The sequence below is a fragment of the Oncorhynchus keta genome, chromosome 21, assembly GCF_023373465.1.
Source record: "Oncorhynchus keta strain PuntledgeMale-10-30-2019 chromosome 21, Oket_V2, whole genome shotgun sequence".
Taxonomy (NCBI): domain Eukaryota; kingdom Metazoa; phylum Chordata; class Actinopteri; order Salmoniformes; family Salmonidae; genus Oncorhynchus; species Oncorhynchus keta.
Genome location: NC_068441.1, coordinates 18,882,208 through 19,026,386, shown reverse-complemented (window position 1 = coordinate 19,026,386; position 144,179 = coordinate 18,882,208). Strand labels below are relative to the sequence as shown.

The window sequence follows — 144,179 nt, the reverse complement described above, 5'->3', positions numbered from 1 at the left end:
AATTTCAGAATATGGGGGGGGGGACATGCCCCCATCCCCAGTGAACGTTGCCCCCCTGGTATCCACACATGCACCATGGCTCTTATTTCTTCTCTTGTAGTGGATGCCTATTCTGGATAGTGTCCGAATTACAAACAAGACATGGTGCTGTAGGAGGACTACCATTGGTCTCTACGTAAGTGAATTACAGAAAAAGACAGCCATTATTGAACAGAGACATCTTTTGGAAGTTTCATGTTATGGACCCTTCTCAAATGGGCCATATTGTGTAACCTCAGCCTGTACTGTCTTTGCCTGCTAGGCCTGTAGCTGTCATTAGGACCTGTAAAAGTCCAGTGGTGAACTACAAATGCCAGCTTGGAGGTTATCAGTGCCCATGTCGAGAGTTTCATCTATTTTCACATTTGTGTTTTTTCATCAGAAATGATTGCTTATGGGTACCTTCATGTGTGTCTAAATTAGTACTCTTCTCATATTGTTTTATAATAGATTTTAGATTTAGATTTTTGATGCAAAACACTATAAATCAATTGTTTAACTGGAATGGAATGTTGGTTGTCTCACCGAGATGAATGCACAAACACTAAGTCGCTCTGGATAAAAGCATCTGCTAAATGACAAATGTCAAATGTAAATATACAGATACAGATCTAATAGTGCTGTATTTATTCATTTAATATTAAACACAGCCTGTAAACACATTCTTTCTGTGTCAAGATATAGCTAATGGTATCCATGGTAACATGTTTTTTAAATATTGATGTCACAAATGTATAATATGTACAGTTCTTTATTTAAAATATAGTTATTTGTCACATTTGACTGTTTATAACCTGGCAGTACTACTTATTTCTCTGAGAGTGAGGTGAATACAGTTGAAGTCGGAAATGTACATACAATTTAGCAAAATACATTTAAACTCAGATTTTCACAATTCCTGACATTTAATCCGGGTTTCTCCACGCATCGCGCCGACAGAAACAGACATCTTTCTGGTAAGAAGAGGGGCGGGGGCGTATGCCTTATGGTTAACGAGACATGGTGTGATGAAAGAAACATACAGGAACTCAAATCCTTCTGTTCACCTGATTTAGAATTCCTCACAATCAAATGTAGACCGTATTACCTACCAAGAGAATTCTCTTCGATTATAATCACAGCTGTATATATCCCCACCCAAGCAGACACATCGATAGCTCTGAACAAACTTTATTTAACTCTTTGCAAACTGGAAACCATTTATCCGGAGGCTGCATTCATTGTTGCTGGGGATTTTAACAAGGCTAATCTGAAAACAAGACTCCCTACATTTTATCAGCATAGCGATTGCGCAACCAGGGGTGGAAAAACCTTGGATCATTGTTACTCTAACTTCCGCGACGCATATAAGACCCTGCCCCGCCCCCCTTTTGGAAAAGCTGACCACGACTCCATTTTGTTGATCCCTGCCTACAGACAGAAACTAAAACAAGAGGCTCCCACGCTGAGGTCTGTCCAACACTGGTCCGACCAAGCTGACTCCACACTCCAAGACTGCTTCCATCACGAGGACTGGGATATGTTTCGTATTGCGTCAGTTAACAATATTGACGAATACGCTGATTCGGTGTGCGAGTTCATTAGAACGTGCGTTGAAGATGTCGTTCCCATAGCAACGATTAAAACATTCCCTAACCAGAAACCGTGGATTGATGGCAGCATTCGTGTGAAACTGAAAGCGCGAACCAGTGCTTTTAATCAGGGCAAGGTGTCTGGTAACATGACCGAATACAAACAGTGCAGCTATTCCCTCCGCAAGGCTATCAAACAAGCTAAGCGTCAGTACAGAGACAAAGTAGAATCTCAATTCAACGGCTCAGACACAAGAGGCATGTGGCAGGGTCTACAGTCAATCACGGACTACAGGAAGAAATCCAGCCCTGTCACGGACCAGGATGTCTTGCTCCCAGGCAGACTAAATAACTTTTTGCCCGCTTCGAGGACAATACAGTGCCACTGACACGGCCTGCAACGAAAACATGCGGTCTCTCCTTCACTGCAGCCGAAGTGAGTAAGACATTTAAACGTGTTAACCCTCGCAAGGCTGCAGGCCCAGACGGCATCCCCAGCCGCGCCCTCAGAGCATGCGCAGACCAGCTGGCCGGTGTGTTTACGGACATATTCAATCAATCCCTATACCAGTCTGCTGTTCCCACATGCTTCAAGAGGGCCACCATTGTTCCTGTTCAAAGAAAGCTAAGGTAACTGAGCTAAACGACTACCGCCCGTAGCACTCACTTCCGTCATCATGAAGTGCTTTGAGAGACTAGTCAAGGACCATATCACCTCCACCCTACCTGACACCCTAGACCCACTCCAATTTGCTTACCGCCCAAATAGGTCCACAGACGATGCAATCTCAAACACACTGCACACTGCCCTAACCCATCTGGACAAGAGGAATACCTATGTGAGAATGCTGTTCATTGACTACAGCTCGGCATTCAACATCATAGTACCCTCCAAGCTCGTCATCAAGCTCGAGACCCTGGGTCTCGACCCCGCCCTGTGCAACTGGGTACTGGACTTCCTGACGGGCCGCCCCCAGGTGGTGAGGGTAGGCAACAACATCTCCTCCCCGCTGATCCTCAACACTGGGGCCCCACAAGGGTGCGTTCTGAGCCCTCTCCTGTACTCCCTGTTCACCCACGACTGCGTGGCCACGCACGCCTCCAACTCAAACATCAAGTCTGCGGTGGTAGGCTTGATTACCAACAACGGCGAGATGGCCTACAGGGAGGAGGTGAGGGCCCTCGGAGTGTGGTGTCAGGAAAATAACCTCACACTCAACGTCAACAAAACTAAGGAGATGATTGTGAACTTCAGGAAACAGCAGAGGGAACACCTCCCTATCCACATCGATGGAACAGTAGTGGAGAGGGTAGCAAGTTTTAAGTTCCTCGGCATATACATCACAGACAAACTGAATTGGTCCACTCACACAGACAGCATCGTGAAGAAGGCGCAGCAGCGTCTCTTCAACCTCAGAAGTCTGAAGAAATTCGGCTTGTCACCAAAAGCACTCACAAACTTCTACAGATGCACAATCGAGAGCATCCTGGCGGGCTGTATCACCGCCACGGCAACTGCTCCGCCCTCAACCGTAAGGCTCTGCAGAGGGTAGTGAGGTCTGCACAACGCATCACCGGGAGCAAACTACCTGCCCTCCAGGACACCTACACCACCCGATGTTACAGGAAGGCCATAAAGATCATCAAGGACAACAACCACCCGAGCCACTGCCTGTTCACCCCGCTATCATCCAGAAGGCGAGGTCAGTACAGGTGCATCAAAGCTGGGACCGAGAGACTGAAAAACAGCTTCTATCTCAAGGCCATCAGACTGTTAAACAGCCACCACTAACATTGAGTGGCTGCTGCCAACACACTTACACTGACTCAACTCCAGCCACTTTAATAATGGGAATTGATGGGAAATTATGTAAATATATCACTAGTCACTTTAAACAATGCTACCTTATATAATGTTACTTACCCTACATTATTCATCTCATATGCATACGAATATACTGTACTCTATATCATCGACTGCATCCTTATGTAATACATGTATCACTAGCCACTAACTATGCCACTTTATTTACATACCCATCTCATATGTATATACTGTACTCGATACCATCTACTGTATCTTGCCTATGCTGCTCTGTACCATCACTCATTCATATATCCTTATGTACATATTCTTTATCCCCTTACACTGTGTATAAGACAGTAGTTTTGGAATTGTTAGTTAGATTACTTGTTGGTTATTACTGCATTGTCGGAACTAGAAGCACAAGCATTTTGCAACACTCGCATTAACATCTGCTAACCATGTGTATGTGACAAATAAAATTTGATTTGATTTTGATTTGAATTGTAAAAAGTCCCCACTTTATTTTAAGAATGTGAAATGTCAGAATAATCATAGAGAGAATGATTTATTTCAGCTTTTATTTCTTTCATCACATTCCCAGTGTGTCAGAAGTTTACATACACTCAGTTAGTATTTGGTAGCATTGCCTTTAAATTGTTTAACTTGTGTCAAATGTGTCAGGTAGCCTTCCACTAGCTTCCCACAATAAGTTTTGGCCCATTCCTCCTGACAGAGCTGGTGTAACTGAGTCAGGTTTGTTGGCCTCCTGGCTCGCACACGCTTTTTACATTTACATTTACATTTAAGTCATTTAGCAGTTCTGCCCAAAAACGTTCTATAGGGTTTAGGTCAGGGCTTTGTGATGTCCACTCTAAAACATTGACTTTGTTGTCCTTAAGCCATTTTGCCATAACTTTGGAAGTATGCTTGGGGTCATTTTCAATTTGGAAGACCCATTTGCGACCAAGTTTAACTTTCTGACTGATGTCTTGAGATGTTGCTTCAATATATCCACATCATTTTCCTACCTCATGATGCCATCTATTTTGTGAAGTGCACCAGTCCCTCCTGCAGCAAAGCACCCCCACAACATGATGCTGCCACCCCCATCATTCATGGTTGGAATGGTGTTCTTCGACTTGCAAGCCTCCCCCTTTTTCCTCCAAACATAATGATGGTCATTATCATTATGGCCAAACAGTTCTACTTTTGTTTCATCAGACCAGAGGACATTTCTCCAAAAAGTATGATCTTTGTCCCCATGTGCAGTTACAAATCGTAGTCTGGCTTTGTTATGGCGGTTTTGGAGCAGTGGCTTCTTCCTGGCTGAGCGGCCTTTCAGCTTATGTCGATATAGGACTCGTTTTACTGTGGATATAGATACTTTTGTATTTGTTTCCTCCAGCATCTTCGCAAGGTCCTTTGCTGTTGTTCTGGGATTGATTTGCACTTTTCACACCAAAGTACGTTCATCTCTAGGAGACAGAAAGCGACAGAACTCCTTCCTGAGCGGTATGACGGCTGCGTGGTCCCATGGTGTTTATACTTGCGTACTATTGTTTGTACAGATGAATGTGGTATCTTCAGGTGTTTGGAAATTGCTCCCAAGGATGAACCAGACTTGTGGAGGTCTACAATTCTTTTTCTGAGGTCTTGGCTAATTTCTTTTGATTTTCCCATGATGTCAAGCAAAGAGGCACTGAGTTTGAAGGTAGGCCTTGAAATACATCCGCAGGTACACCTCCAATTGACTCAAATTATGTCAATTAGACTATCAGAAGCCTCTAAAGCCATGACATTATTTTCTATAATTTTCTAAGCTGTTTAAAGGCACAGTCAACTTAGTGTATGTAAACTTCTGACCCACTGGAATTGTGATACAGTGAATTATAAGTGAAAAAAATCTGTCTGTAAACAATTGTTGGAAAATGTACTTGTGTCGTGCACAGAGTAGATGTCCTAACCGACTTGCCAAAACTATAGTTTGCTAACAGGAAATTTGTGGAGTGGTTGAAAAACGAGTTTTAATGACTCCAACCTAAGGTTATTTAAACTTCCGACTTCAACTGTATATAGCGTTTTGCAACAAAATATGTTTATTTGTCTCTCTAAAATTACACAATTAAGTGATAGATTTACAAAAATATATGCATGTCATTGAACAACCCCATGCCATGATGAAGTTCTTTAAGAAATAAAAGCTAATTTACCAACATTTCTGAAAATGGATATATAGCATTTTGTAAAGAAACTCTTCATGTAGAACTCCTGCCACTGTAGGGGTTGCTTTAGGTCAGCCAGAACCAATTGTGGTGCACGCACCTAGGCCAGTGGTCCGTTCGGTGCCAATCACATGGCAATATAACTGCCACTCCATTCATGGGGTGATAGCCTAATAGTAGGACGGGGTCTTCAGCTACAGTAGGACCCTGGGTGCCCATTGACGACAGCTTATCACTCACCACCCTGAACAATGGCGGCAAGTCTTTATGTGTGTGTGAGGAAGGGGAGGAAGGGGAGCTGGAGGGATAGCTAGCTAGCTGCTGGTGTCTCCTCTGACGTTAAACAGAGAGGCTGACAGACAGAGAGAGAGCAGCAGGGGATCCCCAGTGAGTCTCTGTGAATGGCCTGAGTTGATTATTTCCTGATGTTTAACCCTCCCTCTGTCCTTCAAAAGACGGATCAGCATGGGCAAGGCAAGCGACACGCTGCTTCACACCAGGCTAACCATTTACTCATCTCATCCAACACACAAAGTACACACTCTCCAGTCTTATCTACCGTTACATTCCAGTGTTTAATCGCTATATTGTAATTACTTTGCCACCATGGCCTATTTATTGCCGTACCTCCCTTATCCTACCTCATTTGCACACACTTCATTATTGACTATGTTTTGTTTACTCCATGTATAACTCTGTGTTGTTGTATGTGTCGAACTGCTTTGCTTTATCTTGGCCAGGTCACAGTTGTAAATGAGAACTTGTTCTCAACTAGCCTACCTGGTTAAATAAAGGTACATAAAATATATATATTTTTTAATGAGGGCCCCTCACAGTCTACAACCTTGTTCTCAGATCTGAAGAGTAAAAAAAATGTCTGGCCATCACAGAGACAGGAAAGACACTAAGCAGTGAGTGTATTTCAGTGAAATCACAGAACATGGCTGAGCTCAGAATAGCTTGATCAAACAAAGAGACAGAGCAGGTTGAAAGATGGGATTTGGATTGTCTGCCTTTTCCAGGATCATTTTCACAAAGGGGTCAGGTCTTCAACAGCAGGCTCCCCTTTCTCTGTCAGGTAGCTGTGGAGTGAGAGCCCTGGGATAAAGGGAGCAGGGCTGGGTCCTCGCCTCCACACTTCATCCCATAATACATCATGTCTGTCAGCGAGGTATGCGTTCTCACCACAGCCCTCTGAGATGCAGAGTCCAGGTCTGGCTAACGGATGAGCAGCTACAGGGAGGATCACAGGAGGCCTGTATCTCCTCTCACTGAACAACCACATCAAAGCACATAGATCTCTATGCTGTACTGGTACTTTTCACTGTTCTTTAGATGCAATCTAGCTGTGACCACTATGTAGGATGTTAACCCTGGACCCTTAAAGACCTTTGAGGGGTCATCTTTATTTTTATTTATTTTACCTTTATTTAACTAGGCAAGTCAGTTAAGAACAAAATCTTATTTTCAATGACGGCCTAGGAACAGTGGGTTAACAGCCTGTTCAGCGGCTGAACGACAGGTTTGTACCTTGTCAGCTCGGGGGTTTGAACTTGCAACCTTGCGATTACTAGTCCAACGCTCTAACCACTAGGCTACTCCTCCTACCAGGCAGCATATCTCAATGGGCTTTGAATACAGTGTGTGCGTGTGTGCGTGCCCTGTATATTCCACAGACCACCTCAGTCCCTCTCAGCCCTGTGACAGCACCCACCAAATGGACTCCAGCTGTGCTCACACCTCATTGAGAATGTGTGTTCCCAGAGTCTCCAGCTTAAGCAGACAGACAGATGGAAGCTATCAGATCAGCCATCGTAGACAGCTTGCAGTAAGTATATCAGTACTGGACCTGCCCCATCAGAGGAAAGCCCTGCGTGATTGTCATCTGTTGTTGGCGTGTTTAACATCTTGTGAGAGAGCTGTGAGATCCCAGACAGACTGGGCTGGGTCTTGTTCGGGCACTTCATAAAGGGGACTCCTATTGTTCTCCACTTGCTGTACCTTTGAACTTGGGGGAGTGCCGATGTTGGCTACCAATCTAGGGTGTCTGAGAAGCCCTAGACTGTATGAGAGACAGGAGACTCTGGTGAAAGCCAAGCTCTTGAAGGAATTTCCTGTCGTGCGTAGTGGTCAGAAAAACAACAACATCCTCCACTCTAACGCACTGCTTTGACGGCTTGACTTCCACAACTGCTGCTGATAACATAATGGCAACATGGCAACTGTTGATGTAAGGAGATTCCCATTCATTCGTAGGGAAATGTGATCACTCAAGTTGAGTTCAGTGAGAATGCGAAGAGATTGGGTTGATATAATAACACTTATCTGAGGTCAAATAAACAGAAATGTGTTTTTTTCAATCAATTGACAAACTGCTCTCTTTTTCAATCGATTTTCAGTTTCCCTGCTCATAAGATGCCTGCTCTACTTACTACTGCCTATTAATCCACTGTGTGTGAAGCACTGTTATTATAGCACAGAGTGATACTGTAAATGCTGTCTGCTAGTGATAAGGTAGAAGTAGTTCAACAGGGCTTGTATAATGGAAGTAGATGGAGGGGGGCCAGAGATACATACAGACACAGACAGGAACAGCAGGACATACTGTATGAACTACATTAAACAGAGAGTGCTGTACTCACCATACTGGCAACTGGGCCCATTGAAGCCAGCAGGACAATCACAGAGCTGGGAGCTGGAGCGGGATCCCTGTCGACACTGGCCCCCGTTGAAGCACACGCCGTAGCTGCACACCGCTGGAGAACAGCACCGGGATGGGATGGACAGGGTGAGAGATGGAGAGAAAGAAAGAGAAGAGATGAGAGGAGCAGAAACACCTGGGTGCTGTCACAGGATGTCAACATTTGCAGTTCAGGACAGTTTGACCTTATTCTATCAGGGCCTCGTCAGCGTCCTGTTAACACCAGATTGCAAAGGGAATTTGATGCTCCTGATGTTAAACAAACCACACTAAAAGGTCTCCCTCCACCAGTTAGCTCCCTTAAAGAAGGGGGGTGGATGTCAGGCACATTGTCCGGTGAGGGGGGATCAGCTGAGATGATTTATCCCTGAGTGAGATAAACAGGCTACATCTCTGCTAAAGGACATACAGTAGTCAACCCCCCACCCCCATCTCTCTCTCACTGGCATGTGTAAGGATCTTACGCAAGATAGTTCTCATGTAATACCAAATGACCGTCTATCAAAACTGGTATAGTAAGGTCACATAGCGATCTGCCCTTAAACTGGACATATGGCCCATGTCTCCACACAGACAAAGATCATGCATCCAGTAGTATTAGTGTAAGATGAGGCAGAGAACCAAAGGGTGAATCAATTTAGGACAGAGAATGGTTAAATCTAGTTAAATCCCCAGAGTCAAATTCCTTCTCTCATTAAGACGTGTGACATTTGTGGAATCTAGGGGGGAATAAGAAAACACCTCAAACCACTGGGTAGCCAAGCCACGTGAATCCAGCACAGAGGTGTAGGCATCGCATTCCATACAGTCACATAACTCACATTCTATCTCTCCTTCACCTCCAAGCGTGTGTGTGCGTGTGTGTGTGTGTGTGTATGTGTGTATGTGTGTGTGCATGCATGCATGCGTTAAGCAGGGTGGAGTCTTAGAAGGATTGGCGCTTGTGTTTTCTCACACCCATATTGGCAGTGGCAGGAATTAGGCTCAGACAGAGATGTAAAGTCACCTAATCATGGCAGGAATGCCCACTCTCATCCCATCCCTCCTCAGGTGTAGAGATGCAGTGTCTACCAAAATGCATTTCATTGCTCATCTAATCCAATTGGCAACTGGAAGACCAATTTACAATCCCTCTCCTTTTTGAAGCCATATATGAGCCCGTTATTAGTTGTAACGACATACCAGCCAAAGATCCGAGGTGGTGCACAGTTCAACATTAGCAATAAAAATGATTGACAAGATATTCCATTTTTTTTTAAGAGACAACAAAAGGAGAAAAGGGTTTGGCAGTCTATAAATACCTTCCTCGAAAAACGATTAAAACCAAATTATGTCCAATATGTAATTTTATGTCGTCATCTCGACAGGTGGTTTCTCTAGCTATTAGCTGCCGTGTGTCATAGAAACAGCAGCTCCTCTCAATTCCGGACAGCTTCATAATGAGCAGCCATTCATCTCACTCACATCCCACAGGTGGGTGACATCAGCAGGAGAGGAGACAGAGATGGGACAATTCATCTAAAGAAAACAGATGCTTCTGTCACCGATCTCCATTGGAAGTACTGTAACCACTAGCAATGCAAGTTAGTAAGAGGCTGGCCCAGCAGACCTGGCGAGAACCTGCTGTGAAATCAATGACTGTATATCCCTGTAATCTAATCGTAAAGTGACTTTCATGTCCCCACACACTGTTCTGCTGTATCTATAGTACAGCGTACAGTAGGATTACTGCTGTTCTGACCAGGCTATGAGGTGCTGAGAGCAAAATTACATGACTATAGGAAGCAACATTATTTTATGTTTAACAAGTAGACACTTCTTTAATGACCTGAGAAAACCACTGGCAAGGAAACAAGGGGTCAAACCAACCTGAAGTTTTCAAAATGCCACAAGGCAAACAAGGGGATTGTCTTTTTCACCCTCCATAAATGGTAGACATAGACTTTTTGGCAGCTAACTAGGGAGGGCATTTTTGGCCCGCCCTTGCTGCCCACTCCTTGCCCCTTACACTGCTTAATCTCCCTTGAAATAATTCCATAACTTGCCGTGCAGTGTGGCGAACGGCGTAAGACTCACTCTCATCTGTCTCTGTGATTGCCTACACTCTGTAACAAAGACACCTTGTCTGAGGGGATTATCTGCTTCCACAGAGACAGAGGGCTCTATTATCGTTAAGGAGGCGCAAGTGTAAAACTCACGTCAGTTTGCAATTTCGTCATGTAAAAACTGCCGCACTGGTATTTTCCAGCCCTAATGCCAGGTTCAGCAATTTACCTGACTACCATCAGCTCGCTTGCGCTGAGGTGGGAGGGGTGGCAATCAGGGGTTGGAACCGGTTGAGGGAACAGAAAATAACCAGAAAAACAGAAAATAACAAAACATTTAGAGGAACAGAACCAGAACAGAAATAAATTGATCTCTATTGTTCCAGAACAGAACCGTTATTTTCAAATCCTGAGACCCTGCACATATCTGACCAATTAAATACGTTTAACAACCAGTTTTCCTGTTCCATAGCAAGCTGCTCTATGTGTGCTAATTATTGGGGTAAATTAGGAAAAAACAATGAGCTAAATGTAAAAACAATGTTGATTTTACCGGTAATAAAACATGTATGAAAAGGAACAATATGAACAGATCCCACGGTTCAGAACTTTATTATGCTTGTCAGAACAGTGGAACGGAACAAAAAAAGAAGGGGTTCTGTTCGGAAAGGAACGGTTGGAAAATAATTTGGGTTCCAACTCCCGGTGCCAATAGTTGAGGTGTGACCCTAAAAACAAGCGCAAAAGTGACAATTTCGTGCAGTGCTAATTGGAAGTTTTAAGACCCACAGAAAGCAGGTCTTAACGGTAACACAGTTAATAGTAGCATGGATTTTGAGAGCCGGAAGCGAGGACGTACAGTGCCAATGTTACAGAAATGCGCATTTTGTGTTGGTGAATCTCGTATTTTGAAACAAACAACTCTTGGTTTCCCCCCATTTTGTTTAATTTGCATAAAAACCAAGCCTACCCTGCCTGCCCACGGGGAGCAATTATGGTGCATGTAACTGTATTAATCCTGTTTAAAATAAGGTGTTGTTTAGTTTTGAATTATACAGTTTTTCTAGGCCTTATCAATAGCCTACTGAATTGAATTGTGCTTATTGACTACATTTGGCACGTCCATGTCCAGACTATAATTTACAGTAGGCCTAGGCCGTATATCAGTGTGAATGCTATAGCCTATGTTTAACAAAGTATTTCCATATTGAAGAAACGCAATTACAACAATGTGGACTGCAAACATGTTCAACATACAGTATATTTAGCAAATATGCGGCAGGCTATTTAACGAACTAGGCTACAATGGTCTAACATTAGAATCAGAGTTGATGACAACGCAATACATAAAAGACTGTAAATATATAACTTGAAGCAACCACATAATTAGGCATGGAGCACGTTCTGATTGGCCAGTGAGGGACCAAGCCTCAACACACCCACAACTTGTTCATTAATCAAAACCCAGCCCTTTCGCACCACCGCCAGCTACTGCATCCATACTTCCGGTTGTGAAAATAGCACAAAAGTTTGACACACCCCTGAACCTATAAGCGGTATGATTTACCGTTGCATTAGGTTTGCTCAAATAGAGCCCACAGAGGGAGGTCAGTGAGTCGCACCGCTACCGGATGGACGCTGGAGTCCAAGGAGCAGGTGTCACCAGCTCAGCCTCTGACAGGGCCTACACATCACATCATTGGCAGTTTCTCTCTATAGTCTACGATAAGGCTCTGCTTGTTTAGGCTGTGTCGATCTGTTTAACGCCCAGAGTGAGAAAGAGGGGGAGCAGACTTACTGTAATTGTTAGGCATAAAAGCCCCAGCCGCCAACTGTTTGGGTTAGTAATCGGTACGCACGTAGCGTAGCACTGTAGTTTGAGGCAGCAAGGCATGTTCTGCTTTGCAGATACATGTGCCAAAGCAAAGGGTTCTCACAGGAGCCAGGCCAGGGGCAGCACTGTCAGATGGTCCTCGTCATCAGAACAACTTTAGATGTCACTCAGAAATGGTTCCAGGGGATTCCAAAAATGTGTAATTATCCTTGCTTTGCATAAAATCTCTTGTCATTTACTGTTAACATATTTCAAACCTGTATCCTAAATCACATATCTTAGTATGAATTGGAGGTAGGATATGCAGACTGCATGTGAAGTGGAAAAACATGGTGGCTAAACTGAATTAATCATAATGTCTCACTGTTTGGGAGTGTCGGTCACATCACAGAACTGTGTCAAGATAACCAGTACTAGACTCACATGGGTGGAGGAGAATATTTGTGGTACATTTGACACTACTGCTTTTCATACACTGTGTTTAGCATGGACATGTAAAACCCAGATGAAAACATCCCAAGACAATGAGCTTGGTCCCTGTGACACTGAGACACCATGCCATGCCTTGGTTGGACAGCCGGCCTGTTTATGCACGTTTGTTTATGTCTTTGACCAGTGACATAGCTGTTCCCAGGATGCAGTGTTTCTCCACACAGACACAAAGACCACCCATGGACAGCCAATCTCCTTGTCCCGTTACTGGGCCTGCAGCAAGTCGAAAAATGCCCACAGCGAAAGTGAACAGCTGGACTGTATATGGGCAAGAGATGGGGAGAGAAAGAGGACGATAGAAGTAAGCCAAAAGGAGAAGAGAGAGGGGGATAGACAGAGGGTTGGAAAGGGGGCTGTTAGCATGACTGCTCATCACTGTGCCGGGCTGTTTTTCTCCATGATGTGACTTCATTCCGCTCAATTGTCTCACAATAACCACTGGTCATTAGTCTAATTAGCTTACATTCACTTTTTATTCAAGTAGAGGAACTCGCACCACACACACACACACACACACATGCGTGCACACACACATCTCACAGATGCCAGACACTAAATCACTATCTTAATGCACAACATTCTCATTTCAATCTCTGGGGTTTTCAGAGGCTTTACAAAAGCTGTATGTTTTACGGTTTCTGCTAAAAAGCTGATCTGTCTCCTTGGATGTCAAATGCACTGTCCTATAGATTGAATTGTGTTGAATGAAGAACACTGGAGATAGCACAGGTCTAAGTGTGTGAGAGCGAGAGAGGGTGGATTGTGGTGTGAGCTTCCTTTTATCCTGGTTCAATGGCTCAGAGAAAAGGGTGATTAGTTTTTCCCGTCTCAAAGTGCTGCCGTGTCTTAAGTTACGGAGATAAATGCCCAGCCGTGCGTCGAAGAGAGCCGACATTGTCACGCAGAAGAAAAACAAAACCCTGCGACTTAGTGAGGGAGACACCGGGCAGCGCTGGGGAATGCCTGTTAAGATGTTTCTTTGTGTGGTGTTTTAAAACAAACCAAATCTCAGGGGTTGAGTAGACAGCCTAATGCTTCCCTGGATAATTTAATACTGTAACATTCTAACCAGAGACAAAGAGGTCTTTGAGGAAAGCATGGACCCCATAATGAGACCCTGCTGAAAGGCACATCCAGGGGATCATCTCTTGCCCCCTCGGCCCATCCCAGCCTCTTCCCACCAGCTCCTGTCCCAGACATTAGCATGCTCCACGGGCGTGAGAGGAGGCTAGATACAGCATAGAGGGTGGTCCCGGGGCCTGAACACAGGGGATGAAGACTGGTAGTGATAGTGATGCCTATGCTGTTTACGGGGGCTTTGCCAGGGATGCTCTCTGAAGTATGCAGGTTACGCAATGCCGATCATAGTATGTAAAATCCCATCAAAGGGCCCTGCCAGGTCTCACTGGCTTGGGGATAAGCCTGTCCACACGGAGATGTTCAGCACAAGGCCCAGCAGCAGACTCACCCCCAGCCCCAGTCTTATGCCCCTTGCCCGCCTCATGCAGCCTCAGCAACAGAGCTAACCCAGCCTCAGCCACTGCCCTAGAGAAACCGTGCTCTCCTGTTACCGTGGCACCTAGCCCAGCAGATCACCAGAACCCTCACATCTATCATCAAAGGATTAGATTTGGGGAGATTATCTTTAGACTCATTGTAATGTTTTCTTCTTGACTATTTTCTGTTCATTTGCAGTTAGGCTCTCTACTCTGGGTTGATAGACATTGTTTATTGCCCCCAGACGAGGGTTGGTTGCAGTAGCAATTTAAGCATGCAAACCCCCACTAAGATATATTCGATGATGACACTTCTCTTAAACAGGCTATAGACTACATGCAAACCACCAAGTCAGAACAATAGGATAAATTATGAGGGCAAAATCGACCAAAATATAAGGGTGAGATACATGGGCTACTAACAGTTTACTACAAAACATTTACTTAGTATTACTTTCTTAGCTACAGTGTACATATCTCCCTGGGATATTACATAATGTATGCAGCAGCATACAATACATGTTTGTTGAACATGAAGGTGGCGCGGCGGTCCTTCGTGGGAAACATTTTGTTATCAAACTTTGTCATCAAAGTCTGGCATTCCCTGGATTTATGGAGCTTTCGAGACAACTGTGAACTCGTAAAAAAACAAGGTTGAATCATGACGTTAGTGATCTTTAGGTTGGGTTCCAGACTTGGATTTCTGAATTGGATGACTGTTTAAAATGCATTTTCCCAGTCGGAGCTTGTTTTTTCCCAGTTCCCAGTTGTCTTCAACTCACTGAAGTCTGAGATTTCCCAGTTCCGGGATTCCAGTTGTTTTGAATGCAGCAGAAGTCATGCTGGAATGACAGCATGGCCAATGTATTCAACTTCTTCTGGCCCATGGCGTTGAATGTTTATCCTTTTAAGCTTGGAAAAGAGACCCTTAAACCCAGACCTGGACCACACCCCCAATCCACTGAATAGCTGGCTATCGATTGCTTTACAATACTTGCAGTTAGCCACTGATTCCTTCCAAACTACTCATTGTTGAATTTGTGATTTCCAACTTGTTGTGTAATGTTTATGGCCAATGGCCGATGAGCACCGATACATTTTATCTATAATTTCTCTTCGTAATTTCTCTTCATATGACAACCGGTATATTGTCGACTTGATTCATGATGATGACTGCTAGCCTCCATCTAAGATTTTGAAAGTATGATCTTGACAGTCCAATCAAAGCTACTGTAGATATAATGTGATTTGACGTAATTTGGATGGGTATTTCTAATGTAACTTAATGGCAGCACCCATCCGGTTTGGGACTATCATTTGTTTTTCAACAGGACAATGACCCAACACACCTCCAGGCTGTGTAAGGGCTAGTTGACCAAGGAGAGTTAATGAGCGCTGTATCAGATTACCTGGTCTCCACTATCACCTGACCTCAACCCAATTGAGATGGTGTGGGATGAGTCGGACCGCAGAGTGAAGGAAAAGCAGCCAACAAATGCTCAGCATATGTGGGAACTCATTCAAGACTGTTGGTAAAGCATTCCAGGTTAATCTGGTTGAGAGAATGCCAAGAGTGTGCAAAGCTGTCATCAAGGCAAAGGGTGGCTACTTTGAAGAATCTAAAATATTAAATATATTTTTATTTGTTTTACACTTTTTGGGTTACAACGTGATTCCATATGTGTTATTTCATAGTTTTGATGTCTTCACTAGTATTCTACAATGTAGAAAATAGTACAACTAAAGAAAAACCATTGAATGAGTAGCTGTGTCTGGTACTATATATTAGCTAAACAGTTGGAGTTCAAAATAAGTGGGGTTCTGCCTCACCTGCACTGAATGACAGGTCACCACTGGTTGGTTGGTTGGCTGTGACTAGGGTTGCAAAGGGTCAGAAACTTTCTGGTAAATTTCTGGAATTTTCCCAGAAATTTTCCATGGGAAGTTAAGCCCAGGAATTTGGGGTATTTTACTTAAATTCATCAAAAAAGTTAGCTTATAACAGTGATTTTTTTTGGTGGGATACACATAAGGCAATTCTAGGTCTGGTGGCATATTTTGGTTAAACTATCCACCATTCAATGGAATTGTAACCCTCTGCATGCACAGTGCATTCTTCCATCACATGTACAGTGCAGTCTTCAATCACATGTACATCTGATTCGCAAGATCTTGCACACTAATGCGATGCTATTGAGGCCCCACTACTACACTGTCTGAGCCAAGGACTTCATGCTTTCTGGTAAGTTTTGATTACAATACTGGGCGGTGTGAATATATTTTATATGACATACATGATTTTTGGTTAACTAATAAATAGTAGCCTACAGCAAAGTGTGTTTAAATCATTTCTACCGTGTTAACAATTTATGCTAGTTAGTTTTTGCTACCATGTGGGTTTTGGCTTACTTGAGCCTGCTAACTGAGGAGTGTTAATTCACCTGTTTCCATACATATTTAATTTTAAAACATTTATCTTACAAAGGAGTTGTTCAATTTAACTGCTTAACTATTTATCTGTACAAGGAATTGTATTTGTTAAAAATAAAAATAAAATCCTATCTTTACAGGAAATGCCACGGGCACTATCTGATGTGTGGAGACATTTCACTGCAGCTAATGTAGAAAGAAAAGCTGTGTATCAGGAGTCAAGGTAAGACCCAAGTGCAGACCGGACGGCAGGCATGCAGGCTCAGGGTCAGCGTAGGCAGAGGTCAATAATCCATAGGTGGGACAAATGTACAGGACGGCTGGCAGGCTCAAGGTCCGGGACGGGCAGAGTGGTCAGGCGGGCGGGTACAAGGTCAGGACAGGCAGGAAAGGCAGGGAAAAAGACATGAGCTGACAGGACAAACGCTGGTAAGCTTGACAAACAAGACGAACTGGCAACAGACAAACAGAAAACACAGGTAGAAGTACACAGTGGATAATGGAGAAGATGGGCGACAACTGGAGGGGGTGGAGACAAGCACAAAGACAGGTGAAACAGATCAGGGCGTGACACTGTGTATATTTGCAAATACTGTGTCAAATCATATATGAAGAATGCAACAAAGATGCAGAATCATCTGGCCAAGTGCATGGAGTTCCCTCAGCGCTCACAACAAGCAACCTCTGACAAAAGCCCCTCTACTTCTATTCAGGGTGAAAATTATGACTCGGGAACGTTATCGATAGCAACAGCTCATGGTCATCCATTCTGCCTGAAGCCCATACACGCTGCAGCGTACATGTTGGACCCCAAGTATGCTGTGGTCCAACATCATCCTGTCTGGTGCAGAGATCAACAAGGGCTATGGTGTCATCACTACCGTGTCTTGCCACCTTGGCCTGGATGAGGGCAAGGTTCTTGGCAGTCTGGCGAAGTACTCTTCCAAGCAAGGGCTTTAGGATGGAAATGCAAAACGGTAGTCATGCCAACATATTTCATCAGCCACCTGGTGGAAGGGACTTTGGGGATCTTAGGCTCTTTCCCCTATTGCCTCCATCATCCTCCAAATCCCACCAACATCAGCCGCCTCAGAGAGCAACTGGTCCTTCTTTGGTAAAACACATACCAAAGCACGCAACAAGCTGACCAATACAAGGGTTGAAAATTGGTGGCCTTCTGGGCAAATTTGAGGCATTTTGAGCCTGACAACGAGTCATCCTCAACAAGTTTGGAAAGTGACAGTGAAGATGAGGCCTCAGAGTCTGATGTTCAAGAGGTGGACATTGAGGAGGTCCAGGGAGAAGACATGGAAGCCTGAGAGGAAGACAACCAAAGCTTTAGTGTCTAAACTATCTTTTTAGAGATGTATGTTGAACCATTTTTGGGAGATGTAATGGATCATTGGGGATCATTCAATATTACCTTTCCTTTGTTGTTCAGTGAAATCATCCCATGTGAAGAGTCAACTCATTTAATGACAGTTAAATTTGTAACTTAATTGCTTTTTTTATTTCTATTGGAAGGATTTAATAATTTGCAATTTTGTCTACTTATGATAAGGTAAAAGGTTCATGTTTCTGTCTACATATGATATGGTAAATCTATCCAATGCAAAAAAAACATCTACATTTAAATAGTATTAATATTCATTTGCATATATTCCTGTTAATTCCCATATATTCTCGTTAAGTCCCACGGAAAGTTTCCACCTCTGAATATTCCCCAAAATGTGCAACCTTAGTTGTGGCACAGGAGACAGTTTTACTCGGGTCCATGGTGCAAGCCTCCAACCTTTACCACCAGTTACTACCACACCTCTGAGTCCGCTGACTCAGAATATGGTGCCTGACTATGTGAGCGTGAGCCAAGATTCAACTGTGGAGCCACAACTACACCAGGAAGCAGTCAGCACATTGGAATTGGCAAACCCAACTGAACAATGAGGAGCACCTGTTCAGCCATGCCTTCGCTCTCTGGCTGCAGAAACCCACACCATCTCAGGACGCAAGGAGCCCTGTCGAGCCAAGTGTAGTTGAGCCAGATGTATAGGGAATTAGGTCTGCTGGTCACTCAACACTTTAACATGTCTGTAAGTTCATTGTCGTCTTTGGTAGAATGTAAAACAAGACATTGCAATACAAACCTGGTTTAACAAAAATGTCAACAGTTGGTTATAAGCTTTCAACATGATTCAACACATTGGACCTTTGCCCAGTGTTGCTTGTGAACGTCACACTGTTGCACTGAGAAAGGCCTGACATTGACTCATAACAGCTGCACAGTGCAGTCAGTAGATGGCCTAAGTACCTCTTGACCTTACAACCTCTCCCTGAATGCTTTCCCAACTACCGCGGCTCCTGACCCAGGGTGAGAGATGAGTTTGAGGCACCCTTCTATCCTCTCACGTGCCTCCTGTGTAAGTGAGCATTCTCCCAAGAAAGATTACATTTGTACTGTACTAATAAGCATATTCTGTATGCTGATAACAATAACCTGATTTTAAACATTAGGTGGTTGTGATACTTTAACACTGGAAACCTCAGTAATATGAAGCAATAGAAGAAAAGAGAAAGACATACGATACAAGCAGCCAGCCTCTCCGTTGAGTTGAGACCATCCAGGACAGCACTTGTAAACCGCCCGGTAGTCTTGTCTGTAGACTTGTCTGTATGCTGTGTAATACGCTGTCCTGTTATCAAGGGAGACATGACATTATCAATTAATACAAATCAGATAATACAAAGCTAGTACACCAGATCCAGGTCTGTTGATCCTATAAAATCATTTGAGGTTCTGATTTATGGCACAATGTCAAGGTGTGTGTTTGTGGTCACAAAGTCACAAAGTATAATAGTCAGTAAACAATTTCCCAGTCTTTTAAGTAACCCCTTGCAAAGTGTGAGACTGGCAGACTGAACTTCAGAGTAGGGTGTCTAACCCTGTAGTTTAGAAGCCCTCTCATGGCTCCACAGTCATTAAGCGTTGTGGAAAAACGTTTTGTTTATGGTGTGTAATTGAAGCTTTGGCTGCCTTCAAAGCTGCCTGCGTCTTTGTAACGCGGTAAATATATGAAGAAAGCTTAAACGGCACTTTGAAAAAACTCCCCAGAGAGTGAGGCGTGAGTCACAGAGACAGAGTCAGGGGTTTGCCGCAGGACTCTCCCTCACAGGTATGTACCTGGCCTCTGCTAAATACAGTAGGTACAGTGAGCTCCACAAGTATTGGGACATTGACACATTTGTTGTTGTTTTGGCTCTGTACTCCAGAACTTTGAATGTGAAATGATACAATGACTATGAGGATGAAGTGGAGACTGTCAGCTTTAATTTGAGGGTATTTACATCCATATCGGGTGAACCATTTCGAAATGGTTCACCCATTTCGAACCATTTTTGAACATAGTCCCCAGATATTTAGGGGGATGAGGATGAAGCACTCTGTTTAAACAGCTTAGACACGATTACTGTTAAGACAACAAAAAAACTGCACAACACAGAATTATCCATAGGTAATACATGCAATAGACCAGTGTTTCCCAAACTAGGGGTCATGACATGTTTTCTTCCTACAAATGTGGCTTTGTCTTTTGAACCGTTTAAGCCTCAAAATATTATAACCCCATCACTGAAAGATAAGACTCCCAGGACACGTATGTGTCTTCTGTTTCCCTCTACAATGCCCACAAGCCGATCAGGACTCCTTAAAACAGAGTGGATAAGACCCGGCACTAAATAGACTAGGGGGAAAAGAACAGCATCAATGTTCTTTTCTACAAAGAAGATCCACTGGCCCTTGAACCTGTCATAGATGTCAATCTTTTTAATTGAATAAATCATTTTGACAGTAACCCACCACTAAGTCATTCATAAACCTTTTTAATTGAATAAATCATTTTGACAGTAACCCACCACTAAGTAATTCATAAACCTTTTTAATTGAATAAATCATTTTGACAGTAACCCACCACTAAGTCATGCATAAACCTTTTTAATTGAATAAATCATTTTGACAGTAACCCACCACTAAGTAATTCATAAACCTTTTTCATTGAATAAATCATTTTGACAGTAACCCACCACTAAGTCATTCATAAACCTTTTTAATTGAATAAATCATTTTGACAGTAACCCACCACTAAGTCATTCATAAACCTTTTTAATTTCCATATGAATTGGGAAGTTAAGTGTTTTTCCTCTTGGGCTTCAGGAATGTGACTGAAAAAGTGCCTCAGGCCTTGAAAAATAAAAAATCTGATTGAAAGTAAGGGGATATTGGTGAACAAATGCCGTGGTCAAGGCTACAACGGTGCCAGTGCAATGAGTGGAACTTACTCAGGTGTTCAAAAACGCATCTCAGACTGAGAGCCTAATGCTTAATAGGTAGTACTTTATGAGTTTTAGTTTAGAAAACAATCTCTTTGCAGGAGCGACAGTTACAGGGATGGTAAAAACAGCTTGATTGCCTTGGCAACATCAGGGAAACTGGGCAGAAGGCAGTGGTGCTTCAAATACAGCAGTTCAGCAACATCTTTAATTGAGCATCTCATCCTCCTTAATTGCCGGCCTCAACATGTTACAGAAAGAGATTAACTGTATAGGGAGCGATAGGGACAAGTCGTCTGTATCCTGGACAGCCAATAAATTGGCAGATGCAAACAGATTATCATATTTAGTTGACAACAGCTCTTGAGGGCTTTAACAAAAAAAGCTGTTTGTGATTTCGTTCATACTAGTGAAACAGCATTTGTGTTGTGTGGTTGCAATATCAACAGTCTCTTATCTCTGGTATAACTTGGCATGCATCATTCAAGACTAAGTTTAAATTGTTTGCAGCGCAATGGACATATAATGCACGATGTCTCAAGAAAGACTGTCTGAGGGCCTCTCGAGTGGTGCAGCGTTCCTAGGCACTGCCTCACAGTGCTTGAGGCGTCACTACAGCCCTGGGTTCGATTCCAGGCTGTGTCACAGCCGGCCTTGACCGGGGGACCCATGAGGCAGCGCACAATTGGCCCAGCGTTGTCCGGGTTAGGGGAGGGTTTGGCCGGCCAGGATTTCCTTGTCCCATCGTGTGCTAGTGACTCCTTGTGGCGGACCGGGCGTCTGCAAGTTGACTTTGGTTACCAGTTGTTTCTCCAACACATTGGTGCGGCTGGCTTTCGGGTTAAGCAAGCTCTCGATGGCTCTCAACCTTCCCCTCTCCCAAGTCCATAGGGGAGTTGCAGCGATGGGACAAGACTGTAACTACCAATTGGATATCACTAAAAAGGGATAATTTATTTTATTTTATTTTTATATAAAAAATCTAATAAAAATGTTAAAATATAAATAAAATATATACAAAATAAATAAAAGGATCAAGGCAACAGTAAACATGTTGTCCCTTACGAATGATTCAGAGCCCCTTCTTGGGCCAATTGAGATATTGCGTGTGACTAACACATTTCTGTTAATTACTACAGCTTCCATCTTGGGCCAATCAGCGTAATATTGTAAATACCGGATCTTCATGGTAAGACGCATCATTCACCCAAGTTTGGTCAAAATCGGGGCAGTGCTGTCTGTGAGATATCATGTGTGACTCCCCTCCCCGATATCATTGTGTGGGACAAAAAAAAGACACAGAGAGAGAAAGAAGCAGCAAGGAGCTCTTCAGGAGACCAGAGGAGTCTCTCAAGATGGATTTAATTTACCTTGAATATTGCAGCCCACTTTTGTAAGCCATTAGCCAGACAAAACTCACTGAGTACAACAATAAATAGTGGCTGAATTTATCCTCAAGTCGACCACATTTTTCTCATTGTTAAGCTATTTGATATAATTTTTTATTAAAACAAACCGACACAGTCATGAGGAGTGCACGACAAGGCTTAATCCCCCCAGGAGGCTGACATGTTTTTGCATGGGTCCTAAGATCCTCAATAGAATTCTACAGCTGCACCATTGAGAGCATCTTGACTGGCTGTATCACTGCTTGGTATGGCAACTGCTTGGCATCTGACCACAAAGCGCAACACAGGGTAGTGTGGACACCCGAGTACACCAGGACCTCTATACCAGGCAGTGTCAGAGGAAGGCCCTAAACATTTTCAAAGACTCCAGCCACCCAAGTCATAGACTGTTTTCTCTGCTACCGCATGGCAAGAGGTACCAATGCACCAAGTTAAATAGTTAACCAAATAGCCACCCAGACTACCTGCATTGACACTTTTTGCAAAAACATTTTTTGATTCATCACATATGCTGCTGATAGTTTACTATGTGTCACGTACATATCTACCTCTATTATCTCGTACCCCTGCACATCCGCTCGGTACTGGTACCTCCTGTATATAACCAAGTTATCATTACTCATTGTGGGTATCTGTTATTATTACGTGTTTTACTTTTCTATTACTTTCTGCATTGTTGGGAATGGCCGTAAGTAACATTTCACTGTTACTCCTCACCTGTTGTTTACAAAGCATGTGATGAATAAAGTGCTATTTGATTTAATAGAGGAATGGATGGATAGAAGAATGGATGGATAGAGGAATTGGATAGATAGAGGAATGGATGGATAGAGGAATGGATGGATAAAGGAATGGATGGATAGAGGAATGGATGGATAGAGGAATGGATGGATAGAGGAATGGATGGATAGAGGAATGGATGGATAGAGGAATGGAAGGATAGAGGAATGGATGGATGGATAGAGGAATGGAAGGATAGAGGAATGGATGGATAGAGGAATGGATGGATAGAGGAATGGAAGGATAGAGGAATGGATGGATAGAGGAATGGAAGGATAGAGGAATGGATGGATGGATAGAGGAATGGAAGGATAGAGGAATGGAAGGATAGAGGAATGGATGGATGGATAGAGGAATGGAAGGATAGAGGAATGGATGGATGGATAGAGGAATGGAAGGATAGAGGAATGGATGGACAGAGGAATGGATGGATAGAGGAATGGATGGATAGAGGAATGGATGGATAAAGGAATGGATGGATAGAGGAATGGATGGATAGAGGAATGGATGGATAGAGGAATGGATGGATAGAGGAATGGATGGATAGAGGAATGGAAGGATAGAGGAATGGATGGATGGATAGAGGAATGGAAGGATAGAGGAATGGATGGATGGATAGAGGAATGGAAGGATAGAAGAATGGATGGATAGAGGAATGGATGGATAGAGGAATGGAAGGATAGAAGAATGGATGGATAGAGGAATGGATGGATAGAGGAATGGAAGGATAGAAGAATGGATGGATAGAGGAATGGATGGATAGAGGAATGGATGGATAGAGGAATGGATGGATAGAGGAATGGATGGATAGAGGAATGGATGGATAGAGGAATGGAAGGATAGAAGAATGGATGGATAGAGGAATGGATGGATAGAGGAATGGATGCATGCCTGAATTAAGAGCAGGACTCACCTTCTCTCGTATCCCATGCACCAGTTCTGTCCTAGGCAGCCTTGCTTCCAGACCTTGACCATGCGTGTGAAGGCCTGCACACAGGGCTGCCTTTGGGCAACGAGCATCACTTCCCGCTCTGCACACACGTTGGGCCTGAAAGAGGGCAGCGGCAAAAAACATTGAACAAATCAAGCTATTTTTAAAATATTGTGTCCTATAGCATGGGGAAATAAATCAAATGTGACTCTGGATGAAAATAATAATGATGTTGGTGTTTAACATTAGGGCTGTTTTCCTAAAGAAATTACACCCGCTTCATGTTTGTTTCCTTGCCACGATACAAACCTCTATCGCAATATTGGTATTGTCCCGGCCCTACTGTACCGTGTAGTGCAACACCCTTGTGGGGATTACTTAAAGTAAAAAATGACAGAGTGCCCACGCTGTCTGCTAATACGTACGGGGAATTCCTCACACGTTACTGTTTATATCGCTAAACATGGCAGCACAAGACACTGCCTGCAGCAAGAATTCAATCATTCAACATTCACTAAGACAGTACCTGATACTACAGTATGTCAAAATATTGACCAAAGAAGAGAAGAATACATGGTCATACAAACTGATTTAGCTGTCTATTTTTATAGATTTATAAACCACGTGCCATCAGTGCCATATATCCCATCGCAACATATTCCCTGCATTGTAAAGCATCTAAAACCGTCTCAATGTGCCATACCATCCCTCTAACATTAAGAAGTGTTTCAGTACCTCTCTAGCAGCATAAAGTGCAGTATGTCTAATCATTAGGAGCAGCTCTGTAATTCCATTTCCAGACGTGTCTCGTCTCTGGAATAGTGTGTATGTCTGATATGTCTGTAAAAACCTTCAGTTGGGGATGCTAATACTGGATCTACTAGCCCTAGACTGGCAATGGTCTTACGGTAATGGTCTCATGGTAATGGTCTCACGGTAATGGTCTTACGGTAGTGGTCTTAGAGTAATGGTCTTACAGTAATGGTCTTACGGTAGTGGTCTCATGGTAATGATCTCATTGTAATGGTTTCATGGTAATGGTCTTACGGTAATGGTCTCATGGTAATGGTCTTACGGTAGTGGTCTCATGGTAATGGTCTTACGGTAATGGTCTCACGGTAATGGTCTCATGGTAATGGACTCATGGTAGTGGTCTCATGGTAATGATCTCATTGTAATGGTTTCATGGTAATGGTCTTAGGGTAATGGTCTTATGGTAATGGTCTCATGGTAATGGTCTTACGGTAATGGTCTCACGGTAATGGTCTCATGGTAATGGACTCATGGTAATGATCTCATTGTAATGGTTTCATGGTAATGGTCTTACGGTAATGGTCTTATGGTAATGGTCTCATGGTAATGGTCTTACGGTAATGGTCTCACAGTAATGGTCTCACAGTAATGGTCTTACAGTAATGGTCTTACGATAATGGTCTCATGGTATTGGTCTTACGGTAATGGTCTCACAGTAATGGTCTTACAGTAATGGTCTTATGGTAATGGTCTCATGGTAATGGTCTCACGGTAATGGTCTTACAGTAATGGTCTTACAGTAATGGTCTTACGGTAGTGGTCTCATGGTAATGATCTCATTGTAATGGTTTCATGGTAATGGTCTTACGGTAATGGTCTCATGGTAATGGTCTTACGGTAGTGGTCTCATGGTAATGGTCTTACGGTAATGGTCTCACGGTAATGGTCTCATGGTAATGGACTCATGGTAGTGGTCTCATGGTAATGATCTCATTGTAATGGTTTCATGGTAATGGTCTTAGGGTAATGGTCTTATGGTAATGGTCTCATGGTAATGGTCTTACGGTGATGGTCTCACGGTAATGGTCTCATGGTAATGGACTCATGGTAATGATCTCATTGTAATGGTTTCATGGTAATGGTCTTACGGTAATGGTCTTATGGTAATGGTCTCATGGTAATGGTCTTACGGTAATGGTCTCACAGTAATGGTCTCACAGTAATGGTCTTACAGTAATGGTCTTACGATAATGGTCTCATGGTATTGGTCTTACGGTAATGGTCTCACAGTAATGGTCTTACAGTAATGGTCTTATGGTAATGGTCTCATGGTAATGGTCTCACAGTAATGGTCTTACGGTAGTGGTCTTACAGTAATGGTCTTGCAGTAATGGTCTTACGGTAGTGGTCTCATGGTAATGATCTCATTGTAATGGTTTCATGGTAATGGTCTTACGGTAATGGTCTCATGGTAATGGTCTTACGGTAGTGGTCTCATGGTAATGGTCTTACGGTAATGGTCTCACGGTAATGGTCTCATGGTAATGGACTCATGGTAGTGGTCTCATGGTAATGATCTCATTGTAATGGTTTCATGGTAATGGTCTTACGGTAATGGTCTTATGGTAATGGTCTCATGGTAATGGTCTTACGGTAATGGTCTTATGGTAATGGTCTCATGGTAATGGTCTTACGGTAATGGTCTCACGGTAATGGTCTCATGGTAATGGACTCATGGTAATGATCTCATTGTAATGGTTTCATGGTAATGGTCTTACGGTAATGGTCTTATGGTAATGGTCTCATGGTAATGGTCTTACGGTAATGGTCTTACAGTAATGGTCTTATGGTAATGGTCTCACGGTAATGGTCTTATGGTAATGGTCTTACAGTAATGGTCTCACGGTAATGGTCTTACGGTAATGGTCTTATGGTAATGGTCTCATGGTAATGGTCTTACGGTAATGGTCTTACAGTAATGGTCTTATGGTAATGGTCTCACGGTAATGGTCTTATGGTAATGGTCTTACAGTAATGGTCTTACGGTAATGGTCTTACGGTAATGGTCTTACAGTAATGGTCTTACAGTAATGGTCTTACGATAATGGTCTCATGGTATTGGTCTTACGGTAATGGTCTCACAGTAATGGTCTTACAGTAATGGTCTTATGGTAATGGTCTCATGGTAATGGTCTTACGGTAATGGTCTTACAGTAATGGTCTTATGGTAATGGTCTCACGGTAATGGTCTTACGGTAATGGTCTTACAGTAATGGTCTTATGGTAATGGTCTCACGGTAATGGTCTTATGGTAATGGTCTTACAGTAATGGTCTCATGGTAATGGTCTTACGGTAATGGTCTCATGGTAATGGTCTTACGGTAATGGTCTTACGGTAATGGTCTTACAGTAATGGTCTTACAGGCCCTCTAAGAATACTCGTTATTTCTCACTATAAGGCAATGACAGGGTCATTACAGCTGAACAATTAAAAATCTCTGAGATTTATATAATCCTTTTCATGAAGTCAGATTTATCAGAAGCCCTTCATCTCTGACTTATTTCACCTGCTACTCTGGCATGCTCTCCATTATAGGGAAACGTAGAGGCGTCTCACGAATGCTGCATCATTAATCCGCCCTGAGATCATGTGTAATTATGTAAAGGTATACCATTACAGTGCATGTTGAGAGAGAAACTAGAGTATTCTTATGACAACACTGTCATAGTTCAAGGTACATTCCTTTATGAGACATGTACAAAATACAGCCTTAGAGTTGACTAGTTGTTTTCTGTGTCGTTTAACTATGCACACCCAGGTATAGGACACAATGTTTCTCCTTTCAATGCAAACACCTCTAGAGTAAAACATGAAATATTTAAATATATATGAATTGATAAATGAATATTCAAATCTAATATTTCAACTAACGAAAGTTGTAAAATAATCATAAATTGCTTAATATGTCAAAAGATATTGGATTTGGGTTATATGTCAAGCTCAAATCAATAGCAGCAGTAGTAACAAGTGAAATTTTACCAGATGTTTTATAATGTAGGTTACTGTGACTGTAAAATGTATTATCATGCAAAAACAATGTAAGTCAAAACAACGACAGCTTATAAAAACGTACATGTATGGTTGGAGATTTCCATAGCGGGACACTGCGTAAATCGCGTCGATAAATATAAAAAGTATTGAAACAAAGATAAAATCCATATTCACGTCGTGTTGAACGTATCAATATTTTGCGTATGCATTAATCCGTAGAAATGTAGCGACATTGACGCATGTTTTAGCGAAAGCAAAACCAGTAGCCAATTTACTGGAGAAAAAAATGAACACACGCATCACGGTTACACTTCAAACAGAGTGAGGAGCAGAGTCAATCCCACACCTTCCAAAAGAGATGCAGCCATACATCCCGTAGAAAGTGGCGCTTGGAGTTCGAGCCTTACTGGTTTAGCCTACCACATGCAGATGTTGAACGCACATGCGTGCGCAATGACTTATCGCCACCGAGTGAGTGGGGGTATTGCTCCTTTGAAGAGCCAATGGATAGTTTCAATGAAATGGATGTCTGAAATTAGACTGAAATGGTAGCTTTTTCCACAAATGTTTTGTAACAGGTTGCAAGTTACAACTGTGTTATTTTCTTCAGATATAGCCTGCTCATGTGATTGGATATGAGGGCCCCTTCGGCTACAATAAAACAATTAGTTCTTGGCCATTACTTTCTAGATAATGGCAGCAGGTAGAGGTTACTGACAAAATAAAGGAAACACCAACATAAAGTGTCTAAATAAGGCATTGTGTGCCTTGGCATATATTCCACAAGTTTATTGAACTCTATTGGGGGGATGTGACATTCTTCCAGGAGAAATTCCATCATTTGGTGTTTTGTTGATGGTGGTGGAAAACGCTGTCTCAGGCACTGCTCCAGAGTCTCCCATATGTGTTCAACTGGGTTGAGATCTGATGACTGACACCCACACACTTTAACCCCGTATGCTCCTGTAAGACCCCTCTTTCAAAGTCAGGGATCTCTTCTTCTAGCCATGGTAGGCAAAATAATGGGCAACTGGGCATTTTTATACATGACCCTAAGCATGGTGGGATGTTTCAATTGCTTAATTAACTCAGGAACCACACCTGTGGATACTTTGTATCTCTCATTCACTCAAGTGTTTCTTTTAATGACATGTTTCCTTAATTATATGTGGGAACAGAGCAGTTTTCAATTCAGCAGACCCGTTTCAATTCAGGGGCAAAGTGTTAGAAACAGTGGTATCCACTGCTGCCTAATCCTACCCAAAAAGGAACCTATAGTTGTAATAGAACAGAGAGAAAGGAGGAGATATACCACAGTGCGTTATGAAGGAGGACTGAGGCTGGTCAAGCTGCACAGGTCAGTGCAGGCACAGCTGATGCTGCCTGTGGTCATAGGGCCAGAGGCAGAGCAAAGTTACTGCTGCTCTCCAAGTAAAGCCCGCTATGCATGCATCTAGTTTAATGACCCAAGGTCCCGAAGGTCAATGCCATTCATGGTCTAAACTATCTACATTTATCATTTGCTCAGAGAAAAATATTTGGTTTAACTATTAATTTAAACAAAATCTCAGAAAGATATGTGTCAAAATTATTGCCACCCTCTGTTTTCAATACTTTATAGACACCAACCATTCCAACCACTTTGCTGATATAGTTAATTAAGATAAGTAGCCTATACTAGAGAAATGTTTTACATTTACATTTTAAATTAAATAAGTTTGCTAATATGGGTGATTGTTAAGACAATTTATATCTACAACAACAAAGCTAGTAGTCATAGTTTAAAGAGTAATTTAATAAAAATCGTGCACATTGATGTTCTATCGTTCTATTCGTTATCGCATCAATTCAGGCAATTTATCGCAACATGGATTTTTGTCCATATCACCCAACTCTACTTTGAGCACCTTCCCCTTCCGAGGATAAGGGCACATTCTATGATTGTTCCGTGCGATTGGGGGGAATCTTAGACCATTCCTCCATACAGAATCTGATCAGATCCTTGATATCCTTCAGTCTGCGATTATAGACTGCCCTCTTCAATTCAAACCATAGGTTTTCAATGGGGTTCATGTTAGCAGACAGATGGCCATTGCAAAATGTTGATTTTATGGTCAATTAACCATATATTGGTGGATTTGTATGTGTGCTTGGGGTCATTGTATTGATGGAAGATCCACTTGTGGCCAAGTTTCAGCCTCCTGGAAGAGGCAACCTGGTTTTTGACTAAAATGTCCAGGGGCCTCATTTATAAACGTTGTGTAGCCCACGCACAAAATAGGCCACAAAACATGCCTGCGCCAGTTTTCACGCAAATGTTGGCATTTATAAAATCTTCTTTTCCTCCCGCAAACTTATGACCATGCATACGCACAGTTTCTAGTGGTTGAAATATTGCATTGCAAGAAAGCCCAAGTAGCCTGGTAGCCTTGTGCAAATGGGGAAATGAATTTCTTATTCATAAATATAAAAATAACTGGAAGCTAAATATAATAACAAGATGCAATTATTTGCCATTAGTGAGAAGAGCGAAAATAGATTTATTTTATCTTTGCATTCTAAAATAACTAGAAATATTTCTAGTTATTCTATTTCTTATTATTCATTTCACTTCCACGATCATTGCATAATAAATTCATCTGGCTGTGATGGTTTCATACTCGAAAAAGCCTATAGGCCTTCAACAAATTAGGATAGGCTACCATTCGTCCCATCGCTCATTTAATTTGACCCATTTCACAGTAGTAAATAGATAAACTAATTCAAGAATGTTGCTCTATGCGATCCATCCACAGTGCAACAGTTGGTTCACCTTTCCCATTGCCGTTTGTTGTCCTACATCTGATGTCAAATTCTCGTAGACAATATTGAATTAATAAACACAATTACATACATAAAACAAATTACCACGTGCATCTCTAATTTCCATGGGTTTATTAGAAAGGCTATTAAAATGTCACGTTTTTGGTCTATGCATTAGAAACGGAGTGCGGTTTATAGCATACAGTCGAATTTAACAGGCGAACAGTCAGTTGATATTTTGCATTGAAGAGTGTAGGCTACAACTGTAAGTAGGCCTAATGAAGTTAAACAAAATATATAATATATAAATATGTAGTATATAATGTTTCAGAATGCAGCATATTTAGGTTTGGGAAAAAGTTTACACAGTCTGTTTACAGGTCCACAACAATTTGCAATTGTGTTTGTCTTTCAGAAACGGTCAGATACAGCAAGTGTCACTGCAAAATCAAACTTTCTGCAAACACCTCCAAAGAAGCTAGTTTCCCATTATATTTAGATGCTGTCTTGGCATAATTCCAATACTTCTTAACTATATAGCAAATAAGGGCTCATTGTCACCATAGAAGGTGAATGATGGGCATTTTTCAGGAGGAGCTATAATGCTCGTTCAAGCGTGCACAATTTTACAACAGGTCTGATTTATAACGGGAAACATGCATATGTATGGCATGCGCCAAGTTAATAAAACTCAATGTTTTTGTGAGTGTGAAGTCTTTTCAGAAATGTAGCATGCAGATATTTAGTGTACAATTAACGTAAAGGTTATAAATGAGGCCCCTGTACTTGGTAGAGTTAATGATGTCATTGACCTTATTAAGATCCCCAGGACCAGTGGAAGGAAAACACCCCATAAAATCAATGATCCACCACCAATATTTTACAGTAGGTATGAGAGGTTCTTTTCTGCTTATGCATCCAAACCCACAACTGGTGTGCTTGGCCAAAGACGTCTATTTTCGTCTATCTGACCATAGCACCCGGTTCCAATCCAAGTGCCAATATGGTTTAGCAGACTCCAGGCATCTACGTTTGTTGGGGGGGGGCGTTTTTACTCATTGCCTGATTTTTGAAAGTCAACCACCATTTAGCTCTTTTCATTTGTGAGTTATTTGCCTTTCTCAATGGTGATGGATGAAAAATAGATTTTACATTTGTACATTTTAATATCAGTAAAACAGGAAGCCATAGAAGACCACAATACATTTCCTTTAACTTAGATTAACTTAAACAAGTATAATGTTAATGCATATTTTATTTTGTTTGATTTTATTTATAAGAATCTTCAGGGGTGCCAATAATTTTGACACCAATCTTTTTGAGATTTTGTATTTACATTCTAAACATTCTTTACCTGAACAATTGTATTCGTATAAAATCTTATAATTGTATTTTTTTGTATACAATATAGGTCAGTATTTGTATATAATCTATTTTATACATTTGTTTTTGCAAATATTTATCAAGGGTGCCAGTCATTTTGGAGGTGACTGTAATTACCACTGCAATGGATATAATGGGTAGCATAGCCTACATGGGGCTATGGATTGTTATTCTACAATAGTTATACATCATTTGAAGATATTGTCCTGATATAATTAACATTTTTTAAATAGCCTACCAAATTACATTAGGAACACCTTCCTATTGAGTTGCACCCACTTTTGCACCCAGAATAACCTCAATTTGTTGTGGAATGGACTCTACAAGGTGTCGAAAGCATATTGACTCCAATGCTTACCACAGTTGTGTCAAGTTGGCTGGATGTCCTTTGGGTGGTGGACCATTCTTGATACACACAGGACACTTTTGAGCATTAAAAACCCAGCAGTGCTGCAGTTCTTGACACACTCAAACTGGTGCGCCTGGCACCTATACTACCATATCTTGTTCAAAGGCACTTCAATTGTTTGTCTTGCCCATTCGCCCTCTAAATGGCACACATACACAATCCATGTCTAAATTGTCTTAAGGCTTAAAAATCATTCTTTAAACCTTCTCCCCTTCAGCCATTCTATACTAATTGAAGTTAATTTAACAGGTGACATCAAATTCTATAATGACACTTTTTATAATTTGGAACATTTCTAAAATGTCAACAGAAGCCATAACTACATCAATGGTATTGTAGGCTTCTGTTGACATTTTGAAAATGTTCCAAATCATAAAAAAGTGTAATTATGGAATTTGATCAAGATCAGGGGTTAAGGATGTTACAGATTCTGAAACAGAATAATTTATTGATCAAATTGTATAATGACACCTTTTTATCATTTGGAACGTTCTTAAAATGTCAACAGAAGCCATATATAACTACATCAGGGTTATTCAACCGGGGGTCCGTGGTCCCCAAGGGGTCCACGGGCTCTCTCCACTGGCTTCCAGTTGAAGCTCGCATCCGCTACAAGACCATGGTGCTTGCCTACGGAGCTGTGAGGGGAACGGCACCTCAGTACCTCCAGGCTCTGATCAGGCCCTACACCCAAACAAGGGCACTGCGTTCATCCACCTCTGGCCTGCTCGCCTCCCTACCACTGAGGAAGCACAGTTCCCGCTCAGCCCAGTCAAAACTGTTCGCTGCTCTGGCCCCCCAATGGTGGAACAAACTCCCTCACGACGCCAGGACAGCGGAGTCAATCACCACCTTCCGGAGACACCTGAAACCCCACCTCTTTAAGGAATACCTAGGATAGGATAAGTAATCCTTCTCACCCCCCCTTTTAAGATTTAGATGCACTATTGTAAAGTGACTGTTCCACTGGATGTCATAAGGTGAATGCACCAATTTGTAAGTCGCTCTGGATAAGAGCGTCTGCTAAATGACTTAAATGTAATGTAAATGGGTCCACCGAGGTACTGCAGGGGGTCCGCAGAAATATACAAATAAAAGTGGATTAAATACCTACAGTAGAAAAAAGGAAAATATCTTCTTACTAATGATGCCAACTTTATTTGTCAACTCCTAATATTGAGCAAATTACACTCATTGGAGCCAATTACACTCACTGAAGTACCTGGCATATGCATTGGAAAATCACCCAGGAATAGGGTGCCAGTCTGAACTGTTGCTGGCTGATGGTAGGCTTTCTTGACTTTGACATACATTTTTGCCAACACATGGCTAACCTTTGTTTAACCAGCTAAACTGTAACAGGTGTGTGTTGGTGGCAGGGAAGTCAGGCGCAGGAGAACAAATTTGGTATAAACAGTCGTTTATTAAGTGCTCACAAAACTCCGAAAACCAAAATATACAAAATAATAAAAGTGGGTACAAAACCCGTCGCACACCAAAACATAACTCGCACATACATACAATCAAACAATCTCCAACAAGAACATGAGGGGGAAAAGAGGGTTAAATACACAACATGTAATTGATGGGATTGGAACCAGGTGTGAAGCAAGACAAGACAAAACCAATGGAAAATAAAAAATGGATCAGTGATGGCTAGAAGGTTGGTGACGTCGACCGCCAAACAATACCCGAACAAGGAGAGGGACCGACTTCGGCGGAAGTCGTGACAGTACCCCCCCCCCCCATCAACTTGTCGACACCGACCTCGGAGACGACACGGAGGGCGAGGCGCAGGGCGATCCGGATGGAGACGGTGGAAATCTCGCAACATAGACGTCCTCCACCGGAACCCAGCATCTCTCCTCCAGACCATACCCTTCCCAGTCCACGAGGTACTGAAGGCCCCTTGCCCAACGTCTCGAATCCAGTACGGAACGAACGCAGTACGCCAGGGCCCCCTCAATGTCCAGAGGGGGGGAGGAACCTGACTCTGACTCTGATGCCAAGGAGCCAGAACCGGCTGATACCCCAGTAAACACTGGAAGGGAGAGAGATTAGTGGTGGATTAGTGGCCCTCCAGACCCTCGACGTGAACTGTGGACCCCGATCAGACACTATATCCTCAGGCACCCCGTAGTGCCGGAAGACGTGTGTAAACAGGGCCTCCGCAGTCTGTAGGGCCGTAGGGAGACCGGGCAAAGGGAGGAGACGACAGGACTTAGAAAAACGAACCACAACGACCAGGATCGGGATGTTACCCTGTGAAGAAGGAAGATCAGTCAGGAAATCTACCGACAGGTGCGATCACGGCCGTTGTGGAACGGGTAAGGGTTGTAACTTACCTCTGAGCAGGTGCCTAGGAGCCTTACACTGAGCACACACCGAGCAGGAGGAAACATAAACCCTCACATCCTTAGCCAAAGTGGGCCACCAGTACATCCCACTAAGACAGCGCACCGTCCGACCGATCCCAGGATGACCAGAGGGGGGTGACGTGTGGGCCCAATAGATCAGCCGGTCGCGGACAGCAGACGGAATATACAAACGTCCAGATGGACACTGGAGGGGAGCGGGCTCTGCACGTAACGCCTGCTCAATGTCCGCATCCAGCTCCCATGCTACCGGCACCACCAGGCAATAGGCTGGGAGTATGGGAGTGGGATCCATGGGCCGCTCCTCTGTGTCATGCAGCCAGGACAATGTGTCTGCCTTAACATTCTGAGAGCCTGGTCTGTAGGAAAGGGTAAACACAAAATGGGTGAAAAACATGGCCCACCTATCCTGGCGAGGGTTCAGGGCTCCTTGCCTCCTGGATGCACTCCAGATTGTGGTGGTCAGTCTAGATGAGAAAAGGGTGTTTAGCCCCCTCAAGGCAATGTCTCCATGCATTCAAGGCTTTGACTACAGCCAACAGCTCCCGGTCCCCCACATCATAGTTTCGCTCCGCCGGGCTGAGCTTCTTTGAGAAGAAGGCACAGGGACAGGAGCTTCTGTGGCGTACCCGAGCGCTGAGAGAGTACCGGGCCAACACGGGAGCCAAGGTAAACAGAGCCCTCAGGTGACTAAAAGCCCTGTCCGCCTCAGCTGACCACTGCAAGTGCACCGGCCCCCCCTTCAGCAGTGAGGTAATGGGAGCCGCTACCTGACCAAAACCCCGGATAAACCTCTGGTAGTAGTTGGCAAACCCTAAAAACTGCTGCACCCCCTCCCTTTACCGTGCAATGCGATCACTCTCCATCTCCACCCCTGAAGTGGAAATGCAATACCCTAGGAAGGAAATGGACTGTTGGAAGAACAGGAATTTCTCAGCCTTGACGTACAGGTCATGCTCCAACAGTCGTCCAAGCACCAAGCGCACCAGGGACACATGCTCAGCATGTGTAGCAGAGTATATCAAAATGTCATCAATATACACCACTTCACCCTGCCCGTAAAGGTCCCTGAAAATGTTGTCTACAAAGGCTTGGAAGAATGATGGCGCATTCATCAACCTGTACGGCATGATGAGGTACTTCATAGTGCCCAGAGGTGGTATTGAAAGCCGTCTTCCACTCGTCTCCCTCCGGGATACGGACCAGGTTGTAAGCGCTCCTGAGATCTAGTTTGGTGAAGAAGCGCGCCCCCGTGCATTGACTCCATCACTGTGGCGATGAGCGGTAGCGGGTAACTATACCTCACAGTGATCTGATTCAGACCCCGATAGTCAATACACGGGCGTAGACCTCCCTCCTTCTTCTTCACAAAAAATAAACTCGAGGAGGCGGGTGAAGTGGAGGACCGAATGTTCCCCTGACGCAGGGATTCAGAGAGACATATGTTTCCATAGCCTCTGTCTCCGCCTGTGAGAGGGGATACACGTGACTCTTGGGAAGTGTGGCATCTACCAGGAGATCTATCGCACAATCGCCCCGTCGATGAGGTGGTAATTGAGTCGCCTTCTTTTTGGAGAAGACGAGAGCCAAATCGGCATATTCAGGGGGAATGTACACGGTGGAGACCTGGTCTGGACTTTCCACCATAGTAGCACCAACGGGAACCCCGAAACACCTACCTGAGCACTCTCGCAACCACCCCGTGAGAGCCCTCTGTGGCCAAGAAACAGTGGGGTTATGACAAGCTAACCAGGGTAGGCCCAGCACCACGGGAAACGCAGGAGAGTCAATAAGGAAGAGACTAATTCTCTCCGTATGACCCCCCTGTGTCACCATGCCCAGTGGCACGGTGACCTCCCTAATCAACCCTGACCCTAATGGTCAACTATCTAAGGCGTCAACAGGGAAGGGCACATCCACGGGAACGATGGGGATCCCTAAACTATAGGCTAAAGCACTATCAATAAAATTCCCAGCTGCGCCTGAATCGATAAGCTCCTTATGCTGGGAATGCGAGGGAAAATCAGGGAATGTAACAGACATAAACATATGAGCAACAGAGGGCTCTGGGTGAGAATGGTGCCGGCTCACCTGGGGTGACGCCAGAGAGCCCTGCCTGCTGCCCCGATTCCCAGATGAACCAACCCGGCACTGACCGGCAGTGGGACCTCTGCGGCCACAGATGGTGCAAGAGCGTGAAACCCCTCCGGTCTGATGGACAGGTCCACCAGCTGGTCAAACGTGAGGGTGGTGTCTCTGCAGGCCAGCTGCCGACGAACATCCTCGCGATCAGGGCCCTGTTGCAGCCAGGGTCCTAAACTCCAGGGCGAACTCCTGGGCGCTCCTCGTCTCCTGCCTCAGATGGTATAGAGGCGCTCAGCCGCCGCTCTACCCTCGGGCGGGTGGTTGAGACAAGGGGGGACACCCTCTCACAGGCCGATGGAGCCGGGTGGATGGTGGCCAGATAGAGGTCTAATTGCAACAAGAATCCCTGTCGTATTCTTGGGGCAAGGATCATCGCCCGAACAAGGAGAGGGACCGACTTCGGTGGAAGTCGTGACATTAACAGCTGCTCTTAGCAAAAATGTGTTTCACATTACCTTTCTAGCTAATAAGCTACGTTTGAGTTTACACTTCCTCTTTCAATTATGTGTGGGACGTCAAAATAATGAAAAACTATCTACCAAATCTTCTCCTTACCAATATCCTTCCCCTGATAAAGCAAGACGTAAAATTATAATTTTTTGCTAATATATGATGGGGGTCCCTGGGTCGCTGGTTTACCTGGGAGAGGGTCCCTGGGAAAGAAAGGGTTAGCCTGAATAGTGTACTGCATAGGCTAAGGCCAGGCACCACACCGGATATAGTATTTTTTTTCTCCCTTCATATATACCAAAATGACCATTACTAGTTGAATGTAGACACAAATATGATAATATTTGTATTACACATTTTATGAAATACTGTTAAAAAATATGCAAATGAAGCAATGCACATGTGCCTATACCGCCAACCCACTGTTCTGCACTTCATAAAAATGGCAAAACAAGCTCTTTGAGCCCTTTCCACAAAAAATATATATATGATTGACCGAAAAGTGTTATATGACACTTGGCATCATACTCTGTAATGGAATAAATAATGCAATTTCCTACATACATGGTTAAATAAAGTCTGCACACCACAATATTAGCGGTAATTAGGAACGTGGTTTTATTTTGAAATGACAACATGGGATAGCAGAAATGTGTGGGATTATCCCTCGTCTTGATACAGTTGCATTTGCCATTAATCTGATTCACTTTACCACGACTGGAGGTACAGCCGACTACCTTCAATGTATCAAATCAAAAATCAAATCAATTGTATTTATTTATATAGCCCTTCGTACATCAGCTGATATCTCAAAGTGCTGTACAGAAACCCAGCCTAAAACCCCAAACAGCAAGCAATGCAGGTGGAGAAGCACGCTGGCTAGGAAAAACTCCCTAGAAAGGCCAAAACCTAGGAAGAAACCTAGAGAGGAACCAGGCTATGAGGGGTGGCCAGTCCTCTTCTGGCTGTGCCGGGTGGAGATTATAACAGAACATGGCCAAGATGTTCAAATGTTCATAAATGACCAGCATGGTCAAATAATAATAATCAAAGGCAGAACAGTTGAAACTGGAGCAGCAGCACGGCCAGGTGGACAGGGGACAGCAAGGAGTCATCATGCCAGGTAGTCCTGAGGCATGTTCGTAGGGCTCAGGTCCTCCGAGAGAGAGAAAGAAAGAGAAAGAGAGAATTAGAGAGAGCATACTTAAATTCACACAGGACACCGGATATAACAAACTGACCCTAGCCCCCCCACTCTTGCTAGCAATCTGGCCATCCAGAATCACAACGGGCTATCTTCTGCCCCATGGTTAGACAGTAATTGTTTATTTATATCCTATGGTAGGTACACCTATAGCTTATCTCTTAGCAGTAGTACTGTAGACTACTTTATATCACTGACCTCAACCCAGAGTCTGTTAGAGCGTTCAGTCAGCCCACTGACACCCCTATCAGACCACAGCAAAATCACAGCCTACTTGAACAGAGCTATGCTCAATCACGAGGCATCAAAGCCAAAGGAACTGGATAATATTAAGAAATGCTATAGATGGAAGGAAAGCAGTGTGGCTAATCTACCAAAAAATAATTAGGCAACAACAAATTCAATCTCTGTGTTACTTTAGTAACAAAATCAACATGTGTGTAACATTGTCTGTTCAGAATACTTCATATTATTACGGCACTGATACTATGACATCTCTGTAATAAGATAGGAGATCCAGTGAGGCAGGACTTCAAACAGCAAGGAAGAGAGGGGAGGGAGAGAGAGGAGCAGACAAGACAGACAGAGAACACAGGAGAACATAGAGGGGAGGCACGCACAATATGACAGATGTCATATTCCTCTCAAGCCAGAGGAAGTAGTTATTGCTAAACATTACCTCTCAAAAAAGAAAGACGCCTCTGACATGTCCTGTGTGTATAAACTGTTAGAACCTAATTGGTTTCCATCATTGAAGGCAATCATGCAGGCCACGCTGACCATCCCAGTTATAGCAGCTGTGAGAGATCTTTCAGTGCATTAAGATGTCTACATACCTGGCTTAGGAGCCAAATGACCCAAGACTGCATCATGATATACATACTAAGACATACATACTAACCTGCTTGGTTTTCACCTACAGTTTCATTTTGTTCAATTTCTAATCTTTATGGATGGACTAATATCCTAGTACCGTGTAATATAACTCGCAAAGATTAACATTTAGTTGGAGAAAGGATTGTATGCTGGTAGGTACAGTTAGTTACATAATACAAGCCTACTGCTAGTGAGTTTACAGTTCCAACATAATTCAAAAAATGTCAGCCTAAAATCCCAATCCTGCTATACTGCATGTAACTGGAACATTATTTCATGCAAAACATTAATTTGTGGTCTAGGATGCCACCTTTGAATTTTGGAACTGCACAGTGCACCCAGCATGACTAGCTCACATTAGTTAGCATTGATGTGACCAACATGAGCCTTGTTTTTATTGCCTATCAAATATTGGACATGGTTTATAAAAACAATGTAACAAAATAATGATAGATACACTTTTCCCAATTTTTTTTGTTAATGGGAAATATAAACTCAGCAAAAAAGATCTGTTTTTGCCATTCTGTACCTGTCCCACCAGTGTGATGTTCGGATGTACCGATCCTGAGCAGGTGTTGATACACATGGTCTACTACTGCGAGGACGATCAGCTGTCCGTCTTGTCTCCCTGTAGAACTGTCCTAGGTGTCTCACAGTACGGACATTGCAATTTATTGCCCTGGCCACATCTGCAGTCCTCATGCCTCCTTGCAGCATGCCTAAGGCACATTCACGCAGATGAGCAGGGACCCTGGGCATCTTTGTTTTTGTGTTTTTCAGAATCAGTAGAAAGGCCTCTTTAGTGTCCTAAGTTTTCATAACTGTGACCTTAATTGCCTACGTCTGTAAGCTGTTAGTGTCTTAATGACCATTCCACAGGTGCATGTTCATTAATTGTTAATGGTTCATTGAACAAGCATGGGAAACGGTGTTTATTAAACCCTTTACAATGAAGATCTGTGAAGTTACTTGGATTTTTACAAAATATCTTAATATATAGACAGGGTCTGGAAAAAGGGACATTTATTTTTTTGCTGAGTTTAGTTATGCACTTGTGATTTGTACTTTCTAACAGGTTTTTTATAAATAATATCAACACCATATTCCATGGGTTTACTGACCACAATCCATTGAATTTGTGTTATAAAAAGTGTTGATTATTTGGCATAAGGAGAGCACAGCGCATGGAAGAAAACCCTATATTCCATATTTCACCGCTATGTTTCTGGAATATGTTCACTACTAGAGCATGGGGCGTTTCATTTCAGTTGTGCAGGGATCCCCAGATTGCATTGGAAAATAGGCATGTAGGCCTAATAACATAAGAGAAGAGACAAGTTAAACAAACATGTATGAGTGTAAGAAAAGTTAACACATGCAGTGCCTAAAATGTGTCCAGAAATAGAATCCTAGTTTACAAAGCACAAACTAGCTACAATGTTTCAAACCTCTGCTACATTAGGGCCTACCATTATAACTTCTTACACATGCTCTCTGAAGTTATTGGACCTTATCAGCCATTTGTTTTATTGCCTGTATCTCCAGTCAGCATTGCCACCAAGACCAATCCCTGAGACGGAAAGACCCTGAAACCAAACAGTGTGAGTTCCCAGCTAGACCTGGCTGAAGATACTGCTTACTTAGTCTATGGAACTCTTCTACCTCCATGCTCCAGACCATCAGAACCTCATCCAGGACTCACTGCAGGCTTGCCATGAGCTCCACGATGTACTGATGTTCTGGCCTCACTGGGGGAAGTGGTGTATTTATCCTGGGAGACACCGGGCCCAGGTGTTTCCCATGAAGCTGACGACCCTCCCAACTCCGCCCACCAGCATCCTAATAAGGAAATAACAGAGAGAATACGGCAGACAGAGTGGGAGGGTTGTCACATTCCCCCCCATAAAACCGGGGACCAACAAGGACCCCGGAACAAAATACCAGCCTCTAAGTTCCAAATTGACACAGCTTCTGCGCCACAAATTGATGAGGGTTTACGTGTTCACACTTACAATTTGCCCCAGCCAACCTCCTCCCCAGACCTCAGTGACCTTCGCACAGGAAGCAACATTTAAGAGGAAAGAAGAAAACAAGACCAAGAGGGAGCAGACAGGACAGAGAACATGACAACACGAAACAATGGTCAGTCACGTAAACATTAGGAACAGGGCACACGAGAGAGCGCATCAGCAATCACGTTCAGTCCCCCGGATGTGCCTCACATCGAGATGGAATGATTGTAAAAATAAACACCATCGCATTATCCTCTGGTTTGGACACTTCATGGACCTCAAAAAAGTGAGGGGGTTATGGTCGGTGTAGACCACAATAGGTACTACCCCCGACCCGACATACACTTCGAAGTGTTGTAGCGCCCAAATGAGTGCTAGCTCTTCCTTTTCAATAACCGAATAGTTCAACTGATAATCGTTAAACTTTTTGGAAAAGAAACTAACAGGCCTCTCAATCCCAGACACATCTGCTTGCAGCAAAACTGCACCTGCCCCCACATGACTAGCATCCACCTGCAAGGTAAATGACAAATCCATGCGAGGAGCAGCCAGCACTGGAGTTGAGGTAAGCAACCTCTTTGCATCTTCAAAAGCGTGTTGACAACTAGTAGACCAAACGTAAACAGCCTTAGCTTTCAGCATATCTGTCAAGGGAGCGACCACAGTAGAGAAGTTATTACAAAAACTACGGTAATAACCAATCATGCCCAAGAAACGCATCAGTTCCTTTTTACTAGTTGGTGATGGAAAAGCATCAATAGCCACCACTTTAGCCCAAACAGGACGCACTTCACCCTGCCCAACCACTTTTCCAAGGTATGTAACGGTCGCCTGAGCAAACTCACATTTTGCCAGATTGATTGTGAGGCGACCCGCAACCAGACGTTCGAAAAAGGCTTGAATACGGGACAGATGTTCTTCCCAAGTATCTGCATAGATCACTACATCGTCCAAATAAACAGCGCACCCGGTCAGACCGGTGACAACGCTGTTCATAAGTCGCTGAAAAGTGGCAGGTGCATTGCGCAGACCGAAACTCGTAACTGAATATGAATACAGACCAAAGGGTGTAATAAAGGCAGAGATTTCACGTGCCCTACTCGTCAGTGGCACCTGCCAATAGCCTTTTAACAGGTCAAATTTGCTCACAAACTTAGCTGCACCGACTTGATCAACACAGTCCTCCATCCGAGGAAGAGGAAATGAATCTGGCTTTGTGACACTGTTTACCTTATGGTAGTCCGTACAAAAACGGTTTGTTCCATCCGGTTTACTGACCAAGATACAGGGAGAAGCCCAACTGGAGAAAAAAGGCTCTGCTATCTTACTCTCCAGCATGTACTTGACCTCAGCATCCAGACAACGTAGTTTCTCTGAAGAAACTCTATAGAACCGCTGACGAATGGGGTCAGCACCTCCAATGTCAATATCATGTTCTATTAAGTTTGTACGTGTAGGTGTATCAGAAAACAAACCTGGAAATCTCTGAATCAGACCAACCATCTCTTTCCGCCCATCAACAGGTAGGTGGTGAGTGAGAAGACTGTCTAAAATATCCAGTGTTTCTGAATTTTTCAATCTACCCTGCAATATACAAGCGTCAGGACCAGGAACATCTTCCTCCTCATGCACAGATCTAGCACGACAAGAACCCAAGGAAACAACGGTATCAGCCAAAAGAACAGGTTTACCGTCCTCTGTAGAATCCCACTGTTCAGTCTCAGAGGAACGTGCATAATAGGGTTTTAACAGATTTACATGGCACAGCTGGTGTGCTTTCCTCCGTTCTGGAGTGGCAACTAGATAATTTTGCTCAGTGTACTGGTCGCACCACTGTATATGGACCTTGAAACTTGGCTTGAAAAGGAGAACCAACAATTGGCAGCAGAGCAAGAACCTGGTCACCTGGACTAAAGTGACGAGGCTCAGTTCGGCGATCAAATATGCCCTTCATCCTCTCCTGTGAAGATGATAACTTCTCTTTAGCCATTTCACCAGCGGCATACAGCCGTCGCCGGAAATCACACACATATGATAACAGGGACTGAGGAGGCTCGGGAGACTTCCAGTCATCGTGGAGAACAGATAAAAGTCCACGCACCCTATGTCCAAACACAAGGTCATTTGGACTGAAACCTGTGCTCTCCTGTGAAACTTCCCTAGCGGCTAACAGTAACCAAGGCAACCCCTTCTCCCAATCCTTATCCATCTCAGTACAATAAGCTCTCAACAAAGACTTAAGTGTTTGATGGAAACGTTCCAGTGCTCTTTGACTTTGCGCGTGATAGGCGCTAGACAAATTGTGTTTAATATGGAGCTGTTGAAGAACCTGAACAAACAGATTAGAGGTACAATTAGATCCTTGATCACTCTGAATGACCTTAGAGATTCCAAACAATGAGAGAAACTGAGTCAAAGCTTTTAACACCGATTTAGTCGTGATAGATCGGAGAGGATAGGCAGCAGGAAACCTAGTGGTCTGACACATCACAGTGAACAGGTAACTGCTACCCTTTTTAGAACGAGGCAGAGGACCCACACAGTCAATAATCAGATACTCAAAAGGTTGGCTGAGTACAGTAATAGGAAACAATGGTACTGGTTTAATAGCTTGATTAGGCTTACCAGTTAATTGACAGGTGTGACAAGTTGATAAAATCATAAACATCCCTCTAATCTAGGCCAAAAGAAATGTCTTAATATGCGATTGTAGGTTTTCCTCACCCCCATATGTCCAGCAACGTCGCTGTGAGAAGTTTCCAACACCAACTCACGAAGCTTAACTGGTACAACAAACTGACTAATTGCCTCCCCCAGAAAAACACTATCATGAGACACCCACTTTCTCATCAGGACATCCTCTTGGAGAAAATAGCCATGGGCGACATCTCCCAACTGTTCTATAGGCACAATTTGATCACGCAACTCTTCCAACGTGGGGTCATCCCGTTGCGCATTGATTAGATCTGAGCGGGTTACAGATAACGGGATAACAGTGACATACTTTGCATTATTATCATTAGTCGGCGCAGTGACCAGTTCGCCACGGCTCATAGAACGTGTCACTGCACACGCAGAGAACACCTCTGGGAAACTCTGTACACTCATCAGGAATCCCAACAAATGACAGCTTAGTGGAAACCACTAGAGATGGAAACACGACAGGCAATACACGCTCACCAGCCAAGTTATTCCCAAGGATAACATCGATACCCTCAATAGGCAACGAAGGACGCACACCCACAACAACTTCACCCTTCACCAGCCCACAATCCAACATCAGTTTATGCAATGGAACTGACAGAGTGTTCAAACCTATTCCCCTAATTAGAACACTATTCCCCGAATCAGTCTCAGCAGAAAAGGGTAACGCAGACTCCAACACAAATGATTCAGAGGCACCTGTGTCTCTCAAGATCTTCACTGGCACTAGGTCTTTACTTCCTAACATAGACACAAAACCTTCTGTAATGAAAGGTAAATAGTCTGGATCAATATGGACTTTCACATTCTCCTGGGCCTGAGGAAATGAGTCATGAATGAACTGATGTGGAACAGTTGCAGCTAACGCAGTAGGCTTAGATTTAGCGTAAGCACCCTTTGACCTGAGAAGTGGACATTCGTTTTTCCAATGCCCTGAACCTTGACAGTAGTGACACTCCTGCCCAAAGTCAGCTTTACCATGGGAGTCAGGTTTAACCCTAGTTGAATAGAACTCTGCCCGAGAACCAAAGTATCTCGGTGAGCGAAGCCCAAATCTATCCGAACGCCCTCACTCTTTCCAAATACGGGGTTCTGCAAAGACACTTTTGTGAGTCAACACATACTTGTCCGCCAAAACCGCAGCTTCAGCAACATTCTTTACTTTCTGTTCATTAATATACGTGGCAATACGATCAGGAATTGTGTCCTTAAATTGCTCTAACATAATCAGATCACACAGCCCTTGTAAAGTCACAACTGCAGAGGCGGAACACCAGCGATTAAACTGTAAAGATAACTGTCGCAAACTCAACATGAGTCTGGTTATCATCCCTTTTTAAAGTTCTAAATCGTTGGAGGTAAGCCTCAGGGACCAATTCATAAATCTGTAACAGCTTTTTTAACTTTATCATAACTGGCACTGTCGTGTACACTAAGAGCTGAATATGCTTCCTGCGCTTTACCAGTCAGCACACACTGCAACATTAAAGTGCGGTCAGAATCAGGCCAACTCCTAGCGTCAGCAACCCGCTCAAACAACGAAAAGAATGTCTCGGGTCCCTTTCATTAAACCGAGGCAATAACCGTAAGTTCCCAACAATATCAAATGTCTCTGGGGCACGACCAAAAGCAGAACTACCCCTAGGTAAATCTGTGTCACCTTCCCAAAACAAACTCTCCCCTGAGATATTTCCTTCCCTAACCAACTCTATACGTTCTTGTTGCAACTTGTTTTTAGCACACTCCATATCTTGTTTAAATGCCAATTCCTTTTCATATTTTACACGATCATGCTCTAGCTTCTCACGATCATGCTGCCGATCATGCTCTCTCTTCTCACGATCATGCTCCAGCTGTAACAAAAGCAGTTCTTTCTGCTGTTCAAAAAGAAGGCTACTAGGACTAACCGATGGAATGGCCATTGTAACGTTATGGGGAGACGACAAAATCCTCAGCAGAGGCTGGCCCAGTGGTAACTTCAAGAATACCACTCTCCATCAGATTGGCCTTCAATATCAACCTAATAGAATTCTTTAGACGTTTATCACTAATCTCAACCTTGTAGTGTTCCGCGACCTTCAACAGCTGTTCTTTAGTACCTAAATCTAACAATTCCTCTGATGGAGAGCGAATGAACTTAACTACATAAGACGCCATAATCACACAAAAAAAATTCGCGCTCTTCCCTTCTGCTGAGCACACCAGACCACAACCCGATAATTGACAATCACCCTGAGCACCACAGAAGAGAGATGAGATACGGAGCTTCCCCAAAACCTACAATAACTCAACCCTAGTCTTCGCACTGTAGCCCGCTGGCAAGGAAATAGAACTCCCCAGCATGCTGGCAAATTCCACCAAGCCACGGATGTGCCCCCGAGACAACTGCTCAGTCAAAAAAAAAAAAAAAAACATTAACCATCTATATGGTCTATATATAAAACCATCTATATCACATATTCCAAAAAATGAAACACGTCGCTAAACCTATCAGGGGAAAAAGGCTATAGCTCCGGGTAGCAAGTTCCACTACCCTACCCAAATCTCCCACCGAGGTACACAGCAGATTACTCACCTCAGACTGACGTCCCAACAGAAAGTAGAACAAGAGTTCAGGCTAGGCAGGGCCTGGAAACTAACCATTATACTCTCTCCAACACAGCACACAAACCAAACAACAAAGGCAACCAATACTGGGCCTATCAAACTCAAACAAAATATGCAAACCAAACACGTACCTTCACGGTCTCCCAAACCAATAGTTCAAATATCCCGGATGAGCCCCCACTTGTCACGAACCGGCTCAAAGACCGTAACAAAGGGAGACAACGTGGAGATAAGGAGTAGCAAAATATGTATTTATTAACTAAAGCAACTAAGTATAATATACAATGGTGTGTGTAATCAGTAGTGTAAGTGAGTGTTTTGCATGCATGAATGTGATAATGCAGGGTGATGAAAGGTGCCAAAGCAAACAAACGGGCCACCAAGAACCACAATATACAAAAGGTGTCTGCATGGAGAGAGTCTCCTCCATGAATGGGGAAGTGGTGTATTTATCCTGGGAGACACCGGGCCCAGGTGTTTCCCATGTAGCTGACGACCCTCCCAACTCCACCCACCAGCATCCTAATAAGGAAATAACAGAGAGAATACGGCAGACAGAGTGGGAGGGTCGTCACACTCACCACATTGCCTTCATTCAAATTACAGAACAATGTTATGTTTTTAAACTATTACAATAGATTAAACAGTAATAATAGGATAAACATTGTTATTCACAATGAAAACATTATTTGACGAGATTACCGTTACTCTAGATACAATAAAACATTACCTTTGGATGATTCATGTGTTCTCAGGTACTGGAAAATATGTTACTTCCAGGATAGTGAGCTTGTTCAGAAGACCCTGGAGACAGTGTATGGCTCAGACAAGCAGACTATGAAATATGCTGCTTTACACTGGATGTACCACCACTCCCATCTCAATGTAACAAGCCACATGCAACAAGAACAGGGACAACCAACCCACTATCAGCTAGTCACTTTGATTTTAAAGCTACAATATGTACCTTTTTGGGCAAACCAACCAAATTCACATAGAAATGTAAGCTATAGATCTGTCAGTCCCATTGAAAGCAAGTCTAAGCAGTAAATCTGTTTCATGCGCACCATTTCTATGCTTCCCGTTAAGTTTAGTTTTTGCGTGTTTTACTTTCGGTTTTGTACACCAGCTTCAAACAGCTGAAAATACAATACGTTTGGTTACGGAAGATATATTACACAGCCGTTTAGATGGTGAAATGATTATCTACACAATGACTGCTTATTTTGTCACAAACTGAAATTAGGTGAACTATTAGAATTTCAGCAAACAGGAAATGGCAGAAGGATTTCTACATATTCCACCTTTATATGAAAGAAAATTAAATAAGTTTAACAATAGGTTGAACATGACAATTGCCACTCAATGTCAGCAGTACCAGCTACAATTATTAACATACATTTTTTGTTAGTTAGACGTATGTAGTGCAAATGGTTGGGTCCTCTTGCACCTGGGTTTTGTCGCCACTGTTCCAGAGGGATTTGGGATACAGTGTCATCATTGGAATGTCCTGCATCGAGCAGCTGCAGCAGAACCCGTTTGCCTCGGAGGGCCCTCTAGATGAGCGGGTGGTGGAGGCCTTCCAACAGGTCTGGGACCTGGTAGCCCCAATTACCTCTGCTAGATGTTTCAAAAACCCATGGTCACCCGATTGACTATATCGATATTATCCACAAACCATATAACAATTGGCTAATTGTACAGAGATTTTTCGTTATCAGATTGATGCAAGTATTCATTAAAACAAACTACGAAAGGCACAGATTACTTTGATCTTGTATATTCTAATGGTGAGCAATTCATGTAAATTCAATGAATTAGGGAAAAACATTTTCTGGAGGCTGTGTCTAATCAACTGGAGAACAATGAGAGTATTTTATCGTCACTGATCTGTCATGGCCGGTGCGTTTGTAAGGATCAAAATGTGGCTAACAATTTTACAAAGCTGGCAATTTTAAAGCTATACTGTGCATAAACAATTCCAACTAAACATTGTTTTTTTGTGGGATGTTTTATAAGACACAACCAAGCAAACCGTTTTAGTTTGTACTGTTGTATTTGAGTGGACGACAAAAGATGTATAAAGCACAAAATGTATGTTCACAAGATTCAATGGGTAACATACCAGAAATCTAGCATTTCATAGGCAAAAGGAAACACTTGAAGGTTGAGACATTAAAACATACAGGTCACACAGTACTAAAATCCTAAGGTCTAAGAAGTCCATTAGTCTATCCAGATTCATTTCCCACCACCTTCTTCCTCCTCTGTGTCATTATCCTGCATGGCCTCTTCCTCTTCTTCTTCTTCTTCTTCCTCAGCCAGCTTCTCAAAGTCGCTCGTTTCAGAGTTCCACATGCACTTGATCTGCACTCTGAATTCTGCCATCTCAATCCCAAAGAGTTTCTATATGGGAAAAATAATGGAACCATCTAGCAACTGTGGACTTGCAGAATGTCTCATAGGCCAATCAGGTGTAGACTGGGGGAAAGGTTTATAACTCACCAGAATACGGGCCTGTTCAGGTGTTAGTGTGTCTCCCTCTTTGCACACGTCATGGTCTTTCAGTAGTGTCACCACTCCTACAACAAAACAATGGGGTATAAGCCAACAATTGCAACATTTAATCTTTCCCCTTTGGAAGTAATCCTACGTAAACTTGACTAGTTATCGATGAGCTTCGGTTGTTAGATATGAGTTTGAAGTCTGTAGCAGAAGCAGAAAAAGTTCATTTAAATGAAACAAAGTGGGTCACTAGAGAGGTTACAGCCATCCTTTCATTGCAGACTTATGAAAGGTTTCTCTGAACATCAGAGACAGGTCTCACCTTTCTTGAGTGCTGTGGGGAGTCCCAACTGTCTCAGCTGTGGCTCCATGGAGTGAGGGAACTGTTCCAGGGGTCCTTCATCAAGTGTTATGGCCATCCCTGCCTTGTTTCCCGCTCGTGCAAAATCCATCTCTTTGAACTGGCTGAAATACCTGAAAAACATTATCAAGAGAAAAACAGCTTATATGAAACTACCATTGAGGGCAAGGAATCAGCCGAAGCACCAGATGAAATTAAAAAAAAAAAAAAAAAAATGGAATGATGGTACATCTTTAATGGAAATGCAAGACATGGGTTTACTTACTCTTGTACCTCTTCCTTGGTTTTATTTGTGAATAACACACCCACTTCTCCCCTCAGAAACCGGCTGACCTACAAAATAAGCAGAGACCAACATTAATTCAACTCCTTGAAAATTGTCTTTGTGCAAGCCAAATGTACAAGACCTTAACTCATGAGTCTACATAACTTCATCACAACAAATATAGCATACCTTGTGCAAATTGTCTTTGTACTCGCTTGTTGGTCCTTTACCTATAGCGATCATCATGACTTTGTTTTTGCCAAAAAAGAATCTGAAGAAGAAAAACATCACCTCATTGTCAAACCAGCTGCACCTACCTATACGCATAACACATCATGGGTGTCTGACAATTAGATTTGTCTAAGTAATGAGAACAAGGCTGCTTAGACCTGTTTTGTGTGTGTTCTTACCGACTGTGTTTCCAGGCTGTCCTGATGTCTTTCAGTTTGTTGTTCCTCATGTTTGCCACAGAGAAGATGAACAGATGCTTGTAAATGTCCACACATTTCCGCAACTATAAAGACATAGATACAGACCATTAGTCAAGCGTTTATTAGCTGGGTACCGATGTCAGACAGAAAACAACTTAGCTAGGAAGTATTGATGGGTATCAGTATACGTAGTTACCTCTTCTATTAAGTTCTGTTTAGTTTCCAGACCCTTCTTGGCTGTTTTTGTTAGTGAAACTGAAACGGTGAAAAAGACAAAACAATCAGGTTGGATGCATACAGGACAACAAAGTATGTTCAGCATTAACCATCTTAATAAACTTATCATTAGCTAGTTAGCTAACGTTAGCTTCGTAGCTAGCTGGCTCCTCTTTTCACCTCTTGATGCAAGACATACCCTGGAAATGCTATATTCGTGAACTATTACACGAAGCAATACACTAGACTATATATACGCTTAATCTACTGGACGAATGACATAAAAACATACCTTTCTTGTCTCTCTTTGACTTCGGCATGGTCCTCACGTTGTGTAGACCTATGGAGGAAAAGGACCCCACGTGTTTCTGTCTGTTGAATATAGCGGTCCAAAATATGCCTACATAAAAAATGAATTGTTGCGTTTACCGACCTTATTTTCTGCTACATAATTGACTTTAAATAAAATATTGACTTTGATAATATACATTTTATCTGATTTAATCATCTGGATTAACAATGCAAAATAAATGTGCTTTATGGACATGGTCTCTTTTTCCCCAGTAGATGGAACCCTGCAAACATGAGAGGGCGCACCTCATAATAAGTGCTATAACAAGCACACAGAAATCATGATAAATCCATTAAAAGTTATTACGGTGTGACAGAAATTATGATTTATTTTTTTATTCTGTTGTTTTCTATTGAATATAAATATTGTACCTCTTTTGCTCCATAAAGCACATAATGCGCTGCAATGACAAAAAATATTGACAGGTTGGAGAGGGCAGCAGTCTCACTTGAATGAGGTGTCTGTGGTGTGCACTTGCAAGTAAAGGGTGTTTTTCACACTAAAATATGATTCAATGTAGACTAATTAATGAATGCTTTAAAGAGACATGGATACAGTGGCTGTTGCCTGCTGTGTTTATTTTTTAATTCTTTTTAAATTTCACCTTTATTTAACCAGGTAGGCTAGTTGAGAACAAGTTCTCATTTGCAACTGCGACCTGGCCAAGATAAAGCATAGCAGTGTGAACAGACAACACAGAGTTACACATGGAGTAAACAATTAACAAGTCAATAACACAGTAGAAAAAAAGAGAGTCTATATACATTGTATGCAAAAGACATGAGGCGAATAATTACAATTTTGCATATTAACACTGAAGTGATAAATGATCAGATGGTCATGTACAGGTAGAGATATTGGTGTGCAAAAGAGCAGAAAAGTAAATAAATATAAACAGTATGGGGATGAGGTAGGTAAAATTGGGTGGGCTATTTACCGATAGACTATGTACAGCTGCAGCGATCGGTTAGCTGCTCAGATAGCAGATGTTTGAAGTTGGTGAGGGAGATAAAAGTCTCCAACTTCAGCGATTTTTGCAATTCGTTCCAGTCACAGGCAGCAGAGAACCTGAACGAAAGGCGGCCAAATGAGGAGTTGGCTTTAGGGATGATCAGTGAGATACACCTGCTGGAGCGTGTGCTATGGGTAGGTGTTGCCATCGTGACCAGTGAACTGAGATAAGGCGGAGCTTTACCTAGCATGGACTTGTAGATGACCTGGAGCCAGTGGGTGTGGCGACGAATATGTAGTGAGGGCCAGCCGACTAGAGCATACAGGTCGCAGTGGTGGGTGGTATAAGGTGCTTTAGTAACAAAGCGGATGGCACTGTGATAAACTGCATCCAGTTTGCTGATTAGAGTATTGGAAGCTATTTTGTAGATGACATCGCCGAAGTAAAGGATCGGTAGGATAGTCAGTTTTACTAGGGTAAGTTTGGCGGCATGAGTGAATTGAAAGCCGACTCTAGATTTGATTTTATATTTGAGATGTTTGATATGAGTCTGGAAGGAGAGTTTACAGTCTAGCCAGACACCTAGGTACTTATAGATGTCCACATATTCTAGGTCGGAACCATCCAGGGTGGTGATGCTAGTTGGGCGTGCGGGTGCAAGCAGCGAACGGTTGAAAAGCATTTGGTTTTACTAGTGTTTAAGAACAGTTGGAGGCCACGGAAGGAGTGTTGTATGGCATTGAAGTTCGTTTGGAGGTTAGATAGCACAGTGTCCAAGGACGGGCCGGAAGTATACAGAATGGTGTTGTCTGCGTAGAGGTGGATCAGGGAATCGCCCGCAGCAAGAGCGACATCATTGATATATACAGAGAAAAGAGTCGGCCCGAGAATTGAACCCTGCGGCACCCCCATAGAGACTGCCAGAGAACCGGACAGCATGCCCTCCGCTTTCGAAGACCTTAGATAGGCAGGGCAGGATGGATATAGGTCTGTAACAGTTTGGGTCCAGGGTGTCTCCCCCTTTGAAGAGGGGGATGACTGCGGCAGCTTTCCAATCCTTGGGGATCTCAGACGATATGAAAGAGAGGTTGAACAGGCTGGTAATAGGGGTTGCGATAATGGCGGCGAATAGTTTCAGAAATAGAGGGTCCAGATTGTCAAGCCCAGCTGATTTGTACGGGTCCAGGTTTTGCAGCTCTTTCAGAACATCTGCTATCTAGATTTGGATAAAGGAGAACCTGGAGAGGCTTGGGCGAGCAGCTGCGGGGGGGGAGCTGTTGGCCGAGGTTGGAGTAGCCAGGAGGAAGGCATTGCCAGCCGTTGAGAAAAGCTTGTTGAAGTTTTCGATAATCATGGATTTATCGGTGGTGACCGTGTGTTTGTGGAATAATTATCTGTAACAGATTAGTTTATGGAAAACATACTATTTATCTTATACTCTGCACCGAGCCATGTATTCTGTCAAGGGAGCCACCTTGCAGCGAGATCTAGGGATCTGGTTTGAGGCGTTGCATGGATCAGCAGACACAACAGCTGCAGTAGTGCATTTATTGAGCATTATTCAGCAGGGGGTGGGGTGGGTGCTTGACTTGTCAAATCTGGGTCACAGTGGTATGTTACATCATATCAGCCATTTCCCATTCTCATTCCATCTCTCTTTCCTTCCCATCCGCTAGGCTATGTAAGTGTAGCCTATGATCATGTGGTGATGAAGTTGAGAATTACTGTGGTGATTTATACAAGGCTTAAAATGATGAAGCTCCATCACCCATGGTTGTATCTGTGAACCTGAAGTGAGAAATGCAGTGGCAAGAGGTGAAATCCCAGATAGACAAGCTATTAGGCCTATCTGGCTCCTACACACACAAGCACCTAGTGATGGTGTACCAAACATAAACAAATGAAATGGAGCTGTGAGTGTGCATGTGTTATTTATATTCTTTGTAGACTTCACTGATTTTCTTTAGCTTGTATGACTGAATATTTTCACCATATTTTCTCAATGATGCGACTGGGTATAAATGTAGGGCTTTATTCAAATTGAATCTAAAATCTCTGATGAAGTGTTGTCAAGTCTCCATCAACTCAGCTGATCCCAATGTATCAATGAATTCAGTGCCAACAAAAATTGTATTTGAATCCCATAATTTTGAATTTATATTCAGATATTGAATTTGAATGTGTAATGCTCAAATTGAATCATTCATTTCATAAATTGAACTTGTATTTCGTGATTTCAAACTGAATTGGATGAATTCAAATACAATTTATTTTGGTACTGACTTTTTTTGTGGGGGGACACTGAAATCACTCCATACCAATAACGGACACTACGTCAAAGCTAAAACAAAGATTAGATTGGTTAAAATGAGATAGGTCATATTTGCAGGACTATTTGAAGCAGAATGAAAATATAGTTTTGAATAGAGTACATCTTATGTCAGAATTTACTTTTCATAGCAGGCTAGGAGAACTTACGCAGCAAGTTATGAGAATTAGGTTGAGGTTAGGAAAAGAGTAAGGGTTAGCTAAAATGCCAAAATGTTCTACTTTTGACGTCAATTTGACATAAGCTGTATTCTAACTAGACATGATCGGAAAATATATCAACAAAGCACATTTAAATGTTCAGCTGAAGATTAAACAACTGGATGAAGAACATTAAGGAGCATTGGAAGTTTATTTTCAACAGGTTCAAAACACTTTCGCTAACAGTTAGCTTCAGCTAGCTAACGTTTTCATTTCTACTGTGTGCTGTTGTCTCTTGTCTGTTTACTTTATTGCAACCTTTATTGCGAACTGGTAGTTTCTGTTTTTTCCAGATGTGATGGTGTGAGGCACTCTACCGCAAATGATGAACCTAGGAAAGTTATTGATATATATAGTACTCTGCTCCCCCCTCTGTGTTGGCATTTCAGGGTCTCTCTTATCACTGGTATGCTGAAGGCACTCACTTTCTGCCTATCCCCTGACATATTATCCCTGTGTTTCTGGAAGATGTCTCCCCTTCAAAATCTAATTTTATTAGTCACATGCGCCGAATACAACAGGTGTAGGTAGACCTTACAGTGAAATGCTTACTTAGGAGTCCCTAACCAAACAATGCACTTTAAACAAATCTGGATAAGAGTAATTAAAGAGCAGCAGTAAAATAGAACCTTTTGAGGATCTGAGGACCCATGCCAAATATTTTCAGTCTCCTGAGGGGGAATAGGTTTTGTTGTGCCCTCTTCACAACTGTCTTGGTATGTTTGGACCATGTTAGTTTGTTGGTGATGTGGACACCAAGAAACTTAAAGCTCTCAACCTGCTCCACTGCAGCCCCTTTGATGAGAAGGGGGGAATGCTCGGTCCTCTTATTCCTGTCGTCAGGATCAGGCCTACCACTGTTGTGTCGTCGGCAAACTTAATGATGGTGTTGGAGTCGTGCCTGGCCGTGCAGTCATGAGTGAACAGGGAGTACAGGAGGGGTCTGAGCATGCACCCCTGAGGGGCCCCTGTGTTGAGGATCAGCGTGGTGGATGTGTTATTACACACGCTTGGATGTTGGTCCACACCCTCAGGTTCAAACTCTACAAGACAGCACTGCTATTCATTCCTTGGGAGACCTGCCAGCTCCAAGACCTCTCCATCACTGTTGACAACTGCGTTGTGTCAACCTCCCGACTGTGAAGAACGTCAGACTGAGGTAGGCCGTCTTGGTGGATGTGCAATGAGGAGCCAGACAAGTATGCTAAGGTGCAATCTGCTATTAACACAGGACAGGAGAAAATATAGAGGACATGACAAGATGGGAATATCTCTCCTGTGTGTGCTGTTGCCTTGAGGAGGCATGGACAGAAGGTGGTAAAGCAGAAATAGTTTGTGGTTGTTTTAGTGTGGTAGTTGTGGTTGTGCTTTAGTAATCCACCGGGTGCGCTGTTGTGTTTGTTTATTTTCATTGTTGAAGTGGAACTGTTGAAAACTGTTGAAGTGTTAACACAGCCTCAGTTTGTGAAGATGAGATTTGATTTGATTTATTAGGATCCCCATTAGAAGATGCCAATGGCGACAGTTAGTCTTACTGGAGTCCGACACAATGAAAGACATTACAGACAAAAACAACTTTACAAATGACATTAACATGTATTGTGTGTGTGCATCTATCAGTTACATATACACTACTGGTCAAAAGTTTTAGAACACCTACTCATTCAAGAGTTTTTCTTTATTTTCTTCAACGACAAACTACTTCCCTTTACCACCTTCTACATTGTAGAATAATAGTGAAGACAACAAAACTATGAAATTACACATAAACAAAAAAGTGCTAAACAAATCAAAACATGTTTTATATTTGAAATTCTTCAAATAGCCATCCTTTGCCTTGATGCCAGCTTTACACACTCTTGGCATTCTCTCAACCAGCTTCAGCTAGAATGCTTTTCTAACAGTCTTGAAGGAGCTCCCACAATGCTGACCACTTGTTGGCTGCTTTTCCTTCACTCTGCGGTCCTACTCATCCCAAACCATCTCAATTTGGTTGAGGTCAGGGGATTGTGGAGGTCAGGTCATCTGATGCAGCACTCCATCATTCTCATTCTGGGTCAAATAGCCCTTACACAGCCTGGATGTGTGTTGGGTCATTGTCCTGTTGACAAACAAATGATAGTCCCACTAAACCCAAACCAGATGGGATGGCGTACCGCTGCAGAATGCTATGGTAGCCAACATTGAATTGATGTCTGTGTCCAGTGGGATCTATCACACATCTTTTTTTTAGGACAACATTATACAGGCAGGTAGCTTAGTGTTTAGAGCATTGGGCCAGTAACGAAAGGTTGCTAGATCGAATCCCTGCCTGGAGCTGACAAGGTAAAATTTTGTCATCCTGCCCCTGAGGCAGTTTAAATCACTGTGCTTCTACACCTGCATTGCTTGCTGTTTGGGGTTTTAGGCTGGGTTTCTGTACAGCACTTTGAGATATCAGCTGATGTACGAAGGGCTATATAAATACATTTGATTTGATTTGATTTGTTCCTTGGCTGTCATTGTAAATAAAAATGTGTTCTTAACTGACTTGCCAAGTAAAAATAAATAATACTAATGATATTTTATTGCTTAATTTTAAACTTTAACAATGTGTTTTCTGCACAGGGTGACTGAGAGCTCTGAAGCCCAAAGCACAGAATTATGAGAGAAAATACAGTTCCTAAAATTGACATATTAGCCCGCGAATTAGACAAGCCTACCTTGAAATAACAAATTGTGTCCACTTAAGGACATTCTTTGAAAGGCCTATGCATCAATGGGAGGGAGTACTGTGTGTGCGCGCGTGCTTGTGTTTTTGCACGTGAGGGTACGTGACAGAGAATGGGAGGGTTGATGCATACAGTGCCCAGTTTAGCAGTTTGCTTGAATGACCCAGCGGCGCCACAAAGAGGCAGGGGTAGGGCTGTAGACTAGTCTGTCATCACACCGCGGTACCAGAGTCCGGAGAAAGAAACGCGAATAGGAGCAAAGACAGTGAGTGTGGCTAGAGAGAATGGGAAAGGGAGAAACTGAGCGCATAGGCCTACAGCATCAGCAGCATCTGAAAAAGCAGAGGCAAACGCACGGTGTGTCATATTCCTGCGTATAACAGAGGAGGATGGAGACTTTCCCGTTGCGCCAGAGATCTGGACTGATAAGATTATATGTTTGTGGATAGCCTACCAATAGGAAAAGGTGTTTTCTGGAGGTTTGAGGACAGCGAAGGTGCATCACCTTCAACTGCCCCGTCAATATAATTTCAAGGAGCCACATCATAAAAAACTACCTAGAGAACTGGCATTTTGGAGGATATGATCGGTTTTATTGTTCAATTCATGTAGCAAAACAAAAAACAAAAGGTTTTATAATTTGTATGTTTACCAGTATGATGAACTCTTTTTTTGATTCTTCGTCTGCTGCTATGATTGATACAATTCCTATCAGCGGTATGTCCACTGCTGGGACGGGCGCTGTAACCAGTGCTCTTCGAAATGATTTGGGGTCCAACATTCATGTCCTGAAGACTCTGAACCTGCGGTTTCGCTGTTTTCTTGCCAAAGTTCATGAATTAGAGCGGAGAAACAAATTATTAGAGAACCAACTGCAGCAAGCCTTGGATCAACAACGATACCAAGTATACACTCGTGAAGTAGCTGTCCAAACCGACTCTCCTGAATCCCGACTACCTGGTACCATTTGGAGTTTCACGCACGTGAGAAGACACGGAGAGCGCTATGAGACTCTCCAGGGCCCTGGTGTATCCTGGAATCATCCGGACGGTGTTGGGGTCCAAATCGATACCATCACCCCAGAAATACGAGCTCTGTATAATGTGTTGGCTAAAGTCAAACGAGAGAGAGATGAATACAAGAGAAAGTAAGTAGCCTACCAACAAACTACTGCACGCTGACAGTGACATCAGTGCGCATTTTGAATTGCAGCAGTTATAGGCCTGACGGATGATTTTTTATTCAGGTAGGAATGAATGAAATACGCCATGGGTAGAGAAACTGCAACTCTCAATACCTCCCATTTGCCTATATTTTTTTAAAGAGGCAGTCAGCAGTTGAATCAATAACAAAGCCTTCTCATAGCCCCTGTTTCTGTAAAATGCAGAGGGATGGGGCTGGAGAAATATAACCAAATTCATAGACAGAGCTATGGATGCAAGGACTGAACATACATTATATACAAACAATAGAGGCTATAAAGTGTTTAACATTGACTTTGTTTAGAAACATTGGAGTAAAACAAGCTGATATTTTGGGTTCTGATGGAGTACAACATTTGAACTGAGCTCAAATCAAATGTTATTTGTCAGATACACATGGTTAGCAGATGTTAATGTGAGTGCAGAGAAATGCTTGTGCTTCTAGTTCCGACCATGCAGTAGTATCTAACAAGTAATCTAACCTAACAATTTCACAACAACTACCTTATACACACAAGTGTAAAGGAATGAATAAGAATATGTACATACAAATATATGATTGAGCGATGGCCCAAACGGCATAGGCAAGATGCAGTAGATGGTATAGAGTACAGTATATACATATGAGATGAGTCATGTAGGGTATTGAAACATTATATAAAGTGGCATTGTTTAAAGTGGCTAGTGATTTATTACATCAATTTTTTCATTATTAAAGTGGCTAGAGATGAGTCAGTATGTTGGCAGCAGCCACTCAATGTTAGTGATGGCTGTTTAACAGTTTGATGGCCTTGAGATAGAAGCTGTTTTTCAGTCTCTCGGTCCCCGCCTATACTGACATCGCCGTCTGGATGATAGCTGGGTGAACAGGCAGTAGCTCGGGTGGTTGTTGTCCTTGATGAACTTTTTGGCCTCCCTGTGACATCGGGTGGTGTAGGTGTCCTGGAGGGCAGGTAGTTTGCCCCCAGTGATGCGTTGTGCAGACCTCACTACCCTCTGGAGAGCCTTACGGTTGTGGGCGGAGCAGTTGCCGTACCAGGTGGTGATACAGCCCGACAGGATGCTCTCGCTTGTGCATCTGTAATGGTTTGTGAGTGTTTTTGGTGACAAGCCAAATTTCTTCAGCCTCCTGAGGTTGAAGAGGCGCTGTTGCACCTTCTTCACCACGCTGTCTGTGTGGGTGGACCATTTCAGTTTGTCCATGATGTGTACACCGAGGAACTTAAAAAACTTTCCAACTTCACTATTCTCCCGTCGATGTGGATAGGGGACTGCTCCCTCTGCTGTTTCCTGAAGTCCACAATCATCTCCTTTGTTTGGTTGACATTGAGTGTGAGGTTATTTTCCTGACACCACACTCCGAGGGCCCTCACCTCCTCCCTGTAGGCCGTCTCGTCGTTGTTGGTAATCAAGCCTACCACTGTAGTGTCGTCTGCAAACTTGATGATTGAGTTGGAGGCGTGCATGGCCATGCAGTCATGGGTGAACAGGGATTACAGGAGAGGGCTCAGAACGCACCCTTGTGGGGCCCCAGTGTTGAGGATCAGCGGGGTGGAGATGTTGTTACCTACCCTCACCACCTGGGGGCGGCCCGTCAGGAAGTCCAGGACCCAGTTGCACAGGGCGGGGTCGAGACCCAGGGTCTCGAGCTTAATGACGAGTTTGGAGGGTACTATGGTGTTAAATGCTGAGCTGTAGTCGATGAACAGCATTCTTACATAGGTATTCCTCTTGTCCAGATGGGTTAGGGCAGTGTGCAGTGGGATTGCGATTGCGTCTTCTGTGGACCTATTGGGGCGGTAAGCAAATTGGAGTGGGTCTAGGGTGTCAGGTAGGGTGGAGGTGATATGGTCCTTGACTAGTCTCTCAAAGTACTTCATGATGACGGAAGTGAGTGCTACAGGGCGATAGTCATTTAGCTCAGTTACCTAGGCTTTCTTGGGAACAGGAACAATGGTGGCCTTCTTGAAGCATGTGGGAACAGCAGACTGGGATAAGGGTGGATTGATTATGTACGTAAACACACCAGGCAGCTGGTCTGCGCATGCTCTTGAGGATAAAGACATCGTGTTCCGCGACAGGGCTGGTTTTCCTTTTGTAGTCTGTGATTGACTGTAGACCCTGGCACATACCTCTCGTGTCTGAGCCATTGAATTGCGACTCTACTTTGTCTCTATACTGACACGTAGCTTGTTTGATTGCCTTGCGGAGGGAATAGCTACACTGTTTGTATTCGGTCATGTTTCCGGTCACCTGATTAAAAGCAGTGGTTGGCACCTTCAGTTTTGCATGAATGCTGCCATCAATCCACGGTTTCTGGTTGGAGAATGTTTTAATAGACGCTGTGGGTACGACATCACCGATGCACTTGCTAATAAACTCGCTCACCGAATCAGCGTATTCATCAATGTTATTGTCCGACGCTATGTAGAACATATCCCAGTCCACGATGCATTTATAAGTTATAATCTTCAAGAATCAATGGGTACATATCATTCATTTATAAATCAGAAAATGTATGTAGCAACTTCAGTTTTCCCCTTTAAAGGGGGGATGGATTCATTGCTTACCTGAAATCTTTGGCAGCCAAACAGCAAGCAACAAGGGTATTTATTGTACCTCTTGCCAAAACCATGCAATTGCATTGCACAATCTACCTCCATGAAGTTTGAATTCAGGACAGATTTGTTGAAACCAGTTTCAAATATTTAATTGTCATCATGTTTAGTATGAACCATGATTGGTTGACCCATGAGCAGTTATGTGGCCTGTAGGCCAGAAGGTGCTGTTATCATGGTGAGATGATAGAAATTATAAAGAATATAGCTAAACGAAGCCAGAGGTCATACAGTATTGGTTTGCAGTGTTACTGGTACATTAATAGATACAGCGAGAATGTTGAAACTAGAGGGTCTGAGGGAAAATAGTGGGTGCACTTCATTTAAATCGAACACTCATTTTAAACCTGATTACACTGTCTTAATGGAGTTCACCATGGTAGAATGGTTCATGGTGAGGATGTCCCATCCAACCCCCACTTCCTCTTTGCTCACACTAATGTAATTTCCCAAAGGATTCACTGCAGCCTCCCTGGCCCACGTCACAACTGGCCGGCATGGCTGGCTACTGCAGGAATCCCTGCCAATCGCCTCTGTAACCCCATGATTTAACCAGGGAAGGATTAAATAACTGAACTAAGAGTTTGGCTTTGGAATAGACTCACTTCCATGTCCCCATAATGACTCACTGACACAGGATGATGAAGTCATGAACTGTGTTAAGTAATTTTTTATTTAAACTTTATTTAACTATGCAAGTCAGGTAAGAACAAATTCTTATTTACAATGACGGCCACAGGTAGCCTAGTGGAGGGTGATCTTATTGGTAAAGTAGACAATTTGTAACTCTGCTACAAATGACCGACAAGGCATGGGTGTCACGTCTAATCAAGGTGGGTGGAATCAGGCGCAGAGAGCAGATAGCGATAATAAAGTTTATTCTCCGGTGAACAAAATAAACACGGACAACCCAAATACACACAGGGTGAAATTATCCAACACAGGATAACAGACTAACCGGAGAATAAGAAACACAATAACACCGACAGACGAAATGAATGACAAAATAAACAATCCCGCACAAAACAAGGGCGGGACAACCTACATTATATACAGACACTAATTAACTAAACAACACACAGGTGAAAACAATCAGACAAAACCAACAGATACACGAAAAGGGATCGGTAGTGGCTAGTAGGACGGTGACGACGACCGCCGAGCACCGCCCGAACGGGCAGGGGAGCCAACCTCGGCGGAAGTCGTGACAATGGGACAATCTTGCAAAGATCAGCTCACATTATGTTTGGGAGATACCAGCTCCATGTACTTTAGACTTTTCTGCAGTTAAGATAAAAAAAACGTCCTTTGCCCAATGTTTCCATTGCTAAATTAGGGAGTCAGTAGCTGTCAGTTGAGGGCCCAGATATACCCCTGTCAGAACCACACGTGGAGTCATACATTTAACTGTTAGGCTTCAGACACTATTCATGTTCTTTAGATGCATCTCAGAAAATAGAATAGCAATTCATTATGAGAGGCAAGATTCCATGGATGGAACATTCAAGAATGCATGATGACAAGTCAATTGAGTAGAATATGCTGTCAAAAGACTGGCCTAATAGCCCACTAACTGTAGCCACCCTTTTCTCCACCCCTCCCTGTCTCATGCAGACTGCTTTGTAAAGCTTATTCAATCCTACTGGAGAGGCCCTGTACCTTCGGCCTAGTGTGCTGATTTAATTAAGCTTTTTGAGTGTGGACACACCATGAGATGGATTCCCAAAGTATTCATATGTTTATAATCTGCTTCTTTACAATGCAACCTTCCCAAATCCGGCGTCCATTTTGTAAGCTTCAGGAAAAACAGAATGATTTGTCACCAGCCATCACGTTACACAATATTGATATACTGTGTCTATGGAATTAGTGTGGACAGGATTTATTAGATTTTTTTCATACCAGATTTGGGAAACTAAGTATCTGTAGAGACATGGCAAGAAGTAATCAATTTACTTATGTTAAACATGTCATAACAGAATTTGTTATCACATGTCCCATCCACATGCTTTAAATATTGCCTGTTTCCCCCCCCAGGGAACAATAAAGATAAACTTCTTTCTAAATTGCTTAGTGCTCAGTTGCATAACGTTCATTGTTTTGCAGTTGTGCAACAGTCTCTATTATTTCTCGGTCTAAATGTTTCATGCCAGATTTGAGAAAGAGTCTTACCTCTTATCTGATTTTATAACAGACTTTTGCAATACTGTCTGAGCAGGACATTACTGTACATATAGATATACAATAAATTATTTTGACATTTTATTTTGGGGGATGCAAACCCACACACGCAGTACATAGTCCCATGGATGGATGATAGGCTCAGTTAATCAGTGAGACATATTTTATTTATTTATTTAACCTTTATTTGATCACGGAAGACATATGGAGACCTAGGTCTCTTTTACAAATGTGCCCTGTATATACACCATAAATATATACATTATAACTAAACTATATATTACACACATATACAGTTGAAGTCGGAAGTTCACATACACCTTAGCGAAATACATTTAAACTCAGTTTTCCACAATTTCTGACATTTAATACTTGTAAAAATGTCCCTGTCTTGGGTCAGTTAGGATCACAACTTTATTTTAAGAATTTGAAATGAATAAAAGGCACAGTCAACTTAGTGTATGTAAACTTCTGACCCACTGGAATTGTGATACACTGAATTATAAGTGAAAATATCTGTCTGTAAACAATTGTTGGAAAGATTACTTGTGTCATGCACAAAGTAGTGTTCCAACCGACTTGCCAAACTATAGTTTGTTAACAAGACATTTGTGGAGTGGTTGAAAAACAAGTTTTAATGACTCGAACCTAAGTGTATGTAAACTGCCGACTTCAACTGTATATATATATATATATATATATATATATATATATATATATATATATATATATATACTGTATCACAATTCCAGTACGTCAAAAGTTTTACATACACTAAGTTGACTGTGCCTTCAAACAGCTTGACAAATTCCAGAAAATGATGTCATGGCTTTAGGAACTTCTGATAGGCTAATTGACATAATTTGAGACAATTGGAGGTGTACCTGTGAATGTATTTCGAGACATACCTTCAAACTCAGTGCCTCTTGCTTGACATCATGGGAAAATCAAAAGGAAACAGCCAAGACCTCAGAAAAAACATTGTGGAACTTCACAAGTCTGGTTCATCCTTGGGAGCAATTTCCAAACTCCTGAAGGAACCATGTTCATCTTTACAAACAATAGTACGCAAGTATAAACACCATGGGACCACGCAGCCGTCATGCCGCTCAGGAACGAGACGTGTTCTGTCTCCTAGAGATGAACGTTCTTTGATGCGAAAAGTGCAAATCAATCTCAGAACAACAGCAAAGGACCTTGTGAAGATGCTGGAGGAAACAGGTACAAAATTATCTATATCCACAGTAAAACGAGTCCTATATCAACATAACCTTAAAGGCCACTCAGCAAGGAAGAACCTATTGCTCCAAAACCGCCATAAAAAAGCCAGACTACGTTTTGCAACTGCACATGGGGATAAAGATCATACTTTTTGAAGAAATGTCCTCTGGTCTGATGAAAAAAAAATTGAACTGTTTGGCCATAATGACCATTGTTATGTTTGGAGAAAAAGGGGGAGGCTTGCAAGCCGAAGAACACCATCCCAACCGTGAAGCCCAGAGGTGGCCGCATCATGTTGTGGGGGTGCTTTGCTGCAGGAGGGACTGGTGCATTTCACCAAATAGATGGCATCACGAGGAAGGGAAATTATGTGGATATATTGAAGCAACATCTCAAGACATCAGTCAGGAAGTTAAAGCTTGGTTGCAAATGAATCTTCCAAATGGAAAATGACCCCAAGCATACTTCCAATGTTATGGCAAAATGTCTTAAGGACAACAACGTCAAGGTATTGGAGTGGCCATCAATCACAAAGCTCTAACCTCAATTCCATAGAACATTTTTGGGCAGAACTGAAAATGTGTTTGCGAGCAAGGACGCCTACAAACTTGACTCAGTTACAACAGCTCTGTCAGGAGGAATGGGCCAAAATTCACCCAAATTATTGTGGGAAGCTTGTGGAAGGCTACCTGAAACGTTTGACAGAAGTTAAACAATTTAAAGGCAATGCTACCAAGTACTAACTGAGTGTATGTAAACTTCTGACCCACTGGGAATGTGATGAAAGAAATAAAAGCTGAAATAAATAATTATCTCTACTATTATTCTGACATTTCATATTCTTAAAATATAGTGGTGATCCTAATTGACCTAAGACAGGGAATTTCTACTAGGATTAAATGTCAGGAATTGTGAATATCTAAGTTCAAATGTATTTGGCTAAGGTGTATGTAAACTTCCGACTTCAACTGTATATACTACCGGTCAAAAGTTTTCGAACACTTACTCATTCAAGGGTTTTTCTATATTTTACTATTTTCTACATTGTAAAATAATAGTGAAGACATCAAAACTACTTAATAACACATATGGAATCATGTCGTAACCAAAAAAGTGTTTAACAAAACAAAATATATGTTATATTTGAGATTCTTCACATAGCTACCCTTGATGACAGTTAACCACATTTTTGGCATTCTCTCAACCAGCTTCATGAGGTAGTCACCTGGAATGCATTTCAATGAACAGGTGTGCCTTCTTAAAAATGTATTTCTGGAATTTCTTTCCTTAATGCGTTTGAGCCAATCAGTTGTGTTGTGACAAGGTAGGTACATTTCTTCAACAAATGATCAGGTCTATATAATTATCAAACATGCATTAGTAATGGAAAGGAAACAGACTATTTTTTTTAAAGTATTAAAAAATACTTCTTTAGCAATACAATTTGGAGGCAGAAGTTGGTACAGAGTTCAGTATAACAGTATATGATACTTTCTTCCCAAGTTCTGCAAAATGTCTAAGACATCCTGTAACTCATATAGCCTCCCCAATGACCCTTACTTAACTTTCCCTGGCAACAACATTTTAATAAATCTGACCTCCCCCTGACAGCAGGAACCATCTTATCAGCAAGTAAAAACTCAGAAGTGGGTTTGACCAAAACTTGACCTTTCATCACAAGTATAGGGTCATGACAAGATGAACGAGTGTAAGCATCTTCTGACAGGGGGCTGGTTTCATCAGGTCTGTGGCAACCTCAGAAAACCAGATAACCATGGTGTGATCCAGAAAGGAGAAGTCTGAATGTAGTTGCCTTCTGATAGTGTCTGAAGGTCACACCACTCAACAACAGGTTTTAACACACACACACACACACACACACACACACACACACACACACACACACACACACACACACACACACACACACACACACACACACACACACACACACACACACACACACACACACACACACACACACACAGAGGTCTCCTTAAGAGGAGACCTTACGTTTTATCATAACATCATTTATTAACCCCTTAAAAGGTATAAGGCCTTGGTTTAACCCTCTTCATTCCCCCCTTTGAGGCTACCAGGCCTCAACAAAAGCAAAAAAAGCAAAGCAATTCAAGCATAGTAATTATAAGAATCATACATAAAAGGTGTATTAGATTGCAAGCAATCCTCAGGAGATTGAGGATAGAAATAAGGGTCTGGGGATGAGAATCATGAAGCATAAACATGCCTGGCATGGCCTTATGAAAACAACTTAAATCCAAAATGTCCTAGTTTATCTTTCAACCACCCAAAAAGGAACCAGGAGTCTTCTATTGTGAGGGTGTAGGTGTCAGCCAACTGTTAATTCTTTCCAAATCTCAGTCATATTATCAGAGGAGTCAGAGAGAAGCATAACACAGTCAGTGGGGAAATATAATTTAGGGTCCGGCAATATCTCCCCTCCTTATCCAGGATGTAGTCTAATGCATAGCCTGGCTGTAACAGCTTTAAGTTTCTGAACATCAGTAGAATGAAGGGCAAAACCAGCAATAGTCAAATTCATATGGGCCTGCATGGAGTGGGTGATGTTGTTAATCCAATCACCTAACACTTTAATTCCAAACCCTGGGAAGAGTGCCAATTCGAACGGTTCACCATTGCTAAGAGAAAATCTACTAGCCGAGCTATTGTCTGCCATTGCTCATTTCACATGGAAACTACGGTGCGCTGTGGAGTTAGGCTTAGCCTTCAATAGGGTCAGCAGGGGTATGGTTGCGACTTGAATTTTAGTTTGGCCTAAATAACAGCAACCATCCCACACATTAGGCAATTCTAAGAAGCCATTGTCACCGCAAACCCACATAAACCCATTAGGAGCTCTCAATCCAGACCCTATAACGGATATCGGTATTCCAGTTTTAGAGTCAGAGAAGGTTAATGCATAATTCATATTAAGAGAAGGTTCGGTAGTTGGTGGCACATCCGCGTAACACCTACAGCTGTCTGAAAGGCCCATGGTAATACTACCTCTACCACAAAGACAAAGCTAGGGTTCGGTTACAGGTCTCAAATTATTCAAGACAGGTTCTCTCTTGTTATTTCCAATTGCTAAAGGCTGTGGATAAATGGGATATTTAGGACATTCAATAGCAGAGGAGACATTATATAACTTAGAGGCATACTTATTACCCCTAAACATAAGGGTGGGTCCTAGACTAAGGCTCTGGATGGACCCATTACTGGGGAGTATATTTCTCATTCTGGCACATGGATTGGTAAACTGACCAGAAACCTTATGAGAGCCAATAGTATGGTTAATCGTGGTGGAATACTCTTTGGAGACATATAATTGGATGCATCTGGGTTGATTCCTAGCTGTCTTAACTTGTTGGAGGATGAATGAGAGGACACTGCATGCGATAGACGTACTTAGCAATGGGACTACAATTGATCCAAACAATTCATTCTGACTGAGTTTTTGAAAAATTACTACATACGAACCACTAGGCGTGGCTTGTCGGCTCAGGTTCTGAACCATTTTTACCCATTGGTTACTGGTTTTCAATTGATTCATTTGGATCTCTATTCCCCCCAACAGAGGCTGCTAATGGATGAAAAGATGTATCAAAAACATGTACCTCAATGGTTTAGCCCAAGTCTTATTTTTGACAATGTAACCATAGTGGTCATGTGTAACAACATCTGGGTCTGGGTGTGCACTCTTATCTGTTATGATGGTTGGGGCGTCTTTTGGCAGCGTGATAGGTGGTGTCACTCCTGGCGCTCCTGAACATTCACTGCTGTGAGCGCTGCTGCGATGACCTGGTACAGACCCATCCATCTGGGGTGGTTCCATTTTCGTTTGTGGACCTTTTAGCTTGATCCATTCTCCAACGTCAACAGGTAGGCTGTCTGGGTCACCCTGTTATGGAACTTCCTGGGCCTTCCTGTATTGGGAATACAAAGACCTAACAGCATGGGTTAGTTCCTTCATATATTTACCCAAATCATCATCCAGTGCAGTCAGGTCAGTCAGTTTTGAAGTCATTGGTCTGTGTAAAGGAACGTTCATTGAACGGCCAGTTAAGAGCCCATGTGCGCTAAACCCTGTTCCGCGGTTTATACTATTGCTCATTTTCACCAAGACTAAGGGGAGACACTCTACCCACTCCTGTGGAGTGGCATGCTTTGGTAAGCCCCCCTTTTATGGTTTGATTAGCCCTCTCAGTAATCACGTTACTTTGTGGGTGGTAGATAAAAAACAAACTTCTAATCTATCCCCAATTGGGCAGCCACCTGTGTAACCACATCTCGTGTGAAATGGGTGTCATTGTCTGCAGAAAGAACTTCCGGAATACCAAATCTAGGGATCATTTCCCTTACCGGAAGTTTTGCTACCGTTTTAGCATCACATTGAACAGTTGGAAAAGCTTCAACCCACCTGGTAAATCAAGAAAGGTTGAATAATCTGATTACCAATGCTTAGAGAAAGGCACAATCAGTTTTTTTTTATTTAAAACAAGCCATCTGTAAATCTTAGCTTCTTAATTAACCAGCTTATCTATATGTTTTTAAACGTCAAATCCATATCAATCCAAATGCGGGAACACGTTCGATTGGAGAAACACCTAATGAGTGAACATGTAGTTCATCTGAAACAATGTATTTATTTGTAAGTTTTAAATCAGCAAGGGATTCCTGCATTGCTATAAAATCTGACTGTAGTTTTGACACAGTTGGGGCAATAGCATACATAAAAGTATCATCCGCATATAGATGAAATTGACATTTTTTAACAGATTGATGGTGTCAATGGTGTTTATATAAATATTGTTGAAAACCCCTGTGGGACACCTTTATATACTTCAATAAATTCAGATGGCCTGAGTTCTGTCACTAGGATAATCATGAAACCATAAACAGGCGTCAGAGCTCAGACCTATCCAAGACAGTTTATTTAATGAAATAGCATGATGAAGATTATCAAAAGCATTTGACAGGTCCACAAACAAAGAAGCACATTTAATTTTAGTGTCTAAAGCATTCGCTCATCTGAGCTATCTTTGTTGCAGGTGCATGGTAACAGTTGAATAAGAAGAGAAAAAATAAGAAACCCGAACACTGCTCTGTTTAGTATCACTGCTCTTTATTAAGCTCTACATATCGGCCTCAAGGTCTTCGTCAGAGCTTTTGTGTCTAAAGCATTGACAAGATCATTAACAACTAAAGTGTTTGCTGTAATAGTGCTATGTCCAGGCCTAAACCCCGATTGGTTTATATTATAAATACATTTCTCAGATATAAAAAAGCAAAGTTGTGCATTTACCAAGGATTCAAGAATCTTAGCTAGAAAAGGAAGCCTTGAAATGGGACGATAATTATTAAGATCTCTACTATCCCGCCCTTTTGGAGTGGCAGCACAAGAGATGATTTTGGAATATTTCCTGATAATGGTAAATAAAAAATGTGGGTTATTGAGCCAACAATGATGGTCGCTGCACAGTTAAGCAGACTGGGAACCAATTGTTCGGTCCCTGTGGATTTATTGTTATTATTTATTGTCTATGGCTAGCAAAGCATCCAGGACATATTTTTCTGTAAATAGCCTAAAAAAAAAGCTTTGACTATAATTTCTCTAATCATTCAGCAAGTTTCTTCTATCAGTATTCAGCCCAATATCATTGTGAATAGACTTAGAAGTTAGTTAAAAGAGAGAGCCCGCTTAAATAAAATTGTGATTTACACTGCCTTGCAAAAGTATTCACCCCCCTTGGCATTTTTCCTATTTTGTTGCATTACAACCTGTAATATAAATTGATTTTTATTTGGATTTCATGTAATGGACATACACAAAATAGTCCAAAGTGGTGAAGTGAAATGAAAAAAAATAACTTAATGGAAAATGGAAAAGTGGTGTGTGCATATGCATTCACCCCCTTTGGTATGTTGCCCCTAAATAAGATCTGGTGCAACCAAATAAAGTCCACCTGTGTGCAATCTAAGTGTCACATGATCTGTCACATGGTCTCACTATATATACACACCTGTTCTGAAAGGCCCCAAGGTCTGCAACACCACTAAGCAAGGGGTATCACCAAGTTAGCGGCACCATGAAGACCAATAAGCTCCCCAAACAGGGCAGTGACAAAGTTGTGGAGAAGTACAGATCAGGGTTGGGCTATAAAAAAATATCCGGTTGTAAGGCAATAAAATAGGAAAAATGCCAAGGGGGTGAATACTTTCGCAAGCCACTGTAATTCATCAATGATGGCCTTTTTTGAGGCCAGTGTCTGAATTCATTTGTTGTGGCAGAGAGGAGGAAGTAGAACCCTTCAGGGATTTGACAGTTTTCCAGAATTTGGCTGTCATTAGAATCCAAAAGAGTGATTACATAATAATCAGATTGAGCCTTTCTGATTGGATCACTTACACAGGGATTCATCAGTTGCTTAAAAGCTTGCCAGTCCGGGCCTAAGCCTGTGTTCCTGGCCTTGACCCAAGCAGAATGAGTTCTGATAATTCCGGAGTGTACCAGGCATTTCATCTACCTTTAACTCTTTATTTTCTGAAGGGAGCATGATTATCCACAAAACTATTGAAGACATTTGCAAAAAGGCACAAAGCTAAATCAGGTTCAGGGATACCTGAAATACAATCAAGGTCACGAAAATAACGATCATGTAAAAAAGCCTGTTCAATTAAGTTTTTGAACTTCCTCTTTGCGGTGACACAAGGCTTATGGTCACTAATGTCTTGGGTGAAGACACCAATAGAAACATATTTCTCTGGTGTATTCGTTAAAATAAGATCAATCAGAGTTTACTTTGGGCTGTGTAGGCAAGTCACAAACTGGGTTAAGTTTTGATCATCACATGTCTTTTAGGTTGTCTGAAGCCTGCAATTTCCAATAATAATAATAATAATACATTCTGATTTAATAAAAGAAGATAAACTAGTTAACTCCTCGAGTGCACAAAGGTTTTCCCGAGGGAGGATGGTAAGTTCCCTATAACAGTTATGGATAAATTCTTCCCCAGACAAAAGCTTAAAGATATTGGCTACATTATTTTGGCAAGGGAAATGGATTTCAGTAAAGAGACAGTGAAATAATGTTTTATAAGAATGGCCACTCCACCACCTCTACCCTGTCTGTCATCACTGAACACATTATAACCCTCAATATTAATATCCAGAATGTCCAGAATGTCCCCAGAGAGCCAAGTTTCAGTCAACACCAGAATGTCTGGATTTGTCTGCATAGCCTAAATCTTAATGTAATCCAGTTGAGAAAGTCAGCTTTTCAGATGCATCAACCCAGGTCCTTTAAAGATTTTTAAAGACACATGTGGTCTCCATCTCAAACAAGCTACGTTCAATAGGTGGTTACAGGCCCTGTCTGATATTGATATAGTTGGTATGGCTATAAGATGGCATAGAACTGCACAATTTGGTCTGTCCCTATTAGTAACAGAGGATGGAGTAGAAATTAAAATAACTTTTCCAAAGTTAGGCCCATTGGGCCTGAGGCCACAGCCAATTTCAATATGAGGAACTCTCTGAGTAACCAGTGATGGAATGTTATATACTGACTTACATGGGCCTTGGTTGCTATAGTGCAACAGCCCAAGCCCTCTAGGTGATTTGAAAACTGAGGGGGTATTCAAGTTTATGGAATTCACATTTGAACTTAAAGCATTGGGTGAGCAGACCACAGTGGGCTTCTATTTTGAGATAACAATAGCATGTTGGAATATGTGGACAGGAAGGATACAAGTCTTTCATGTTGACAAATGAGAATAGAAAGATAGGTGACCAGGATTATTGCCAGTGCCCCAGTTCAGATGCTGAATGTCATCCATAATACCAAAGCAATGGTTGAGGATAAGAACCATAAAAATAGAAACCTATTTTTTTTATTTTTTTACTAGGCAAGTCAGTTAAGAACAAATTCTTATTTTCAATGACAGCCTAGGAACAGTGGGTTAACTGCCTGTTCAGGGGCAGAATTACAGATTTGTACCTTGTCAGCTCTGGGAATTGAACTTGCAACCTTTCAGTTACTAGTCCAAGACTCTAACTACTAGGCTACCCTGCCGCCTATAATGAAAATGGCATTTGAACTCCATCCCAATCACTGACACGGGAGAGACAGAGAAAAGCAATGTCCTTGTCCAATGTCCCTTTTTATTGGCAATAAAGTGTGTGTGTGTATGAGTGTGTGTGTTGCCTGTTGTGGAAGTTTGGTGTTTTTATTGTAATGTAGTATCCCTTTAGTGTATTTTTTTTATTGAATGGCGAGCAGGGTTCACACAGGCTGTGTGTGTGTGTGATAACTTCAAAATGTGAAAGAGAGAATGAAATTAGAGTTGTAAATGGGCAATAAGCTGCCTACTAGAGTCTGATGTACTGTAGTTAGATGGACGCTTCTATTTCAATGCATCTTGTAGTGGGATGTTACACAATTTCTATGTACAGTTGTGACCACCCAGGTTTTGATCCTGTAACATCTGCACAACTCAATACCCTGTTATGCTTGTGAGCTAATCCTTACAGTAGGCATAAACTCTGCAAGCTAACATGAGTCTTCAGGACTAAGGCAAGGTTGCTCGTCATGTGACCATTGTTCACAGAACCACCTCCGCTACACAATGTTTACTGCAGCAGTTCAGACACAGTGTAGCCCTCAACGACAAAAAGGGACCTGTTCCCAACCCCATACATTGCAGGCAGGCAGCACAGCTCTTCGCGACAGTCAGTTTCTTCCTGCATTAATAATTGAAGGCAGCTGAATTTAGCTGCATCGCTGTGTGTAGATCAATGAGATGAGAATCCGGAGGAGACACTTTCTCTCTGCTTTGATCTCTCTGCTGCTGCTCAGGAGATGAAAGGGCTAATTGCGCCTGTTGGGTTCAGCAAAGGGAGGACAAAGACCTGCCTACATGGAAAAACCTAATATGACTAATTACAGAGCACAATAATCTCAGGTTTTAAGTTGTAACTTTATTCCATACATAATTCTGCATTATGTATGCAAACCGTTTTGCACTGTTGTGGTCTGCTATGTGTAATTCACATCTGCTGTTCAGGTGGCCTGTTCCACCCAGTAGTCAGTCAGTCCTACACTACAAATTAGGGGTTCAACAAGGGTTCTTCTAAGATTCTCAAAGTTCTTTGAAGAACCTTCTGGGGGTACTGAAAATTGTCCCCAGAAGGTTCTTCCAAGAACCCCATAGGGGGTGGGGTTCATTGTGGAACCCCATTCATTTTAATGAATACATACAATAATAAAATGGTAACTATACCAACTTCAGATCAGCTCATTGAACCTATAAAACTATCAGTTTTCAGCCTTAATATGGGATGAAAATTCAACAGAACAGATGCACAGGAATGACATTTACTCTTAACAGGTGCGCAAAAGAAAATATGAAAGCCACGCCCCCAGAAAAACACACCTCCACTCCAGGGTTCCTCCAGGAACCCATTGAAACATTAAAGGTTCCTCCAAGAACCCCTCAAATAATAGAAGGTGTAAATATGAACTATTGACTAGCAATGGTTCCTTGAGGAACTCCAGGGGTTCTTTGAGGATTTCTAGGATTCCTAGTCACCACTATTTCTAAGAGTGTAGCCTACATTGCATCCTGGCACTTAGTCCACTGCCTGTGCTGAGCACATGGGCTGAGGCCTCCTCTCTCCAACCCCTGCTGATACACAGGCAGAGTGAAATCATTTCTCAGGGCAGACAGTTTCTCTCTCTCTCTCGTCTGTATTTTCATTTCTAATTTTCTAATACGATTGTAGGCTCAACCAGTCATTACCTCCTTAGCCTGTGGAGGTCAACCCACTGATATCAGACTGTGATTAAGGTCAGGACGTGTCCACAGATATCTGTATCATTAGAAGTGCTTTGAATTTTCCACTGTAGAGGTGATGATAAGCTGCTTCATTGAATGAGAGGCTGCATGCTGTCATTAAGGTCAATGATTAGGCTAGGTATTTTGGTGTAAAGATGACAAGAAGCTATGGTTTCTTTCCCTATTGATTCTGGGTGAACATGGGCGGGTACTCGGTTGCTGGAATCGTTTTTCCACCTTTGTGTGTCTGCTTTCTTAGTGAGTGCACCATGTTTCTGAAGTAGCACTGGTGCAAGTGGAGGCGATTATTCATGGGCATTCATGTAGCTGAGCGCAGTGGCACACTGCCATGTATAAACGTGCAATAATGCACCTGTCTCATTTAACCACTGAATACACTCTTAGAAAAAAACAGGTTTCTTCAGTTTGTTCCCATTGGGAAACCTTTTTTGGTGCTGGTTAGAACTCTTTGCAGAGGGTTCTATCTAGGAACCTCTAAGTAGGGTTCTTCATCGAACCGTCTATGTAGGGTTCTGCTTAGGACCTTATATGAAGGGTCCTACCGAGAACCCTTTTGTCCTTGGAGGGTTCTTCCCAGAACCGTCTATGTACAGTTCCAGCAGCCGTATCATCCTTTACATTTGTATTATTTACGACAATACATATGTCATTAGGCCTTTCTTTGAGGACCTAGTTATATTCTAACACAGTTGTGTTAGAAATCTCTTGGTTTACAGGCCACATCAGGCCTGCAATTCTCATTATGTTGGCTTGCAAAGTGATGTGTAATTCTTCTTGGAATCCAGCTAGAGTTAAGATTAGTCAACAAGGGGAATTGTTAATTACTCGCCATCTGCATTCAGACTGACTGCTAGGGTAGGTTTAAAAAAAACTCCTGAGAGTACCTCAATCATTTAAACTTGAACCACCATCTCAGTAACAGGTGCAACAAATCAAATTACTAACATATTGGACTAGTTTAGAAAACTGTATGCTATGTATCTTTGTGTAGCATAAATTTAATCAACCAATCAATGTACATGCAAAAAACACAGATATTACAGTAAAACAAACCATTCTTAAAATCTCCCTGCAACAGACCATGCTGGGAAATAATATATATGGTTCTACGTAGAACCCTTTTTGCCTTCCAAAGAATCATCAAAGAACCTTTGACTTTCAAAAAAGGTTATTCTGATCAAAACGGTTCTTGGTAGAACCATCTCCATCTCCAAAGAACCCCTTTTCTAAGAGTGTAGCGCTATAGGAGGAGGCTATGGTCTGGTATAGTGGATACGGACATTCAGTGTTAAATGTAGATTTAGTGAAACATACATATAAATCTTTGTAATTTAGCAGATGCCCTTATCCAGACAGAATACATATTATTCTCGTGCTGGTCCCCCGTGCAAGCTGAACCCACAACCCTGACGTCAAACAAGCCATGCTCTACCAGCTGAGCCACACGGGACCATGCACATATTGACTGGCATTCTACTGATCTATGTAGGATAAGGAGGATGTGGACTCCTTAATGAAACAGATTCATATACTGACACTGCATTGTGCCTTTATCACTGCTTTATCTCAAGATCTTAATAACGCAGGAGAAACATTCTCTTGGTTGACCGCTAAGAAGCTCCAAGGCGAAGTACACAAAGATACAGCCTCAATCACTTACCAAGCTCAGGCTTGGGGTAGAATGCATTTATTATGATGGTGTGTTAGTGATTAGGGAAGGATATGGGTCAGCGTATTTGATGTCGTTATGGGTGAGTGACCTCAGACATGGATATTCCGTTGCATTAGACCAGACTAAACATGTCCATCTTAGAGACACACTAACAAGATACACTTAATGCAGTTGGATGGAGAGCACATTAACCTTCTGTGACAGTGTTTTCATTATGTCTGTTTAAGTGGCCCACTGTGGAAAGGCTAATCGTCATGGTGATGTAGACGCGATTGCTGTAGCTCCCTCCCATCAAACAGAGCAAGATAGCTGGATGAAAACAGAGAGCCCACACATGTACTGTATACAATGCGTATCTATTATATGCTAGTATTGGTGCCTTGCTCTTTAATAATCATTCATATATAGTTTGCTGTAAGTTATCATTTTGTGGGAACTGCTGTGCTGTCAGCCTCTCTTGTGATCCATTCCAAACTACACTTCAAATTATTTGAACCTTTGTTTAACCTATATTGAATTCGGGACATGTTGGCTTTGACATACCTTTAAGCCAGGGGATAAACAATGACGATGGACCATGATGAGAGTGAGGGGAAATTAAACAGGGATGATAATGATGGAAAGCTGACTTTCTGTCAATACAGCTGTCATGCTTTCCTGGGAGTTCTGATTTATTTGACACAATCTACTTAGATGATAATAGGGATGTACAATGGAGAACATTTCCAGTGAAAATGGAAAGCAGAAACATGGCTTTCCCATAGTTTAAACTGTACACATCCCGATTAGGGAGGATTTGTGCCAAAAGGGTAGAACTTCTCTAATGGGACTATCCACCCACAGCTCCACCCAAACCAGGCCTGAGCTTGCCCATGGGTGTGTGTCTTGGTGGGGACAAAACATATTTCATTATACTCTCCAAATCCCCCATAATTTGTTAACCGGGAAAACCTATTGAAATGCACCCTTATTAGTGTAAGAAGACGTGCTACTTTTCCACCATGAACTGTGTTTTATCTTTTCAGCTCTTTTCTTGCATTGATACATTTTAATGTCCCTCTATATCTCGAGTCAATAGCCTGGAGCGGACAGCCAATGTACTGGGTTCTAATGTGGCCTGCAGGAGGTTAGATCTCTATAGTGGAAAGAGCAGGCATGTTCTCAATTGAGGATGGGTGGGTGAGCTGTTGGCTTTGCAGACCTCAGTGAAAAACAGATTTTCTGTCATTACCCTCAAGCCCCTCTTAATTAACAAATTGTATCAATGTGCCAGAACTGTTGACGCCCTTCCCTGGGATGAAAGTACGATTCTATCGTAATTAATGCCATTTACATTGGATAAATTAAATGACACAGAATGTCGTTGGTGTACAGTGCAATGACATTACACAAAACTGCACAACCAGTAGTAGACATTTAACCATACATTTTAGAAGAGAAACAATAATCTATTCTTTGTGCCTTTTAGAAATCCCTATTGTCAGGCATTTTTCAATACTGTCAGGTCATCTCTCTGTGAGTGAGCTTTACAGCTGTGGGGCTAAGCCTTGTGGTCCAGCTTTGGAATCCGCAGACTCAGGAGAAACACAAAGCAATAGGTTTGGGCGTTTTATCACACCGTCTCCTTCATCTTGCATCGGTTTATGGTGTTTAAAAAAAAAATGGAAGCCAGTGCCAATGTGACAAGTCCATACACACCTACATTTATTATCTTTGCCTTTCTAGATAAAATGTTAGCAGCCTGAAACTGTTACTGTTAAAACAATTACCTGTGCCCTATTGAAAATGATGTGTTTTTCTTCCCAGGCTGTTCTTTGATCACAGTGCCATGTGTTAACAAAATGTGAGATTACCTGTCTGGCTGACACGTAAGGTGGTGAACCAGAGCTCTGCCAGTCTTCTCACTGGGTGTGCCTCTGTAGAAGAGCTAATGGACGGACAGTATACCCCATTGGGGGAAATGGAGGGCCATCATGGCTGGCTGTGGGGCTTAGTGATTAAATAATGTGTTAGCAAAGTGCAGAAACTGGAGACAAGCCTAGCACACACTCCTATTGTTGGGATAGTCGAGTGGTGTGTGGCTCTGCATGGAGTAGGACCAGGAAAGGCCTTGGGTTTCGGACTGTTACAACGATGGCTTCAACCCATCCAGCACTCCACCCCTGACCGTGGTGTGTCCTCTAATACCTATACAACTCCTTCTATTGAGCTAGACTTTGATTCATTACGGGTTCATCAGCAAATAGCTTACGGAATCGTGAATTATGTGAAATGGCTATTTACTACAGACTACATAGGCCTGTCTCTGTATCATTATTGCACCCAGAGCCTGTTGTGTGTTGTCAGAGCCTGCCCCTCCATGGTTTCTTAGTGCTGGGATGCTTGGAAAAGGAAGTTCCATTGCTCTAGGATTTGGAATAAATGCTGTATATAAGTCTCCCTTAACCCTGTGAGACCATCGGTTGCAAAAATGCAACAGGTCCTAAACTAATTTCAAACACTACATAGTTCATCTCTTTAGACCCAGATGTACTATATATCTTAGTATTCATTGTTGTGTCCTGTTTTCCCTATGATGTAGTGATTATGAGGAAAAATAAATAGAGAAACAAACATTCTGAGCTAGAGCTATGTTTCTAAGTTTGGCAAAAATGGGGTCTCACAGGGGTAATAATGTATGTTCCCCTGACATTGTTGTGGTTGAACTGTTTTCAAGTTGATAACTAAAAGTAACAGACTCCACACACAAACAAACAAACAAACAAACAGTGCTTGGAAAAAGTACCCAATTGTCATACTTTTTACTAAAAGTAAAAATAGCTTGATAGAAATTACTCAAGTAAAAGTAAAATACCATCCAGTAAACTACCACCTGAATACACGTATTTGGTTTTAAATATACTTAAGTTAAATTGCCAAACTATACTTAAGTATTAAGCAAAACAGACAGCACAATTTTCTTGTTTTAAAATGTACAGATAGCCACGGGTACACTCCAACACTCAGACATAATTTACAAATTAAGCATTTGTATTTAGTAAGTTCGCCAAATCAGAGTCAGTAGGGATGACCAGGGATGTTATCTTGATAAATGCGTGAATTGGAACATTTTCGTGTCCTGCTAAGCATTCAAAATGTAATTTTAGGTATTTTGGGTGTCAGGGAAAATGTATAGAGTAAAAAGTACATTACTTTCTGTAGGAATGTAGTAGAGTAAAACTAAAAGTTGTCAAAAAATATAAATAGTAAAGTACAGATACCTCTAAAAAATACTTAAGTAGTACATTGAAGTATTTTTACTTAAGTACTTTACACCACTGCACACACATACACACAACATTAGCCTGGGGCTTAACATATAATGTCTAAGACAGGCACGTTGCACGCACACGCACACACACACACACACACACACACACACACACACACACACACACACACACACACACACACACACACACACACACACACACACACACACACACACACACACACACACACACACACACACGGCATGCTGCTCTATAGTTTGTAGCGCCTTAGAAAGACAGAACATTTGCCAGGCTTCATCCTCCCAGCTGCTTGTCCTTTTCATTGTCATTGATACGTGTAGTGAACGTTGTAAGTTTAAGCTGGTTCAGGGTGGTCTATTTGAAGTGTAGTATTTATGGCTGTGGTCTTCCTCCCCAGTAAGGGTAGGCATCAGAGGAATCTTCTGAGTCATATAATGCTTACTGTTCCATTCAAAACTCAACCACTTCTCACTCGGATCAGTATTGAACTAGGTACATATCTAACCCAGTTATCCAATGGGGATCAATATTGTAATGGTGGTGCCGGAGAGGATGGCTGCTGTTTTATTGGCTCTTATCCAACCGTGCTTTTTTGTTCGTTTTTTGCATTGTGTGTAATTTATTTTGAACATAACGTGGTTGCTACCGTCTCGTATGACCGAAAAGAGCTTCTGAACATCACAACAGTGATTACTCACCTCGAATTGGACTATTATTTTTTCTTTATTGAGTCGGACAGGAAGGATATACTCCAAACGCCCTCATCCCCATAATTCGCAGGAGAAAGAAACTGAGATTTTGCGGAAAGAGATCGGGGTGCCTTGTGAGGATCAGGCGACGAGGGGCTAATCTGTCTTTGCCATCCGTAATGTTAGCCAACATTTAATCACTGGAAAATAAATGTGATGAACTGAAAGCACATATATCCTACCAACAGGACATTAAAAACTGCAATATCTTATGTTTCACCGAGTCGTGGCTGAACGACGACATTAATAACTTACAGCTGGCGGGTTATACACTCTATCGGCAGGATAGAACAGCAGCCTCTGGTAAGACAAGAGTGGCGGCCTATGCATATTTGTAAACAACAGCTGGTGCACAAAATCTAAGGAAGTCTCAAGATTTTGCTCGCCTGAGGTAGAGTATCTCATGATAAGCTGTAGACCTCACTATATGCCGAGGGAGTTTTTATCTGTATTTTCGTAGCTGTCAACATACCACCACAGACCATTGCTGGCAATAAAAACGCACTCAATGAGTTGTATATTCCGCCATAAGCAAACAGGAAAACACTCATCCAGAGGCGGCGCTCCTAGTGGCCGGGAACTTTAATAGCGGGAAACTAAAATCAGTTTTATTTAATTTCTATCAGCATGTTAATGTGCAATCAGTAGGGAAAAAAATTCTAGACCACCTTTACTCCACACACAGATACGTGTACAAAGCTCTCCCTCGCCCTCCATTTGGCAAATCTGATCATAATTCTATCCTCCCGATTCCTGCTTACAAGCAAAAATTAAAGCAGGCCACATCCGACACTCATCGGATGTGGCAGGGATTGCAAACTATTACAGACTACAAAGGGAAGCACAGACGAGAGCTGTCCAGTGATACAAGCCTACCAGACGAGTTAAATTACTTCTATGCTCGCTTTGAAAAAAGCAAAACTGGAACATGCATGAGAGCACCAGCTGTTCCAGACAACTGTGTGATCACACTCTCTTGCACCCGATGTGAGTAAGACCTGTAAACAGGTCAACATTCACAAGGCCGCAGGGCCAGACGGATTACCAGGACATGTACTCCGAGCATGCGCTGACCAACTGTCAAGTGTCTTCACTGACATTTTCAACTTCTCCCTTTCTGGGTCTGTAATACCAAAATGTTTCAAGCAGACCACCATAGTCCCTGTGCCCAAGAACACTAAGGTAACCAGCCTAAATGACTACTGACCCATCGCACTCACGTCTGTAGCCATGAAATGCTTTGAAATTCTGGTCATGGCTCATATCAACGCCATTATCCCAGAAACCCTAGACCCACTCCAATTTGCATACCACCCCAACAGATCCACAGATATGAAATCTCTACTGCACTCCACACTACCCTTTCCCACATGGACAAAAGGAACACCTATGTGAGAATGCGGTTCATTGACTACAGCTCAGCGTTCAACACCATAGTACCCTCAAGGCTCATCACTAAGCTAAGGACCCTGGGACTAAACACCTCCCTCTGCAACTGGATCCTGGACTTCCTGACAGGCCGCCCCCAGGCGGTTAGGGTAGGGAACAACGCATCCACCACGCTGATCCTCAACATGGGGGCCCCTCAGGGGTGCGTGCTCAATCCCCTCCTGTACTCACAGTTCACTTAAGCCTGCACGGCCAGGCACGACTCCAACACCATCATTAAGTTTGCCGATGACACAGTGGTAGGTAACAAAACAATGGTAGGCCTGATCATGACAACAATGAGACAGCCTATAGGGATGTCAGAGACCTGACCATGTGGTGCAAGGACAACCACCTCTCCCTTAACGTGATCAAGACTAAGGAGATGATTGTGGACTATGGGAAAAGGAAGACCGAGCACACCCCCATTCTCATCAATGTGGCTGTAGTGGAGCAGGTTGCCAGCTTCAAGTTCCTTTGCGTCTACATCACCAACAAACTAACATGGTCCAAGCTCACCAAGACAGTCATGAAGAGGGCACAACAAAACCTATTCCCCCTCAGGAGACTGAAAAGATTTGGCATGGGTCCTCAGATCCTCAAAAGGTTCTCCAGCTGCACCATTGAGAGAATCCTGACTGGTTGCATCACAGCCAGGTATGGCAACTGCTTGGCCTCCGACCACAAGGCACTACAGAGGATAGTGCGTACAGCCCAGTACATCACTGGAGCCAAGCTTTCTGCCATCCATGACCTCTTTACCAGGCGTTGTCAGAGGAAGGCCCTGCAAATTGTCAAAAATTCCAGCCACCCTTGTCATAGACTGTTCTCTCTGCTACCGCACGGCAAGCGGTACCGGAGCGCCAAGTCTAGATCCAGGAGGCTTCTAAACAGCTTCTACCCCCCAAGCCATAAGACTCCTGAACATCTAATCAAATGGCTACCCAGACTATTTGCATTGCCCCTCCCCCTTCTGCACTGCTGCTACTCTCTTATTATCTATGCATAGTCACTTTAATAACTCTACCTACATGTACATATTACCTCAATTACCTTGACAGCGGTGCCCCCACACATTGACTCTACCGGTACCCCCTGTATATTGTAACGGTTTTGACTTGAGGTTATTATTTATAGGGGTGCCAGGTAGGTTGTGCCTACCAGAGAAAACATTGGTTTCTCCTTTTAGTTTGGGTGGGAATGAGTCCCATCTGGTGCGTGTCTACACCAATACAAAGGACTTATGTAAAAGTCAGGATGGAAATAAACTTTTCATAAACCCTTAAAACATTGGAAGGAACTTCAAAAACAACTATATTCTGTTGCGTGGGTTGTATTAGCAACAACAATGATTACACACACACACATATAATAATATCACAATGAGTTCTGGTTCCTCCAGAAATGTCCTGTACCTCGGGCCTAAAAAGAGTCCAGCCCAGTAAAGGAGTTCAGTGAACTCAAGTGACTTTTGTCACGCGATGTCTGTCCGTAAACCCAGTACTAAACATACAATCAATATAACAATAATTTTACCACAGAACTTTAAAGCGTATCAACTCTTACTAAGTCCTCAACTACAACTAACTACATAAATCATCACAGTATACCTCACATCAAAACAAATGAAATACCGTATACAAAAAGGTGGTAGTCAGTCGGTCAGTCAGACAATCCAATCCGCCAATAGATCTCCAGCGGAGAAAGGCCACGAAGAACGGAGAGGTGTAGTCCAGGGACGCAAAGAGTGGATCCGATCCTGGGTAAACTCTCTTAGGCTACAAAACACACGTTTAACGGCAACAAAACAAACGGAATAGAGAAGCTTCGGAACTGAGGGTTGAACACATCCTCATGCACGTCTCCATCACAACCCCACTTTCGCGCAGCTGATGCTGGCTATTTAATTGGGAATTAAAGGGAAAGCGCCCTATTGGAAGGAGCTGCACTGAGACGGTTCAGAAAAATTCAGGGCCGTCACAATATAGCCCCGCAATAGTTTTTTTTTACTGCTACTCTTTAATTTGTTGTTTTTATCTTTTTCTTACAACTGCATTGCTGGTAAGGGCTTGTAAGTAAGCATTTCACTGTAAGGTCTACAACTGTTGTATTCGGCGCATGTGACAAACACAAATGTATTTTATTTTATTGGAATATTAATTCATTAAATTCCATTCCACTGCAGCACATCCCAATCAGAATTAATCTGATTGTTTAAAAAAAAATATTTTATTACAATGTTTTGTATTATTGTGTTGTTTTGCATGTCTGAGGTGATACTCTCTATTATTAGGGAGTAGTTTATTAATTGGAGATGTCAGGTTGTATAAAACAGTTTAGGCTGTGACTGTGGCCTGTCTGGGAGACAGGAGTGCTATTTAAAGACTAAATTGTGGAACAGGTCAACTGCATTTATTGAGTGATGACTCCATATGTTACCTACAATGTACACTACATGCTGGAGTAAGGTGTGAATGTACAGTAGCTATGTATGTATTAGATGTATGCAGGCAGTGGTATGTTATCTATGGACACGAGATAGCTACACCGGGACGGGTGATGGGAGAGGAAGGGGGTGGGAGGGGAGGAGGGAGATGGAGTCAGTCAGGGAGCAGGGAATGAGGTCAAGGCAAATCAAATTAGATCTGACCTTGAGGTGTTATTTATTCAGCAAATGCAGACCCCCACCCTCCGCCCGGCCTACAGCCTCTAGGGGGAGACTCCACGTATGCCTGCTGCTCTACCCACACCCCCACTGCTCATTAGCAGGGCCGTGCACAGGCCTTTGGAGGGGCAGGTGCTCAAAGTGACCCCACCCCCTCCCACAAACATACACACGCAAAACATATATGTAGTTGAAGTTGGAAGTTTACATACACCTTAGCCAAATATATTTGAACTCAGTTTTTCACAATTCCTGACATTTAATCCGAGTAAGAATTCCCTGTCTTAGGTCAGTTAGGATCACTACTTTATTTTAAGAATGTGAAATGTCAGAATTAGAGGTCGACCGATTAATCGGAATGGCCGATTAATTAGCACCAATTTCAAGTTTTCATAACAAATCAAATCAAATTTATTTATTTAGCCCTTCGTACATCAGCTGATATCTCAAAGTGCTGTACAGAAACCCAGCCTAAAACCCCAAACAGCAAGCAATGCAGGTGTAGAAGCACGGTGGCTAGGAAAAACTCCCTAGAAAGGCCAAAACCTAGGAAGAAACCTAGAGAGGAACCAGGCTATGTGGGGTGGCCAGTCCTCTTCTGGCTGTGCCGGGTGGAGATTAAAACAGAACATGGCCAAGATGTTCAAATGTTCATAAATGACCAGCATGGTCGAATAATAATAAGGCAGAACAGTTGAAACTGGTAATCGGCATTGGTAAATTACATTTTTGGACACCGATCATGGCCGATTACATTGCACTCCACGAAGAGACTGCGTGACAGGCTGACTACTTGTTATGCGAGTGCAGCAAGGAGCCAAGGTAAGTTGCTAGCTAGCATTAAACGTATCTTATAAAAAACAATCAATCTTAACATAATCACGAATTAACTACACATGGTTGATGATATTACTAGTTTATCTAGCTTGTCCTGTGTTGCGTATAATCGATGTGGTGCCTGTTAATTTATCATTGAATCATAGCCTACTTCGCCAAACGGGTGATTTAACAAGCGCATTCACGAAAAAAGCACTGTCGTTGCACCAATGTGTACCTAACCATAAACATAAATGCCTTTCTTAAAATCAATACACAAGTATATATTTTTAAACCTGCATATTTAGTTAATATTGCCTGCTAACATGAATTTATTTTAACTAGGAAAATTGTGTCACTTCTCTTGCGTTATGTGCAACAGAGTCAGGGTATATGCAGCAGTTTGGGCCGCCTGGCTCGTTGTGAACTGTGTGAAGACTATTTGTTCCTAACAAAGACAGCCAACTTCACCAAACAGGGGATGATTTAACAAAAGCACATTTGTGAAAAAAGCACAATCGTTGCACGAATGTACCTAACCATAAACATCAATGCCTTTCTTAAAATCAATACACAGAAGTATTTTAAACCTGCATGTTTAGTTCAAAGAAATTCATGTTAGTAGGCAATATTAACTAGGCAAATTGTGTCACTTCTCTTGTGTTCATTGCACGCAGAGTCAGGGTATATGCAACAGTTTGGGCCGCCTGGCTCGTTGCGAACTAATTTTCCAGAATTTTACGTAATTATGACATAACATTGAAGGTTGTGCAATGTAACAGGAATATTTAGACTTATGGATGTCACCCGTTAAGTAAAATACGTAACGGTTCCGTATTTCACTGAAAGAATACAAGTTTTGTTTTCGAAATGATAATTTCCGGATTTGACCATATTAGTGACCCAAGGTTCTTATTTCTGTGTGTTATTATGTTAGAATTAAGTCTATGATTTGATATTGCATTCCGACTGAGCGGTGGTAGGCAGCAGCAGGCTCGTAATCATTCATTCAAAAAGCACTTTCGTGCATTTGCCAGCAGCTTTTCGCTGTGCTTCAAGCATTGAGCTGTTTATGACTTCAAGCCTATCAACACCCGAGATTAGGCTGGGGTAACCGATGTGAAATGGCTAGCTAGTTAGCGGGGTGCGCGCTAATAGTGTTTCAATCGGTGACGTCACTCGCTCTGAGACCCTGAAGTAGTTATTCCCCTTGCTCTGCCAGGGCCGCAGCTTTTGTGGAGCGATGGGAAATGATGCTTCGAGGGTGGCTGTTGTCGATGTGTTGCTGGTTTGAGCCCAGGTCGGGGCGAAAGGGACGGAAGCTATACTGTTACACTGGGAATACTAAAGTGCCTATAAGAATATCCAATAGTCAATGGTATATGAAATACAAATGGTATAGAGAGAAATAGTCATATAATTCCTATAATAACTACAACCTAAAACTTCTTACCTGGGAATATTGAAGACTCATGTTAAAAGGAACCACCAGCTTTCATATGTTCTCATGTTCTGAGCAAGGAACTTAAACGTTAGCTTTTTTACATGGCACATATTGCACTTTTACTTTCTTCTCCAACACTTTCTTTTTGTATTATTTAAACCAAATTGAACATGTTTCATTATTTGAGGCTAAATTGATTTTATTGATGTATTATATTAAGTTAAAATAAGTGTTCATTCAGTATTGTTGTAATTGTCATTATTACAAATACACAAATTGAAAAAAATTGAAAAAAATTCAAAATCGGACGATTAATCGGTATCTGCCTTTTTTGGTCCTCCAATAATCGGTGAAAAATCATAATTTGTCGACCTCAGAGAGAATTATTTATTTCAACCTTTATTTCTTTCATCACATTCTCAGTGGGTCAGAAGTTTACATACACTCAATGAGTATTTGATAGCATTGCCTTTAAATAGTTTAACTTGGGTCAAACGTTTTGGGTTCCACAAGCTTCCCACAATAAGTTGGGTGAATTTTGGCCCATTCCTCCTGACAGGGCTGGTGCAACTGAGTCAGGTTTGTAGGCCTCCTCGCTCGCACACGCTTTTTCAGTTCTGCCCACACATTTTCTATAAGATTGAGGTTAGGGCTTTGTGATGGCCACTCCAATACCTTGATGTTGTTGTCCTTAAGCCATTGTGCCACAACTTTGGAAGTATGCTTGGCGTATTTGTCCACTTGGAAGACCAATTTGCGACCAAGCTTTAACTTCCTGACTGATGTCTTGGGATAGCCAAACAGTTAAATTTTTGTTTCATCAGACCAGAGGACATTTCTCCAAAAAGTACGATATTTGTGCCCATGTGCAGTTGCAAACCGTAGTCTGGCATTTTTTATTACGGTTTTGGAGCAGTGGCTTCTTCCTTGCTGAGTGGCCTTTCAGGTTATGTTGATATAGGACTCGTTTTTTCATTAGTACCCCACACATGTCCCATAATGTGGACATCATAGATCACAGAGCCAGCCTGATAACATGCAATCAATGATCCCTCTCCAGATGAAATCCTGTGACGAGTGAGGTCCATCCGCACTACAACCTGCCCGCTCGACTTTCTCCCTCCTTTCTTCCCCAAACCATCTCTGGAGACCTTGTCCTGTTCCTCATCAACTCATCCTTGACCACTGGCTGCATCCTCTCTGACTTAAAAATGGCCTGAGTCGCTCCCCTCCTCAAGGAACCAACAATCAACTCATCTGACTTCAAAAACTATAGACCTTTTATCACTTATTTATTTTCTTTCTAAAACACTTGAGTGTGCCATCTTTGATCAACTCTCTCATTATCTCTCTCAGAACGATCTTCTTGACACTAACCAGTCAGACTTCAAGACGGGTCACTCAACCGAGGCCTGCTTGCTCAAAGACTTCTCCATCACGGTTGACACAGTGCCGCCCTCCCAGAGTGCAAAGAACCTTGGCGTGACCCTGTACAACACCCTGTAGTTCTGTGCAAACATCAAAGCAGTGACCCACTCCTGCAGGTTCATGCTCTACAACTTCTGTAGAGTATAACCCTAACTCACACAGGAAGCGGCGCAGGTCCTATTCCAGGCACTTGTCCGCTGCCATCTGGACTACTGCAATTTATCCAGAACGCTGAAGCCCGCCTAGTTTTCAACCTTCCCAAATTCTCCCATGTCACCCGCTCCTCCACACACTCCACTGGCTTCCAGTCGAAGCTCGTATCCACTGTAACAACATGGTGCTTGCCTATGGAACAGCAAGAAAAGCTGCCCCTCTCTACCTTCAGGCTATGCTCAAACCCTACACCCCAAACAGGAGCACTCCGTTCTGCCACTTCTGGTCTCTTAGCCCTCCCACCCCTCATCCCAGTTCAAGCTCTTCTCTGTCCTGGCACCTCAATGGTGGAACCAGCTTCCCACACAGCTAAGAGTCCCTGCCTATCTTCCGAAAAGCACCTGAAACCCTACCTCTTCAAAGAGTTCTTATTATCCTCTACTTTGCTGATAGCTATCACTCTGGATAAGAGCGTCTGCTAAATTACTAAAATGTAAAAAACTGAAATGTACCTCCATCTCCCAACAGACAGCATCTGACTCAAACAACCAACACCTTTTTTCAGTATTTCCCATCTTAACCCCTGTGTCAGATCCCTCCACACCCCACCTTCTGCCCTCCCTGCGAAGACAGAAGGTGGGGCTGAAGCCCCTTCCATGCAATAGATATAATTGCATGGAGAGGATGTGGGATGCTGTCATGGACCTGGAGATATATAGTGTCATGAATGGCGCTCCATAGGATGAATCATGTACAGTAGGTGTGTGTTCTAGCCTCAGCCTGGTGTGATTTATCTGTGTTGTCACTGGGTTCATCCTGGTCTTGTCTGTGAGGGAGGGTGATGAAAGGGCCGTTTCGTCCTGCATGGAGCAGACATATTGATCCTTCAATCCCGTAACACTAACACTTCTGAGTTTTCGATCACCGCTTCTCATATACATTAGGCGTTATTGATGACAATTATGGTGATCTTCCAGTGGTCAATAATTTAAATAATGAAATAATGCTCAGTCCTTTCTTATCAACTGTTTACAATATTATCATCTATATAGTAACATAATTTCGTTTTTTAAAATATTTTAATTGATTCTCTAGAAGGCATTGTCCCCCAACCAAATATCCGTTGAGAACCCTGGGTTAAGGGCAGCCAACAAAAAACTACTGTGTTTGACATGACATTTATGATAGAGTCACTTGGAAAAAATATGTTGATTCAATGTACAATTGTAAGGCAAGTAGGATTGTGAATTTGCTCAACATTTGGCCATAAAGCTGAACAGTACATTCTCAAGTTTAATTGTATGTTCATTGAACTTTGAATTTTTGTTTGAGTGAACTTACAATTTCACTTAAAAATGTATCCTACCTTATTTGCATATTTCCCAGTGTGCCTTGCCTTTCGGGTAAATTGTAGTTGCCACCCATGACTGTACTTGTTAGTGACAGAGACATCATTGTTGTATTCAATGGCTTTCAGTAAAATCAAATCTTGTTGGTTACACACAGATTTTTGCAGATGTTATTGTGAGTGGAGCAATGTGTTATGTTCCTAGTCCAACAGTGCAGTTGTTTGTATTGTTAGATACAAGCAAATCCCCAAAATAAGAAGTAAGAAATGTAGAAACATAAGAATGAGCAATGTATATTTGTATATCATGATGTGTATAGACATTATGAAAGTGTATGAATAAAAAAAGGTGTGTACAGCAGTAGTTATATATGAGCCTTGATTAGAATACAGTATATACATATGAAGTGGGGGAAACAGCATGTTAACATTATCAAAGTGAATAGTGTTCAATGACTATGTACAATGACTATGTTCAATGACTATGGTGCAGGGTTGAGTACCGGGTGGTAGCCGGCTAGTAACAGAGACAAATGTTCAGGGCAGGGTACTCGGCAGAGGCCCTCAAGATAGAAGCTGCTTTTCATTCTCTCTGTCCCTGCTTTGATGCACATGTACTGTCTCCACCTACTAGACTGTAACAGGGTGAACAGGCCGTGGCTCGGGTGGCTGAGGTCCTTCATGATTTTCTTGGCCTTCCTGTGACACCGGGTGCTGTAGATGTCCTGGAGGGCAGGCAGTGTGCCCCTGGTGATGCGTTGGGCTGACCGCCCCACCCTCTGGAGGGCCTTGCTCTTACGGTCAGTGCAGTTGTCGTATCATGTGATACAGCGCATCTGTAGAAGTTTCTGTCTTAGGGTCCAAAACGCATTTCTTCAGCCTCCTGAGGTTGAAGAGGCACTATTGTGCACTATTGGACCATTTCAGGATGTCAGTGATGTGCACGCCGAGGACGTTGATGCTTTTCACCCTCTCCGCTGTTGCCCTGTCGATGTGGATGGGGGCTGCTTCCTGAAGTCCACGATCAGCTCCTTTGTTTTAGTTGATGTTGAGGTTATTTCCCTGGCACCACTCCACCAGAACGTTCACATCCTCCCTGTAGGCTGTCTCTTTGTTGTTGGTAATCAGATCTACCGCTGTTGTGTTGTCTGCAACTTGCTGATTCAGTTGGAGACGTGCGTGGCCACGCAGCCATGGGTGAACAGGGAGTACAGGAGGGGGCTGAGCATGCACACTTGTGGGGCCCCCATGTTGAGGGTCAGTGTAGCGGAGGTGTTGTTGCCTACCTTCATCACCTGGGGTCAGCCTATCAGGAAGTCCAGGATCCAGTTGCACAGGGCCAGGTTCAGACCCAGGGCCCTAAGCTTATTGAGGAGCTTGGAGGGCACTATGGTGTTAAAGGCTGAGCTGGAGTTGATGAACATTATTCTTACATAGGTATTCCTCTTGTCCAGATGGGAAAGGTCAGTGTGCAGTGCAATGGCGATTGCGTCTTCCATGGATCTGTTGGGGAGGTATGCAAATTGTAGTCGGTCTAGGGTGTCAGATAAGGTGGAGGTGAGATCATCCTTAACTAGCCTCTTAAAGCCCTTTATGATGACGGAAAGGAGTGCTACGGAGCGATAGTCATTTAGTTCAGTTACAGGAACAATGGTGGACATCTTGAAGCAAGTGGGGACAGCAGACTTGGATAGGGAGAGATTGAATATGGCAGCTGGTCTGTACATGCTCTTAGGACGTGGCTAGGAATGCCATCTGGGCCGGTAGCCTTGGAAGGGTTAAATCGCTTAATGTCTTACTCACATCGGCCACTGAGAACGAAAGCTCATAGTCCTCTTGAGCGTCAGCGGCCCACGTCGGCAGCTCTATATTCTCCTCAAAGCGAGCATTGTCCTGTAGCCTTTACCAAGTGAGTGTCTAAGTACAGATGTCAGATCTTATTTGAGCCCTTTCGTCGCAGAAGGAAAATAATTCTGCAGAAGTAGGATTTGAATATCTGAAGAAATATTTAGAATCGCCGCCACAGGGCAGATGGAAGCGGTGAAAATAGAGCAAATGATTTGGGTGAGGCACATTGAACGCCGTTTAGGTCTTTGCACGTCAAAAAAGATACACATCATATACAGTGCCTTGCGAAAGTATTCGGCCCCCTTGAAATTTGCAACCTTTTGCCACATTTCAGGCTTCAAACATAAAGATATAAAACTGTATTTTTTTGTGAAGAATCAACAACAAGTGGGACACAATCATGAAGTGGAAAGACATTTATTTGATATTTCAAACTTTTTTAACAAATCAAAAACTGAAAAATTGGGCGTGGGAACTCGAAGAAAAAAAACACAGCCACTCCATTGAAATAGCGTTAGTGATTTCTTTGCAACTCTTGCAGTTAGCCACTGCTTCCTTCCAAACGACTCATTGTTGAATTTGCGATTTCCAACTTGTTGTGTAATCTTTATGTACAATGGCCGATGAGCACCAATACGTTTTATCTATAATTCTATCTGTGGCCAATGACCTTGAGCCTTCTTGGATGGGCACTTCTAATATAACTCTATGGCAGAACCTAAGGGGCAATTTTGTCTCGAGCTCTAACCTTAGAATTGGGGATGAAAACTGAGCCAATCATGTCAGAAAACTGAGCCAATCAGGCTCAATGCTCTATATTTTCTGCTGGCTAGCCTCACCACCACAGAACGCACTGAGCTAGGTTTATACACCTGCAAGGCTGGTGCTCAAAACAGGTGCCCCCCCCTGAATGACTGATCGCCATTGATCGGGGGATTGAGTTATTTGTGCCAGAAGGGCGCGGGCCGGAATCTAACCCACGCTGACGCGGTAGGCCTATATGTGCACTCTGAAAGCAGCGGCCCCAACCACTAGACCACCCCAGGCCATGAGTGAACAACATTTTGACCTGAGGATACACTTGACACTTAAATGTCGTAGTTTAATGGAAACTAATATCTATCATGTGTTATTAGGCTATATGAAACTACGGTTGTTGATGTGTATGGCAGCATTTCAGATATATTTTTGATTAAGTGAATGTTTCATTAATAAGACCTGGGCCTAGCATTTGAGCAAGCAAGAGAGAGAATTATTTTGATAGTGAGCCCTGATCTCAATGATTCAAATGCAACTGCATGGAGCGAAAGAGAACTGCTATTTCTCAAAGACTCACGAGGCTCATTTGAATTTCCTGATGCAGCAGGAACATTTTCTGTGACAAAAGAGTGATCAAGTTAAGATCTAACATCTATAAATACACTGAGTATACCAAACATCATTAGGAATACCTTTCTAATATTGAGTTGCACCCCCATTCTTTTGCCCTCAGAACAGCCTCAATTAGTTGTGTCATGGACTCTACTCGGTGTTGAAAGCTTTCCACAGGGATACTGGCCCATGTCGGCTCCAATTCTTCTCACAGTTGTGTAAAGTTGGCTGGATGTCCTTTGGGTCATGGACCATTCTTGATACGCATGGCAAACGTTTAAGCGTGACAAACACAGCAGTGTTGCAGTTCTTGACACAAACCGATGCGCCTGGCACCTACTACCATACCCCGTTCAAAGATACTTAATTGTTTTGCTTTGTCTATTCACTCTCTGAATGGCACACATACACAATCCATGTCTCAAGGCTTAAAAATCCCTCTTTAACCTGTCTCCTACCCTACACCGATTGAAGTGAACTTAGCAAGTTACATCTGTAAGGGATCAAGCTTTCACCTGGATTCACCTGGTCAGTCAATGTCTTGGAAAGAGCAGGTGTTCCTAATGTTTTGTATACTCCGTGTGTAATTTGTTTGCAAAATACTTTTTGGACCAATCACAAGTGGGTCACCACCCCGAATGCCCTAATGGACGAGCTGCCACTGGACCCCACTTTGGAAAGCTGAGACTCTCACGAACATGTGCATGTTGGCTGCCCACAAGCCTCACAAGACTAAATCTGAAGGTAACCCAGTACCGGGCTGAAAAAGTTATGGAAGTGAATAGGGTATTTCTACTTCATTATGTGGTTTAAAAACATTATACATTCCTGAGCTTTCTAATTTCTCTAATATGTAGGACAGATACTTCAAAACAAAAATATTTCACTTTCTCTTTGGAAGAGTGGGGATAGAGTGCCGTTTGAAACTGTTAAGTGCACCTCATCTGACTTTAGATGATAGTTTGGCAGCCTCTGCCACTCTTTCGGTGCAGTGCGGGTGAAGCACACCACCGTTTCATGTAGCTTGCCAGAGAGCAGTTCTTCCACTTTCGGGATAAATGGTAATGTATATCAATATACACTGTATGTTAATTGCATGCAAATGAAGGTTGCGTAGCTACCACACCCACAACAGAAGCTCAATCATGGTCTCGAATTTGCAGGTGGATGACTTCTGTGAGAGGTCGCTGCTATGCCTGAATTCGACCCAAAAACCAATGAGGAAGTCTTCTGCAGTGTTGAAATCGGTTGTATGAAACCGATCGATATGTCAATAAAAGCTCTTAACCATGCCAGCCTGTTTTCAATTCCTATTCAGTTCAACTTCCCATAAGTTCATTGACTGAACTGTGCCTTAGACTCCAAAGGACACATTAGCTTCAATTCTTGTCCTTTTGAAGTCCACTCAACTCACAGATTAACGTTGATTAAGCAATTGGTTAAATTGGCTTTTTTACAGTGAATTATTTCTCAGAGTGAAAGGTTGGCCAGAGCTTTACAGGGAAAAGGTTGACTAGTTACTTGGATCTGGCCTTACTCTGGGAATGAATGGGTTGACACAAGCAGAAATCGCCCTATCCTTTGGGCATTTTCCGTTCATCAATGCAGAGCAGCCATAATAGATCAGACCATTTCACATTCTAATACCTGAAAATGTAAAAAAGCTTATTTGCACCCTAAAATTTTAATTCTAACAACAACAAAAAACACACAAAAAACAAAGAATTGATCATCAGATGGAGGAACCATGCTTCCTACAGATGTAGGATCTTAATGTGATCAATCTTTTGTTGCTGAGAATTTTCCCTAATTAATCATTCCTAATTATTTGCCCTAATGATACATGTATCAAACCTTATAGTTACTGGACTTTTTTTATAATCCTCATAAGAACTCACATTTACTGTTTCTGCAGGATTATTTTCCTGCTGTAGCAAACTGGCTCAAATTAAGATCCTACATCTGCAGGTAATAGTGATAATCTCTGTGTCCTGGGGCAGAGTGATAAATAAAGGATTAAAGCGGCTCGCGTGCAAATGAAACTCCCAGGGCATACCATACTGAGAGGGAGTGTACGTTGGCAGGCCTTGCCTTATAATTAAATTGTTCAGCAGGGGAAAATCATACGAGAATCTCTGGCTAGGTCTGCCCAGAACTGCATTATTTTATCCTTGTTTAGAACCATTTTCCTGCATCAGCCATTTTTTATTTAAGTAATTGCATTGATTGTTTACTCAAATCAAATAATGTATGTATACATTGTTTATGTAACCTATATTGGATATGAATATGAATCCAGAGTGTACTCTAGTTGTGTTACAGCAGCCTGACTAGATAACAGGCATCTGGTCTCACACAAACAGATGTCTAAGGAATGACACAGTCGGGCTAATAGTCTCCTGCTGTCTTTGTCCTTGTAAGGAGACTCCAGGTTGGTTCACAGACTCTAGCTAAAAGGTCAAACTCATTCAACAATCCTTTGGGAGCGGGGTTATGGCAGAAGACAGAATACCTCTCCGATGTGGAATGGTGGAATGTTTATTTGGATGCCTTGGTTTCCAGGGACAGGTCTCATGACTGCTATCACTACACAGAACCTTTCTATAACCTAGAAGTGATGGAGCAACTTTGTCACATGACCATTTCCTCTGTTGTAATTCGTTTCAGACTCCAGTTATACCACAAATCAATTTGTATTTGTCACTCGCTTTGTAAACAACAAGTGTAGGCTAAGAGTGAAATGCTTACTTATGGGTCCTTTTCCATCAATGAACACTGTGTAAAGGAAATGGCCTAGTGCCCATCTGGGAAGTGACATACTACTGTACTTACAGAGCCTTCAGAAAGTATTCACACCCCTTTTCTTTTTTCCACATGTTGTTGTGTTACAGCCTAAGTTTAAAATGGATTACATTTAGATTTATGTCACTGGCCTACACACAATACCGCATAATGTCAAATTGGAATTATGTTAAGACATTTTTACAAATGAATAAAAAATGAAAAGCTGAAATGTCTTGAGTCAATAAGTATTCAACCTCTTTGCTATGGCAGGCCTAAAGAAGTTCAGTAATAGAAATGTGCTTAACAGGTCGCAAAATAAGTTGCATGGATTCACTCTGTTTAATAATAGTGTTTCACATGATTATTATTATTATAAATATTTTTTTGAATATTTTATTTTTGCATTTTCCAATTAAGAACATTCAGAACAAAAGTGAAAAGATATTAGACAACGATAGGACAAAGTGACAGTAACAGACGAGCGTAACAAACAAAACAAAAAAAATATATATATATATACAAACATACAATAAGAAAAATAATAATAACGAGACATTGGATCACCTGCCGTAGGCTACATATTATACATTAAGTGTAAAACATTATGTGAGGATTATATATAGATTCAATCAATGAGATGTGGGGGAGATTCTCCATATAGTCAATAAAAGGTTGCCAAATTCTGTAAAATGTCTTTAACTTATTCCTCAAGCAGTAAGTGATTTTCTCCAAAGGGATACAACTATTAACTTCCGAAAGCCACATTGCAACTGGCAGGGAGGAATCCAATTTCCATTTCAAGGTAATACATTTCTTGGCAATTGTTAGCAATATTTCTGTTTTCGCTTTATAGTATGGCTTTGCCTAAGATTGGTGTTAGTAAAGTTACCCAGTAGACAGACCTCCGGGTCTAAAGTGAATGCAACCCCTTGAATTGAGGATATGGTATCGCATACCCCCTGCCAGAAACCGTGTAGTTTTGAACACTGCCAAGTGGAATGGAGGAATGTTCCTTCATCTGAGCCGCATCTAAAACATAGGGAGGAGATATCTCGGTTGAACTTGTGCAGTCTAGATGGGGTGATATAGAGCTGATGGAGGAAATTAAACTGGATCAGTCTGTATCTAGAGTTCAATGTGGATGTAACACCATCCCTGCATAGGTCGTTTCACATGATTTTTTAATGACTACCTCATCTCTGTACCCCACATGTAAAATTATATGTAAGTTCCCTCAGTCAAGTAGTGAATTTCAAACACATATTCAACCAAAGACCAGGGAGGTTTTCCAATGCTTCGCAAAGAAGGGCACCTATTGGTAGATGTGTTTAAAAAACAAAGCATACATTGAATATCCCTTTAAGCATGGTGAAGTAATCAATACAATTTGGATGGTGTATCAATCAATACACCCAGTCACTACAAAGATACCGGCGTCCTTCCTAACTCAGTTGCCGAAGAGGAAGGAATCCACTCAGGGATTTCACCATGAGACCAATCGTGACTTTAAAACAGTTACAGAGTTTAATGTCTGTGATAGGAGAAAACTGAGGATGGATCAACAACATTGTAGTTACTCCACAATACTAACTTAAAATACAGAGTGAAAAGAATGAAGCCTGTACAGAATAAAAAATATTCAAAAACATGCATCCTGTGCAATAAGGCACTAAAGTAAAACTGCAAAAGCAAGTCTCGTCTTACTATTGGTGTCCTTTTTATTTTTTATTTATTTATTTTTTTCACCTTTATTTAACCAGCTAGGCTAGTTGAGAACAAGTTCTCATTTACAACTGTGACCTGGCCAAGATAAAGCAAAGCAGTGTGACACAAACAACAACACAGAGTTACACATGGAATAAACAAACATACAATCAATAATACAATAGAAAAAGTCTATATACAGTGTGTGCAAATAAGGTAGGATAAGGGAGGTAAGGCCATAGAGGCAAAATAATTACAATATAGCAATTAAACACTGGAGTGATAGATGTGCAGAAGATGAGGGTGCAAGTTGAGATACTGGGGTGCAAAGGAGCAAAATAAATAAAATAAATAACAGTATGGGGATGCGGTAGTTGGATGGGTTATTTACAGATGGGCTATGTACAGGTGCAGTGATCTGTGAGCTGCTCTGACAGCTGGTGCTTAAAGTAAGTGAGGGAGATATGAGTCTCCAGCTTCAGTGATTTTTGCAGTTCGTTCCAGTCATTGGCAGCAGAGAACTGGAAGGAAAGGCGGCCAAAGGAGGAATAGGCTTTGGGGGTGACCAGTGAAATATACCTGCCGGAGCGCATGCTACGGGTGGCTGCTGCTATGGTGACCAGAGAGCTGGGATAAAGCATAGCTTTACCTAGCAAAGACTTGTAGATGACCTGGAGCCAGTGGGTTTTGTCAACGAATATGAAGCGAGGGCCAGCCAACGAGAGCATACAGGTCGCAGTGATGGATAGTATATGGGGCTTTGGTGACAAAATAGATGGCACTGTTGTAGACTGCATCCATTTTGCTGAGTAGAGTGTTGGAGGCTATTTTGTAAATGACATCGCTGAAGTCCAGGATCAGTAGGATAGTCAGTTTCACAAGGGTATGTTTGGCAGCATGAGTGAAGGATGCTTTGTTGCGAAATAGGAAGCAGATTCTAGATTTAAGTTAGGATTGGAGATGCTTAATGTGAGTCTGAAAGGAGAGTTTACAGTCTAACCAGACACCTAGGTATTTGTAGTTGTCCACATATTCTAAGTTAGAACCGTCCAGAGTAGTGATGCTGGACGGGCGGGCAGCGATCGGTTGAAGAGCATGCATTTAGTTTTACTTGCATTTAAGAGCAGTTGGAGGCCACGGAAGGAGAGTTGTATGGCATTGAAGCTCGTCTGGAGGTTAGTTAACAAAGTGTCCAAAGAAGGGCCAGAAGTATACAGAATGGTGTCATCTGCGTAGAGGTGGATCAGAGAATCACCAGCAGCAAGAGCGACATCATTGATGTGTACAGAGAAAAGAGTCGGCCTGAGAATTGAACCCTGTGGCACCCCCATAGAGACTGCCTTAGTTTCGGAAAACAGGCCCTCCGATTTGACACACTGAACTCTGTCTGAGAAGTAGTTGGTGAACCAGGCGAGGCAGTCATTTGAGAAACCAAGGCTGTTGAGTCTGCCGATAAGAATGTGAATGTCCTTAGTAGTGGTTCGACCATAAAGGCCTGATTCACGCAGTCTCCTCTGAACAGTTGATGTTGAGATGTGTCTGCTACTTGAACTCTGTGAAGCATTTATTTGCGCTGCAATTTCTGAGTCTGGTAACTCTAATGAACTTATCCTCTGCAGCAGAGGTAACTCTGGGTCTTCCTTTCCTGTGGCAGTCCTCATGAGAGCCAGTTTCATCATAGCGCTTGATGATTTTTGCGACTGCACTTGAAGAAACTTTCAAAGTTCTTGTTGTTTTCAAAGATCTTCATGTCTTAAAGTAATGATGGGCTCCCGTTTCTCTTTGCTTATTTGAGCTGTTCTTGCCATAATTAATAGGAATCAAGGTAACACCCAAGTGCAGACTGTGTGAAGTAACAATGTTTATTGTAACAACAGGGGCAGGCAAATGACAGGTCAAGGCAGGCAGGGGTCGATAATCCAGAGTAGGAGCGAAGGTACAGGACGGCAGGCAGGCTCAGAGACAGGTGGAGTGGTCAGGCAGGCAGGTACTGGGTCAGGACAGGCAAGAGTCAAATACCAGGAGGACGAGAAAAAGAGAGGCTGGGAAAAGACCGGAGCTGACAGGACAAACTGGCAACAGACAAACAGAACACAGGTATAAATACACAGGGGATAATGGGGAAGATGGGTGACACGTGGAGGGGGGTGGAGACAAACATAAAGACAGGTGAAACAGATCAGGTGGTGACAATAATATGGACTTGGTCTTTTACCAAAAAAGGCTATCTTCTGTATACCCTCTACCTTCTCACAACACAACTGATTGACTCAAAATGCATTAAGAAGATAGGAAATTCCACAAATGAACTTTTAACAAGGCACACCTGTTAATTGTAACCTCATACTCAATGTCAACAAAACAAAGGAGATGATCGTGGACTTCAGGAAACAGCAGAGGGAGCACCCCCCTATCCACATCGACGGGACAGTAGTGGACACATCACGGACAAACTGAATTGGTCCACCCACACAGACAGCGTGGTGAAGAAGGCGCAACAGCGCCTCTTCAACCTCAGGAGGCTGAAGAAATTCGGCTTGTCACCAAAAGCACTCACAAACTTCTACAGATGCACAATCGAGAGCATACTGTCAGGCTGTATCACCACCTGGTACGGCAACTGCTACGCCCACAACCGTAAGGCTCTCCAGAGAGTAGGGAGGTCTGCACAATGCATCACATGGGGCAAACTTCCTGCCCTCCAGGACACCAACACCACCCGATGTCACAGGAAGGCCATAAAGATTATCAAGGACAACAACCACCTGAGCTACTGCCTGTTCACCCCGCTATCATCCAGAAGGCGAGGTTAGTACAGGTGCATCAAAGCAGGGACAGAGAGACTGAAAAACCATCTCAAGGCCATCAGACTGTTAAACTGCCACCATGAACATTGAGTGGCTGCTGCCAACATACTGACTTAACTCCAGCCACTTTAATATTGGAATAATGTATGTAAAAAATGTATCACTAGCCACTTTAAACAATGCCACTTAATATAATGTTTACATACCTTACATTACTCCTCATATGTATATACTGTACTCGATACCATCTACTGCATCTTGCCTATGCCGTTCTGTACCATCACTCATTCATATATCTTTATGTGCATATTCTTTATCCCTTTACACTTGTGTGTATAAGGTAGTTGTTGTGAAATTGTTAGGTTAGATTACTTGTTGGTTATTACTGCCTTGTTGGAACTAGAAGCACAAGCATTTCGCTACACTCGCATTAACATCTGCTAACCATGTGTATGTGACAAATAAAATTAGATTTGATTTGAAATGCATTCCAGGTGACTACCTCATGAAGCTGGTTGAGAGAATGCCATTGTGCAAAACTGTCATTAAAGCAAAGGGTGACTACTTTGAAGAATCTTGAAAAAAAAATAGATTTATATATTAAAATATATAATTTGTTCAACACTTTTTTAGTTACTATATGATTCCATATGTGTTATTTCATAGTTTGGTGTCTTCACTATTATTCTACAACGTAGAAATAGTAAAAAATAAAGATAAACCGTGGAATGAGTAGGTGTGTCCAAACTTTTGACTGGTACTGTATATAAATGACAAATTGGTTTCTCGGTAGGTCCAGGTCCAAACGCCAACAAGTCCAATCAGTCCAGGTCATACACGGTAAATCCAGCCAATATATATATTGTCACTTTCTATATGCTTCACAAATCCCCCAGCCCCTTCCTTTCTCTCTTCCTAGTTTGTCTTGACCCCTTATTTGTGGGTCGGCCCCGCTTTCTGGACGTTCCTCTTGCTTCTGGGAGTTGTGGTTTTGGCGGTCGGCCATTTTGTGATCTGTAGTTCTGGTTATGGTGGCCAGTTTAGTGAGAGGGCAGAGCCCTTTTATTAGTTCTGCCCTCACATATCTGCCATTTATCACTCGGCCCCCTTCTTTGCCACACATCTCCCCCTAGATTCGACCCCTAGGTCGGGCTACTGCAGCAAAATGGGTGTGTATACGGGATAACCCATCCACATTTCACATTTCCTTCCCTGCTCTGTGTTTTAAGTCAATGTGAAACGGTTGGAGACTCAAAAACCACTGCATCACCCGAGCGTTCTTCTCTGTAGCCCTATGCATCCAGGTGAGTGGGGCATGGTCACTGATGAGGGTGAAGTGGTGCCCTAGCAGGTAGTATTTCAGTCTTTCTAGAGCCCACTTTACTGCCAGCGACTCTTTCTCAACGACTGAGTAGTTGGCCTCCCATGGTTCCAGCTTCCTGCTTAAAAACAGGATGGGGTGTTCAACCCCTTCTCCCTCTTGGGAGAGCACGGCTCCAAAGCCGACCTCTGAGGCATCCGTCTAAATTACAAACTCTCGTTTATTAGTTCTGACCTCAGATATCTGCCATTTATCACTCGGCCCCCTTCTTTGCCCCACATCTCCCCCCACACATCTCAGCCATTTTGTGATCTGTAGTTCTGGTCGGGGTGGCCATTTTAGTGAGAGGGCAGAGCTCGTTTATTAGTTCTGCCCTTTATCACTCGGCCCCCTTCTTTGCCACAGTAGATGTTTGAGATTTGTTGTATTTATTGAATCCATTTTGAATTCAGGCTGTAACACAACAACGTGGAATAAGTGGTATGAATACTCTCTGAAGGCACTGTAGATTGTAAGTGATGCGGAGCACATGCAGATGCTGTGACAGACTGTTTTCCTCTGTCTACAGAGGGTGGATGTGATGTAGTTCTGAACTCCAATGACCTTTGTGTTACTTGGGAAACATCCTGCTCTTGGACACAGTAAAGCAGCAGTGCCAGCATTTTATTTGAACCAACGCTTCAATCAAATGTGAGCTGGAGACCACCCAGCCAGGGATACTTCTCTCTAGCTAATAAGACGGTGTCGCCTACATTTAGTGGATTCCGAAAGCAACAAAGGGAGGTTGGTCAGACAGAATGTACTAGTGATGTACTTATTCTATGTTGTTTACTCTACATTCAATGGTGAATTCTAGAAAATTGCTTTTAGATCAAGAGAGGAGATCTGAAAAAAGTATTTAACTCTGTGTGGAATGATCTTTACTTGAGTATTTCTGACTCTGGTCCTGTTGCTATAGTGAAGGCATAGCCAGACAAAATGTGCCAGCATTCATTGGTGTTTTGGTCACATCCCCCACCCCCTGTCTCACATTGGTGGAGCAAGGCATGAGAGTTAGCTGGGGGAGGGGGGAAATTACCATTATTTTGTTTGATAGCCCATAAAGTCATTTAGTCACGTTTGCTGTCTGACACTGACTTACCTCATACTGATGAATGACTTTATTGTCTATTCCTTCACTTTCCACTCTGTTTAGGGAATCATGCTGTGCCTCGGTATGTCCTCTTTTTCTATCCTTAGACAATGTAGCAGTCAGAGTCTAGTTTGGATATACTGACCAGGCCTGTGCTATAACTGCCTGTTATGTCATGTGAATGTAATAGAGGGTAAAAGTGGCTTACAACTCATTGTGGCACTATTTCTATTTCTACACAAGTCTACTGGCATGCTATGGTAATCAAGAAGATATGACCTGTCAACTGAGAGAACGATTCCCTGCTAACCATAGGCTATGAGTAACGGTTGTGACTCTGAGAGAGTCAGGCAGTTCATATACTCTCACATTTATCATGGTCTCTTCTGACTATTCCTGTAAGGAGTTTGTTTATACAAACAATAACTCTGAAGATTTTCTTGAGTAACCATATTCATATTTCTCACTAGTTAAATATTTAAACATCTTTAATACATTAATCTCATTAGAGTTCGTATATACTGACATTAATTTTCAAGTTCTTGCCCAATCTTTAGCAACAATAGATACAACACATGCTCAGTTGTTCCCCTTCTGTGACTAGGATGGAAGGAATGATTCTTCCCCTTCTGTGACTAGAATGGAAGGAATGATTATTCCCCTTCTGTGACTAGGATGGAAGGAATGATTCTTCCCCTTCTGTGACTAGAATGGAAGGAATGATTCTTCCCCTTCTGTGACTAGGATGGAAGGAATGATTCTTCCCCTTCTGTGACTAGGATGGAAGGAATGATTCTTCCCCTTCTGTGACTAGGATGGAAGGAATGATTCTTCCCCTTCTGTGACTAGAATGGAAGGAATGATTCTTCCCCTTCTGTGACTAGGATGGAAGGAATGATTCTTCCCCTTCTGTGACTAGGATGGAAGGAATGATTCTTCCCCTTCTGTGACTAGGATGGAAGGAATGATTCTTCCCCTTCTGTGACTAGAATGGAAGGAATGATTCTTCCCCTTCTGTGACTAGGATGGAAGGAATGATTCTTCCCCTTCTGTGACTAGAATGGAAGGAATGATTCTTCCCCTTCTGTGACTAGGATGGAAGGAATGATTCTTCCCCTTCTGTGACTAGAATGGAAGGAATGATTCTTCCCCTTCTGTGACTAGGATGGAAGGAATGATTCTTCCCCTTCTGTGACTAGGATGGAAGGAATGATTCTTCCCCTTCTGTGACTAGGATGGAAGGAATGATTCTTCCCCTTCTGTGACTAGAATGGAAGGAATGATTCTTCCCCTTCTGTGACTAGGATGGAAGGAATGATTCTTCCCCTTCTGTGACTAGAATGGAAGGAATGATTCTTCCCCTTCTGTGACTAGGATGGAAGGAATGATTCTTCCCCTTCTGTGACTAGAATGGAAGGAATGATTCTTCCCCTTCTGTGACTAGGATGGAAGGAATGTTTCTTCCCCTTCTGTGACTAGGATGGAAGGAATGATTCTTCCCCTTCTGTGACTAGGATGGAAGGAATGATTCTTCCCCTTCTGTGACTAGGATGGAAGGAATGTTTCTTCCCCTTCTGTGACTAGGATGGAAGGAATGATTCTTCCCCTTCTGTGACTAGGATGGAAGGAATGTTTCTTCCCCTTCTGTGACTAGGATGGAAGGAATGATTCTTCCCCTTCTGTGACTAGGATGGAAGGAATGTTTCTTCCTCCCTTCTGTGACTAGGATGGAAGGAATGTTTCTTCCTCCCTTCTGTGACTAGGATGGAAGGAATGTTTCTTCCTCCCTTCTGTGACTAGGATGGAAGGAATGATTCTTCCCCTTCTGTGACTAGGATGGAAGGAATGATTATTCCCCTTCTGTGACTAGGATGGAAGGAATGATTCTTCCCCTTCTGTGACTATGATGGAAGGAATGTTTCTTCCCCTTCTGTGACTAGGATGGAAGGAATGATTCTTCCCCTTCTGTGACTAGGATGGAAGGAATGATTATTCCCCTTCTGTGACTAGGATGGAAGGAATGATTATTCCCCTTCTGTGACTAGGATGGAAGGAATGATTCTTCCCCTTCTGTGACTAGGATGGAAGGAATGATTCTTCCCCTTCTGTGACTAGGATGGAAGGAATGATTCTTCCCCTTCTGTGACTAGGATGGAAGGAATGATTATTCCCCTTCTGTGACTAGGATGGAAGGAATGATTATTCCCCTTCTGTGACTAGGATGGAAGGAATGATTCTTCCCCTTCTGTGACTAGGATGGAAGGAATGATTCTTCCCCTTCTGTGACTAGGATGGAAGGAATGTTTCTTCCCCTTCTGTGACTAGGATGGAAGGAATGTTTCTTCCCCTTCTGTGACTAGGATGGAAGGAATGTTTCTTCCTCCCTTCTGTGACTAGGATGGAAGGAATGTTTCTTCCTCCCTTCTGTGACTAGGATGGAAGAATGATTCTTCCCCTTCTGTGATTAGGATGGAAGGAATGTTTTTTTTCCATTGTTGTTAGCCACTGAATTCCATGTAATGATGAGACCCTGGTAGATAGTTGCCTGTTTAAGCAGCTAACATGATATCAATTGAGACATGCTGTCAACTTCATGGAATCTCTTTTGTAAACATAAAACAGAGGTCCAATCTGGAGGAACCTCAAGCAATTTGTAGTGAAGACTTAGTGATCCTTTGTTTTTCGAGGTGATATACACACAGTATATTGTACGGAACCTCCTGTCCTTTGTTGTATTCAAAGACCCAGTGGGAAGTGTATAGGGCAGTAGTGGGAGACAGAGTTCAGGTTACAGTCAAGGTAAAGGTTAAGGCTGGGATGGGGAGACTCTCACCAGATAGTGTCTTTACTAACTGACATTCTGTTCACACTGATATACCACAAAGGGCTATATGGCATATTAAACAATACTAAGGCTAGTTGAGAGCTCCATGAGCACGGTTATTCCTAACATTTTTAGAAGCATTAGGCCAGAACCTTGACACTGTTTGACGTCTATGTTTGAACATTAGTCTTGGAGATTAGGCTATTTTCTATTTCAAATGTAAGTATAATGTAAGTGCAGGTAACTGACCCTCCATGTGTTCTGTGTTGTAGATGGGAAGAGGAGCTGAACAGACGAGAGCAGCTCGAGTTCTTGGTGGAATCCATGCAGGAGGTGAGTAGACATAAACCATCAATTCACCTTCAACATAAAATAAATGTACCTTCACCATAACATAATTTCACCTTCATCTCAAGATCCAATTGTACTTTATTCACTACCGTATAATGCCTTTCAGATGGTTATTGTCATAAAGACAAAGAAAATGGAAGTCCCACAGCTGCTGAAAAAAGATACATCCTTTGAATCAGGGCAATTCCACCGTGACGGAATTGCGCTGAAACTCACTTGTGCTGAGATGTTTCACTTAAAATGTATGCCAAACAAAAAACATTGATTTCAAAGATTAACAAACCATACAACTCTATGCAAAATTACAACCTTTAACAATTTACAGAGAATATTTTACAAAAACACATTTACTCGAGGAACTGTGCAGATGTAAAGTTTGGTAACCGAATTCAGATTCAACGATGTCTGCAGAAAGAATGGTGTGTCAGCTATGACATGACACATTGCCTTTGAAAAAAATCTATTTTGGTTATTGAACTACAGTAAGTTAAGTGGATTTACACCCGGTAACAGAATTGCGGTAACAGAATTTCATCATGTGTCCCTGATCTGTACTACACAGAAATAGATCATTATGGAAAAACATGTCATCCTCTTCATAGTGATGTATCCTAAATAGGTGCACTAAGATATAAACATGCAATATCCTCCTTTGCATATTTGGGTATTATTCTACACACTGGCAATTATTTTAATGAGCTCTGGACCGGACCAAATCTTAACCAATCATGGTGTATGTTTCACAAGTTTGGACATCAAATTACAGCAAGCACAGTAGAGCTCAGGGGCTTCATTTGTCAATGGTTTATGGACACAAAACAATACTCTAAAGCTTGCGTGCTTTAGTTTTACCGCAAAGGTTGGTATTTATCCATTTTGAACTTGAAGGGAAAGTGCACATATCTCCTCTCAAATCTCAGACCATGTGTGTGCACAACTTCTACAAGGTTGAGCAACTCTATTGCAAGCAAATAGACATATTGTTTGTTTGCGGGAAATGGGAGGTGTTTGATGCACAGGAATTACAATAGTGGTAAGTTAATAAAAACATTCAAATGGAGGCCTAATAATAAAACACGTGCATTTGCTGATGGTAAAAAGATTGCATAGCAGCATGTCGTCTAATACAGTATATTTATTTTGTTTTTATTATATAGGCCTAAATCATAATCATATTGCAGGACATGTCTCTCCTTTGCTGACATAATTGGTTTAAATTATTCTGTCTACACAACAAATGTTAATTCGCTCATTCAATAGTGAAGCATGCTCTGAAGTAAATAGACCGGTAGCCTTGACAGTAGCCTACAGTGACAGTATGGGTACACTCCAGTGTTAATGTGCAATAGGATTAGGAGTGCGAAAATCATAGCCTAGCTGTCACGTTCTGACCTTAGTTCCTTTATTATGTCTTTGTGTTAGTTTGGTCAGGGCGTGAGTTGGGATGGGTTGTCTATGTTCTTTTTTCTATGTAGTAGTTATGTGTTTGGCCTGGTATGGTTCTCAATCAGAGGCAGGTGTCGTTCGTTGTCTCTGATTGAGAATCATACTTAGGTACTCTGTTTTTCCCATTTTAGTGGTGGGTGATTGTTTTCTGTCTCTGTGTCTTCACCAGACAGAACTGTTTCGTTTTAGTTCGTTTTCCTTGTTATTTTGTTTTTTGTGTTCAGTGTTAATAAATCTCAACATGGACACGTACCACGCTGCATATTGGTCCGATCCTTCATACTCCTCGTCAGAGGAAGACGAATCCCGTTATATTAGCCTATCTAATTTGAGCCTACACTAAGGCAGGAGATAGAAACACAATCATGTACTGATAAACAAAATATTGAACAACAATTAGTATTTTACATAGAAGTGTGGGCTGCAGCATTTACTTTAAAATTGTTAGAGAGGACAATCAATCTTGCAGAATGCATGGACAGTGTTTGGCATTCACTAGGCTGCATGTATCTACAGAAATGTGATCAAATTTGTCATTGCACTTTCTTTCAGGAACTGTCATGGCACAGTTCCAACATCTCCAAATGATACACAAATTAGGTCGTTTTTGTTACCATAAAAGGTGAATGGAGGGCATTTTCTAGGTGGGGTTGTAGTGGTCATTCACGACCGCATAAATATAATATTTCTATTTAACCAGGCAAGTCAGTTAAGAACAAATTCTTATTTTCAATGACAGTGGGTTAACTGCCTGTTCAGGGGCAGAAAGAGAGATTTGTACCATGTCAGCTCGGGGGTTTGAACTTGCAACCTTGCGGTTACTAGTCCAACACTCTAACCACTAGGCTACCCTGCCGCCCCAGGGTAGCCTAGTATAAGGAGACTGTGTGAATCAAATATAATATAATATAGCTCTGATATATCAAAGAATATATCAAAGAAATCATGCATATATGTTGCGTGCAACAGTTTGATGAATCCAAATCATTTGTGAGGCGATGCAAATCCTAGAATCTCCATTTACGGCAGAATTTAGTAAGACATTTACACATGGTTGATAAATGAGGCCCCAGTAGAGTAGAGTACAGCACAAAATAGTAGAGTAGTGTCAGTGTTTCCCCGATAACTCGTTGCCGCCACTCCCAAAAATGTTATATATACAGTACCAGTCAAAAGTTTGGACACACCTACTCATTCCACGGTTTTTCTTTATTTTTACTCATTTCTATATTGTAGAATAATAGTGAAGACATCAAAACTATGAAATAACACATACAGTTGAAGCCGGAAGTTTACATACACCTTAGCCAAATACATTTAAACTCAGTTGAACAATTCCTGACATTTAATCCAAGTAAAAATTCCCTGTTTTAGGTCATTTAGGATCACCACTTTATTTTAAGAATGTGAACTGTCAGAATAATAGTAGAGAGAATTATTTATTTCAGCTTTTATTTCTTTCATCACATTCAGAAGATTACATACACTCAAATAGTACTTGGTAGCATTGCCATTAAATTGTTAAACTTGGGTCAAATGTTTCAGTTAGCCTTCCACTAGCTTCACCCCTAAATTGGGTGAATTTTGTCCCATTCCTCCTGACAGAGCTGGTGTTTGTTGGCCTCCTTGCTCGCACACGCTTTTTCAGTTCTGCCCACAAATTTTCAATGGGATTGAGCTCATTGCTTTATGATGGCCACCCCAATACCTTGACTATGTTGTCCTTAAGACATTTTGCCATAACCTTGGAAGTATGCTTGGGGTCATTGTCCATTTAGAAGACCCATTTGCGACCAAGCTTTAACTTCCTGACTTATGTCTTGAGATGTTGCTTCAATATATCCACATAATTTCCCTTCCTCATGATGCCATCTATTTTGTGACGTGCACCAGTCCCTCCTCCAGCAAAGCACCCCCACAACATGATGCTGCCACCCCAGTGCTTCAAGGTTGGGATGGTGTTGGCTTGCAAGCCTCCCCCTTTTTCCTCCAAAGGTAATGATGGTCACAATGGCCAAACAGTTCTATTTTTGTTTAATCAGACCAGAGGACATTTCTCCAAAAAGTATGATCTTTATCCCCATGTGCAGTTGCAAACCATAGTCTGGCTTTTTTATGGTGGTTTTGGAGCAGTGGCTTCTTCCTTGCTGAGCGGCCTTTCAGGTTATGTCGATATAGGACTCATTTTACTGTGGATATAGATACCTTTGTACTTGTTTCCTCCAGCATCTTCACAAGGTCCTTTGCTGTTGTTCTGGGATTGATTTGCACTTCTCGCACCAAAGTACGTTCATCTCTAGGAGACAGAATGCGTCTTCTTCCTGAGCGGCATACGGCTGCGTGGTCCCATGGTGTTTATACTTGCGTACTATTGTTTGTACAGATGAACGTGGCATCTTCAGGTGTTTAGAAATTGCTCCGAAGGATGAACCAGACTTGTGGAGGTCTACAATTATTTCTCTGAGGTCTTGGCTGATTATTTTGATGTTCCCATGATGTCAAGCAAAAAGGCACTGAGTTTGAAGGTAGACCTTGAAATACATCCACAGGTACACCTCCAAATGATTCAAATTATGTCAATTAGCCTATCAGAAGCTTCTAAAGCCATGACATCATTTTCTGGAATTTTCCAAGCTGTTTAAAGGCACAGTCAAGTTAGTGTATGTAAACTTCTGACCCACTGGGTTTGTGCTACAGTGAATTATAAGTAAAATAATCTGTCGGTAAACAATTGTCCTCATGAGAGACAGTTTCATCATAGCGCTTGATGGTTTTTGTGACTGCACTTGAAACTTTCAAAGTTCTTGAAACTTTACATATTGACTGACCTTCATGTCTTAAACTAATGTTGGACTGTCATTTCTCTTTGCTTATTTGAACTGTTCTTGCCATAATATGGATTTGGTATTTTACCAAATAGGGCTATCTTCTGCATATCACCATACCTTGTCACAACACAACTGATTGACTCAAATGCATTAAGAAGGAAAGAAATTACATGTAATTTTTAACAAGGCCCACCTGTTAATTGAAATGCATTCCAGGAGACTACCTGATGAAGCTGGTTGAGAGAATGCCAAGAGTGTGCAAAGCTGTCATCATATCAAAGGGTGGCTACTCAAATATAACCCTTTTTTGGTTACTACATGATTCCATATGTGTTCTTTCATAGTTTTGATGTCTTCACTATTATTCTACAATGTAGAAATGTGTTGTTTTTTTAAAAACGTGGAATGAGTAGGTGTGCCAAACTTGTGATTGGTACTGTATATAAAGTGAGGGAAAAAAGTATTTGATCCCCTGCTGATTTTGTATATTTGCCCACTGACAAAGAAATGATCAGTCTATAATTTTAACGGTAGGTTTATTTGAACAGAATAACAATAACAAAATCCCCAAAAACACAAGTCAAAAATACTATAAATTGATTTGCATTTTAATGAGGGAAATAAGTATTTGACCCCCTGGTCGAAACATGACTTAGTACTTGGTGGCAAAACCCTTGTTGGCAATCACAGAGGTCAGACGTTTCTTGTAGTTGGCCACCAGGTTTGCACACATCTCAGGAGGGAATTTGTCCTACTCCTCTTTGCAGATCTTCTCCAAGTCATTAAGGTTTTGAGGCAGACGTTTGGCAACTCGAACCTTCAGCTCCCTCCACAGATGGGATTCTATGGGATTAAAGTCTGGAGACTGGCTAGGCCACTTCAGGACCTTAATGTGCTTCTTCTTGAGCTACTCTTTGTTGCCTTGGCCATGTGTTTTGGGTCATTGACATGCTGGAATAACAATCCACAACCCATTTTCAATGCCCTGGCTGAGGGAAGGAGGTTCTCACCCAAGATTTGACAGTACATGGCCCCGTCCATCATCCCTTTGATGCGGTGAAGTTGTCCTGTCCCCTTAGCAGAAAAACACCCCCAAAGCATAATGTTTCCACCTCCATGTTTGACAGTGAGGATGGTGTTCTTGGGGTCATAGGCAGCATTCCTCCTCCTCCAAACATAGCGAGTTGAGTTGATGCCAAAGAGCTCCATTTTGGTCTCATCTGACCACAACACTTTCACCCAATTGTCCTCTGAATCATTCAGATGTTCATTTGCAAACTTCAGACGGGCATGTATATGTGCTTTCTTGAATAGGGGACCTTGCGGGTGCTGCAGGATTTCAGTCCTTCACGGCGTAGTGTGTTACCAATTGTTTTCTTGGTGACTATGGTCCGAGCTGCCTTGAGATCATTTACAAGATCCTCCCGTGTAGTTCTGGACTGATTACTCACCGTTCTCATGATCATTGCAACTCCACGAGGTGAGATCTTGCATGGAGCCCCAGGCCGAGGGAGATTGACAGTTATTTTGTGATTCTTCCATTTGCGAATAATCACACCAACTGTTGTCACCTTCTCACCAAGCTGCTTGGCGATGGTCTTGTAGCCCATTCCAAGCTTGTGTAGGTCTAAAATATTGTCCCTGACATCCTTGGAGAGCTCTTTGGTCTTGGCAATATGAGATGGAACGGAGTTCCATGCAATAATGGCTCTATATAATACCGTACGCTTTCTTGAATTTGTTCTGGATTTAAGGACTGTGAAAAGACCCCTGGTGGCATGTCTGGTGGGGTAAGTGTGTGTGTCAGAGCTGTGTGTAAGTTGACTATGCAAACAATTTGGGATTTTCAACACATTAATGTTTCTTGTGAAAAGAAGAAGGGATGCAGTCAGTCTCTCCTCAACTCTCAGCCAAGAGAGACTGGCATGCATACTATATATATCATCCCTCTGATTGCAATGAAGAGCAAGACGTGCTGCTCTGTTTTGGGCCAGCTGCAGCTTAACTAGGTCTTTCCTTGCAGCACTGGACCACAAGACTGGACAATAATCAAGATTAGACTTAACTATAGCCTGCAGAATTTTCTTTTTGGAGTGTGGAGTCAAAAAAGCAGAGCATCTCTTTATTACGGACAGACCTCTCCCCATCTTTACAACCATTGAATCAATATGTTTTGACCTTGACAGTTTGCAATGTAAGGTGACGCCAAATAATTTAGTCTCCTCAACTTGTTCAACAGCCACACCATACATTACCAGATTCAGATGAGGTCTAGAACGTAGGGAATGATTTATAACAAATACAATGTTCTTAGTTTTAGAGATGTTTAGGACCAGTTTATTACTGGCCACTCATTCTAAAACAGACTGTGACTCTTTGTTAACTGTTTCAGTGACTTCATTAGCTGTGGTTGCTGATGTGTATACAGTATGGTTGAAACATCAGCATACATAGACACATGCTTTGTTAATGCCAGTAACAGGTCATTGGTAAAAATAGAAAAGAGTAGAGGGCCTAGAGAGCTGCCCTGTGGCACACCACACATTACATGTTTGACATTGGAGAAGCTTCCATTAAAGAAAATCCTATGAGTTATATTAAATACACAGCTCTATGGCAGAGGTTGTAAAGCCATAACACATACACTACCGGTCAAAAGTTTTATGTGTGTCACGGTCGTCCTCCTCTTCATCTGAAGAGGAGAGGCGAGAAGGATCGGAGGACCAAAATGCAGCGTGATATGTGTTCATGTTGAATGTTTAATTAAAGAAAGAACTTAACACTGAAACACTATACAAAAACAGTAAACAAAATAACAACCGTGAAGCTAATGCGAGCTGCTCTGAAATTAGCCATCAACATAGACAATCACCCACAAACAAACAGTGCAACCCAGGCTACCTAAGTATGATTCTCAATCAGAGACAACTAATGACACCTGCCTCTGATTGAGAACCATACTAGGCCGAAACATAGAAATACCCAAATCATAGAAAAACAAACATATACTGCCCACCCAACTCACGCCCTGACCATACTAAATAAATACAAAACAAAGGAAATAAAGGTCAGAACGTGACAATGTGATTAATTAGGCCCAGCTGTTGGAACTTTGACTTTCCTGGATATAGCCACTATATTGTGATCACTGCATCCAATGGGTACGGATACAGGTTTAGAATAAAGTTCTACAGTATTAGTAAAAATGTGATCGATACATGTGGATGATCTTGTTCCTGTAGTGTTTGTAAACACCCTGGTAGGTTGTTTAACTTCTTGCGTCGAGCAATCCCGTATCCGGGTGCGTAATCATAGCCTCAAGCTCATTAGCATAACTCAACGTTAACTATTCATGAAAACCGCAAATGAAATGAAATAAATATATTGGCTCACAAGCTTAGCCTTTTGTTAACAACACTGTCATCTCAGATTTTCAAAATATGCTTTTCAACCATAGCTACACAAACATTTGTGTAAGAGTATTGATAGCTAGCATAGCATTACGCCTAGCATTCAGCAGGCAACATTTTCACAAAAACAAGAAAAGCATTCAAATAAAATAATTTACCTTTGAAGAACTTCGGATGTTTTCAATGAGGAGACTCTCAGTTAGATAGCAAATGTTCAGTTTTTCCAAAAAGATTATTTGTGTAGGAGAAATCGCTCCGTTTTGTTCATCACGTTTGGCTAAGAAAAAACCCAGGAAATTCAGTCATTACAACGCCAAACTTTTTTCCAAATTAACTCCACAATATCGACAGAAACATGGCAAACGTTGTTTAGAATCAACCCTCAAGGTGTTTTTCACATATCTATTCGATGATAAGTCATTAGTGGCAGTTGGGTTTCTCCTCTGAAGCAAATGGAAAAATGCACGCAGCTGGAGATTACGCAATAATTGCAACGGAGGACACCAAGCGAGCACCTGGTGAATGTAGTCTCTTATGGTCAATCTTCCAATGATATGCCTACAAATACGTCACAATGCTGCAGACACCTTGGGGAAACGACAGAAAGTGTAGGCTCATTCCTTGCGCAATCACAGCAATATAAGGAGACATTGGAACACAGCACCTTCAAAATCTGGGGCATTTCCTGTTTGAAATTTCATCTTGGTTTCGCCCGTAGCATCAGTTCTGTGGCACTCACAGATAATATCTTTGCAGGTTTGGAAACGTCAGAGTGTTTTCTTTCCAAAGCTGTCAATTATATGCATAGTTGAGCATCTTTTCGTGACAAAATATCTTGTTTAAAACGGGAATGTTTTTTTATCCAAAAATTAAAAGAGCGCCCCCTATATCGAAGAAGTTAATAAACTGATCCAGATTACAGGCACTGGTTACAGTGAGACGCTTCCTCTTGAGTAGACAGATTGATGAAAATCAGCCAATATTCAGGTCCCCAAGAAAGTAGACCTCTCTGTTTACATCACATACACTATCAAGCATTTCACACATATTATTTAGATACTGACTGTTCTCACTTGGTGGCCTATAACAACACCCCAAAAGAAAAGGCTTTAAATGTGGAAGGGGAACCTGCATCAACAACACTTCAATAACACTCCAGGTCTCGTGGAGATTCTAAAATTTCGTCCACAAGCATGTTGTTCCGCCAGAAAGTCTGATTTATCCGTTGTTGTTATTGTGGATTCACACACAGAACTGATGTCTCAATGACTTACAGATTGCTGTCATATTGCCGTTCTCCTGTTTCAACTCATCGAGCTGACCCTGGGAGAACTGCAAACTGTTCTTCAGGTGCTGGACCTCTCTGGTCAAGTCACCATTATTTTATTAGTTGAATTCACCAGTATTTGGACAAAGCACTTGACGCTATTTTCTTATTGTTGTAGCAACTGCTTGTAGAACTAGTTTTGTTCATTTAAAATATCCTACACGTGTGATAGAGAGACACCACTGGCACTGTCCTCAACAGTACTTTGGTCTCCACCGGTTTTGGTCTTTGTCATGGTAGCTAGCCACATAGGTTATGCTGTTATTCCTCACAGTTCCAGACAGGGCAGGTCACGGGGAAGATTGAAAACAACAAACAGCAGGGATCTAGACAGCCACAAACCTGGGACAATCCGCAGTCCCAGCCACAATGGCTAACTGCGTCACGGGCTGCCTTTAAGCCTTCAAGAAAACCCAGCTGGCTTGATAATGCCAAAAGGCTCCTCAGATCCATCCTTGTTCGACAGGATCACTGGACAGAGACCAGCAATCCCAACAACTGATGCCAACTGCGTCACGGGATCCAAACAAAAAAGTTAGCTAGCTACTTCCCATACACTTTCAAAACAACAAACTTTTCAAAACAACAAATCCGAGCTCTTCCTCCTTCCGCGTTCAAAGGGAAGTGACGTATTACAACCTGACAAGGTAGGGGTGGTGTATCAATTCATCAGTAGAGTTCAGTACAGTACAATAGAGTGCAGTAGATTACAGTAGGATATAGTAAAGTACAGTAAAGTAGAGTAGACTATAGTTCGTAAAAGTTCAGTACAGTAGAGTTCAGTAAAGTACAATACAGTAGAGTACAGTAAAGTACAGTATAGTTCAGTATAGAGTGGCCAGACGGAAACCACTCCTCAGTAAAAGACACATGACAGCCTGCCTTTTGGAGTTTTGCCAAAAGGCAAAGATTCTCTGGTCTGATGAAACAAAGATTGAACTCTTTGGCCTGAATGCCAAGCGTCACGTCTGGAGGAAACCTGGCACCAACCCTACAGTGAAGCATGGTGGTGGCAAAATCGAATCCATTTTAGAATAACGCTTTAATGTAACAAAATGTGGAAAAAGTCAAGGGGTCTGAATACTTTCCGAGTGCACTATATTTCTAATAAGGGGTCTTTGCTTATTCAACATTTTTAGGATGGAAAATTTGTGCGTAAAAAAATAAATATGCCTTAATATCAAAAATAATATAGACTCTTATCTTTCATTTGACACCCAATTTGATAGGAACTTCACATGTTGGTGGTCATGGTTCCTTTTACGTGGAAATTGCCATTACTTATTTTGTACATGCCCCCATCCTTCATTTCTTATGGTCTTTTCATATCCATAATGTCTTGAGCGGGTGTGTGTCAACAGAATTTGGCCTGAGATCAGGTAGTAGGGCTGGGAATGTCTAGGGACTTCACGATACGATATTATGTGATTCTTGTGATTTTCACTATTCTAACTGTATAGATTTCCCCCCCCCATCACTATCTGGTAGATGTATGTCAGAAAACCTACATAGACCCTGGTGACCTGGATGGCCCCCATAGCAAACCTGGAAATCCGTGTCTCACCACTATGCCCCGTGCCTCATCGTTACACCAGTTTGCAGTATCATGGCCCAAGGCAGGCACCATGCTTCCTATGCAACACCAAAAGCCTCAGCAGGTGCTCATACAGTAGCAATCCCCCCTCTCTCTGCACCACCGTCAACAGACAAATCGATCAATGGTAGAGTATGTGTTTGTGTTGGATTATGGGTCAGCAGAACGCTGGAAGAGAGCAGACTTCCCTGGGGTGCTCTAACCTCTCTGAGGTGACACAGGTAGATATTGTTTAGCATGAAAGTGAAACAGGAGGTCTGCATTATAATAGTCATTTGACAAATAATATCAGTTGATTATGTAGTGCGATTTACTCTGTATGTGGTCCCCCTGGGCATCTACTCTAATGTCCATAATCCATCTTTACTACTTATCCCACTGCATACTAGTACAAACATAGATTGGGGCCATATTCAATAACATGCTTTCTCTAATATGGTAAATAAGAAAGTGTGTTGGTATTTTGCTGCATGTCTTTGAGTGTCTGTGGTTGGGGCATGTGTTTGAATTGTGTATATCTGTGCATGTGTGTGTGGTGTGTGTTCAGAGTGCCCAGGAGTCAGAGAAGATCCAGGATGAACTGAATGAGAAGGTGGAGAGGCTGAAGGCTGAGCTGGTGGTCTTTAAGAGCCTCATGAGCGATGTGAGTATAGTATATACACCCTCACACTCCATAGCACACTCACTCTTTCCATGACATAGACTGATCAGGTGAATCTAGGTGAAAGCTTGATCCCTTGTTGATGTCACTTAAAATCCACTTCAATCAGTGTAGATGTAGAGAATAATAATGGCGCTGAAGGAGATGGCTGCCGTTTTACGATCCCGTAACCAATTGTGCTATTGTGTATGTTTTTTTGCGTTATTTGATACTTATTTTGCACATAATGTTTCTACCACCGTGTCTTATGACCGGAAAAGAGCTTATTGATATCAGGGCAGCGATTACTCACCCCGTACTGGAGGAATTCTTCTTCTTCAACGAGTCGGACGGGAAGGATTTACTCCAGACACCCGACAAGGCCCTCATCCTCGTCACTCGCAGGAGGAAAAGACAGACATTGTGGATCCGTGAGGGTAATCTACCTTTAGCATCGGTCCAATTAGCCAATTTACAATCAATCTGTAATAAAATAGACAAACTACGAGCACGTTATGTTTCACAGAGTCGTAGCTGAACGATGACATGATTAACATACAGCTGCCGGGTTTTAAGCTTTTTTGGCAGGATAGAACAGCGGCCTCTGGTAAGACAAGGGGTGGCGGCCTATGCATATTTGTAAACAACAGCTGGTGCACGAAATCTAAGGAAGGCTCAAGGTTTTGCTCACCTGAGGTAGAGTATCTCATGATAAGTTCAACCCCTGAGGTGACAAGGTACAAATCTGTCGTTCTGCCCCTGAACAGGCAGTTAACCCACTGTTCCTAGGCCGTCATTGAAAATAAGAATTTGTTCTTAACTGACTTGCCTGGTTAAATAAAGGTAAAATTCAAAATTAAAATAAAAAAATAAGCTGTAGACCACACTATCAACCTAGAGAGTTTTCATCTGTATTTTTTGTAGCTGTCAACATACCACCACAGACCGATGCTGGCACTAAAACCGCACTCAAAGAGCTGCACAGTATACGGCCATAAGCAAACACGAAGATGCTCATCCAGAGGCTGCGCTCCTAGTGGCCGGGGACTTTAATGCAGGGAAACTAAAATCAGTTTTACCTCATTTCTATCAGCATGTTAAATGTGCAACCAGAGGGAAAAAACTCTAGACCACCTTTACTCCACACACAGAGACACGTACAAAGCTCTCCCTCTCGCCCTCCATTTGGAAATCTGACCATAATTCTATCCTCCAGATTCCTGCTTACAAACAAAATCTAAAGCAGGAAGCAGCAGTGACTCGGTCAATAAGAAAGTGGTCAGATGAAGCAGATGCTAAGCTACAGGACTATTTTGCTAGCACAGACTGGAATATGTTCCAGGATTCTTCCGATGGCATTGAGGAGTACACCACATCAGTCACTGGCTTCATCAATAAGTGCATCGATGACTTCGTCCCCACATATCCCAACCAGAAGCCATGGATTACAGGCAACATTCGCACTGAGCTAAAGGGTAGAGCTGGCGCTTTCAAGGAACGGGACTCTAACCCGGAAGCTTATAATAAATCCTTCTATGCACTCTGACGAACCATCAAACAGGCAAAGCTTCAATACAGGACTAAGATTGAACCATGCTACACCGGCTCCAGCGCTCGTCGGATGTGGCAGGGCTTGCAAACTATTACAGACTACAAAGGGAAGCACAGCCATAAGCTGCCCAGTGACACAAACCTACCAGACAAGCTAAATTACTTCTATGTTCGCTTCGAGGCAAGTAACACTGAAACATGCATGAGAGCACCAGCTGTTCCGGATGACTGTGTGATCACGCTCTCCGTAGCCGATGTGAGTAAGACCTTTAAACAGGTCTATATTCAGCAGTGATCAAATTCATTTTGGAGTTTCCTTTGGACCTTCACAGAAATGTTACATGATGTGTTATTGACCCAGACTGACTGGATGTGGGTTTCTGCCGGGTCTACAATTGAACAAGTGTATTCAATTGACTTTAATACTGCTGCATATGCTGGGCTGGCTCTAGCCTTTTTGGGGCCCTAAGTGAGATTTGGTTGGGGGGCACACAATTCTCCAGATTTTGCCATGGGACGAAGAGACGAAGATACATCATAAGCAATTTTATAACAAATGTCATGCAATTCTACAAATTTTGCCACAGGATAAAGTTTTGCAGTTTTATAACACATCTCATACAGTTCTACTCATTTTGCGGTGGGGCAGAGAGAAATTTCAGCAGTTTTAAAGCTAATTTCCTGCAATTCTACACATTTTGCCATGACTTATGCCATGTTAATGATATCTGAGTGAGAGTGACTAACAAAATCAATTGGGACCTCCAGGAGGTCAGGGCCCCTGGGCATGTGCCCTATGTGCCCTGTCAGTATTCGGCCATGATTACTACAAGTTTAGATAACTGGTTAGACTAATTTACCAATCTAAAAATTGGCTAATATAGTGACTGTTAGTGACTGACAAAACAAGAGATAAACTACTGATGCACAACCAAAATTCGAACTTGCACCGTGTGTATTCTACTATTCTAACTTGACTAAGGGCGCTAAGCGACTGCTTACATTGCTTATGGTTGGAGCCGGCCCTGCGCATATTGCCAATCACAGGTAGCCAGTCATGGATGAACTCAGCATGTGACTTATGTTATTCTTATCTTGTCATGTAGCTTTAAAAAGCGTTTAGAGATTTGTTGAGTATAGTAAGGAGAGGTTTTGGTGGGGTGATTCTCTGCTTCACAGCCAGCAACACCGACCCCTCTCCTTCCTCTCCAGAAAATGTCTGACATGGACACTAAGATCCAGGAGAAAGCCACGCTGGTGGACATGGACATCTGCCGGCGCATTGACATCACCACCAAACTGTGTGACGTGGCTCAGCAGTGCAACTCAGAGGACATGTCAACGATGTTCAACGTGAGCCCGGCCAGGTCGCTCCCAGAGAGGGTGAGTATCTATCTGTATGTTAGGCCTCAGTCTGGAACAGCTAACTACCGGTATACTGCTGCTACACTCTCCTACATAGGCAGACACACACCACTAACACAATACTCATTGACCCCTCCTCCATACACACACAAACACAGTCATTGCTCAGCAGTGAACTGCTGATGCTGTGACTCTCTGCACTGCACACAAGGTTATATCACATTGTGCAGACAGTGCTGGCTAAAGCCCAAATATGAATCCAGACAGAAACAGACCAGAGGCTTTTTAGGTGGTGCATTGTACTGCTTAAATTACTAATGTCGGATTAGACAAACTGCCTCAAATTCTGCATTGATGCCGCCAGTAAGTAATCTGCGTGTGTGTGTTCCAGGGTGCCATGGCGTGCTGCAGGAAGAAGGAGTGCAAGCCTGTGTCTGACGAGGAAAGCTCTGAGATGGATGCAGACCCCAGCACAAGTATTTCAGAGGAGGAGGTCCCGCTCAATGTTACTGACGAAATGAAACGCATGCTCAACCAGCTGTGAGTCAGCCTACACACACACACACACACACACACACACACACACACACACACACACACACACACACACACACACACACACACACACACACACACACACACACACACACACACACACACACACACACACACACATGGTGCATTGTGTTGTACTTTGCTCCCATCTAGTGTTAATTCAGAGTCCTGCATTAATTATTTTTTCAGTAGTTATTTTCAGGGGCTACAATTAGGGCCACCAAATGATAGATGAGAACTTTATATCAAAGAGTATGTATTCATTGTGTATATGAATTCCTCAGTGTAATATTGGATATTGGTTATAAGTTTAATTTGTATTATACTAAATCTGTCACTGTCTCAAGCATGTCTTCTGTATTCCTGCATGCCTTCTCTAGGTATCTTTCTTCCTCCTCTGTGTTTGGACCTCTTGTAAGGTGGTGCCTGTTGTGTTTGTCCTCTCTTCCTTCCTCTCTCTCTCTCGCTCTCTCGCTCTTCCTCTCTCTCTCGCTCTTCCTTCCTCTCTCTCTCGCTCTTCCTTCCTCTCTAGAAATTGTTCAGATGATAATTTTGTTGCCAGGAGGGAGACATTTGACATTGATGATGACTGTGACAGCCTGACGTGGGAAGAGAATGATGAGACCCTGTTGCTATGGGAGGACTTCAACAACTACAACATACAACCCGGTGCCATCACCGCGGCAAACTGCACAGTCACCAGCGCAGCCAACAGCAACACAGAGGAGCCTGTGAGTTGGAATAGACACCATACAGTAAATGTCAAGGATACAGAGGATAATTAATAAACATTTCAATTACCACTACCTACTGATAAACTAATGGACAAGGGTACAGGAGGGCATTGAGGAGTTGTTCACCTCCCAAACTTCCCATCCATTCATATTCAGAAAAGTGAAATGTTTGCGGTAAAATAACTTGTTTTCATTTTGAAATCCTGCCCATTGTTCTGCTCTCAGTTGAGAAATGCAACATCCTAACAGAATGTATTAGCTAATCTTCTTTGCTTCCTCACAGGTCTCTCAGGATGGAAGCCTGGGCAGCCTCATAGATGAGACAGAATCACTATTCAAGACCAGAGAGCAGGAGTACCAGGAGACCATTGGCGCAATTGAGGTGAACAGGCAGTGTCTGTGGGTGTGTGCATGCGTTCCTGCCTGCCTACGAGCCTGTGTGTGTATATGTGTGTATGAGAGAGACAATGTGACAGAAAGAGAGGTAGGGGCCTGCAGTAACAAAAATATAGGGAGATTGAAATCCCCTGAGATTTATCTACCTCTTAGAGATTGTCCCTGGGAATTTTTTCCTCTCATTGTATCTAATAGAAACACCTGTCAAGTGAAAGTACAGAGGAGGGCAGCTGCCTTTAATTTGTTGGTTGTTTTGTCCCTCTCTTTGTTTGGTTTTGATTTGTGACTCGGTTGACGATTCGGCCAGAGTGATTCAGTTCCTGGCAGGGCTGGCACCTGTCCCTGATCAACATCACTGATGTCTCTCTCTCTTCTCTTCCTTACTTTTTTTCCACTGGCTCTCTTTGACCTCTCCCCTCCTCTTCTCTCATCTCCTCTCTCTGTCCATCTATATCTCTCATCCTCTCCCTCACTCTAACTCTCTCTCTCTCCCTCCCTCCATCTCCTCCTGCCCCTTTCTCTCTCCCTCTCAGATGGAGCTAGCCACAGCGAAGAGTGACATGAACAGACACCTGCATGAGTACATGGATATGTGTAGCATGAAGCGTGGTCTGGACGTGCAGATGGAGACGTGCAGGAGGATGATTAAAGGGGGCAGGAACTCTCCCTCTGTCAGTTCGGTGGCTAGCAGCGACTCAGGGAACACTGACGAGATCCAGGACAAACTACTAGACAAGGATGGAGAGGCTGAGGTGCCAATCAGTTGATAGCCTGACTCCACCCCCTTCCTCCCCTGTTCACTGACAGCTGCTCGCAGAGCTCCACTCTGCTTGGGGGCTGACCCCAGTGTTCTGCCCTGCTTGGCATCTTTAGCCAAGGGGTACTGGTGGTCCTGATGGTCCCAATTTTCCTATGGATCTGGCCCACTGTCCCAGGCCCGGAACTGGTGCTTATTGTCTCTGTTCTCACAGGAATGAAGGGGGGCGGGGTTCATTTGCTTCACAAGTGTTTTAAGGCAGAGGTGGCACATACAATATATGTGTCTGAGCTGTGCTCTCTTCCACAGTGCTGCACAGGAACATCCAGCAAAACAATCAACATGATCAAACAAGTCATTCTGGCTCACTCTTAGCATAGTCTAAGCAGTTCCACTGTCACCACTGTCATTCTATTGGCCTGAGGCTGAACAGTCCATTTGGTGAACAGGGAACAACATGCACAACATTATTCACCAGTGAGAATATCTATCCTTTTGAGTTTTTTAATAATCACGCAAAAAAAAATCACAGATCAAGAGCAGTCACACTATTTTGTACTTGCATGTTCCCCATAGATGCAGATTGATCATTCACATATACTGTACATGCAAATGTTCAAATGGGGCTTGAAATGTTCTCACCCAAGAGTCAAAGCTAAAAAATCAGTTTGACTGGACTCTCCACAGTTACCAGTGTTGACTGGGGAACGGAGCACAGCCCTTTGCTGCTATAATGCATTGTTCACATTCTATGCAATTTAGCTAGCCTTATTTCAGGATAACCTTTGACCTTCATTACCGCTCTTTTCCCTCATGATTTGCCTTTTTAAGCTGGGTAAGTGTTTTCTATCTGTTATTCAGAGTGCTCCTGTGTGTTCTCCAAAGTAGAAGAGCAATAGGAGGTGCAGAATTATCTCATAAAAGGAAAACTCCCTAGTGTCCTTTGTCAAAGGCATACCTTCTCCCCCTATCCATGTTAATTTAGAGGCTGTAAACATTTGAAAGGTTATCCAAAACAATATGGAACAAGGTGCCAGCAAACATGCTGTCTTTGCTTTGTATTGCCTTATGCTTATTACTATCATAGTAAGCTTCAGCTAACTTTAATAATTTCCCCTTAAATGTATCTAATTGGTAGAACTAACTAAGTTATTGATGATTCCTTGGGCTACTCTTTGGTAAGTCCAAAGCAGTGGAAGCTGCTGAGGGGAGGATGGCTCGTGATAATGGCTGGAACGGAGTGAATGGAATGGCATCAATGGAAACCATGTGTTTGATGTATTTGATACTAATCCACCTATTCAGCTCCAGCCATTACCACGAGCCCGTTCTCTCCAATTGAGGTGCCACCAACTTATTGTGGTCCAAAGAGCTTTTGAAAGTTATTGGTCACCTGTTTGTTCTCTCAGAGATAGGGTACTGAAATTATATATTACATAAAACAATCACGTAAACAGGCAATACTATGAACATTGGTTAATGATACATTCCCTAGATTATACACTGAAAAATGTGGTATTTGGTATTTTATTTTGCCAATCTTGGATATTAAACTCAGATGGCCTTTCATAACAACTCCCACCTGTCTGTCCAGCAGGGTGCACTGTTCCTATCATATTCCGTTGTCTAATTGTCATGAGCCCTGGATTGGGTTTATAATTGTTTGTACGTAGATAAGAGGGCTGTTGGCATGTGATCGTATACCCCAGATGCCTTTCTGTTCATATTGCCCAATGTATAATTCATTTTTTTTGTATTACATCCTGTCTAATGATTTTAATTAAATGAATCAATTAAGAAAAATTGATCAATGCATGTGGATTGGGAGAGGTTTTCTGGAAGTTATTTTTATTTGTATTTTTTTGGTTTATGGAGTGTTGTTAGTTTGCAGAATCAAGGACAAAAGTGCTATTTGTATGATGAGGGTTTTAAGATGGAAAAATAATGACATTTGTCATTGCATTGTTTTATGAAGGAAGAAGGGCTATTGCATTTGGTTGTTTCTTTGAATTATTTTACATTGAACTAGAGGCACATAGTTGTAGTATTGCAATTCCCTATAATTTCTTAAATCAAATTATGCATTATGTTCCTGTAATTGTACATGGGCCCATGAATTTGCATTGTACAGATTGAATTGTGAGTGTTGAGGCATAAATGAAATATTATCTTCTTGTTGAACAATCGTGGATTGTAAAAATGGTATGGAAACTTAACTATTTCATAATTTAATCTGACACAAAGATTCTGGCCCAACCAGTCTATTGTATATTATTTCCTAAACCATGGTAAAGTGTCAAAACTCATACACACTATAAAGACAGATAACATTTAGGGAGAGGCCTTATTCCCAGCTAACTATAAAAAATCATTTGTGTTAGATTTAAAATCAGCCTGACGAGTGCAGCAGTAAGCCATGCTTTTTTCCCGTCCTTTTTTGCACCATACAGTATAGGCTGGGAAACACCTTGTATGTTGTACAGTAGACCTATGTGCCTTTAGTTCTCATGTCTCATGGTGACTGTAATATTGTTGCATATTTTCAATTGAACAGATTGTAGACACCTTCTTTGCTGAATGTATGGTCAATATTTAGGAGCAGTCTTCTGACTAGACCTACAGTCCCAACCTTACAATCAGAACTGGTGCATATCTCAGGCTATGGGTCAGAACACAGAAACCTGATGTGTACATGGCACATTGTTCTTTATTGTCTAAGCAAACACAAATTGTACATGTATAGTTGAACTACTACATTATGTACCCTTGCTGGACGTAAGTTTGGCTTATTGAGCCTATATGGGAATTTGAAATGGTTGGGTTTAATTGTTTCATAGGTATTTTATATGGTTGGTTTCATCGATGTAGTGCTAGGGTCTAAAGTGTTACATTAGCCATTACTGAAATGTACACTGTATGACCCAAAGTATGTGGACACCTGCTCGTCGATCATCTCATTCCAAAATCATGGGCATTAATATGGAGTTGGTCCCCCATTTGCTGCTATAACAGCCTCCACTCTTCATGGAAAGCTTTCCACTAGATGTTGGAACATTGCTGCGGGGACATGCTTCCCTTCAGTCACAAGAGAATTAGTAAGGTTGGGCATCGATGTTGGGTGATTAGGCCTGACTCGCAGTCAGTGTTCCAATTCATCCCAAAGGTGTTCGATGTGGTTGAGGTCAGGGCTATGTGCAGGTCAGTCAAGTTCTTCCACACTGAGTTCGACAAACCATTTCTGGATGGACCTCGCTTTGTGCACGGGGGCATTGTCATGCTGAAACAGGAAAGGGCCTTCTCCAAACTGTTGCCACAAAATTGGAAGCACAGAATCATCTAGAATGTCATTGTATGCTGTAGCATTAAGATTTCCCTTCACTGGGACTAAGGGGCCTAGCCCAAACCATTGTTCCTCCTCCACCAAACTTTACATTTGTCCCTATGCATTCGGGCAGGTAGCGTTCTCTTGGCATCCGCCAAACCCAGATTTGTCCGCAGGACTGCTAGATGGTGACGTGTGATTCATTACTCCAGAGAACGTGTTTCCACTGCTCCAGAGTCCAATAGCGGCGAGCTTTACACCACTCCAGCCGACGCTTGGCATTGCGTATGTTGACCTCAGGCTTGTGTGCGGCTGCTTGGCCATGGAAACCCCGACGAACAGTTCTTATGCCGTTGCTTCCAGAGGCAGTTTGGAACTTGGTAGTGAGTGTTGCATCCAAGGACAGGCAATCTTTACATGCTTCAATACTCAGCAGGCCCGTTCTGTGAGCTTGTGTGACTTTCCACTTCGTGGCTGAGCCATTGTTGCTCCTAGATGTTTCCACTTCACAATAGTAGCACTTACAGTTGACGGTGCAGCTCTAGCAGGGCAGCAATTTTACGAACTGACTTGTTGGAAAGGTGGCATCCTATGACGGTGCTACATTGAAAGTCACTAAGCTCTTCAGTAAGGCCATTCTACAAATTTGAAGGGGTGTTCACATACTTTTGTATATATTGTGTATCTTCCATTGTTTTGTCACTCTAACATTCAGAGCTTGTCTGTAGTGGGTGGGTTTCCCTGTGTTCTAGAGAGGCAGAGGTAGGTCATCATCCCCAGTCAAGGTGGCCATGGAGGAAAGTACTGTCTGATGACCATTATTGACCTCATTGTATTTTCATACACATTACATAATAATGATGCTATTTCAAGCCTGTTGTTTTTAATTTAAATGATTTATTTCCCTGCATCTTTATTTTTTCAATGCATACCTCTGCGCATTGTAAAATATGATGTTATTTGTATGTAAACTATTAGTAAACCATTGCATTCATGGGGATTCGGGGTATACTGTTGTTTGAAAATAATGAATGTACACTGTAATTGGTGTTGGGGGAAAGTTAAATAAAATGGTGGATTGTCTTTAGCTTGAGTCTTTGTTGTCCTCTAGAGATGTATCATGTTTAATTATACATATTACAAAATGTTTGATCTGTATGTAACTGTACCCACCTCATACAGTCTACTCTACATTATCCTGTGCTTAAGTAACAAGTTGAAGATTGATTCATATCGCCTAATAACATTGTCTAAATAATCTTATAGACAGATAGATTGGTAGATAGAAAGACATACCATGCCTTCAGAAACTATTCACACCCCCTGACATTTTGTTGTGTTACAGCCTGAATTAAAAATGTATTAAATGTAGTTTTTTTTGTCACTGGCCTACACACAATACACCATAATGTCAAAATGGAATCGTGTTTTTCAAAATGTTTGCAAAATAATTAAAAATGAAAAGCTGAAATTTCTTGAGTCAACAAGTATTCAACCCCTTTGCTATGGAAAGCCTAAATAATTTCAGGAGAAGAAAAAAATCAGGCACTGAATATCCCTTTGAGCATGGTGAAGTTATTAATTACATTTTGGATGGTGTATCAATACACCCTGTAACTACAAAAATATAGGTGTCCTATATGCCAGAGAGGAAGGAAAACGCTCAGGGATTTCACCATGAGGCCAATTAAAACAGTTACAGAGTTTAATGGCTGTGATAGGAGAAAACTGAGGATGGATCAACAACATTGTAGTTACTCCACAATAGTAACTTAATTGACAGAGTGAAAATAAGGAAGTCTGTACAAAATATTCCAAAACATGCATCCTGTTTGCAACAAGGCACTAAAGTAAAACTGCAAAAAATGTGGCAAAGCAATTAACTTTTTGTCCTGAATACAAAGTGTTATGCTTCGGGCAAATCCAATACAACAGATTACTGAGTACCACTCGCCAAAATGTCAAGCATAGTGGTGGCTGCCTCATGTTATGGGTATACTTGTAATTGTTAAAGGACTGTGGAGTTTTTCAGAAGACACGGAATGGAGCTAAGCAAAGAAAAAATCCTAGAGGAAAACCTGGTTCCTGCTTTTCACCAGACACTGAGAGAGGAATTCACCTTTCAGCAGGACAATAGCCTAAAACACAAGGCCAAATCTACATTGGAGTTGCTTACCAAGAAGACAGTGAATGTTCCTGAGTGGCTGGGTTACAGTTTTGCCTTAAATCTACTTGGAAATCTATGGCAAGCCCTGAAAATGGTTGTGTAGCAATGATCCACTACCAATTTGACAGAGTTTTGAAGAATTTTGAAAAGAATAAGGGGAAAATGTTGCACAATCCGTGTGTGGAAAGCTCTTAGAGACCTACCCAGAAAGACTCACATCTGTAAACCCTGCTAAAGGTGCTTCTACAAAGTATTTACTTAGGGGTGTGAATACTTATGTCAGTTGTAAAATCATCTTTTCACTTTGTCATTATAAGGTATTGTGTGTAAATGGGTGAGAAAAAAATATTTAATCCGTTTAGAATTCAGGCTGTAACACAACAAAATGTGGATTAATTCAAGGGGTATGAATATTTTTTTATGGCACTGTAGATATACTGAAAAATATATAGAAACACAACATGGAATAGTTTCAAAGACTTTGCTGAGTTCCAGTTCATATAAGGAAATCAGTCAATTTAACCAAATTAATTAGGCCCTAATCTATGGATTTCACGATTGGGAATACAGATATCCATATGTTGGTCACAGATACCGTTAAAAAGGGGCGTGGATAAAACAACCAGACTGTAGCTGGTTTGCCTCATGCAGAGCGACGCAGCTCCTTTGCATATAGTTGATCAGAGGCGGTTGATTGTGGCCTGTGGAATGTTATCCCACTCCTCTTCAATGGATGTGCGAAATTGCTGGATATTGGTGGGAACTGGAACACGCTGTTGTACACGTCAATCCAGAGCAGGCTCAAAGGGATCCCAAGCAGGCTCAAAGTGTGACATGTCTGGTGAGTGGGCAGACCATGGAAGAACTGGGACATTTTCAGCTTCCAGGAATTGTTTACCGATCCTTGCGATATTGGGCCGTGCATTATCTTGCTGAAACATGAGATGATGGTGGCGGATGAATGGCACGACAATGGGCCTCAGGATCTGGTCACAGTATCTCTGTGCATTCAAATTGCCATCGATAAAATGCAGTTGTGTTAGCTATCAGTAGTTTATGCCTGACCTTACCATAACCCCACCGCCACCATGGGGCTCTCTGTTCACAACGTTGACACCATACACCAGGTCTGCAGTTGTGAGGCCGGTTGGAACATTTCTGGAATCCTTTATTTCAGCTCATGGAACCAACACTTATCTGTTGCGTTTAGAACAGGGCTCCGGGCAGCCGAGCGGAAATGGAGGAAAACTCGCCTCCCTGCGGACCTGGCATCCTTTCACTCCCTCCTCTCTACATTTTCCTCCTCTGTCTCTGCTGCTAAAGCCACTTTCTACCACTCTAAATTCCAAGCATCTGCCTCTAACCCTAGGAAGCTCTTTGCCACCTTCTCCTCCCTCTTGAATCCTCCTCCCCCCCTCCTCCCTCTCTGCAGATGACTTCGTCAACCATTTTGAAAAGAAGGTCGACGACATCCGATCCTCGTTTGCTCACACTGCCCTACCCTATGCTCTGACCTCTTTCTCCCCTCTCTCTCCAGATGAAATCTCGCGTCTTGTGATGGCCGGCCGCCCAACAACCTGCCCGCTTGACCCTATCCCCTCCTCTCTTCTCCAGACCATTTCCGGAGACCTTCTCCCTTACCTCACCTCGCTCATCAACTCATCCCTGACCGCTGGCTACGTCCCTTCCGTCTTCAAGAGAGCGAGAGTTGCACCCCTTCTGAAAAAACCTACACTCGATCCCTCCGATGTCAACAACTACAGACCAGTATCCCTTCTTTCTTTTCTCTCCAAAACTCTTGAACGTGCCGTCCTTGGCCAGCTCTCCCGCTATCTCTCTCAGAATGACCTTCTTGATCCAAATCAGTCAGGTTTCAAGACTAGTCATTCAACTGAGACTGCTCTTCTCTGTATCACGGAGGCGCTCCGCACTGCTAAAGCTAACTCTCTCTCCTCTGCTCTCATCCTTCTAGACCTATCGGCTGCCTTCGATACTGTGAACCATCAGATCCTCCTCTCCACCCTCTCCGAGTTGGGCATCTCCCACGCTTGTATTGCGTCCTACCTGACAGGTCGCTCCTACCAGGTGGCGTGGCGAGAATCTGTCTCCTCACCACGCGCTCTCACCACTGGTGTCCCCCAGGGCTCTGTTCTAGGCCCTCTCCTATTCTCGCTATACACCAAGTCACTTGGCTCTGTCATAACCTCACATGGTCTCTCCTATCATTGCTATGCAGACGACACACAATTAATCTTCTCCTTTCCCCCTTCTGATGACCAGGTGGCGAATCGCATCTCTGCATGTCTGGCAGACATATCAGTGTGGATGACGGATCACCACCTCAAGCTGAACCTCGGCAAGACGGAGCTGCTCTTCCTTCCGGGGAAGGACTGCCCGTTCCATGATCTCGCCATCACGGTTGACAACTCCATTGTGTCCTCCTCCTAGAGCGCTAAGAACCTTGGCGTGATCCTGGACAACACCCTGTCGTTTTTTTTTTTTTTTTTTTTTTTTTTTTTTTTTTTTACCTTTATTTAACCAGGCAAGTCAGTTAAGAACATATTCTTATTTTCAATGACGGCCTGGGAACAGTGGGTTAACTGCCTGTTCAGGGGCAGAATGACAGATTTGTACCTTGTCAGCTCGGGGGTTTGAACTCGCAACCTTCCGGTTACTAGTCCAACGCTCTAACCACTAGGCTACGCTGCCGCCCCGTCGTTCTCAACTAACATCAAGGCGGTGGCCCGTTCCTGTAGATTCATGCTCTACAACATCCGCAGAGTACGACCCTGCCTCACACAGGAAGCGGCGCAGGTCCTAATCCAGGCACTTGTCATCTCCCGTCTGGATTACTGCAACTCGCTGTTGGCTGGGCTCCCTGCCTGTGCCATTAAACCCCTACAACTCATCCAGAACGCCGCAGCCCGTCTGGTGTTCAACCTTCCCAAGTTCTCTCACGTCACCCCGCTCCTCCGCTCTCTCCACTGGCTTCCAGTTGAAGCTCGCATCCGCTACAAGACCATGGTGTTTGCCTACGGAGCTGTGAGGGGAACGGCACCTCAGTACCCCCAGGCTCTGATCAGGCCCTACACCCAAACAAGGGCACTGCGTTCATCCACCTCTGGCCTGCTCGCCTCCCTACCACTGAGGAAGTACAGTTCCCGCTCAGCCCAGTCAAAACTGTTCGCTGCTCTGGCCCCCCAATGGTGGAACAAACTCCCTCACGACGCCAGGACAGCGTCAATCACCACCTTCCGGAGACACCTGAAACCCCACCTCTTTAAGGAATACCTAGGATAGGATAAAGTAATCCTTCTCACCCCCTCCCCCTTAAAAGATTTAGATGCACTATTGTAAATCAAGTTTATTTGTAGAGCACATTTAAAAACAACTGTAGTTGACCAAAAGTGCTGTACAGAGTGCAAAAACACCAAACATTGGGCACACAATGAAATAAACAAAACATAAAAGATACAATGAATAAGAGTACATAGAAGTGAAGACAGGGCAACAGCAATGGTAAAATACAATTATGAGAAGTACAGTGGACATAGAACTGGTGCTCTCCTGATACAAAGGGGAAACATCAGAAATACCCTGATTAAATACAGTTTAAAAAAGAGGCTTATCAGATGCTGGTTAATTTTGGCTGTGGCTAGATTTCATTTCCCAGCCTGAATAGTCTTAAACTCAAAATTCTACTGAAGTATTTGTTATTAAATGTACTTAAGGATCAAACATAAAAGTACATTTGAAGATTTTGTAAACCTATCAGATGCTTAATCATTTTAATCAACTTAAACCTCAACTCCTCACCCTCTCTTTACATGGTCCATGAAGTCTGGCCTCCTGCTCCTGACAGAGTCCTGGTGTCACAGCATCAATACTTTTAAAGGATCATACTCCCTGATCTCTGGAGAGGACAGCTGGACCATAAGGAGATCTGACAGTGTGTCAGACTTTAGGTTGGACCGCCAATCGGTTTTCACCTGTTTCATGGTATTAAAACATTCAGCTATGGAGGCAGGGAAGGACAGGACCAGGTCAACAAATGCCAGAAAACCAGGACAGGAATGCTGATGGCTCCTGTTGACAAGGAACCAGGACATCTGCAGGGACTGGGACTCTTGGTACATCAGCACCTTCAGGACAGTTCACTGGTCAGGGATCCTTTCAACATGGATGCCAGAGGTCTCCAGGACAGGAAGTGGTCAGGGATCCTTTAAACATGGATGCCAGTGGTCTCCAGGACATGAAGTGGTCAGGGATCCTTTAAACATGGATGCCAGTGGTCTCCAGGACAGGAAGTGGTCCACCAGGGTTTCCAGTTCAGTGTCTCCATAATCTGTAATACAAAACATAAAGTAACCTGCTGCTGCATCTACTGACACTGGCCAGTTGGTGAAGCTGACCAGCTTGGTGGCACACAGGACCCTCACACTGGCATCCTGGAACCTGTTAGTCATACTCTCGACTAGCCTGTCAAGCATTATGTCTTGTGATGTGACGAGGGTCTTGCTGTCACCTCTGGTCAGCAAAATTCCCTCATATCTGTGGCCTTCATCATTGGCCCTTCTCTGTTTTTGTACTTCTTAAGTACTGCCTGTGTTGAGCACAAGGAGCTGTGGGCTTCTGCTATGGTGATGGTGGACCTCTGCAGACAGTCAGACAGGTTGCTCAGGTGTGTTAGAGTGTCATGCAGGAAGCCACAGAAGCGGATAACAACAGCCTCCCTTGCACGACTGTTGTATTTCCTCGCCTTGGCCTGCTGGACACCTCTGGCATTTTGGGCATCCCTCCAGTGGCTGTTCCACTGGATGTCATAAGGTGAATGCACCAATTTGTAAGTCGCTCTGGATAAGAGCGTCTGCTAAATTACTTAAATGTAAATGTAAAGGTAATGATATTTTTGTTCCGTGTAGATAGAAAAGTGAGGCAGCAACAGTAGGCTGGCTATACATTCTCTGACAGTTACATTCGTCACAATGAAAGTAATTTAGGTTACATGGGAAAATCAGTAATTGTGCAAAAGATAAGAGGGACATTACATCAAAGAGAAACATATGCTCCGTCGAAAATATAATTTCTCAATTCAGAAATTACAGCCCTATACTGTGATTGGCTGGAGATGTCTTCTTAGTGCTGATTGGCCACTCGCAGACTCCAGTAAGTTTCATTATGAACATGTGAGGTGTAGCAATACTTCTTTCTTTGAAATATTAACAAGTACAATTTCAAAAGTTTCACAGTGTAAATATTAAGATTAAATTATGTAATTTCTGTTTAGATAAAATACTGTAAATTACTGTGACAATTTAGACGCAAGTGTGGTAATAAAATTAATATGGCCTCCCTATGGAATATTGGTACGGGCCGAATCCTCTGAACTCGCGATACGTGCAACCAGTAGGCTACTCAAGATATCAAACAGCTTCAATGTATCTTATCAGTTTTGATACATTGTATCGGTTGCCTGAAGTGGTCTTATGAGGGTGTTTTTATTTGATTGTCATTTTTCTCTACATATTTTCCATTGGAACATGCTGCGTGTGAGATCAGCATTCTACCAGTCTTGGAGGGGGTACGTATTTTCACATTAACATACACGAGACTAACTCGTGGTTACTCTTCGTAACCAAGCTAATGTAATGTGCATTATTTTGGTAGCTAATAGTACATTTTCAATGTCAAGGCCAAGCAAAATACGTTTAAATACGTTATTTATGATTTTGTGTCTTCTGATTACCATGATTCCATGCCGCATGAGTAAAGTTAACAGTTCACAGAAATCAGAAAGTGAATGATACACCATGGGCACATAGAGCTAGAAAGAGAGCTCCTCTTTTTATCTGTTCTATTATAGCGTCTGTGACAGCATGGGCAGCGCCTTTGAGGCTACATCTATTTTAAAGGGGTCAATTTCCCTCTTCATTGGATGATTGCTGCACACCCATAGCAAACCCGCCCTATAGCAAACTCCAACCATAGGAAACCCCATCCATTGGAAACTCCACCCAGTTGACTTCTTAAAAATGGTGGAAGCCCTCCATGGCGATGTCCATGGCAATGTTCCTGCTAAAATGGTTATATCCATGATGAATCCTCTATCTATCTCTATGACAGTAGACTTGGGCTAAAAACCTGAAGTGGCAACTGGTGTTATGCAAGAAATCAAATGGACAGAAGGAACCTGTATGGGCAAGCCAGCTGCATGAATGTTTATTTATGCAGTTAGTTAAAACATTATAGCCATATTTAGAATCTCTTTAGAGGTCTGACTTTTCTGTTGGGTGAGGAAGATCAATAAACTGTATGAAGGCTGTGTTGTTGTACACCAGGTCACCCATTGACAGATAAGCATCTGTGTAGATGTGGGAAGGCAGTTGACTAATCATATTTCATCGATTCCATGTGTCAGGGGAGTTGAGGGTGTTTTTTAATATTTGAATACGAGCCCCTGTCTACTCAGTTAGACACTCTGACCTTCACGGACTATTTAAACTAGAGCAGTTAATCATTTTTTGAGGCAGTGCATGCACGATCACCAGACGTTTGGCAGTTTTCTAACTTTTCCACAAAGAAATTAGACACAGACAGCTGTGTTCACCCCGACACACAGAGAATAGTGAAATATCAAATAAGTATGAATTTCTTATTGCAATTGCTTGCTGCTGTTAGATGTGTCTGGCTTTTTATAGTTTTTACTGATGCAAGATGGTCCCATCTTTTATGCACGACTTGCATTTTTTAAGCCTTTATGCTATAACAACTGGTCATAACAGAATAACTGATTGTGAGATTACTTCAAGTTACTTATTCCAGCTGACAGAAGACTGCAGCCTGCCAAAATCTAGCAGGAAAGAGGCAGGACAGAACTAACTCTGAGGTGCACCTGTATAAAACGACAGTTCAATATTGTTGCAGGGTAGCCAAGTAGTTAGAGCGTTGGATTAGTAACCGGAAGGTTGCAAGTTCAAACCACCGAGCTGACAAGGTACAAATCTGTCTTTCTGCCCCTGAACAGGCAGTTAACCCACTGTTCCTAGGCCGTCATTGAAAATAAGAATTTGTTCTCAACTGACTTGCCTAGTTAAAAAAGTATTATTATTATTATTTTTAAATCGCACCAAGACCACAATCTACATGGCCAGTAAAGTCTTATTCAGGTCAACAGAATTTGGACTTGCCTCAAAATGAACTGAATGGCATTCATTATTTTCCATAACCACATTGTTAAGTTTCATATTATTCAAAACAAAGATGTAAAAGAGCTGTAATACATTGATGAACAAATGCTTCACTTTGCACCATGAGGATGAGTCTCAGATTGTGGGATATAATGTATGTGGGGGATGTCTGCTGCTGCATATATGTCCGTCTTCACTTAGTGTGCATCTGTCTATCCTAATGTGTCTCCCTGTGCAGCTTCAGGACCTTCCCCTGTGCAGCTGTTGAGGTGAAGAATGAGCCCATCCTGGGATTCAACGAGGGCAGTCCAGAGAGGGCCGAGCTGCAGAAGGTGCGTGCACACATACAATCATACACAGCACACACTCTCAAGCAAATAACCACCGCATGCACCATTCCATATGCACCTTTATGACCTACAAGGTCATCTCTATAAAATATGACACTCGATAAGGTTGTGTGTGTGACAGGCCCTGGATGACCTGAAGGGGAAGACAGAGGAGATTCCCTGTGTGGTTGGAGATGAACATGTGTGGACCAAAGACATCAGATACCAGCTATCCGTGAGTGGAGTGAACAGCATGTCCCTAATCTGAGCAAACTATTGCTCCATGCTGCCTGCAAATATGGGAGCCTGGATACTGAAGCTCTCACTTTTACCCTCACACTGCTGTTCAGATACACAGCATACTGCCTAATCCAAATGGAAACTTTCCAGGCCTGTGAAGTTAAACTGGAAATGACTGTAATAATGTTTTGTTATCAGCTGTTACTAGTTTTCTATATCATAAACCAACATACTACCTGTCTGGGGGCCTGCCTGTGGAGTCTGTAGTCCCGTATCGCTCATTTGGTAGTGCATGGTGCTTGCAATGCCAGGTTTGTGGGTTTCATTCCCACGGGGGACCAGTATGAAAATGTATGCACTCACTAATGTAAGTTGCTCTGGATAAGGTGTCTGCTAAATTAGTCAAATGTAAATTTTGACCAATACCACACTGTCTTTAAATGTTATTTCCTGAAGCTATTATTACCTATTAATCAATGTAATTCTTTATTTTATTTTTGAAAGCCCTTCAACCACTCTCACAAACTGGCCAAGTTTTGCTATGCTGACAAGGTAAACTAAGATTACAATTCTTCTGTTTTTATTCATCAGATATTCACCTAGATTTACGTAACCTGACTGGATGGTGTTGCCTCGGTATGATTGATACAGGAGCTGCTCAACAAGGCTATCTTGGCCTCTGTGGCGGCAAGGCGAGAATGGGACCTGAAACCCATCCAGGACCGAGCCCAGGTCCTCTTTAAGGCTGCCAACATCATCAGTGGACCTAAGAGAGCTGAGATTCTGGCCAAAACTATGATCGGCCAGGTACAGTGAAATACTATATTTAGTCTACATGTTGTTTTAATAATCTTATAATTGTATGGCTGAATATCAAGTGGATATTCATCCCCTAAGCGTTTTTTTTTCGTGACTGGGAACACATTCTCATTTATAGCAATGACCTGGGGAATAGTTACATAAAGGTTACAGGGGAGAGGAGGGTGGATGAATGAGCCAATTGAATGAGCACATTTTTTTCCCTGATTTATTTTCTAGGGCAAAACAGTGGTGCAGGCAGAGATTGATGCAGCTGCAGAGCTAATAGACTTCTTCCGGTTCAATGCGAAGCACGCTGTTGAACTGGAGAGCCAGCAGCCCCTGGACAGTGACGGTAGCACCAACACCATGCTCTACCGTGGGCTGGAGGTGAGCACTCTCTGGTCCTAGCATCATCTAAACTTGATAATAGTCACAGATAAAAGCCTTTATACTTGGGGATATGTTAGGATGGATTTTCTAGAACTCATATTTTCCAGGAGTAGTTGTTGTTAACACCTTTTATTTCCCTTTAACTACAGGGTTTCATAGCTGCTGTTGCCCCATTTAACTTCACTGCAATTGGTGGAAACCTGGCAGGTACACCTGCTCTCATGGTAAGTGTTCCCCTACAAACGACAATACCCAAATTGTCCTTAATGTTGTTGGTTATAGTCTGAACTGGACTTTCTTTGTTTGCCTGTGTTTTTCAGGGTAATGTAGTTCTGTGGAAGCCTAGTGACACAGCCATGTCAGCTAGCTACGCCGTCTACAATGTCCTCCGGGATTCAGGGTTGCCCCCCAACATCATCCAGTTTGTGCCGGCTGATGGACCAGTATTTGGAGACACCATCACCTCCTCTGAACACCTTGCTGGCATCAATTTCACTGGCAGTGTCCCGTATGCGTTTATCTCTACATGTTAAAGCATACCTAAAACTGATTTCCACTTTTGGTACATAATACCAAATCTATACCACACGGTGTTTAGTTAACAACCCTGGAGTCTCTTAACAACCCATTTCTGTTTCAGTACCTTCAAGCGCCTGTGGAAACAGGTGGCCCAGAACCTGGATGTCTAAAAGAATTTTCCTCGGGTGGCAGGAGGTGGGTTGGACCAATCGAGAAACCATAGAGATAAATGCTGTACACCACCACACTGTCAAGTTATTAAACATATTCAATATTAAACATGAGAATATTGACTTCATACTCCTCTTATATCTACACTCCCCTCCAAATGTATTTGGACAGTGAAGCTAAAATTTGTACATTTGGCTCTATACTGCAGTATTTTGGATTTGAGATCAAATGTTTCATTAGGTGACAATACAGAAAGTCACATTTTATTTGAGGGTATTTTCATACATATCTGTTTTACTGTTTCTAAATGAAATCACTTTGTGTCTAGTCCACCATTTTAAGTTTTTTTTTTTTTTTGTCAAACGTTTTGTCCCATATTACTAGCACGCAATGACTACATCAAGCTTGTGACTCTACAAACTTGTTGGATGCATTTGCAGTTTGTTTTGGTTGTGTTTAAGATGATGTTTTGCCAATAGGAGCTAAATGGTGAATAATGTATTGTCATTTTGGAGTCACTTTTGTTGTAAATAAGAATATAATATGTTTCTCAACACTTCTACATTCATGTGGATGCAACCATGGATAATCATGAATGATGAGAGGTTAGTATTTTGGGGGGGGGGTTATGATCTTTGTTCCTCTGTAATTTTCTCATCATTATTCACTGTTCATTCATAATTATTTGTAATTTTTATTTACAATAAAAGTTACTCCAAAAGGATACTACGTTATTCACCATTGAGTTCCTATTGGGCAAAACATAAATAGAAAAACAACCAAAACCAATTGCAAATGCATCCAACAAGTTTATAGAGTCACAAGCTTGATGTAGTCATGGCGTGCTGTGAAATATGGGACCAAATGCAAAACATGTTGAGTTTTTTAATACACTATGTCATTTTGTCTAAATATTTATGAAAAAATAACTTATTAAAATGTAGGGACTAGATGCATGAAGTGCTTTCATTTTAAAATGGCAGGACAGATACTGTATGTTTAAAAATGTCTTCAAATAAAAGGTGACATTCAGTACTCTTGTCTCATTCAAAACATTTGATCTCAAATCCAAAAAGCTGGAGAATAGAGCCACATGTTCTCATTTTAACTTCACTGTCCAAATAAATACGAAAGGGAGTGTATATCAGTCGTTGGAAACTGCCTCGCCGACATCCTCCTCTGCCATACCTTTCAGAATGCGGTGGTAAGAACTTCCATTTTGTGCACAAGTCAGCAGATGTACAGAGTGTGGTGACAGGGACCATCCGCTCAGCATTTGAGTACGGAGGGCAGAAGTGCTCGGCCTGCTCCAGGATGTATGTACCAGACTCTCTTTGGCCCCAGATCAAACAGGGGCTCCTGGACATCCACAAGCAGCTCAAAGTGGGAGACGTAAGTGTACAACTGACCTTAGCTTCTAGGACTGTTTCATCAGTCACTTTGGCACAATGGTTATTTTGGTGGGAATAGTTACAGCCAGTTGACGTGTGCTCCAATAGGAGATATTTGAAAGTGTTTTTAAGTTTTTACTGTAGGTGTTAATTTGATATCAGGTTGTTATAATGGTCTCCATCATTCCCCTGTCCAGCCCGTGGAGGACTGGAGTACATTCTTCTCTGCTGTGATTGATGACAAGGTACAGTACTGTGAGATTTGCCACTCTGGATGCTTGATCAGAAGCAGCTATATTACTTCTGATCAAGAGTTATTTTATTTTCAAGATTATTTTACATTTTAGTGACTCTTTATATATTGTTTATTTTTGTCTCAGTCCTTTGCTCGTATTAAGAAGTGGTTGGACCATGCCAAGTCTTCCCCTAAATTGAACATAATTGCTGGGTGCCACTGTAATGACAAGAAGGGTTACTTTGTGGAGCCCACCATCATTGAGAGCACAGACCCACAAGAAGCCATCATGGCCGAGGTAAGACTCGATATTCTTGATAAGTAGTTATTGTCGATCACCTCTTTACTCACCACTGTTATTAGCCTATGGAACTTCGTACTGTGATTCTAGTTTTTACCATGTATGTTCTCACTACTTTAAACCAACCTTCAAGTTGTATACCAGACATGCATACATGTCATAATCACATGAGAGACAGTCAGTTGATTCTGAATTGCTGAAACTGACTTTATTCTAGCCTGTTAGATATGGTTGTTTATGAAGAAAAGAAGCAGGATTATTTTTTTCAGTTTTAACTGAGATGCCTGCGATCAGGCTCAGGGCCAAGTGCTTGGATTACTCACATAAACATGTGTACAGGGATGTAATGGACACCATGTTTGTTTAACCAAAGCCATGCTTCATACACTAAACCCCAAGGCATGTTTAACTCAAACTTCTAGTAAGTTGAACTCAAAGTCAATGAAAAGTCATTATTAATTAAAATGTTTGTGGTACTCAAAACAACATGAGTTATCAAATCAACATTAAAAAAATAATAATAATGATAACAAATTAACTTTTTTCCCAGCATGCTCTAAGTCAGGTTGATTTTATTTTTATATCTGTGTTTTTGCATGTACATTGAGTGGTTGATTTAATCTTATGCTACACAAAGATAAATAACTAAACTAATCAAATCATTTAGTTAGATTTCTTGCACCTGTTACTGAAATGGTTGTTCCAGATTAAATGGTTTATGTAGTCTCCTCAAACTGCTTCTAACCCTGGCAGTCACTATGAATGCAGGATGCGGGAGAATAAACATTTCAACTGTTGGATATCCTAACTCTGGCTGGATTCCAATAGGAATTACACATCACCTTGGATGCCAACATAATTTGAATTGTGGTTAGGGTTGCAAAATTCTGGTACATTTCCCAGGTTTTCCAGAAATCCGGTTTGGAAGACTCCTGGATATCCTTCAACCAGGATTTTTTTTAAATCAGGGAATTTGGGAAAGTTACTGGAATTTTGCACCACGCTTTCAGGCCTGGTGTGGCCTGTAAACCATTAATTTTAGGCCACTGCATTAGGGTAAAGCTAGGCCTCAAAATTAGGCCTTAAGAGATATGTATTGTCATAAAGAGTTAATTATAATGATAATATTTGCGTAGGAACTCACTTGGAGAAAGACACAGGACAGAAAATGAACGAATTCAACTATCAACAACAAATAGTGTAATGGGTGGTAAACACTACAATTCACTCAAAGGCAAGGCACACTGGGAAATTATATTGGAGACGTGTTCAAGCTGATACAACTCAGTTCTGGACCCCCTACAGGGTTTAAAGTGCACTCTGCTTCACAAATGGGGGGCTAGTCCTCCTTGCTTCCTTGCATTGTGATTGCTCAGTTAATATGGAACTTTATAACAACTCTGTTATAACTCGGTTCTGGGTTAACTCCTGTAGGAAATCTTTGGGCCAGTTCTGTCTGTCTATGTTTACCCTGAGAACGACTACCTGGAAGTTCTGCACCTGATAGACAACACATCACCATATGCCCTGACAGGGGCTGTCTTTGCTCTCGATAAGTACGTTCCATTACTTCAGCTGGTTTGCAATGGAGTGTCAGTATTGATGAAATAAAGAACATAATATAGTTTTATATACAAATATGATGAATGCAAAGCCAACTTTGATCAGCTTATTGATAATAGATGTTGCTTCCTTACCCTTTAGTAATGTTTTTGTTCCAGGAATGTTGTGAATAAGGCAGCCAAAGCCTTGCGGAACGCTGCAGGAAATTACTATGTTAATGACAAGTCCACTGGCTCTATTGTCGCCCAGCAACCATTTGGTGGCGCCAGAGCTTCAGGTACCAATCCACAGCCCGCACACCAATCCACAGCTCATTGATATCCATGTGACTGCTAACAGTTCTATAAATCAGGACTTGTCATTACTCCTGGTTCGCTCTCTATGTCTGACATGGATACTTCTGTCAAATGGGTACATCATCTTTATTGATATCAATAATACCTAAAACATGAACTTTTGTCTGCAAAGGTACTAATGACAAACCTGGTGGTCCTCACTACGTACTGAGATGGACGTCCCCACAGGTGGTCAAGGCCACCCACGTCCCGCTCCGAGAATGGAAGTACCCCTATATGGGATAAAAAGACAGTACTCTACCCCTTCCTCCCCGACCTAGGCCTCCCTCATCCAATCCTAGTTCTGTAGAGGAATCTGTGGACAATGAAATGAAGAGAACAATCCTCTCCTTACTCATCCAAGTTTTGTCCCTTTTTGCCCTTATAAGTATGCACTGAATCTGTACACAAGTACGAATGTAATAATTAGCTGTTCTAAATTGAAAGGGGGAGCAACAGTGCCCCTCTCTGGCACTTCATGAGATCATCAGGAGCTGCAGCTGACCCAGCCAGGCTGCCTGCTAGCTGTACAGAAGAATGACAATATGACAATACGTCCCGTGGATCCACAGACATAGTAAAACTGTGTGGTCTACCATGGATTCCACAGACTTGTAATAATCAATCATCTGTTTTTTTTTAATCAAATGGCTGATATGTGCTTCTGAGCCTCTGTTTTACCATCTCAGTACTGACTGGTCCTGAGATGTAGGATACTCACTGTTAGGTTGTCTCCACCTGTTCTGTCCTGAGGAAAGTATTCAAAGAGTTGTTAAGCATCAAATACTTTACGAAACTGACTCTATATTATAAAAATTAACTGACCGTCTCATCTTAACATCCTTTGACAAAAACAATAACACTGAATTCCGACCATGAATATTTCATGACAGCTAAAGTTCAAGTATCAAAAAGTTTATAATTTTAAGTTTTTTTGATGGCAAAAAGAGGGAAAAATAGTTCTTTCTTTTTTGGTGCTAAGAAAGTCCTTACTAACAGTCCTTAACCTTAACTCAGTTCCTCGCTGTGTTATGATTGATTTGCTGTATTGTCACACTAATACTCAACCTCCTGACTGTCTCTGATAGGAAAGGTGATGTACTTGACTTGTTACACTTGAGCTATGGCTGGTCCTACAGGATGTGGTTATGATCACATGTATTTATAAAGCTCTCAGCATATGTCACAAAGTGCTTATACAGAAACCCAGCCTAAAACCCCAAAGAGCAAGCAGTACAGATATAAAGTACAGTAGCTAGGAAAAACTCCCTAGAAAGGCAGGAGCCTAGGAAGAAACCTAGAGAGGACCAAGGCTCTGAGGGGTGGCCACTCTTCTGGGTGGAGATTTTTAATAGTATATGTCCAGATCGTTCTTGAATATGTTCAAACGAGAGGGTCGAAAACAGCATGTCCTGGACAAGGTAGCACGTCCGGTGAACAGGTCAAGGTTCCATTGCCACATGCAAACAGCAGAAAGTGGATCAGCAGCACGACCAGTTGGACCAGGACAGCCAGGAGTCATCATGCCAGGTAGTCCTGAGGCATGGGCCTCTGGGCGGGGGGAGAGAAAGAGAGACATTGAGACTGCGCATGACAGCCTGGTCTCATAGACTAAACGTAACTTACTAAAAGTACATCCGGGACACTCAAATTAGTATGATATTTTATGTTTGGTATAGTTACGTGAGGAAAATACCAAAAGTAGGGTGGTTGGTCAGGCATATAACGTAAATGTCTAGCAATCCAAAGGTTGCGAGGTCGAATCTCATCACAGACAACTTTCGCATTTTACTTTTCAACTACTTACAACTTTTTATAACTTTTGCAACTACTAGCATGTTATGTAACCCTTGACCCTTTTTAGCTAACCCTAACCCTTTAACAGAACTCCTAAACTTAACCCTATGTCACATTAGCCACCTAGCTAGAATTTGTAACATATACGTTTTGAAAATTCATAACATATTGTACGTTTTGCAAATTCGTTACATAATCATACAAAATGGGTGATGGACATCCACAAATTAATACATACCATATGAAACGTAACATACTAACTGGAGTATCTTGGATTTCCGTTAAGGATATTACAAAATGCTCTGAGACCTGGTTGAGCATGAGGGTGCTGTTACCTTTTTAGTTAAACCACACTTTGCCATCTAATCATGTTTACCTCAGCAACCGCACACACTTACTGTTCTTTTCCAATTGTGGAATATTTTACTGAGCGTTTGCAAAAATATATGTAAGTGCTAATTGCTTCATGTGATTGCTCAGTCTCAATTTGAATTTCATGCCATCTTTATCGTTTTGAAAACAATTTCAGGGGGATATTTTAATAAAATGTATTTAGTATTTTTTTTTATTTTTCTGTTAAATGCTAATAGAAATGATTTGTCTTCGATTGTGCCTGTATTGGTAATAATAGAGATTGACCTTTATTAAATTTGTAAGAATGGTTATTAAATTATTTCAGAAAGTATATTAACCTTTTGTGTTTAATGTCATATTTTTGTTTCTGAATGTGGCTTGCTTTAATCCATACTCTGTTGTTATTGTGACAGCTGATGGTGTTTCTAACCCCTTCTAAATATTGTAAGGTTGAGCTACATACTTCTTGTACAATTGGTTTCTTCTGCATCCATCGATACCAACCATTAATCTGTGTGATTAACGGGGGCTGAGCTAGGGCGGTGTTTGTGAGACTAGGGAGCATCCCGAAGGTGGCTGGGTCTTTTTACAAAAATGTCTGTAGAGTCCTGATGGTTTGAGCTACAAAATCATATAAGGGATCTATGAAAAGTTGGGACTCTAACAAATACACACATGTGACATATGTTTTCCTCTATGACGCTCACAAGCTACACAAGGGTCGTTAGAAGGTAAGGGGCTCTTCTACATAGATCATTGGAAGTCCCAGGACATAGTGTCTATAATACCGTAATAAGCTCACATTGTTGCTGTCACAAACACCAAACTCCACACAGTTGTCACTGACTAGTTCAATAGTAATTTCCCACTGAGAAAACAATTTCTGTACTTACAGCATTCATATAAATTCATTTTTCTGGTTTTGCTTTGGTGGACATAAAATTAAAAAACATTTGTCAAAACTCATGAATGCAACTAATTTATCAATTTGTTTTGTGTTCAACTTGTAGCCCTGGTTGTCCTGAAAATAAGCTGGTCAAACACTTCATTGTGAGGCTAAATA

General features: G+C 42.3%; 4 protein-coding genes across 5 annotated transcripts in view; 2 read left to right on the top strand and 2 right to left on the bottom strand.

Annotated features, from left to right (window-relative positions):
- LOC118399862 (multiple epidermal growth factor-like domains protein 6) overlaps positions 1 to 28,292 on the bottom strand; it is an 87,320-nt gene extending 59,028 nt beyond the window's left edge. Inside the window, exons 1-4 of the mRNA XM_052473411.1 lie at positions 27,968 to 28,292; positions 24,063 to 24,197; positions 19,218 to 19,327; positions 8,282 to 8,395 (exon numbers count right to left, since the gene is read on the bottom strand). Coding sequence (XP_052329371.1) covers positions 8,282 to 8,395; positions 19,218 to 19,327; positions 24,063 to 24,197; positions 27,968 to 28,053 — 445 coding nt within the window. The 5' untranslated portion in view covers positions 28,054 to 28,292. The remainder of the gene's footprint in view (positions 1 to 8,281; positions 8,396 to 19,217; positions 19,328 to 24,062; positions 24,198 to 27,967) is intronic.
- A 20,596-nt stretch (positions 28,293 to 48,888) lies between these two features.
- On the bottom strand, positions 48,889 to 51,056 carry LOC118400222 (mRNA turnover protein 4 homolog). Its single transcript, XM_035796868.2, has 8 exons — positions 50,922 to 51,056; positions 50,610 to 50,668; positions 50,393 to 50,496; positions 50,172 to 50,253; positions 49,983 to 50,050; positions 49,679 to 49,830; positions 49,357 to 49,433; positions 48,889 to 49,257 (listed from the first exon to the last, which is right to left on the bottom strand). Exons 1-8 carry the CDS (start codon positions 50,947 to 50,949, stop codon positions 49,093 to 49,095), a joined length of 735 nt encoding a protein of 244 aa, XP_035652761.1. The 5' UTR covers positions 50,950 to 51,056; the 3' UTR covers positions 48,889 to 49,092.
- A 6,299-nt stretch (positions 51,057 to 57,355) lies between these two features.
- On the top strand, positions 57,356 to 126,419 carry LOC118400221 (intermediate filament family orphan 2-like). Of its 2 annotated transcripts, none has more exons than XM_035796867.2 (8): positions 57,356 to 58,320; positions 105,333 to 105,393; positions 116,564 to 116,659; positions 119,420 to 119,590; positions 119,964 to 120,112; positions 120,690 to 120,858; positions 121,145 to 121,243; positions 121,791 to 126,419. In XM_035796867.2, exons 1-8 carry the CDS (start codon positions 57,818 to 57,820, stop codon positions 122,022 to 122,024), a joined length of 1,482 nt encoding a protein of 493 aa, XP_035652760.1. In that variant the 5' UTR covers positions 57,356 to 57,817; the 3' UTR covers positions 122,025 to 126,419. The 2 variants fall into 2 exon arrangements, with proteins under 2 accessions (XP_035652760.1, XP_035652759.1); XM_035796866.2 differs by having other exon boundaries at positions 120,660 to 120,858.
- A 6,268-nt stretch (positions 126,420 to 132,687) lies between these two features.
- LOC118400220 (delta-1-pyrroline-5-carboxylate dehydrogenase, mitochondrial-like) lies at positions 132,688 to 143,578 on the top strand. The gene is given in 15 exon segments (XM_035796865.1): positions 132,688 to 133,084; positions 134,929 to 135,022; positions 135,162 to 135,254; positions 135,764 to 135,811; positions 135,911 to 136,066; positions 136,298 to 136,447; positions 136,600 to 136,674; positions 136,771 to 136,958; positions 137,091 to 137,164; positions 138,336 to 138,532; positions 138,729 to 138,776; positions 138,912 to 139,064; positions 140,502 to 140,623; positions 140,789 to 140,907; positions 141,099 to 143,578. Coding segments are annotated over 15 exon segments (1,725 nt in total). The 5' UTR covers positions 132,688 to 132,989; the 3' UTR covers positions 141,212 to 143,578.
- Positions 143,579 to 144,179: the final 601 nt, after the last annotated feature.

Excerpts from the sequence above, each read along its gene's own strand:
- LOC118400222 (XM_035796868.2), bottom strand. The coding sequence starts at position 50,949 with ATGCCGAAGTCAAAGAGAGACAAGAAAG. Across the intron at positions 50,669-50,921 it reads GTCAAAGAGAGACAAGAAAG|TTTCACTAACAAAAACAGCC; the intron begins GTATGTTTTTAT and ends TCACCGTTTCAG. Across the intron at positions 49,434-49,678 it reads CCCCACAGCACTCAAGAAAG|GAGTGGTGACACTACTGAAA; the intron begins GTGAGACCTGTC and ends GTTTTGTTGTAG.
- LOC118400221 (XM_035796866.2), top strand. The coding sequence starts at position 57,818 with ATGTTTACCAGTATGATGAACTCTTTTTTTGATTCTTCGTCTGCTGCT. Across the intron at positions 120,113-120,659 it reads AAACGCATGCTCAACCAGCT|AAATTGTTCAGATGATAATT; the intron begins GTGAGTCAGCCT and ends CTTCCTCTCTAG. Across the intron at positions 120,859-121,144 it reads ACAGCAACACAGAGGAGCCT|GTCTCTCAGGATGGAAGCCT; the intron begins GTGAGTTGGAAT and ends GCTTCCTCACAG.